Raw genomic sequence first — 126,174 nt, forward strand, 5'->3', positions numbered from 1 at the left:
GCTCGAACTCATGGACCGCGAGATCGTGACCTGGCTGAAGTCGGATGCTGAACCGACTGCGCCACCCAGGCGCCCCTGGAAGGGGCCTTCTTAATCGCTCAGTGCAGCCCCCTCATCTTACAGACTGGGAGGCTGAGGCCTGGTGATGTGCTCAAGATTGTTAGCAAGGTGATGGCCTGGGGGGGACTCCAGTCTACTGCTTTTTAAAGACGGTGGAGCAAGCGTGAGATGCCTGCTATTCTACAAAAGGGGAGCAGACAAGAGGAAAAATGTCCCAGGTCAGAAATCAGAGGGAAATAATAACTACAGAGCCTCCATAGAGTTGTAAAGTCCTTTGTAGCTTATGAAGCTCTTGCAGATGCAGAAGTATGAATACATAAAATGAAATTTAGTTGATATTTTATGAAATGGATTCTTTTTTTTTTTTTAAGTTTATTTATTTTGAGAGAGAGAGGGAGAGGGTGGAAGGGCAGAGAGAGAGGGAGAGAGAGAATCCCAAGCAGGCTCTACATGGGCAGCACAGAACCCGATGTGGGGCTTGATGTCAGGACCGTGAGCTAAAGCCAAGAGTCAGATGCTTGGTCAACTGGGCCACCCAGGCGCCCCTTACTAAAGTAACTTGGCTTTAGGTGTTGAAGTGACTTCTGAATTATTAAAGAAAGAAAATTACTAAAGAAAGGAAGTCTGCTCTACTGGTCTTATTTCACTGTAGCCATAATCTTTTAAAATCTATTCAGTTTATTTTAATTAGAATAACCCATTTCTTAAGTAAAGCAGTTAACAGGGAATTTTTTGAGGTTGCTTAACAGATTTTGACAATTTCCTTAGCCCTGCATTGGGTATTTTTTATTTCATTTTTTGCTAAAGAAATGGGGTTTGTGGATTTTGATAACTGCACATAATAGATTAAAAACAATTTTTTTAAAATGTTTATTCATTTTTGAGATGGTGGGGGTGGGGGTGGGGGAAGACAGGGCGTGAGCAGGGGAGGGGCAGAGAGAGCGGGAGACACAGACCCTGAAGCAGACAGCAGGCACCAAGCTGTCAGCAGAGCCCGATGCGGGGCTCGAACTCACAAACCATGAGATCATGACCTGAGCTGAAGTCAGACGCTTAACGGACTGAGCCACCTAGGCGCCCCTGCACATAATAGATTTTAAATCATCAGGCTGTGATAGAACAAGGAGGTCTGATGACATGATTAAAACTAAAACTCACAGAATCCTTTGAACTTGGATGGAAGTTTCTTGGGAGGGGGAGGGTACTAGAGAGTGGCCTCTGTATCATCGTGGGTCCCTGAGGACAGGATTGATTGCTCACGTTCCGAAGTGAAGAAACAGCAGTGAAGGGTTTTGAAAGGTTAAAGCAACGCTCGCATGTGGGTTCATAAAAGTAACGAGTAGTTACCTTTACTCAGGCCCTCACTGGTGCTTTCATGTTGTCACGGTCCTTACAATAACCTGCAAAGAGGTGCTTTGTTATTATCTGAAAATTACAGATGCAGAGACTGAGGTTTTGATAGTGTTAGTCTCAAGGCCAATCAACCAAGTTAGTGGCAGAGCGAGATTTGAAGTCCAGTCTACCTAGGTCTGAAGTCCCTGATCTTTCCTTTGCACTTTTATAAGCTATGATATTTTTTTTCCTGTTTTTCTTGTCGGTTGATTCCAAGAGCGAATGATTTCCTTTTTCTGGACATGCTGAATAGGGAGTGTGGGCCTTTAACTCCTCTGTCTGTAATCTGTGGCTGGGCTGGACCTGTCTCTTCTTCGCATTCCTCCTGCTTGATCAGCACATGGCAGGGGAACTTCACAGGAGCCAGAGTATTAAACATTCCCTTTCTCTGACTTTGCCTTACTTTTCCCCTTGGTGGTAGGGGACAAGCTCTGTAGTAACTGAACTGGGAATCTGAGGAGGAGAGGCCCCCACTTCTGTGGGGTGCACATCAGCAACATTTGGTTCCTCAGCTGTGGCTGAAGCCACCTGACCTGGACCCTCATGCCAGCCCCATAGTGAGAAAACCCTGTTTCTCATTTCTTCTTTTGCAAAGGCCCATCTGGATAGAGCAGGTGCAGAGGCGGGTCCTTAAAATAGAAGCCTTTTTTCCATGTGACGTGGCACTATGGAAGCCCCCTTGCTTCTTTACCTGTTGTTCAAATTAATGACATGATGAAGATCTGTGCCCTCATCGTGGCATTTTCCTGACTTCTGTGGGACCTTTCATTTGTCAGTTGACCTTTCTAGTGTCTTCACTTGTAAGATACAGGACTTGTTCTTGGCCACCTCAACGAGTATCCTTCCTAGCTTTGATGTTCTGGGTCCATGTTTCTTTTTTTTTTTTTTTAACGTTTATTTATTTTTGAGAGAAAGAGACAGAGTGGGAAGGGGAGAGGGACAGAGAGAGAGGGAGACACAGAATACGAAGCAGGGTGCAGGCTCCGAGCTGTCAGCACAGAGCCCGACGCGGGGCTCGAACTCACGAACCAGGAGATCATGACCTGAGCTGAAGTCGGACGCTCAACCGACTGAGCTACCCAGGCGCCCCTCTGTGTCCATGTTTCTGATTAGGGCTCAGATCTTTGAATTCGCCATCTCTGTCTTGTGTAGTTCCCCCAGCAATATTATTCTAGCAGAAATAGCTGGGCCTCAGAATGATTCTTGATGGTTAGAGTATGTCATCTCACCATCTTGACATCCCATTTGCTCTATATCAGCAACCCTCTCTAGGGCAGGTGTCAGGAACCACTTAAAAGCTTGAGTAAGTTTCCATGTATGTGTTTGGGATCACAGAAAACAATAGGTGATTTATTTTATTTTAAATTTTGTGGATTTTCTACTAAACTGGTACCAAGGCATGTTATTCTTTTTTTTTTTTTTTTTAATGTTTATTTATTTTTGAAAGAGAGAGAGCATGACAGCAGGGGAGGGGCAGAGAGAGAGGGGGGCAGAGGGTCTGAAGTGGGCTCTGCACTGACAGCAGAGAGCCCAGCATGGGGCTCAAACTCACAAACACTGAGATCATGCCCTGAGCCGGACGCTTAACCAACTGAGCCACCCAGGTGCCCCAAACAATAAGGTGATTTAATTTAACATCAGGGAAGGTTATTTCCCTGTTCTTCCTTTCTGTCTTAAGGAATTAAAGATTCCTTTCAAAGTTCTAAATCTTAAGAGACTACATTTTAAGAAATTGATACTTATAAAACTCTTCTGTGTGTGTGTGTGTGTGTGTGTGTGTGTGTTTAGTGAAGGCCGAACCAAGCCTTGAGTCTCAGTATTTTTGTTTTCTGTTTTGTAGAGTAGGAATAATATTTCCTTCATGGGGTTGTTGTGGGAATTAGCTCAGCAAGAGGTCGGGGTACTGCTTGATACAAACGAGGCACTCAGAAAATGCTTGTTCTCCCCGGATCGTGTAAGTTCTTTTTTTTCTGCTCCGGAGTACTAGCTCTTGGTTAGGCTTGAGGCTGAAAAATTGGCCCTCTGATGTCAAGGAGCTAGCAACGTTTTAAGGGGACCAAATTGATACATATGAAACAATTCGAGAACAGCTTGAGTCAGGGCATGACTGATCGCTGCCTGGGGACAAGGCATGCCTCCCTAACAGAGCAGGCACATTTTCACAGCAATGGTCTCTGAGCCTCATTTTCCAGGAGAGTGGGGTGTCAGCACACGTGACCATCCTAGGAAAGAGTCGAGACCACAGGTTGTAGGGGTCCAACCGTGAGGGGAAAGCTAAGGGAAATTGTCCACTATCAATGAGAGAGAATGAGGCGTATCATTCAAAATGATCAGTGCAGCATGTGAACAGAAAAGAGAAGCATTGTGAAATAGCGAGAGAAGTTGAACGCAAAATTGTCTTAATGGTGTGGATTATCCTGTAGCTTTGTATGAAGAGGCGTAGATAAATATTAGATGAGAGTAGAATGTGAGGAATCAAAATAACAGATGTGTTAGGGTTGTGGATTGATGGGTGAATTTCAAAACCATTCCTTTTGGTAGGCTTTCAGTTTTAACAGTTGACACCAACTATTTTGAATAATTTCATAGTGAATAACGACTTGTGCCGAATACTATGCCAGTCCCTGGATGAAGGTTCCCTCCTTCTTTGGGGTAGGACTTCTTCTGTGATAGTCATTGTGATCTCTGTCTTGAATGGCTTGTTGTTTTTGTTTTGGTTTGGTTTGGTTTTTTTTTTGAAGAGAAAAAAAGTACAACAAGTCCAGGAGATTATGGAGACCTCTTCCATTTACATTTCTGTAGATCTTCCTTCTCGAATTCCCTACAACCTGATACTGAATCCAAAGGAAGGGAGAGGCCCTGGGAGCTCTGATTTTGAACTTTAGGGATTTGGCCTGCTACTTCTCTAGAAAATGCCTGGTTCTCCCAAGCTTCAGTCAGCCTTAATAGAGGCACATATCCCTTCAAGAAAAACCAATATACCCACAGTCCACTTGGCAAATGGATAATTCAGGTGGTGATTTACATTTCATTTTGGCAGATGGACCCTTCATTTTCAAAAGAATTCTTCATGAGTGTCCCTCAAAAATGAATTGACTTTTCAGGAACACATTGATTTCATGTGGTCACTTACCCTGTAGGTAGTATGTGTACTTAGGCTGGTTCTTCCATAGCATGAATAAGTGGGCTCTTGTCAAGGGGAAGAAACTGAGGAGATACAACATGGCTGGGACCCTCCAGCTTTCAATTTAATTTGGGTCAAATCAGTTCAGCCCTGTGCAAGCCAATCCAGTGCAAACTAGTCCAATCTAACCAGTCCAAAAAGCATGTTGGTGTTTGTGTCAGTGAATCTAAGGAACATAATCTCCCCCCGAATTAGAAGTGAACAAAACAGCATGGCTTGAGTTGGCCCTTTTCCACTCACCTTGTGTGCCAACTTCTCAAGGCCTCCTGGCCTATGTGTGCTTGAGAATGTAGATTGGAGGAAGGGGAACTGGACAGAGCCTCGATGCCTGGCTTCTAGGCTTATTTCGGTTTCAACTATTAACAGCATTGAGTAAGTGGTCAACCTCTTGAGGCCTTAATCTCCTAATTTATTCAAATAAAGACAGCAGTCTAATTTTTTTGAGCACTTATCTCCAGTCCTGGCAGTCTATGAATTCACCTTCAGCTCTTTTATACAAACTTTTTGATTATTTGAAACCAAATTTCCACTACTCTGATACTTTTAGTTGGCTCTTCTCAGAACATCAGTGTCCAATTTAGCACTATTCTAATTATTTTCCTTATTTGTACCCATTTTTGGGGGGGGGCAAGGATTATGTTTTTTTCTGCAGACTTTTCTACAGACTTCTTGAGGACAGGGCTTGTGACACTCATATCCTTGTATCTCCTCATGGTGACTCGAACTCTTGGAACCACTGTCAAAACAACATCTTCTTGGTGATTCTGTCCTTTCTTTTAGGGTATCTCTCACATCTTTATAACAAATTCTCTTTTTTTTTAATTTTTTTTTTGACATTTATTCATTTCTGAGAGACAGGGAGACAGAGCGTGAGTGGGGGAAGGGCAGAGAGAGAGACACACACAGAATCCAAAGCAGGCTCCAGGCTCCGAGCAGTCAGCACAGAGCCCGACCCAGGGCTCGAACTCATGAACCGTGAGATCATGACCTGAGCCTAAGAAGGTATCACGATTTTAAATACATTCTGGAAGTTTCATAGATGCAATATTTCTTTTCAGAGTTAACATTGGAAATAATGTCACACACACGTTTTTTTAAAAGATACATTCTTTTAACTAAATAAGGTTGTTTGACAAATTTGTGTGGAGAGGGACACAAGATAATCCTCCAGTTGTTGGCAGAGCAGTAATTGCAAGTCGTTCAGTCCAAACACGCAGTTCTTTTCTGTCAGCTCCATGACTTCTTGCCTCTGGTTGAACCACTGTACCCGAAAGTGGACTGATCCTTTCCGTTCCAAGTGGAAGTGCCCACTGTGAGCTACCATCACAGAGGTGGTGAGAATGGCCGTGGTGCTGGATGGGACATGGTGCTGGTGGAATTGGACTGGATTAGATTATCTGAGGTCATAAGAAATGAAACTTGGCTTGCAGTTGGCTGGCTCTAGAAGGTGCGGTCTCCTATGCTTCCATGCAATGTTCTGTGTGACCGAAGGCAGCACAGAGCGGGCACGCTGTACAGGGTCAGAAAAGGAATAAACAGACCATCCTTGAAAGTCACAGATGGAAAAGCGGATTACAAGGGCGGCGCCGCTTTTCAGGAAGACCTGGGTCATCAGATCCAATGGGGGTGGTTCCAGGCAGGTGACGGTATGGAGCAAAGAGAGCAGCGGGCTTGAAATCAGAGGACAAATATCTAAGAGTTGGCCTTTCCACTTGGGCAAGTCTTTCAGTCTTTCTGGTCCTGTTTCTTCATCTGTAAACTAGGTTAGTATTGTCACACTCTGTGAGTTAGCGTATCCAAATAACAAACAAACACAACCAGACACACAGAAAAACAATCTGTATGATAGTTCTACCAACATGTATCAGCATCAACAATTCACTGTTCATTTGCTTATTTATTTTTTCAGTAAATGCTTGAACAACCAAGGCCCGGTGTTTTGTGCTAAGCACTGCAACAAGTAAAAAATTGTATAAAGATCAAGGTGTAGAAATTCTAGTTCAGGTCCTCAATAAATGGTAGATGAGTCATAAACTGAAGCATGGAAATAAAGAGTGACTTTCTGTAGGTCTTCCAGCTACTATTATGATTCTCAAGTGTTATTTTGTTGCACAGTTTCCAAATGCCACATTGCTGGTTTCTTTATAATAGACAAAAGGCCCTGCCTTTTAGGAGACTAACTTTTGATGGGAAATAAAGACAGGGATACTTGGGGCTCACGCAAATCAAACACGTAAGTGATGGATGGGACGTAGTGAATTCAATAATGTGGGAAATCAAGGGAGAGTGGACTCTGGGTGAAATCAGATTTTCTCCATTTTTCACAGATGATCTTTTGGAGGCGGTGGAATTTTTTTAGGTCAGCTGTAAATAAACCAGTTTCATTCATTTTCAGACTTACCTGCAGAAAAATAGCTAATAAGAGTTACCAGGTTCATAAATTTGATGGCCTTACATTTAACATGTGACTTGTTATTTTGGAGTATATAATGAATCTGTCAACATGAGTGAAAAAGTTATTTGCAACTGTCACATCTGGTAGGCTTTATGAAAACATAAGCTCTGGGAACTTATTAAATTTTACTTATAAACTCTTAATACAGAATACAGTGATCGAGAAGAGTATATTCCTCTTTCTTACCTAATAATTAGGGTTTACTATATTTCTGAGCGACAATGTATTAAAAACGAAGCAAGGGCTGAAGGTGGAGAGAGACACTGGCAGGGGTGAGAGACACTGTAGACAGAAGCACATATCTGGGGGTAGGTGTGTATTGGGATGAGGGCAATGAAGGCTGGATTATGTCATTTTCCACAAATGTCTATTTAGCTTCTCCTGTTTCAAGAACTTTGCCTTTTTTTTTTTTTACAGTCAGTTTAGGAGACACTGTATCTTTAAGCATTTACAATCTTAGAAGAGCAGGAAGGGCATAGGAAGGAGAAGGCAAGCTAACACAAGGGCAAAAGCCTCAGACCCTTCTAGTCCTGTGGCTGATGTGGATTTTGTCACTAGTGTTGCATTCCGAGGAAAGCTTTCCATTCCTAGGTGGCTGCTCTGGTTAGTATAGTCAATGGAGACTCATCAGAAGGATATAATCCAGCAACAGGAGGTATACAGTGAGGGCAGGCCAGCTGATCAGTATCTCAGTGCACAGCGGTTCTCAGGAGCCCATAGCCCCGGCTCTCAGGGGAAAGACCTCTGATCAGATCTCTACAGAGCCTACCCCGTTTCTCTGTTTCTCTAGTCTTTTCTCTCTTCCTTGCTATTTCCATCCCTCTTCTCTTTGGTCTTTCTTCCAGCTCTCTTTGTTATCCTTTCCCCTCTAATCTTTTTGTAAATGTACTTTAATTAAACACACTATGGAATTAAATTATAGACATTGGTTTGCTAAATAAAATGTGTACACACACGCACACACACACACACACACATACATTATTTTCTATTTCTTGAAAAAAGAAGACAGAGTTAAAAAATCTCTCCAAAATGTAGAAGTCCAGAGCAGATTACAGTTGACCTTTGAACAACATAGGTTTGAACTGTGTGGGTCCACTTATACATACATTTTTCTTTTGGATAAATACAGTACAGTGCTGTAAATGCATTTTCTCTCTTATACTTTTCTTAATAACATCTTTCCACTAGCTTTACTACAGGAATACAATATATAATACATTTAACATACAACATATGTGTTAATCAACTGTTTATGTTATCATTAAGGCTTCTGGTTAATAGTAGGCTAATAGTAGATAAGTTTTCCAGGAGTTAAAAGTTATATTTTTTTGAGTGGATTTTTGACTGTGTGGGGGTTAGGGCCCTTAACCCCTGCATTGTTTGAGGGTCAACTGTATTTGTTTGGATCAGTGATCCTCAATCCAGAATTTCCTCATGTCTAGATTATTGTCTTTGGTGCACAACAGAAGAAAATACATATTGGAAACCCATATGTGGAGTTTCAGGTTTGTGGAGAGTACAGTGAAAATTGGATGGGAGTAGGTAGGAGTTCTTCTCACATTATCCAGGTTCAGGGAGCAGATCTGAGCATGTGTTTGGTGACTGAGGATCTTGAAGGGCTCAAGGTGAGTGTTCATAGGTCATGCTGCTGCCGTGGAGGACAGGGACTTCTGTGTCCTTCTCCAACCGCCAGCACACAGACCAGGTACTCATAAATGTTTATAGAATGAAAGAATCCAGGAATACCTGTGGAATCAGAAGTTGTAAGGGACTGGGTTGAATATATTCTGATTCCCAGGTTATTTATCTATGTATTTTTTTTAAATGCTTATTTTTGAAGGAGAGAGACAGAACACGAGTGGGGGAGGGGCAGAGAGAAAGGGGACACAGAATCTGAAGCAGGCTCCAGGCTCTGAGCTGTCAGCACAGAGCTCAATGTGGGGCTCCAGCCCATGAACCATGAGATCATGACCTGAGCCAAAGTTGGATGCTTAACTGAGTGAGCCACCCAGGCGCCCCTGTGTATTTTCTTATTCTCTATCTGTGATGTTTGTTTTTTCCTTTGATATTTGTTTTTTTGCACAGTGAAGGGCAACAAACCAGTTCCAGAGAGTAGAGGACTTCTGTAAATGAACCATTGCCCACCTGCTCATGAACCAAGTGGGTAGGAAGACGGGTCCCAGTTGGCATGTAGTCCAAGAAGAGTTTATGATGTCTCAGATTCTAGAGCCTTCTTTTCCACAAGGATATAAAAGACACCCTCAGCTCACTCTCCTTCTGGCTGGGAAGACTGCTGAATGGTTGGGCCACTTGAAATCACATGCTGATGACTGGGAGCACATTTCCTTTCTTTCAGTATAAAATATTGGTCTTTGGGAAACGCACCTTCCACCTAAATCCCTGCAACACTTTTACATTCCATTATGGTGTCAGGCAAGCTCAGGGGAAATACACTGAACTGAACTTGATCCTTAGGCCTGTGGGTGAGATAGTGTGTCAACAAATAGTTCTTCACTGTACCTTAGTTTCTCCATCTTTCAGACAGAGATTTTTCTTGCCTTGACATGTCAAATAGGTAAAGAGGAACAGAAGGATTGTGGTGTATTATTGCAAATTAGAAGAAATGAAGGTTTCAGGCCAAATTTAAAAAGGCTTCCTTGTGGAATGACTGCAAGGGGAACATCCATTGAACTCAGTCATGGAATCCAAGAACCTATTAATAATTAAGAACAAGAAAAGATCATGGATTGAGCATATATTCTGTGCATGCCTTCTACTAAGCGGGTTATGTACAGTGTTTCATTTAATGTCAATAGTGATGTGGAGACAGAGGTTTTATTACTATTACTTTAGTATAGACAGAGAACCTGAGACCAGGAGGGTGTTAATTCCAATATAAGTTATAAGTGATGAGTCCCCATGTCAGAGTTCATTGATGGAAGCTATGGCTTCCCAGTTGGAGCACTGCAGTGATTTATGAGGACACCCTTAGTGTCAGTAAGTCCCAGGTTGGCTAATGTTTGGGCAGGAGGGTGAAGGTATGTACCTTTCCTGACCTCCAGCATGTGTTATGTGTGGTTCCATAGAGCTCCCTAGACACCCCGCTGTCCATCCCATTGCTCCATGTTGCAATTTCTGTTAACTTGTTTCCACACTAGGCTGGGAGTTCCTTGAGGTTGAGAGCTGTCTCTTGTTCACTGTGTTACCCGCAGAACATAGTACAGAGCCAGGTCCATGAAGATGCTAATCAATGTCTGTAGAATGAATGAAGGTGGGCGTCCATGCATCCAATCATATAAACGAGTTTTGTATGTCGTAGTTAGGGTTGCATGGTGTAGAAGGGCAAGCGATTAACATGGTGACTTGGGTAAGGACCAATGGATGAGTGAGTGGTTGTGTGGCCGGGTATATGTATTGGTGGAAGGGGAATATAGGAGAAGAGAATGTTTCTGTCATGGGTGCTAGGAAGTTTACTGAAATGTGCTCTGTAATGTTGCCATGACTCATCCCTATTTTTCCTGGCCTTCTATCCCTGAGGTGCCCAAACTATTATTCAACATGAATCATTTCTTGCTGCCCTCAAATACTTCCAGGACCTCTGTGGGCTTCACGAAGCATCTACCTGCTCACAGTGTCTTTCTTACCTGCAGCCTGTATGGGTCCTGTCAACATATCAGACCTCTGAGAGGGTGCTGCCTATTCTGGGTTGAGGTTTTCCAGGGAGAGAACCCTGGGACTGGAGCTGGGGCAGTGGGTTTAGGTAGAAATGTATCAAGCAAAGTTAGGGTCAGTGTTACTTCCAGCCAAGTGCTGGACACAGAGTTGGCCAGGTACTGTGAGGACCCAGGTGCAGGGGGCCATAGGAACTACTGGAAGGGCGTGGAGTGCACTACCCAGCCTGTTGGAGGAGGATGGGAGTGAAACCAACAGATGTGCTCAAGGTTCTATTTTCAGTTCCCCAAAAGGTCTTCTCCTTGACCAAAGCAGTGTGACCGTTGCCATGACGGTTGCTATCTTGGTCCCTGGGACTCTCCCTCCAAAGGTGGCATTACTTTTTTAATCTTCTTAGGCCAGTCACCATGAAACTCGATACTAACCCACCTGGGGTGGGGATGGGCAGGGCCTGTCTGGGGTCTGAGCACTATGATGATGGAAGATGTTTTGGTACTAAGAGGGACCTTTGGTTAATGAGTTATTTTTCCAAATGAGACCAATACTCCTAGCTATCTTCGGCATGGCCGACTTTCCAGTTTTGCTGAGCATCACAGATTTCTCTCCCGAAATGTTCATAGTGAGCTCATTGTTGCATCTGGTAACAGATGGGAAGAACTCTGGCCTTGAATCTCAGTCTGTCTCCAGGTGATTAGGCCATGCCATCCAGCCTCTGCTCTTCAGTCTCCTGACCTGACTTCCAAGCTCCTTACTCGGTCAAAGACCCAGGGCTTCTTTGCCCCTAAGAATGGCAGCTGTGAATAGAAGTTGTGAAGGGACCACAATGTGTTGCAGTTAGGGCTGTTGATCAGGCTGCCTGAGTCTGAGGCCTGACTTTGGTATTTACTTATTGTGTGACCTTGGACATGGTATTTACACTAAGTCTTAGTTTCCTTGTAACACAGACTACACGTGGGGTTGTTGGAGGATTCAGTGACACGATCATCGTTGTCAGTGTTGGACATTGTATGCATTGCTATTATTATGGAGTAAAAACCTGTTACAAGCTGGCACGTGTTGAGACAGAAGGAGTATTACAGAAGGTTTTCTCTGTGTACTTTTTGTTTCCTACATTGACCATCAACATTTTATCATGGTGTCGTAAGTTGAAGGCTGTTCCTTATTTGTTCTTTGAGCCCGTGGTGAAACAAAAGCTTGTGTAATTTTTTAAGAAAGACTCAGAGAGAGGGAAGACCTTCATTCACTCTCTAGTCCAATCTTTTTGTTAGTTTTAGAGTCGCTTGAGGCCTTACTATTACTATGACAAACCAGTGTTCCTGAAAACCTGCACAGAACCTGCTGAGTGCAAACTCTAAGAAAGACATGGTGGTTTGGGCTTGATAAGCTTGGTTTAAGTTACGGTTCTACGTCTTGTGAGCTCTGTGATTTTAAGCACGCTACATAACCTTCCTTAGCCTCAGGATCCTCATCTATGAGGCCAGGTTAATAAATACCTCAGTGTGTGTTATGAGAATCAAGGTGGTCGTGCTAGTGACAGTGCTAGCAAATGACAGTACTCTCCCCTCTTCTGCTTTCCCCACCCCATTGCCCCTGTCCTCACCGTCATCCCTTTTCTCCCTCTATGCAGAGAATCTTGCTGGTTTCAGGGATACAGAGGTTCCAGAGTTAAAAGGTAGGACCTTCTTTTAAGAGATAAGTAACCACATGGTAGGGGTAGTAAGAGCCATTCAAGTCCTAAGAAGAGATTGTTAGGACAATGGAGGGGTAGAAAGTCTGAAAGGAGCTAAGGGGAGAGACCAGAGGTATCTATGGGGGTCTTTCCCATGCCAGTGGTCTCTAAGAATTCATGGAAGGAATTGGCATGTGGAACCTAGGGGACAGGAAGTGGCGGATGGTAAGGGGACTCCCTTGTGAATTCCAATCTTCTCCATCTTCTCTTAGCTTCCCCCTTCCTGGAGCCTTTACTTGTGTACTTCTATCTACACGGTCTTCTTGAATCGCTAAAGCTCCACAATCTAAATTCTACATATTTATTGAAGAAGTTACGAACAATTCCCAGCATGTCTGTGGACCTCTCTGCATCAGTGCGTGTGGACACTCCCTTCACTCCTGTCTGTGGTTGAGCCGTGTTCCTAGCGAGGGGCAGCACCTCCACCTGTGTTCCACCCACCCCATCTCACCTACTCAAGGGCATGGCTCCAGCATGTTTCTCTTGTCTTTCCTGCAGCACCAGATTTTCTTCTTTACCGGATTATTCTCATTAGCATTCCAAAAGGCTGTCATTTCTCTTCTTCCAGATACTGCCTTTTTCCAACCCTTTCCTCCAAAGACTTGGCCGTGCAAACTGTCTCCAATTTCTTTCTTCTCATTTTCTCTTGAACTCATTCTGATCAGATTTTTGCCCTTGCTGTTCTATGGACACTGCTTTTATCTAGTTCACCAATGACCCCCACATCTCTAGATCCAGTGGTCCATTTTCATTCCAGTTGACAACAGTTGACAACTGATCAGTTTCTCCTCTGTGTAACATTTCTTCTTTTGGATTCCAGGACAACACCACTCTCCTGATTTTCCTCTTTCTCTGACCAATCCTTTCTGTCTTCTTTTCTGGTTCTTCCTCATCTCACCAACTTCTTAATGTTGGAGTGCTTCCCATCTTAGTGCTTGGGTTTCTCTATCCCTGCACACCTGGTGTCTATTCTGTCACAGTCTGAGGGCTTTTAACACCATCCTTATGGCGATGACCACATTTATGCCTCTAGTACTGACCTCTGTCTTCCACGTGACAGGGTCTTCTATCCAGTTGTCCACCTGTCATCTCTGCTTTGTTGCCTGGTAGGCATCTCAGACTTGGCACATCCACAGTGGAACTCCTAAAGCTTCTGCAATCAAGGCAGTGTCTAATGACAAATAGATCCCGGAATGGAATAGAGCTTTTAGAAGTAGACCCAACTTTATGGTCACTTGATTTTCAACAAAGGTATCAAAGCACTCCAGCTGGGGAAAGGGAAGTCTTTGGGGTTAAAAGAATTATGGCTGGAGAATAAGTTGAAAGACATCAAATAGTAGCCAAACTGAGCTACTATTGTTATGACGATGACTAATACTTGTGCCTTCCTCAATACATGCTAGGCTGGGTGTTCAGTGGTTCACATGAATTATTTCATTCAAGTCTCACAACAGTCTTACAAGTAAGACTTTCCGATGAGAAAACTGAGGCACAAACGTCAAGTAACTTCCTGTTATGACTTGTGAGCATATCTTCCCAGGCAATTATATATGAACAATGATGTGGGAAAAGAACATAAGAATGTGTCCACTTCATCTAGCCAGTCTCATGGTAATGGGTGACTTGAACCCTAGCGCTAACTCACCAGTGCTCACCCAGTAGGGAGAGAGCACAGAATCCTGGCTTCTGTCTTGGAGATGCAGCCTTAGGTCCTCCAGTGGCCACTCTGGCCACTGATACAGTTTTAGTAAAAGGTCCCACCTTGTTCACATTGATACCAACCCTCCCTCTCCTCCCCCCAGCATAGGTACCCAGGCCGAATGGCACCTTCTAGAAGGATGAAAAGAGGAGAGACCTCAGGAAGATGGAACATTTAACTCTTTGTTCTATGCAGCACCATAAGCACAGGAAGGCAGAATTGTATACGTTTTCAGAGAGCAGAGTTAGGCAGGTGGGGATCTGATCCCAGGCCCACCACTGACCATGTGGTCTTGACCTTAGCCTCTTTTATCTATAAATTGGGTGTAAGATATTTCTTTTTTTAAATGTTTATTTATTTGTGAGATAGAAGCATGAGTCGGGGAGAGGCAGAGAGAGAGGGAGAGAGAGAATCCCAAGCAGCCTCCACACTGTCAGTGCAGAGCCAACATGGGGCTCAAACCCATAAGTTGTGAGATCATGATCTGAGCCAAAACCGAGAGCCAGACGCTTAAACCGACTGAGCTACCCAGGTGCCCTTGGTGTAAGATATTTCTTGATGTGAAGTTATTTTGAAGTACCAGTCATCTATATCTATATATCTATATCTATATCTATATCTATATCTATATCTATATCTATATCTATATCTATATCTATATCTATATCTATATCTATCTATATCTATCTATATGTAGAAAAGTGCACAGATTATACAGTTTGACAAATTTCCACAGTGGTACACATTACTTAACAAAACTCCAGAAGCCCTCCTGCTAGGCACCACCTCACCCCATGCCCAAAAGTAATCCCCATCCAAATTTCTAATTGTGGTTTTAACTGGCTTGGAACTTTATATAAATGAAAATATACAGAATATATCTTTTGGGAGTGCGTGGGTGGCTCAGTGGTTAAGCATCTGACTTCAGCTCAGGTCATAATCTCACAGCTTGTGGGTTCAAGCTCAGTGTCCGGCTCTGTGCTGACAGCTCAGAGCCTGGAGCCTCCTTCCGGCTCCGTGTCTTCCTCTCTCTCTGCCCCTCCCCCACCCGTGCTCACTCTGTCTCTTCTCTCCCAAAAATAAACATTAAAAAAATTTTTTTTTTAGTTTGGACTCTGTCTCCCTCTCTCTCTGCCCCTCTCCTGCTCATGTTCTGTCTGTCCCTCTCTCTCAAAAATAAATAAACGTTAAAAAATTTTTTTTAAATTATCTTTTGTGTTTGGTTTCTTTTGCTTGTCATGTTTATGAAGATTCATCTATGCCATTCGGTATAGTTATAGTTTTAAAATTATCCTTATGTAATAGAATTTCAGTGTGTAAACATACTACAACTTAGTGACCCATTCTATTGTTGGTGGGCATTTGGATTATTTCCGGTTTTGGGCTTTTATAAATGAAGCAGCTCTGAAAATGTGCACAGGTCTTCCGGTGGACAGAGACACAGTCATTTGGAGTGGGATTGCTAGGTTATACTGTATGAATCTCTCTCAGCTTTCTAGAACTTGCCCAACATTTAAAATTTTTATTTATTTTTATTTTTTAATAAAGTTTTTAAAGTTTATGTGTTTTTGAGAGAGACAGAGACAGCATGAGTTGGGGAGGGGCAGAGAGAGAGGGAGAGAGCGAGAATCCCAAGCAGGCTCTGTGCTGTCAGCACAGTGCCTGATGCGTGGCTCGAACCCACAAAACCATGAGATCATGCCCTCAGCCCAAACCCAAGAATGGAATGCCCAACCGACTGAGCCAGCCAGGTGCACCTTAGAACTTGCCCAACATTTTAATGAACATTTTTAACCTTGCAGTAAAGTAAGGTTTAAATTAGGTTGTGGAAAGCACTCAGTATGGTTTTTGGCAGATAGAGAGATCACATTCCATTAAGTTAAAGTGCCATAATGGACTTTACCATTTCCCTATTGCGTGTTCATTTAGATCATTTTCATTGTCTTGTTATTTTATGTAATGTCACAGTGAATGACTCTTTATAGATGTTTCTTTCTTTTGAAAAATTTGCTTTGAGTAAATTCTCAGGTAAGTTCAACTGGATCAGAAGATATGTGACTGTAGAAACTGTCACCCTTAAAAGGACTCCGAGGGTCTGCTGAGGAGGGGAACATGAGGAAGCAAGCCTCTTACACCATGGCCCTGGGGGTGGGCAGGATATGAAGACAGGTCGCTTATGGCTTTCATGGAGTGTCTCGTAGAGGACAAGAAGGTCAGGTAGAATGTGGGATGATGATTTTTATACGTGGTGGTGATTTTATAGCAACTGGGTGTTTAGTTGCTTAGAAATAAACTGGGTAATTGGAAAAAAAACAAACAAACTATACCAACCATTAACAGAGGAGGAAGAGGGAAATCACTGGTGCAAAGATTCACTTTATTTATTCATTTCCCCCCAAATATTATTAGCATGATTAAAGCCAAAGAGGGGGAGGCAGTAAGGTGGGGACAAGGGCCTGCAATAGGTGTGGGTCTCCGATGGGGAAAGGTCCGGAGGCCTGAGGAGGGAGACAGAGAGTCTGGGACTGAGGCGCAGGTGATGAGGCCTGCTAGGCTACTCTCTCTGACACTCGCTCCTGTTGAAACTCTTGACGAGGGTGGAGGCCAGGCTCTTGTGAGTGACCTCGCAGGAGTACTTTTCATGACTTTGGTACTCCGTACTGGACATCGTCAGGGTGCTGCTGAGGCTGTAGGTGCTGTCCTTGCTGTTCTGCTCTGTGGTGCTCTCCTGGATGCCTTTGTTTTGGACAACGCCATCCACTTTCCACTTGACATTGACCTCTTTGGGGTAGAAGTCATTCAACATGCACACGATAGAGGCACTTCCTGTATGTAACTCGTCCAGAGATGGTTGGAAGAGAAAGACAGATGGCTGAGCATCACTCCCTGAGGAAGGAAGCACAGAGAATGGTTGTTAAGTAACAGGGAAATTCTCCATTTGGGCATATTGTTTGTGGGCAATCCCGGAGCCCGTAAGGGAGACAGAGCAATTTATTCTGTGTAGCAATGAGGGACACCAGGAAGCAGATTTATAATCTCCATGATTTTGAGTGTTTCTGTAGCCCCTATCTCTTAAGAAAGTTTTACAGTTTTGTTTGAACTCTTTGCAGCCATTTTAAGGGCTTTTTTGCTTTTCTGACCTCACCTTCTTTCCTTCAGCTGTGTTCCCTGCCCCCTGCCTTACACCCAGTACTTTAGGCAAAGAAACAAAGGCCATTTAGTCTGACTCCCTCAAAGTTTAGAAGAGAAAACAGGTCTTGGACCCCCTTACAGAGATCATTCCTCCGTGCCTCTCCCAGAACTGTGTAGCAATATCGGGCTGCTTTTTCCTTCCAGGGTTTTCTTTGAGTGTGTTAGAGCCAGACCCCCCCTATAGAGTGACTTTGAGCCCCGAGTCTGTGCCTGGGCTGAGGCACAGCCCTGTTACCTTCTGTGATCAGGCTAGCAACTGTCCCACCTCCTTACAAAGGCCTTGAAGGAAGACTGAGCCCTCGTCTGACAGCTGTCATGATATGGGGCGATAACAGACCAGACAATGGGGGTCAACTGTAATTTTGGCCACCTGCCTACAAGGAACTAGCTAGCTTCGGTTCTGACCATGAGCAGCTGCCAGATGGCATCTGGGAAATCCCCCCCTGTGGGCATTCAAGCTGTCTGGTCAGAGAGCAAGGGCTAAAATAACAAATCAAGAATCCTTTGCTGGGAGAAGACTGCAGATAAGTGAACAGGTTTTTATAAAGCTAACCTCCATTAACGAAGCATTTCAAAGTAAGATACTGAACTTTCTATGTTTTGATTTTTTTTTTCTCTTTTCACCTTCATCACTAATTTTTTTCTGAGAATTTTATAAAATAGCATTGGCCGCAAAATAGTGTGAATTCTAGAAAAAAAGGAAGGGAAGTATTCTAGAAAGATACTCCTAGCCGGGTGACTCCTTGATGCCTTTAAAATATCCATCCTGCATTCAAATATTAAACGATTAGCACATTGATATGGAAAGTCTTACAAGACATTTTATTAGCTTTTAATGGAGTTTAAACTTCTAAAATAGGTTTTTAAAAGGCCCTTCAAAAAGCTACATAGTTTAAATAGTTCTAAAATAGTTCTCAGAGTTTTAAAACAGCTCTAAAATAGTCCTATAAAACTGTTGCAGACCAAAAATAATCTTTCATAAGCATCACTTTTGAAATCAGCTGAAGTAAACAACAAAAAATTACTAAACTATTTTAGAGGGTATGGAATTAAAATACTCAGATTAAAAATTTTCTACCACAGAATGAAAGTATTGGAAAATATATTTATATCAAGTTTTTATTAATGGCATTTGTCTATGATTAGATATTTCATACAACTGAAAAATAGTCCTTCCCAAGCCATTAATTTTTTGAAAATTAAAAACATGTCACAAATTTATTTTTTTATCTGATGGTATTTAATGTGAACTCAGTAAAAGTTAATTGACTAAAACTGGAATGGCCAGACGGCCTTAAATTCAGTTTTTGCTGGTAAGGATTTTACTCGGAAAGAATGATATATATTTCTTTCTTTAGGATTGTACTTTTATTATTTAAATATATTTGATGAGAGGATATTGAAATCATTACATGTCACTGAAAACAAAAGTAGCTGTAACTTTTTTACAGTCTTCTAATGGAAATTTTCGTATAAAAATGACTGAATTTTATTTCTGAAATTTCTAATAAATCAGACTTCTCCCTGTTTCTTCTACGTTAGCTCAGTGCCCACTACATTTCTATTCTTTCTCGTTAGTGCCATTATTCGTATCACTGTGTCGGGAGAGCCGCCACAGTAGAGTTGAACAGGCGAACGAACGTGGAGTGGCCGTGGCCTTTAGTGGCTAGGCGCACTGCCACACGAGTGCTGTGGCCTGATCACGAAAGTTATTCAGTCATGACAAAAGACCGCCATGAGGTCTATAGACCACGCAAGATGTGCCATGGCTTCCTTGACGGTATAAAGTGGCCAAGTAGTAACGGAGGGAAATAAAAGAACACACTCACTAAAATATTTACTATTTTTCTACAAGTCCATGGGCATTCAAACATGCAATTATTTTATTTTACTTAATTTAAACGAATGTTTTCAAAACTGAGATTTTCGCCATAACCATCTTTTCACCATTACAATAAGAAATCATCTCACGTTTAGTCTAATATAGAAATTGGATTTTTACAAAGAAGGTAGCTATCAGGATATAGAACTTCTGTGGAATTTTTGAATATTAACAGTTTATCACTCGTCTTAGGCTCCAAAGATAGCATTGCAGCTGATTCTCAATTAAGCTGCAGGTTTTACATGGCAAACAACTACGCTTTTCTAACTTCTTACCAATTTTTCATGCATTCTATGGATTTTAATTGTTATCTTATAAAATTATTTATCAGGAGAGAAAACAGACTAAGAAATAAATTTCTGTATCACACAGAACAAGCAAAACTCGCTATAACATCTGGTAAAACTCAGCGAAAATTAGTTCACTTTTTCTCTCGAGCTTCAAAGATTCCTTTTCATCTACACTAATTTTTTTTTTCCTTTTGAACAATGAAATTTAGATTAAATTAATCTTTTTGTCTAGAAATCCATTTTTGGAGCTGAGTTTAACTTTTGAAATTGATGACAAATCTGAAATGGTCTCATGTACCCGTCCGCACAAAATTCATACTTCAGTCTCTGAAAGTCATCACTGATATTTAGACCCAAATTTCAACAGGCAACAGAGAAAAATTACTTACGTTTAATCTCCAGATGTGTCCCTTGGCCAAAGGTGGTCCACTGTATTAACTTGATTACTTTTCCCTCAACAAAAACCTCTTTTTGCTGCTAAGCTTATTAGATTGATGGATACAGAGAAAATCTGGCAATCTAGATGCCATGTCAACTAACTGTTTCTTTGCTCTTCCTTGAGACAAATTGATTTTCAGTCCCTTACTCATCTGATTTTCAGAAGAATCCCGGGCTCTTCAGAATTGACCTCAATTCACACTCCACACATGAAAACCCCCAAATTTCACAACGCTACCAGAAAAAGGACTAAAAAGTGTACTTACGTTTGATCTCCAGCTTGGTACCTGGGCCGAAAGTGAGCCACACTGAGGGCTTTGACACTTTAGCCCTCAACAAAAACCTCCTTCTGACGCTGATCATATAAGAAAGTCCAATTCAGAGAAAAATCCAGCTGTCTTTCCCCTTCTCCCCACAAAGCCTACTCTCATCACAAACTCAACGATTTGTTTGCTTAGCTGAAAAGTTGGCTCTTTTCTCATTTTCTGCTATTTTCTTTTGGGGCACCAGGAGTGGCTCATTTTACCAAAATGTCATAAACTTGAACAAATATTACAACAGGACGAAAACCTCACACATAATTGAACAAAAAGGTACTTACGTTTCATCTCCAGTTTGGTCCCCTGGCCGAAAGTGAACCACAGTGATTTCCCTTAACCTCTACCTCTATGAAAACCCACCCTGAAACGGTAGTCTCTCTCCCCAGTGACCCTGTTTTGATTTGGAAATCTTAAAAATCAGCGGTCAGCTAGCCTCCAGTGCAATGATTTTCCCTCCTCTGTACCTGGTCTGGGAATGAGATTTGTTTTATCCCTGACATGTAATTAATTAGAACACGTGAAAAGGCAGGGGATGGGGGGAGAAAAAGCAAACCAATTAGACAAAAACAGTGAAGAATTAGTTGAAAAAAATACTTACGTTTTATCTCCAGCTTCGTCCCCTGGCCGAAATTGTACACACAGTAGTTCCTCCTAATCTCCTTCCTATACAAAAACTGAATTTCCTTTTCTGACAACTGAGCAAGGCTCTGTGTAGAACATATAATTACGCTCCCCCATAGATTTCTGAAACTATCACTTAGACAAGTTATTCTCACCCAATGACTGAATCCCGTTCCTCACAGAAAATGTGTAATCCACTTTTGAGTTTGTTTATAGACTTTATCTTTGCCTTAGAGGACGTCAGATCCTGGTTGCAAAACGTCAGCTTATACAGATCGCTTCATAGACCCGGGAATCACAAGACACAAACAACCGAAGAAGGAAGGTTTGGGTTTTACTCACGTTTGATTTCCAGCTTGGTTCCTTGGCCAAACGTCCACCACAGTGATAGCTCCCCATTGTGTCAATGTACAAAAACCCTTCTCACTAAAGGGGACCAGAGGCCCTGGGTCAGCTGCTGAAGCTTTACTCTGTTTTCCAGCAGGTGTCGAACCCTCAGGGCTTCCCTGATAGAGAATGTTTTTTAGGTAAGATCTAAAATCTTGGAAGAGGATATATTTATGTCTACGGGCTGATGATCCCTTTCTTTAGCCATCTACCCTATCTGGACTGCCTATTTATTTATTTGAAGGTAGGCTGAATGGAAATGACAAAGAAAACAAGTAAGTTTTAAAATTTTCACTCTTTTATACCTTCTCCTGGGGCAGGGGGCTTTTGCAAGTGATAAACCTCATTCAGTATAATTATGGGATTCTAGTTTCTCTCAGTTAAGGATAATTAAAGAGTGTCTTCGTATTTGACCTCTCCTTTGCCATGATGTTTCAAAAAAGGTAGACTAAATGTATATCAGATCAGATCAAGGCCCATGTTTTACTTTGAAACATATTTTGGCATCAAGCTGTAGAGGACATCTGAGCCCAAAACAAAGATCAAAGATCAATAGAGTAGAAAGTAGACTTTACTTAGTTGATCATCTGTTGTCAGAGGGGTACCCACCACGTTCAATGAGATGAACCATGTACAGAATGTCTTTGGAGCTGCCGGGGAATCGTGCCATGCCATGGTGTTTCCGTGGTAACCCCATCAAAGTGTGTATGTGTGTGTATGTGTGTGTGTGTGTGTGTGTGTGTGTGTGTGTGTGTGTGTGTCATTTTGAGAGACAACGTGAGGGAGGGGCAGAGAAAGAGGAGAGAGAGAATTCCAAGCAGGCTCTGTACTGTCAGTGCAGAGCCCAATGAATTTTTTCAAAACTCAGTTCAAGAGAGACCTTCTCTTGGATTATCCCCCAGCCAAGTGACTCTGCTTTGCAGAGTACAGAGACAGATCTAGAACACCTAGTTGTTCTTATCTGCTGTCAGATTCTTTCTACCCTACTGGATTGTAAATTGTTTGATGTTTCATTGTCTTGTATTTGGAAGGCCCAGTCTAGTACCTTCAGTTGGCAAATGTTCCACAAACATTTGCAGAATGAATGAATGAAAAAAAAAAAGACATTCCACAATGAAGAGTTGAAAATCAATAATGAACCAGAGCTAATAAATTATAATAAACCAAAGACTAATACTAACCACTGAAATAGTATGTTTCAGGGGCACCTGGGTGGCTCAGTTGGTTAAGCATCTGACTTTAGCTCAGGTCTTGATCTCAAAGTTCATGGGTTTGAGCCCCACGTGGGGCTCTGTGCTGGCAGCTCAGAGCCTGGAGCCTGCTTTGGATTCTGTATCTCCCCCCCTCTCTCTCTCTGCCCCTCCCCCGCTTGCGCTCTGTCTCTCAAAAGTAACTAAATGTTAATAAAAAAAAAAAAAGAAAGAAAGAAAATATTTGGAGCTCCCGGCTGGCTCAGTCAGTTAAGTGTCCAACTTTGGCTCAGGTCCTGATTCCATGTTTCATGAGTTAGTCCCACATCAGGCTCTGTGCTGACAGCTCAGAGCCCCCGGAGCCTGCTTCAGATTCTGTATCTTCTTCTTTCTCTACCCCTCCCCCTTCCCTCTCTCACACTCTGTCTCTGTCTCTCAAAAATAAATAAATGTTAAAAAAATTAAAGAAATAGTAAGTTTCATAAGAGAAATTGTAACTGTAATTCTGAAAGGTAGGGGTAGGTTTCCTTGATTCTGTCAGCAAGAGCTTTGCTATTGTCTTTAATAGCAAAATCAGCAGTGGATCTCACCAGAAGATGAGGAAAGAGAGGAATCATGGAGGTAGACAGAAGAGAGAAACTGGCCAGTGGACATTTAGTGTGCAAAATAGTTGACTGAGGACATAGTCAACATAGATCCTAAAGAGGACAGAGTGATTTTTCTCTGCAGAGATACAAGCAATACTAGCCATAATACTTGATATTTATTGAGCACTTACAAAGTGTCAGACATTTTACATGAATCATCCACATTTAATTATTCCCCAGAATCTAGGAACAAGAAACTGATATTATCCCTGTTCTATAGATGAGGAAAATTGAGTTCAGAGATGTTAAGTAACTTCACCCTAATAGTGAGTGGCAGCGCTGGGAGCTCATGCACTTAATTGGCCCTGGGAGTAGAAACACCCAATGGAAGCAGCATGCATGGCCGATGACATTGGGGTGGGAGAAGGAAAAGGGATCTCCTTAGACTGTCCTAGGGATGGAAATGAGTAGATGACTGTGCTCAAATGTATATACAAGACTGATCATTGAAATGTTTAGAAGTTGAAGAAATGGAAAATAACTGAAATTTTCACCAATAGGAATTTGGTTAAATGGATTATGATAGAACTTTGCAATGGTGCACTAAGCAACCAATAAGAGGATGAGGTCGGTTTCTATATAGTCACAAGGAAGGTGTTTGTGAAAATACAGGCCATGGAATGATATGTTTTGTGTGATATTGATTCCATTTTAATGGATATATATGGATATAAATACAGGATAATTCCTGAAAGAAATACAACAAGTTTTACTCAGTAGTTATCTCCTGGGCTTACAGAGGTATGTTGTTTGGGAAGAGGAGAGCAATGACACTTCCTTTTCCCCCTTCTGTATGTTGTAGATTATCTGATTTTTAAAAATTAGGTGAATACATTCATTTTGTGGTGTTCAGAAACAATAAGGCTGCAGCAATTTTGATAAAAAGTAAACTCTGACATTGCCTACTAGGATTCTCAATATTCATGTACAATGTATAAATATAATTTTAAATGATATATACACGTGCATGAGGGTTTTTTTGGTCAATTAGTGTTTTTCTGTAATCTTTAAATCAAGAATTAATCTGGTTCTGTATAGGAGATACAAATGTAGGATATGTGGGCGTGATGTAGGGGCTGGAAAGTGGGAATGATAAAGATGATATGGCTCTACTGGGGATTATGTTCCTCGGTGAATAATGTGAAATTGGGAACTAATGTGAAGTTGGGATCTACTGTGAAGAGTGCGTCTAAATTATTGTACTAATATAGCATTTGCTACAGTATTTGCTTATCATAAGAACTATTGTGACAGAAACTATTTTACCGATCCCATATAGTCGTGATCAATAAGAATGGCTGCTGTGATGTTGTAACATAACACAGATCACTGAGAAATGGTTGAGATCCTTAATATGTGTATGGTTCATCATTTGAAGGTAAAGGTTGTCTTCAAAGCATCTGTGAGGTTCTGCCAGGGTCTACCATTCTACAAAACGCCCATGATGGACCTTGATAATACTGATTTACTGAGGAAAGGCACACTGTCAGTATACTAGTCTGACAGGTTCTTGGATTTGTGTATAAGAGTGATGGAGATAAAAATTTGGGGAGAGCATTCCAACAAACTCATCACTGAAGCTGTTTCCCATTTGACCCCCAGCAAAGTTAGATTCTTAGAATAAATTCTAAACTGCTTGTGGAAGAGAGAGAGAAAGCAAGGGAAAGAGAGTGAAACGAGAGAGACCAAATGCCCACCTGTAAGTCATCCTGAAAACTATTGCTAAACCGTCTAATCAATGTTTTTCACATCTACCATTTCAAGAAACACTACTTTTGCCCTTTAGTTGGCATAATTGACCAGGCTATTTGGAGACATCCGCTTCACTCACACCGGTAACATACAGTAAATCAGCTAACTTGTCCGGGACACTATGGCATAGTTTTGCTTTTTGCAAGGTTTGAGGATGGTGGTTTCCTTACCTGGCTCTGGAATATTTGTGTCTGATAATCCATCTTGAAGTCTGTGGTTCAGTATTTTTTTCTAGCTCATCAATCACAGTGGAGTCCAAGATAGGTGGTTCTTTTTACATCAGCTTTACTCCTCCTTAGGATTGTAATGGCTATCATTTATACTTGATTCAAGTTTACATCCCATAAGGTAAGGATGAAATTCTTGAGTCCACATTCACTGGTGTCTAGAACTTGATAAATTGGCTGTCTTCCAGCTAGAGTGCCACAAATTGACACCTATCGTGAATTCCTAAGGGGCAAGGGTGGCCCCATAGCGAGAAGAAGGGAGACAGAGGAGGTTACTTGAGAAATTGCTGCTTCCTTAGTCCTTTGGAGCTGTATCTGTTTCCACTCATCTCTGAAGGAAGAGGTGCTGAAAGAAGCAAAATCCTTTGTTCTAACGTGTGCACATGCTTGTGCCGTAAACATGACCCAAGATTTTGGACCTGCTCTGGAAAATGTAGATGTTCATCATGTTTCCAAGAAGACATTAAGGCTGCGGGTATTTTCTGACTTCCTAGAGTGAAAAAGAAAACAGCAGTAACAGTGCAGGGTTTATTACCCTTGGAGAGGCTTGCCACCCAGATTTACATGTCAAGTGTTGTGGTTTCTGGTTGGTTATACACAAGTGATGAGTCCCTCGAACTCTGCTCTGGAGTTCCCTGCCCCCCTTTGTTTGTCCCCTTGGCATCTAGCCCTAGCCCTGTGTCCTCTTTTATCCTACTACTGAGAAACCTATCATGGACAACTACTTTGATTGGGCTAGCTCTGGACGCAGTTGTGAAATTGATGATTTCAGGCTTGATTCTTCATACTTGTTTTCTTCCCCACTGTCAGATCTTCAGGTCCCTCATGGGCACTCTGCTTTCCTCCCTGCTGGCTCAGGACCCAGCCCTGAGTGCCCTCCACCCCCCACCTAGTCTTGCTCATCTTGGGTAAGGACCTGGGCTCTGGATCTTTTCTGCCCACAGTCCCAAACTGCCTTATACCTTCAACGTGTATAATCCTGATCCCATGCAGAAGGATTCTGATCTCTCACTGCTTTCTGTTCCCATTAGCTTTTCTTTTCAGCTTTGTGGGTCTTGGTTACCACTTGACCTAATATTGTATTGTTTTTGCCTCTTGCCCTATTCTTCCTGTTCTTGTGGGTTTATTTCTTTAAAATAATATTCTTAAAAATCTTTTTTTTTTTGTATTTTAGGGTGTTTTTTTTTTTAATTTTTTAATGTTTATTCATTTTTTGATAGAGAGAGACAGTGTGAGTGGGGGAGGGGCAGAGAGAGGGAGACACAGAATCCCAAGCAGGCTCCAGGCTCCGAACTGACAGCACAGAGCCTGACACGGGGCTCGAACTCAGGGACTGTGAGATCATGCCCTGAACCGAAGTCTGTCAGAAGCCCAACCGACTGAGCCACCCAGGTGCCCTTGCTTGTTTGTCTTTAACAAGAAGGTATTGTGATGGAATGTATGTGTTTAATCCATCATCTTAACCTGGATCCTCTCTTAATTGACTCATTTGAGTTCTAAATGGGGTTACTAGGCCAGGTCCTGGCTCTCTCTCCCACCCTAATCAGCATACACATTCTAGGGCTATTAGTCTATTGTTGGTGAAAGAGGAAGCACAGATTACTCCTTCCTCCATCACTGCCACCCCCCCAACACCCCAAGTATCCTGATTATCCTGGCTGATAACACAGAGTTACAAACAGGGCAGAAGGATGGGAAGAGGGCAGGCCTGCAGGAAAACGAATGCACTTACACACAAAAGCAAAACCGAAACCTAACAGATTGAAACAAGGAATAATTTGGACTTAAAAAAAAAAAAAAGTTTATTTATTTATTTTGAGAGGGAGTTGAGGGGAGAGGAGGGAAAGGGGGAGAGAGAATCCTAAGCAGGCAGGCTCTGCATTGTCAGAGCAGAGCCCAATATGGTGGCGCTCAATCTCACGAATCTTGAGACAGTCTCACAGACCTTGAGATCATGACCTGAGCCAAAACAAGAGTCAGATGCTTAACCAACTGAGCCACACAGGTGCTCCTGATTTGGACTTTTAAGTTGAGTATAATGGACCTGTCCACCACTCGTTCAAAAATCCCCCTTGCAATGACAGAAGGAATATAAAAATGAGAATAAAGTTATTTTGTGATTGGAGAATCATGCAGGATCCCATTAGCAGAAAAAAAGTTGTGGAAAATCACAAAGATTTAAATTTTGTGATTCAATCGATGGAGAAACTGAAATCTAGAATCTTCCATTCCATTGCAAAAATAGAAGGGGTCTTTGAGTAGCCAGTACTAATTTTCCCTCAGAAAATCGTGGAAAACACGTACCTCAGAGTTATTACGGACTGGGCCTGTGTGTGGGATGGGAATAACACCTGGGCTGCCTCCATTGAGTTTGCACTCACCCACCCTTCAGGCTATGGTGATAGTGATAGAAAGAAAAAGAGGCCAAGTTACAGGCATTCAAAAGCAATGGGATAAAAATCTTCCAGGCCACTAGAAGAAACAAAAAATGGACAAAGCAAATTAAACCAGTCTGGCAAAATTCAGGAAAAGGAAATAAAAAATCAAGAGAAAAATGTTAGATAAATAGAATTACAAAATAAGATGGAGAGACTAAGTCCAAACAGAACAGTCATAAACTGTAATAAATGCTGTTAAGTTATTCAAAACTTGAAAATGAGGCACAAAGATGACTGTCAGTGAAGACTCTTTCCTTGACCAAACTGTACTCTGGCTCCTCTGAGCTCTCTTCTCAAGTGGACCCCGAATTTTGGGCTTCTGTGTTCATCTTTGCATTGTCCAATTTTAGCAAGAACCGTTAAGTCAGTTTAACCAGAACCCGCCTCCTTGATATCTGATCACTGATGAGGGAGCATAAGGCAAGCTGAGGACAAAGCACAAGCTTACAACACCCTCCCAACCCTGCCCTCCCTCCCCCCCACCTCCCACCCCAGGTAGGATATGTGTGATATTCCTCAGGTACCCTGGCCCCTGGCTGCCCATCAACAAAGGAAAGGACAGAAAACAAATGGTTAAAGGATAGAGTCTCCATCAGTTTACAAATATCTCATCCCCGAGGGCCTAATCTCCAGGAACTCCCTACTGGTTTAATGATAATGCTTTGCTAGAGGGAAACCCACTTAGCTTGACAATAGCTAGGCCTCCAGTAATCCGGAATCTTCTTCAGCATATGGAAATCCCTTCAAGAAACTTCCTCTTGACTTTATCTCCCCCAACTCCACTGTGTATAAGCAGTCACTCTTCACAACCCCAGTGCAGCTCTTTCTGCCCACTGGTCCTGTCCCCGTGCTTTAACAAAATCATCTTTTTACACTAAAAGATGTCTTCAAGAATTCTTAATTGGCCGTAGGCTCCGAACCCCACCAACACTCCAAAACCCAATCGATCACCATCAACATCTGATGGGCTCCTCACCTTCACTGTTCCCAGGCGATGTCTGATCACTCTGGCGTGCCTTCAGCAAGAGTCTTGTTAGGTCGATTTTGCCAGATCCTCCCTTGAACTGGATGTTTTCTCTTAGTCATTTTTCCATCCGCTGACCCCCACTCTGCTCCTTGGCTATAAACTCCCACTTTTCCTTGTAGATGGAGTGGGGCCCAATCTCTCCTTCCCACTGTGCAGTGTTTCCTACACATTATCTTGATGATCCTACGTCTGCCTTACTTTTCTTCAACAAATGTCTTGAGTAATTGTTTCTTTAACACTATGTGTCCTTTCAGGGTCATTTGACTTGCTAGAGAAATGAAGTTTTTAAAAATTTCTAATTATACCTAATTAAAAACTAGATTTCAAAGAGTTGCATGTTAACCTAGAGAAAACTAGGTTTTCTCATCATGAAAATGATAAATTATTTTTATCTGGGGATAAAATCATTTTTATCTGGGTTTATCATCATGAAAATGATAAATTATTTTTGTCTGGGGAGACAAAAGCATCTGACTCTTGGTTTCAGCTCAGGTCATGATCTCATGATCTTAACGATCTCATGGTTCATGAGTCTGAGCCCACATCGGGCTGTGCTGCCAGTGTGAGCCTGCTTGGGACTCCCTGTCTCTTGTCTCCCTCTCTCTCTGTTCTTCCTCGCTCACACTCTCTTTCCAAAAAAAAAAAAAAAAAGTATCCAATCAGAAAGGAGAAATTCCTTAAAAGGTGAGGTCAGTGTGTTCTTAGAAAATGTAGGGATGCAGTTAGGAAATGGAACGTCCATAGTTCTCTGTTCCTTCTATGTATTTTGAACTCAAAGTCTGTGAATTATGGTATTTTGATGATAGATAAGAGTTCTTACTCACCATTGTGCTTTCAGTGACTAACAAGTGTCTGGCCTCCAGTTGGTGCCCAATACATATTTATTGAATAAATGAATGAAATGAACAAGTATTGTTGAGGAGTCACGGGAAATCCTTGTTGTTTTCTCTTTGTTTGCTATGGTCCCCTCTGGTGTTTGTCTTTGGTAGTTTCTGAAGCCCTGGAAACTGGACAGTGGTGCCTTAAACCAGGATTGTCTTCATGACAGCAGACCCAGAAACCATGTTAGACTGAATAGAAAATAGACTGGGTGCCTCCTTGGAGGGGTTTTGTAGGTTTGTGGACTGCTTGAACTGGCAGAGACAAACTGTGTCTCTCCCCATCGGTAACAAACAGGAGGAGGCTAGGTGTCTAAGAGAGGAAGTGATTCACTCAAGGCTACACAGGTAGGGAAGGACTGGGATGGGGGAAGAACCAGATGTTTTGCCTCCCAGTTAAAGCACTTCTATTACATTTCCTGAGGCACTTGGAAAAATATTTGCAGACCAGGAAAATTCTCTGCACAGTTGCCATCTGGTCCAAGTCTGACGGGACATTTTTAATGCACTTTCTGAAATCCAGTGGAAGAATGAAAAATGACCCTGAGCAACATGAACGTATGTGTCTTTCTTCAGCATGCCGGCTGCTGTAGGACTCAGGATACCGAACAGTTTTTAAAACTGGAAAGAGCTGCAAAGTTATATTGCAAAAAGCATGGGTAGAGGGAGGGGGTAAAGATTTTGGTCTCAAGGCTATCCTCGTCCCGTGACATGATTTATATTTCTAAATAATGGTGGTCCGCACTCTTTTACTATTTCCTGGACAGGTTTTGTAAAATAGAGGGTTTTTTTTTTTTTTTTTTTTTTTTTTAGGTTTTGGTAAAACTTAATTAACCATACATTTACCTGGACCTGGACCATGATTCAAACAAACTTACTGAAACAACAGTGTGTAGAGATGATCAAGGTGGTTTGAATAAAAACTGGGAATTAGATAATATTAGAGAATTATGTACCATAGTAGCATAGCACTTAATTTTTTTAAAGTCCTTTTCGGTGAGCAATGTACTAAAATTCTTAACGGATCAGCTTCAAAATACTCCAGTGTGTGTGTGTGTGTGTGTGTGTGTGTGTGTGTGTGTGTGTGTGCACGCGCGCGCTCGCGCGCGCACATGTGTGAACATGTATATGATCTATCTTTGTATATGATTGGCCATTGCTGTAAACATTAAAAATGAAAATAAAAAGAAACAGTGTCACATTTCCTAGAGCGACTCACCACACACTAGTCAGGGTGCAGTTGTGAAGTTATGCCAGTAGATGGCAGTGTTGTATAAGCCAACAAACCTACATAGGTCTAACGGGATGATTGAGGTTTCTGGGTAACAAAACTATTACAAGCCAGGTCAGATTTTATTGTTTTTAGACAAAAAGTCATGGAAATATTTGAAGAGAGAGAAAAAAAGGCAGGTATAGAGCAATCTTAAATTATTTTTAAAATAAGTGATTTATAAGTCTTACTGAGAATTTAGATAGGATAGTAAAATAAAACCCCCTGTAAACTTATTACCCCTGTATAAACATTTGGTCCACCCCCGTCCCCTCTTTCTGTTTCTCTACCTCCAGTTCTATTTCTTAGTGTATATTGATTTTCAGTGGTCAGCCCCACTTACAGGGGAAGCAAATTTATAGATAAGTGGTTGATGAGCAACAAGCCTTTTGGATGATTCTCTTTTGTAACCAGCGTGATCCTTAAAAAAAAAAAAAAAAAAAGGAAACTAGATGTAATGATTTCCCTGTTTAAAACTCTTCAAAGGTTTCTCATTGCAGTTACAAACCCCTTGTCACATCCTCCTAGGCCTACACCCGTGGTTCTCGTTTTTGGCCGCTGTGATTGGAACCTCCTGGGGAACTTTAAAAACTACTGATGCCTGGTTTCCACCCCTGGAGATTCTGATGGAACCAGTCTGGGTGGTCACTGGCCACCGGGATTTTCATGAACTTTCCAGGTCATTCCAGGGTGACTTGACCTGACCCCGGCTACTGTCTAACTGCGTTTCTTACTCCGCCCCCTCTCCTTTTGCTCCATTCCCCAGGCCTTCTTTCTGATCTTTGGGTTGAGTTCTTTCTCCCCTCAGGGGGACCCAGAGCCTCCTCACTGCTGAGCCAGATGCCAGGAGCCCTTCAAGGCCAACCCCAGATTCCATCTCTGTTACGGTCCTGGCCTCTGGGGTCCTCTTTCCTATCAGGAATCTGGAACTTTGGAGGGCGGGGAGTTTAGCAGCTAAAATCTTTCATCCCTGGTTGTACTTGGAAACGTGTGCATCTTTAGGTATCAGTTACAATATTCACAAGGCTAATTTTGTCTTCACAGTGAAGACGTGCGAGTCTGAGGTATTAAAAGTCATCCAGGCTCTTTGGAGTCCTTTATGCAGAATCGGGACCAGAGTGAGGCAGGAGATGTACTCGCCTCAGGCACAAAACTTAGGGAGATACACACACACACACACACACACACACACACACACCGCTCAGTAATTCAGATAAAATAATCTTTTAATGCAATATTTAAAAATCAAAATTTATGCAAAAATCCATGATAAAAAATATGAGAATTGGAAGTAAAGACTGGATCTAGCTTGTGAATAAAGAAATATCAATGGAAGGGGCACCTGGGTGGCTCATTCAGTTAAGCCTCCAATTCGGCTCAGGTCATGATCTCATGGTTTGTGGGTTCGAGCCCCGCTTCAGGCTCTGTGCTGACAGTTCAGAGCCTGGAGCCTGCTTCAGAGCCTGCTTCTCTCTCTGCCCCTCCCCTGTTCGCACTCTGTCTCTCAACAATAAGTAAATTTTTTTTTTTTTTAAACAGAAGTATCAGTGGGGACTGTTTAATTTGTGGCTGTAGTATACTTGAGAGAATTTGAATCTGTGCCCTTTCTTGGGCGTTGTGTCTCAAGCTAGGGTGATAGGGATTTTCAGAGGTATAACATTTGTGATGAGAATATTTTATAGTAAAACGCAAATGGACCAATCGTGGGAAAGAATGCAAAATTTCTCTGAAGGTTTAAAATAAATAAATTAAAAAAAAAAAGAACCGAAGGAATGTTTCCTCAGAAAGCTTTAGGGTAAGCCCTCAGAATCCTAGAAGATAGCCATTTTGTTTATTCTGCCACTAGGTGTGGTCAGCGAGTGTGAGAGGCAGTCATAAAGCTTGTAATTCCAGAACATCAGGGGGCACCTGGGTGGCTCAGTAGGTTAAGCATCTGACTTAGGCTCAGGTCATGATCTCAGGATTCCTGGGTTTGAGCCCCCTGTCAGGCTCTACACTGACAGTGTGGAGCCTGCTTGGTATTCTCCCTCTCCCTCCCTCTCTCTCTCTCTCTCTCTGCCCCTCCCCGGCTTGTGCTCTCTCTCAAAATAAATAAATAAACTTAAAGGAAAAGAAATACAATTGGATTTTCCCTTAAAAATTTTCCCCCCAGGGGGAGAGAATTGGAGAGTACAGACATGTCCCACACTGTCTTGCCTGGATTTCCCATATATACAGTCCAGCAGTTGAGTCCTACCCCGTGAGAGCTTTGTAAAGTAAGAGAAGGAATAAGAATGGTCTATGGAAGGAACAGTGGGGAGGCAGAAACGAATGCTATGCCTGGCATTCTTACAGGTGGGACCTGAGGGATGTGAAGAGTGTTATCAGTCAGGGTTCTCCAGAGAAACGGAACCAATAAGATATCCATGGAGAGAGAGATTTTGAGAATTGAGAGTGTGGGGGTTGGTGAGTCCAGAATCTGTAGAGCAGGCTGGCAGCCTGGAAATTCAGGTCAGTGTTGATCTTGCAGCCTTGAGTTGGAAATCTGTAAGCAGGAAACTCAGGCTGAGATTCTATGTTGCATCTTAAGGCAGAATCACTTGTCCTTTCAGAAACTTCAGTCTTGCTCCTTAAAGCCTTCAACTGATTGGATGAGGCCCCCACCCTCATTACGGAGAGTGATCTGTGTTATGCAAGGTCTACTAATTTAAATGTTAATCACACCAAAAGCTACCTTCAATGAGAAAGAATGAAATCTGGCCCTTTGTAGCAACGTGGATGGAACTGGAGAGTGTGATGCTAAGTGAAATAAGCCATACTGAGACAGACAGATACCATATGGTTTCACTCTTATGTGGATCCTGAGAAACTTAACAGGAACCCATGGGGGAGGGGAAGAAAAAAAAAAAAAAAAGAGGTTAGAGTGGGAGAGAGCCAAAGCATAAGAGACTCTTAAAAACTGAGAACAAACTGAGGGTTGATGGGGGGTGGGAGGGAGGGGAGGGTGGGCGATGGGCATTGAGGAGGGCACCTTTTGGGATGAGCACTGGGTGTGGGATGGAAACCAATTTGACAATAAATTTCATATATTGGAAAAAAAAAAAAAGCTACCTTCAGGACCACATCTAAACTGGCAATTAACCAAACAACTGGGCACCATAGCCTAGCTAAGTTGACACGTAAAATCAACCATCACTAGGGGCGGATTGGGGGGCTGAATGATGGGAGAATTGACCCTTTGTCAGGGTGAGGTTAGGGTCCCCAGCTTGGATCTACTTGATACAGAGTATAGCCGGGTCTTAGGAAATTTCTCACGTCAAGGAGCAGTGCAGAGGCCACGTGGATGCCCACAGAACAGCCAACGGACCACCTCACGGAGTGAGCACCAGGCATCTGCCGCACTCAGAGACAAGATTGGAAGAGTTTCAGGAGCTGGATACCTGAAGCCACAGAAACCTATGCCGTCCTTATGGGGATGCACGCTCGGTTTCTTAAGGGAATTGCACACCCCCCACCCCCACTCTTCCCTCTGCTGGAGAATCAACAGCAGGACCAGGAACAGGCAACCGTGAACTGACTTCTCAAACCATTGGATGGAACTAAATTTTTCTTTTCTTTTCTTTTCCTTTCCTTTCCTTTCCTTTCCTTTCCTTTCCTTTTCAATGTTTATTTATTTTTGAAAGAGAGACAGAGACAGAGAGACAGAGAGACAGAGTGTGAACCTGGTAGGGCAGAGAGAGAGGAGGAGAGAGGATCCAAAGCAGGCTCTGTGCTGACAGCAGCAAGCCCACTGTGGGGCTGGAGACAGATACGGGGCTGGAACTCATGAACTGCATCATCATGATCTGAGCCAAAGTCAGATGCTCAACTGACTGAGCCACCCAGGCACCCTGGAACTAAATTTTCTTGAAAGAACCTAGATTTCATTAATTCGCTAATTTAACGCAAAATGGAAATATTGAATTGAAAAAATAGAATAACTAAAATTCAGGATTCAGACTTCCCTTAGCTCAAATTAGGGTCCTGCTTTTCTCCTTAAGTGAGTAAGTTCTGGTCCTGTCTTCCCATCTCTCTGGCCCTTTGTACAGCCCCAAAACTGAGCTCAGGTGTTTGTGGCATTCTTACAGATCTGCAGCATAAAAATGGCTTTAGAGTCCCAATATCTTTGGTCAGAGATTTTATAAAAAGTTGGGCCCAAAGTTCTCCATTTCCTTCTTGTGCCTTCCATTCCTTTCTCCCTCCCTCCCTTCCTTCCTCCCTCTCTACCTGCCTCCCTTCCTCCCTTCTTCCCTCCCTCCCTTCCTTCCTCCCTCTCTCCCTTCCTCCCTTCCTCCCTTCTTCCCTTCCTCCCTCCCTCCCTCCCTCCCTTCCTTCCTCTCTTCCTCCCTCTCTCCTTCCCTCCCTCCTTCCTTCCTTCCTTCCTTCCTTCGTTCCTTCCTTCCTTCATTTCCCAGCAAATTTTATAATTTTACCAGGATTATTGATATGAAGAGCCTAGCTCATCATTTCTGGAAACGCAACCCATTTAAAAACATTCTTGAATTTAAAATAGAAGCTCGGGGCGCCTGGGTGGCTCAGTTGGTTTGGCGTTTGGCTTCGGCTCAGGTCATGATCTTGCGGTTCACTAGTTCAAGCCCCACGTCGGGCTCTGTGCTGACAGCTCAGAGCCTGGAACCTGCTTTGGATTCTGTGTCTCCCTCTCTCTCTGACCCTCCCCAGCTCACACTCTGTCTCTCCCTTTCTCTCAAAAATAAATAAGCATTAAAATTTAAAAAATAAAATAAAATAGAAACTCATCATTAGATCTTGTAGCAGTTTGTCATTTTAGAACTTCTGAGTTGTTCTAAGAGCTTCTAAGTTGACTTCTGTGTCTCTAGTCCTACAACTATATTTTTGGTGATATTTTTGGCTCTTTAGATTTACATTGGATACTTTCATAACCCACTGCTCATGCAGTCTGCTTCTTTACTCACCAGCTGCTTTGCATAGGCCCCTCCAGGCCCAGACCAGCTGCTCAGGTTTGATAAAAGGGGCCTTTGCCATGTGAGCTCAGCTGCATCGGGCAGGCAGGGACAGCACGATGGTGGCCCAGAGGCAGGTCCTCATATCCTTGTTGCTGTGGGTCTCAGGTGAGAAATTTAAAATTTGCCACAATCCTTTTGGAGTAGTATCAGTTTAGAGTTAAAAACATTTTTTTAAAGGTGTAATGAGAAATACTGGCGATTTCCAAAATAGACCCAATTATGCACTGACAGGTACAACGCTTTTCAGACGACGTATTTCAGTGTCACGATAAAGTGCGTATGTATCATCATTATCTACTCGTGCTTGCAGGTGCCTGTGGGGCGATCACGATGACGCAGTCTCCAGGCTCCCTGGCTGGGTCTCCAGGTCAGCAGGTCACCATGAACTGCAGGGCCAGTCAGAGTGTTAGCAGCTACTTAGCCTGGTACCAGCAGAAATCAGGGCAGCGTCCTAAGCTGCTCATCTACTCAGCTTCCACCCGGGCATCTGGAGTCCCCGACCGATTCAGTGGCAGTGGGTCCGGGACGGATTTCACCCTCACCATCAGCAACCTCCAGGCTGAAGACGTGGCGAGTTACTACTGTCAGCAGTATGATAGCTCTCCTCCCACAGTGCTTCAGCCTCGCACACAAACCTCTTCTCCTGGGGCCGAGGGTCAGGGAGGCTTGGCTGCACCTGCTGCTTCCTCCCTGCTCGGCCCTGAACATGCACATTCCTGTATCTGCCTGAGAAGCCACCTCTCCCGACTTATTCCTTGGAGGGTTGTTCAGGGCCCAGGGGAAAATTAAGGGGGTTGGCTTTTTCTGGATCCCTTTTGGGGGGAGATTAGCGAAGACAAATGCCGTAAAGATGTCTCAGAGAAGCTGTCAGGAGTTTTTGTGTCGCAGGAACCTGTGCGTTTCCCACAGACGGATGGCATAATTGACCCAGTAAGGTTGTCTCTACCCTTTGGGGAAGGGTCCGGTGAATTTTACACCCTGATGGATGAATTCTCTCTTCCCTGTGCCTCCTTGACTCTGGAACATTTCTCTTTTATTTCCTTATTCTCTTGGTCTCCTTTCTTCACCCGCAATCACCTTCCAACTCAGGACCTTCCCAATATTAAACCTTTGACCTCTCCTATTCAGAACCTCCTACGTGGAAGGTAGCATCCCTCTCTCACTTTTTCCTTCCGTGGACCCTATTTTCCAGCTTTCCTGAGCAATGGCCCTGACGTCTGTTTCTGCTCTGTCTCCTTCCGTACCTCCCTTCTCTCTCCTCTCCATTTCTTCCAGGTGTGCTCTTTCTCACAAAGGCAATTCTCTAATTCTTTCACCCCGTCACTCTAGAAATATGAGCTAGTGTCCCTCAGCACCTCGTTCTCGTCATTTGTCACCTCTTTCTTTGAAGTCGTCCCTTAGGCATTCAGGTCGAACCTTGTGACTGAAGGAAATCATGGCTCTAAGTGTTGCATAACCTGAGTCCCTTGGAAAACATTTAATTGACATGCCCATTTCATTGTAAAAACAGAAAAAATCCCAAGCCTTTTAAGTATGATTTCTTTACCTCCTTCTGAGATACATGGGTTCAGGAAAAGACCACAACAAACCTGATCAGGGTGCTCTGAACACTCTTACCTACAGAACAGCTTCTCATAATGATTAGAAATATTGTTAAAGTACCCATATTAAGGAATCCATATAATTCATTCCAGATGTGTTTTCTTTAAAAAAAAATTTTTTTTTTAATGTTTGTTTTTGAGGGAGAATCAGAGTGTGAATGGGGGAGGGGCAGAGAGAGAGAGGGAGACACAGAATCCGAGGCAGGCTCCGGGCTCTGAGCTGTCAGCACGGAACCCGACCTGGGGCTCGAACACAAGAACTGTGAGATCATGATCTGAGCTGAAGTCGGACACTTAACCAACTGAGCCCCCCAGGTGCCCCCTCCCCCAGGTATGTTTTCTGAGTGTTTACTATGTGTCAAGAGCAGAGGTATTTGCTTTCACCCCAGCCAGGGGAGACAGACGATAAATAACCTGCATCAGTGAATACTTACTATGTTGTTTTGGAAGTGCTATAAAGAAAAATGAAGGGGATCAAAGCTTGCTGGGGTAAGAGTGAGTAGAAATTTAAAATCAGATGATGTATTGGTTAGCTATTCTTGTGTAATAAATCACCCCCAAAATGTAGTGACTTAAAATGGTAGCATTTTTATTGCCGGCATGTTTACTGGTTGGCTGAGTAGTTCAGTTGCTATGGGCCAGGCCTGATTGATCCTGATAGGTCTTGGCTGGCTTGCTCGTGTGTTTCAAGTTAGCTGACAGGTCAACTAGGTGCTCCGGTTATAGAAAGGCTCACATTTCTTTCACGTCTTTCACATTGCCGTGGTTGGCTATCAGCTGGGGCTGTCTGGGCAACTGGGCGTCATGTCTCTCATCATGCGGCGGATTAATCCCAACTTTCTGTGGCAGGTGGCAGGGTCTGAAGTGAGGAAGTAAAAGTACATGAGGCATCTTGATGCCTAACCTTAGTGCTGACACAATTCCCTGTCTGATGCGTTCTAAAGGTCGATACAGTTGATCCTGTTGAAGAAGAAGGTGAATAGACCCCAGCTCTTGATAGGAGGAGCTGCAAAGTTATACTGCAAAAAGCATGGGTAGAGGGAGGGGTAGAGAGTGGGGGATCTGTATTTGCAGTCAATCTACTATAGACGGTCATAGAAGGCTGCACTGAGAAGGTGTGACTTAATCAATGTTTCAATGTGGTGAGGAAAGGAACCATAGGAATACTCCAGGCAGTAGAGTTGTAGTTGGTTCTAAGTAGAGGAAACAGCACATTTCCGAGGCAGGAATGTGATCAGAATGTTAGGGAAGTAGAAGGAAACCAATGTTGCCAAAGTGGAGTGTACAAGGGGGAGAGGAGTAGAAATGAGATCAAAGAAATCACAAGGAGGCCACCTGATACAGGTCTTTGTAGGCTCCTCTAAGGATTTGGCTTTTATTTTGAATGATGTGGTAAGTGGGAGAGTTTTGAATAGAACAGGGCATACTTTGGTACATAGTTTAACAGGATCTCTCTGGGAGGCAAGACTGGAAAGATAACAGTTGGGAGGCTATTGAGATCTTCCAAGCTGGAGAGGATGACAGCTCGGGTCTGTGGCAGTGGCAGTGGAGGAGGTGAGAAGTGGTATATTTTGAAGACAGAGATAACAATATGCTGATGGTTTTGACAGGGAGTGTGAGAGAAAGAGAGCTCTCAGGGTGACTCCAGAGTTTTTCTCTGAGTACTAGTAGGAGGGCGTTGCCATCTGTTCCAATAGAGAAGACTGTGGGAGAGTGGATTTGGGGAAGGAGATCAGGAATTTGGTGTTGGACATTTTAAGTTTGAGATGCGTATTAGATCTCCACGTGCAGCTGTCAAGTATCCATTGGATATACGAGTCTAGAGTTCAGGGAGAGAATCGGACCGGAGCTTGGAATATGATAAGCAATGGCATGAGTGTTGCCTAGATCAGAGGCCCAGCAAGATGGTGCAATGCTCTGGAGTCCAGAGCAAAAGGCGTATCAAGGAGGAAGGTGTTGTCAGTGTGTTAAATGCTGTTGATGGGTCTAGCGAGATGAGGACTGGCATGTGGCCATTGGACTTGGCAATATGGAGGTCACTGGGGACCTTGAGACATTTCGATGAGATGGTGGAAGTAAGAACTTGAATGTAGAAAGCTCGAGAAAGAATGAGGGTAGAACATCTGGGGACGGTGGCTGTAGATAGCTCCGTCAGTGAGCTTTATAGTGAAGGAGAAGAGTGAAATAGGCCATAACTGGAGGGAGATGTGATGTCAGAGAGGTTTTTTTGTTTTTTGTTTTTTAATGTTTATTTATTTTTGAGACAGAGACAGAGCATGAGCAGGGAAGGGGCAGAGAGAGAGGGAGACACAGAATGTGAAGCAGGCTCCAGGCTCCGAGCTGTCAGCACAGAGCCCGACGCGGGGCTCGAACTCATGAACTGTGAGATCGTGACCTGGGCTGAAGTTGGACGTTTAACCGACTGAGCCACCCAGGCGCCCCCCAGAGAGTTTTTTAAAAGATGTTCACATACTGATGGGAATGATGCCAGAGAGGGGAGAACGCTGACAATTCAGGAAAGCAGAAGTGCCAAGCAATTCAGTTGAGGAGGCAAGGGATGTGGGTTCCGAGGGAGTGGCCTCAGATGGGAGGGCCGTCTGCCTCCCCACAGTGCTGGGAAGAAAGGCGGAGTGTGGCAACACCCAAACCAGCAGGTCAGAAGATGGACAGGCAGCCCATGGATGTTCTCCTCGGATCCCCTCTCTTGACCTAGGAAATAGGAAATGGGGTATTTGGCTTTAAGATAGGATGGGGGAGGAGCTGTTAGGACTTGAAGAAAGAAGGAAAGAGAAAGAGTGGAGACCGAATAGATCAGGGAAATGAGATATGATGGTGGGGCAGGATTAAGGGCCCTCAGGAAGTGATTGGTCATGAATCTGAAGCTGGCAGAAGTCAGAATTTGCTGTGTGTTTTTCTCCAGCACGCATGTGGGATTTTGTTGCACGAAGTGAAAGAATGGAAGGCTGAGGAAGTTCTTGTGTATAAGGGAGTCGTTATAAAGAAGGATCGTGGAATTTAAGCTGAGTAAAGAGGGAAATGGGAATATGAAGGGCGTAGGGATAGAGAAAATGTAGAAAGGTCAATAGATATGTTAAAAGATAATTTTCAGAGAACAGTAAAATTATGACTCTCACGGAGATACAATATTATTGAACGAATGTTAAGTTATTTTACTCACATGATGAATGTGGAACTACGAAGATGTTCTAACTGGGTCAAAGGAAAAGTGGAGGCAAACTGGTTTTCCAAGGTGAGGTAAGAAGTCAATGAAATTACTACTAGACAGGACAGAATCATGCATCTATCAGTTACCAACAGTTTACAAAGAGTTGCAGGATAGCTCAAAGACAATGAATAGGGGTAGAATCTGATAACCCGGACAGGTACACCACAGACACGCCGAATTTTCCATGGAAAGACAACATATGTTTTCCTAGAGATGTCAGGTCTCAGTCTAATGAAAGCGAGAAATTATTGGCTATGGCCACGCCAGGTGGAGTGAGCTGCAGAGCCCTTAGAAGTGGGCAAGCCTGAGATGCTTAACATTTTAATGATGGAGAAGCTGCTGTTGTTTTCTAACGATGTGTCTGAGGTGGGGCCATGAGAGTGAGTGATCAAGATTGGGTGGGGAAGAGCCAATTGGAAGAGAATCAGTCAAACAACTGAGAGAGCAGGATAATGGAAGGCTCATACACGAATGTATTGAAACCAGCAGGCACGTGACAGGGTGTATGAGCCAGGAACTAAAACACCGCAGAAGCGAAGACAGACTTTGGGCCTGGTGTTTGCGTGCACTAAGGAGTGATACTGGGTGACATAGTCTACCTATATTGATTTCAAAGACTGTGTTTTCACTTTTTAGGTAGGAGGTCTAGAAGTGGCAAATGAAGGGGGCAATAGGAGCTCCTGAGACGTCTGCCGAGGAAGCACAAAAGCTGAGGGAGCTTTTAGAAGAGACAGAGGCTATGGAGCATGTCAGCGGTTCAGAGGGTGTGAGTTGGGAGAAGGTTTTGAAGCATCAAGTCCTGGTGGCTCAGTTGGTTAAGCGTCCAACTCTTGATCTCGGCTCAGGTCATGATTTCATGGCTCATGAGATCGAGCCCCATGTCAGGCTCCCTGCTGACAGCGTGGAACCTGCTAGGCATTCTCTCTCCCACTCTCCCTCTCTCCCACTTTTGAGCACATACTCGGTCTCTCTAAGTAAATAAATAAAACAAAAAACCAACAACCACTCTTCTTCAGGAGCACAAGGACTTGTCTCCACTTGGGGACGTTCTTTCACCTGGAATGCAGGAGCAGGGGCCCGAGGGTCTGGGATGGTGGCACCACCTTGCTACCTCTCACCTTCCCCAGGCTGCTCAGACCCTGTCCCTGGAAAAGACCCATTTATCAGCATCTGGCTACAGGGCCGGACCTGTGGCAGAGGCATTTGGGCCGAGGTTGATGCAAATCCCCACGGAGGACGAAGGTAGAGAGGTGGAGCTACCAGAGTCAAGGCTTGTGGTGGCCCCTGTGCTGCTGCCTTCCAGCCCCTCCCCTGGGCTGCCTGCCCTTGCCTGGCCCAACCCCTGACAGATGACAAGCAGCTAGAATTATGGGTTAGGAGATGATGAATCACGTGTGGTTGAGCCCGCTCCTGTTTGGGGGAAGGTACTTGGGAGGGCATCTTGCAGAAGACAAAGAATTAGCCCATGGGAGAGAAAGCGTTTAGGTGGTAGGTAGAGCCTGTCCTCTTGACCTGTGAGCTTGAGTTCGCATGGGTTTTTCTTCTGTGCTTGGTCCCAGTGCCTGTACATGACACATTAATGTTAGATACAGGGTGAACAGGAAGTTGGGGACTGGTTGTTCTCCACTCTGAGTAGGAGTGACCCGTCCACCTGTGAGGGCTTGCGGGGGACATGACATTGGTTTTCAGGACTGAGCAACTGGAGAGTCCCAGTCTTACCCAATGGAAGCAAGTTCACTGATTAGTGTAGGTCTCTAGCCTTCACCAAGCTTCCATGCTCACCCCTCCCACCCTTTCCAGGTCCTCATGACATTTCAGGACTTGGTTTCAAGGCCATCTACTCAGTGGAGCGGACTTCCCCTCCCCATCTGAAAGAGGCCCCCCTGTTTCCATCTTTTATAATCCCACAGCTTCCTCTTCCTGATAATAATCACAACTTGAAATACATCATTGTGCTTATATGAACTTTTAATTGTAGGGATTAAGAGAAACAACTTCTATCCTAACGTTAAGACAGCCGCAGGTCACTCCCACACAGGGTTTCTCAGACAGACTAGAAGACAGAGATTCAGGAAACTGGTCACAGAGTCCCTTGGGACATGCTTGAGCTCCACTTGGAAATTTCTGGTGACCCCAAGTCCCACAGGGTGCTGTGAGAGCAGGTGTCCCCCTTGAGCACAACCTCAAGGTCTTCTGAGCTGATTTGCATGTTGTGTCAGTAGACAAAGCTCCAGGCTGCTCTCGACATCCTTAAAGGCAGAGCTGGTCAGGGACCTTGAGGAGCAGCCTCTAGTCCAGCTGTCAGAGACGGGGTCCGGGGCTCCCCTGATCTTCATCCTGCAGTTCTGGGTTCCAGGTGAGAAGGGGCACATGGAGAAATGTTGGGCAAACTTACTGTGGCCATGATGCTTTCGGTGTCTTTGGGCTCCTGCTGGCTAGAGCATGAAAGCTGCATACACACACACACACACACACACACACACACACACACACACACACGAGCATGAAAGCTGCATACACACACACACACACACACACACACACACACACACACACACACTACATCTTCCTTATCCATTCATCTATCAATGGACATTTAGTTTTTTTGCCTATCTTGGCTATTGTAAATAATGCTGCAGTAAACATAGGGGTGTATATATCTTTTAAAATTAGTTTTTGTTTCTTTGGAATAAATAGAATTTATTTGTGGAATTATTGGACCATATACTATTTGGATTTTTAATTTTTTTTTGAGGAAACTCCATACTGTTTTCCATAGTGGTTGTGCCCATTTGTATTCCCACCAACAGTGTTAGAGCATTAATTTGGGGGTAGATTATTTTTTTAAATTATTATTATTTTTTAATTATTTGTAATTAAATTCAAATGGGTGTAATTGGCTGCACAGCATCCTTCCCATTAAAGGAATATGATTGGGGGCAGGCAGAACACAGGTCCTAGGTCTTTTGTGTTATTTGATTGGAATGATGTGTTCACCTATGAGGGATTAATGAATGAAAACCAATGCCTCTTCTTCTTCTCCTATTATGAATGTCATATTGAAATTATTTTTGGAATACTTGATTAAATCCTAACTCCTGTAGTAGCTGACAGAGTTAGACAGAAAATTATGATGTTACAAAATGTCCAGACTAACGAATTTCTTATAATATTATGTCTGGTTTATTTTTCTTTTTTTCTATTAAAAAAATTTTTTTTAAGTTTATTTATTTTTGAGACAGAGAGAGACAGAGCATGAACGGGGGAGGGTCAGAGAGAGAGGGAGACACAGAATTGGAAGCAGGCTCCAGGCTCTGAGCCATCAGCCCAGAGCCCGACGACGCGGGGCTCGAACTCATGGACCGCGAGATCGTGACCTGAGCCGAAGTCGGACGCTCAACCGACTGAGCCACCCAGGCGCCCCATGTCTGGTTTATTTTTCATGCCTCCTTCTGAGATGATAAAATCCAGTGATAGCAAGTGGGGTAACATTCATTGACTATGGACCCTTTGGTTTGGTCTAATCAAGATCTGGCTGTCTGTCTCCAGTGTGTTCTTTAAGCATAAGACTAGAATACAAGTGTCCCCTCTGAGCATTTTTTACTATCCTTGGTAATGAGGTGCAGTAGATTAGGTGGATAGGTAGCTAGCTAGATGCTATTCTTTTTTTTTTTAAATTTTTTAAAAACGTTTTTATTTTGATTTTTATTAAAAACATTTTTTAATGTTTTATTTACTTTTAAGACAGAGAGACAGAGCATGAGTGGGGAGGGGCAGAGAGAGAGGGAGACACAGAATCCGAAGCAGGCTCCAGGCTCTGAGCTGTCAGTAACCAACTGAGCCACCCAGGTGCCCCCAAAAATGTTTTTATTTTTGAGAGAGAGAGAGAGAGAACGAATGTGAGCAGGGGAGGGGCAGAAAGAGAGGGAGGTACAGATCTGAAACAGACTCTGGGCTCTGAGCTGTCAGCACAGAGCCCAATGCAGGGCTCAAACTCACGGACCACAAGATCATGACCTGAGCCAAAGTCGGATGCTTAACCGACTGGGCCACCCAGGTGCCCCTAGCTGCTATTCGTATAATGCTACTGTAGTAACAGTGTGGGAGACCCAGGGGATGTCTGACAGATGCATACACTTGCCCACATAAACAACCTCATCTGTGCTATCTACTTTAATAGCTACCTCTCATCAGAAACCACTGGTGGTTGTGTATATGGTGCAAGGCAGTGATTCAGTGAGGAGACAGCTTGCAGGCATGCACTAGATGAATCTATATAAAGAAACACTAACCAAGGTTTCCTATGCATTCCCCTGAGGTAGAAATGCATTTATGTGTCCCCTGTGTGAGCACATGTATACGGGAGCACAGACTCACAAAAATTGGTAGTTTTATTTTGATCTAAATACTTCATAATCCCCACCCTGACATGTGTATTTGTATATATGTATATAGATATATGTATAGTTTATATATATACCACCTTTGAGATGAACCATACTATTTATTGGTCTTATTGATGTTAATTCCAGAAAGAGGAAGAGAGATTACTTTAGGCAAGAGAGGCTTAAGTCATTTCTAAAAACTGACAAACACCAACGTTTCTACTTACTCCTCAAGGGTAGAAATTAATATTTATGTCACCTTTATATTGTGTTGACTGCTGTTATCAATGAATGTCTTCAGAAGAGGATGAGAAATTACTGTAGAAAAGAGCTGTCAGAGAAAATGAGATCCCAACTTGGGTTTTTTGGTTTCTGCTCTTTAAAAAAAAAAAAAAAAGGAAACATTTCTTTCTTTCTTTTTTTTTTTTGGAAAGTTTTATTAAAATTTTTTTAGTGTTTATTTTTGAGAGAGAGAGAGAGAGAGAGAATGAGCAGGGGAGGGGCAGAGAGAGAGGGAAACACAGAATCCAAAGCAGGCTCTAGGCTCTGAACTGCTAGCACAGAGCCCAACGTGGGGCTTGAACTGGTGAACCATGAGATCATGACCTGAGCTAAAGTTGGTCGCTCATCAGACTGAGCCACCCAGGTGCCCCAAGTTTTATTTATTTTGAGAGAGAGAGCATGTGCAGGAGCATGCGAGTGGGGGAGGGGCAGAGAGAGAGAGAGAGAATGAATGAGAATCCCAAGCAGGCTCCATACTGTCAGTGCAAAGCCTGATGCAGGGCTCGAACTCACGAATCGTGAGATCGTCCCTCGTGAGATCATCCCTCTACCGTTGGCCTCCAGGATTTCAGCCCCGTTGAATGGTGGTTAATTTAGGAATGTGCTTTTACTTTGGAGCTTATTATGGAGCACATCATTACTGGGTACAGTGGCTCTTGCTGGCCTTCAGCACACCACGAACATAAACGAAATCATCATTATTATCTACCGAGTTCCTTCCTGGGCAATATTGTTGCCGCCACTGCTTTCCTTGTTTGGTGGTTATGAACTGCTAAGCTGAGTACTCAGTAAACAGTCGCAGAGTCGGGTGTAACTTCAGCAGTATAAAGTCCAGCAGTAAACGCAATCTCCCCTCTCTCTCGAAGCACACTCACACTTAGCCACACGCTCATTTAAACTCTTCCCTAACTGGGGCACCTGGGTGGCTCGGTCGGTTGAGCGTCCATGAGCTCCATGAGGAGCCATAAGCTTCATAGTCACACGCGAAGCTTTTCCTGGTAGTGGCCTGTAATGGTACGATAGCATGAAAGCCGCCATAGGCTGGGAATGATGGGGTCAACACATGGGTATTACTTTGGTGCCGTTATTGCTTTCTCATCAGATCCAAGCAAAGTGCCTTTAAGCAACCGATACTCGATGAAATAGCATTGTCCCCATGCTAGAGGGAGAAGGTACACAGATCTGTGGCTCCCAGGTACTCGGAGTTCACAAATTTAAGGTAATCTCTTTGATGTTTATGTATGTAGTCTTTGGTTTGGAAAAGTATTTGGGATTTCAGATGAAATTTAGGCAGCGGCACAAAAGCGTTAAGCCCAAAGTCAGCAGATGATACTATTCGGGGAGGATGTAGGGGACAGCTGTTCAATCTTGGAATTATGGAACTGAACTGTTTCCAAAAGGAACAAAGATCTAAGAAATAATAATAATTGACATTCTAGTGGTCATCATAGCAAGAGCAAACCAAGAGAGAGAGAGAAAGAGAGAGAGAGAGGGATAAGGGGCAGAGAGAGGGAGACAGAAGATCTGAAGCAGGCTCTGCACTGACAGCAGAGAGTGCGATGTGGGGCTCAAACTCACCAACTATGAGATCATGACCTGAGCGGAAGCTGGACGCTCAACCGACTGGCAACCCAGGCGCCCGTTAGGGAAGAGTTTAAATGAGCGTGTGGATGAATGTGAGTGTGCTTAGAGAGAGAGGGAAGATTGCATTCACTGCTGCAATTCAGAACCTAACCTGGATCCATTGGTGCCTTTGACTTTTTGGAGGGTGCAAACGATAGGTGTGGCAGAAGACAGGGACACAGCCACGTGAATTTGTCTCTGCTTCAACATGAGATCATCGGCTCAGCTGGACAATGTCGTGGAAAGTTGTAATACTCTCTCCCTTATCAAGTGTGTCAGGTCCAGCCTGGCAAACAGAGAAAGGAGGCGAATGTGCATTCACATACCGGAACTTCGCAGGTACCAATGGGTCACAGAGTTCCACATACTGAACATTCTCACTGGCAGCCAAGGCCGTCCCACTGATGGCTTCGGAGGTTTTTGTAACAGAGTATATCACCGTGAGAGGTGCGTGATCATCTCGTTGACAGAAATAATATGCAGCATCTTCAGATTTCACCTTATCAGCTCTCAGGATAAGTCTGTTCTATACCCACTGCCACTGAACCAGGATGAAATCCCAGAGATAAGAGTGGAAACACATTTAAGAATAAGTGTAGGAGCTTGTCCTGGTTTGTGTTGATGCCTGTGTACATCATCATCAATGTTTTGGCTCGGCCGGCTTTGCCGTTGATGGTGACTCTGTTTCCTGGAGCCATTGACAAACGTGGGAGACCACGGGGCACCTGGGTGGCTCAGTCGGTGAAGCGTCTGATTCTTGATTTCAGCTCAGGTTGATTGAGCCCTGTGTCCAGCTCCATGCTGAGCATGAAGCCTGCTTGGGATATTCTCTCTCTCTCTCTCTCTCTCTCTCTCTCTCTCTCTCTTTCTGCCCTCCCCCCCCCACTTGTGCTCTCTCTCTCTCTCTTTCAAAAATAAACAAACAAACTAACTAAAAAAAGTTGTTGGAGACTGTGTGAGTATTGTCTCTGCCCTGATGTCCGTTTAGGGAAGAAACTAAGAAAGATACACTGAAAGCGTCATGCTTGGAGAAAATGACAAAAATCAGTTTCTTTCTTTTTTTTGAATTATTATTTTTTTTTGGAGAGAGAGAGAGAGAGTGTAAGGGCAGAGGGAGGGAGGGAGGGAGAGAGAGAGAGAGGAAGAAAAAGAGAAAGAGAAAGGGAGGAGAATCCCAAGCAGCCTTCATGCTCAGCCTGGAGCTGGACAGGGGCTCAATCCCACAACTTAGAATCATGACCTGACCTGAGATCAAGAGTTGGACACTCAACCATCAGAGCAACCCAGGCACCCCAGGCAAATCAGTTTCTTATGAAGATGTAATATTTTTTATAATTTTTTAAAGTTTTTACTTAATTTTGAGAGAGAGAGACAGAGCACGAGCAGGAGAGGGGCAGAGAGGGAGGGAGACAATCTGAAGCAGGCTCCAGGCTCCGAGCTGTCAGCACAGAGCCCGATGCAGGGCCCAAGCTCATGGACCGTGAGATTATGACCTGAGCCGAAGTCAACACTTAACCACCTGAGCCACCCAGGTGTCCCTCTGATAACCAACTGGCTTTTATGAAAATTCATATTGACACTTAAATATTAGACAAACTTGGAGACCTTACATGGCTGGGAAAATGTGGGTATTTTCCTTTCTCTAGTTCACATTTGCTTTGAGGAAGTTGTCCTGAGTTCCTCTCAGAAAATATTGAAGCAAATGTTCTCCAAACATCTGGGGCTAAATTTCAGGGTCGTTTCTCAAGAGGATGTGGCCTCAGCTTCAAGCAGTGCTCTCTGGCACATGAACTGGCTTAGATCCAGGGACTGAGTCAGAAGATGTGAGTGTGGGCTTCAGCTCACCTGACCTAGAGTCTTCCAGTCATATGCATGAAATTCTCCAAGGGTCTACACATCAATTTAATCCCCAATAACCCATGGTCGATTAGTCACTGCTACAGATCCCTATGTCTGACGTCACTCGGCACCTGCTGTCCCTTTTGGTAATTATACACACGCCACCTGTGAAGGTTATCACTACAACCTGGCCTGTGCTGCTCCCTGATTCCATTTGTCACAGGGTGACAATGGGAAATCCATTCCCCATAGGAATCCCAAGATTCCCTGAGAAACCAACTCTGAGAGAGAGTTTAGACTGTTTATTAAAGAGTGTTCTTGAGATGAGCATCCCTGGAGAGACAGGAAGCAGGATTGGACAGAGAGAAATTGAGCTGTGAGTCTTGAGAAAAGCCACGGCCAACGCCATAGGGAGGTCTAGAGAGGCACTGGCTCTACAGAACTGACTTGGATTGGCGTAAGAGGGCTGGGCCTTTGTACCCCTGCATCGAGTAGTTATTGTCTTTCCTGGAAAAGAAGTGTAACCTTAGGCTAGGCGGTCTTCTTCCGCCAAGGTGATCTCCTCGGAGGGCGAACAATGGAGGGTGGCCTGCAGGAAGCCCTCACAGCACCTGCAGCAATCCTTTATCTTGAAGGGGGATCTAAGCAACACACCACAGGCCCGCCTCTCTGTCCATTCCCATTAAATCAGTGAACACATGTCATTGGAGACATCTCATGCCAATATCCCCTGGGTAAATGGACAATGTCAATCCAGGCGTGCACAACTAAGAAATTATTATCATTTGTGGTTATATCCATAGGCACCGAGAGGTATGTTGGTGAGGATAAGCTACCTCCCCTCAATCTGATGACCAGAAAACAGCGCAAGCAAGTTTCAGACATTCTGAGCCCGCATGAAGCCGCTCACTAACAAGAGGTAGCAAAATAGACATCAGATCTGTTACACAGACCCACCTGCCCCCACACCAAATGGCAGGAGAAAGAAATGAGAAAAGATTAGGTCTCATTAGAGTTAATAATTCCTTTTCAAATGTGTCATTAAGGAAGTAAATAGAGAAACCGTAAGATGGGAGAACATATTCTCATGCACATTTCTGGCAAAAGATTCATTTTCAGAACATAAAGTACTCTCCAAAAAAGACCCAACTATGTGTGTGTCTGACTAGAACAGGCACTGCCCAAGAAACAAACTGTCTAAATAGCAACTCAGTAGTAAATATGGTAAGTTACTTAAAATCATTAGTCATCAAGGAGATGCAAATTTTAACAATACTCCTTCAGGATCCACCAATATGGGTATAATAAAAAGTCTGACAATAGCAACTATTGGGAAAGGATCTACAGCAAGTGGAAATGTTATACATGGTCGGTGGAGCGTGAAGACATTCCCCGTTTCAGAAAGTTGTTTCATACTATCTACCAAAACCAACCTTAGGCTAACGCTGTGACTCAGCGCTTCCGTGCCTAGGAACACACCCATGGGAAGTGAGTGCATAAATCCACCAGACTTTGAAAGAGTGTTCTTCACAACTGTATTGATAACCCATTGAAATCTGAAACAATTCATTAATTGAAAAATGCAGCCGTCGTGACGTATTCTTGTAACAACAAACTATTCTGCAGTGAGAAGGAACAAGTTACTGCCCCGCCGACAACATAGAGGAAGTTCAAAGAACGTGTTGGGGCCAATGAAGCAAGGCACCAGAAAGGACATACCTTACGATTCCATTTGTATGAAGTACAAGAACAGGGAAAGTCTGCTCTACACGGTTAGGAAACAGAAAGGGGGTGGTGGCCTCTGGTGGCGGTGGGGAGGGGGGAACGGAACATGGAATTGACCGGACGGAGCATGAGGGAAGAGTGTGACGCTGGAGACCGTCTCTGTCTGAGTCCTCGTGCGAGGGGGGATGCATATGGTCACGTTCATCCAGGTGTACGCTTTAAATTCACGTTATACACAGCAAATGCACTTTATTTTTTAAATGAATGAGTTCACCAATGAGTAGGCATTACAGACTCAAGGATCAGATTGTTTTTTCCATCTTCTTCCCTACAAGCACTGGTACCTGAGCCCTGAGCCCTGAGCCCCTCTGATTTCTCATCTCTCGAGGATTATTGTGCGACTGATTACTTGAGATGGGTAAGGCCTTAGTGCATCGTTGAACGCGTAGCAGGTCTTCGAGACTTGGGCAAATGGCAATAGACTGTGTAGTTATTGCTGTTTAGTAGTGGTAGTAGCATTTTCTTGGATATAGGCTCCCTTCCCCCCCTCCCCCCTCGTTCTCAGAGTGGATCTCAGAGATGGGATTCAAAGACCATGGACCATGGACAAATTTCTTTGCAGGCTCCCCTAGAGATCTCAATATTAGATTAATTGAAGGTTTGAGGGTTTGGGGTTGTCAAGAAAGAAAGCTTTGGAAGGACAAAGTCCCTTGCAGGCCATCACCCTTGAGCCCTGCAAGCCCTTCCCCAGAGCACACCCCGCCCCGACCAACAGACCGCAGGGCACAGTGCAGCTGCTGGAACCCCGGCCACCTGACAACCGTCGCCACAGGAGCAGCCCCAGCCCGGGAGGAGGGTTTATGCTCGGGGCTGCAGCACCGTGGGAGGAAGCGCATAATCCTGCTGGCAGTAATAAGCAGCGGCGTCATCAGCCTCGACTGTGCTGATTTTGAGGGTGAATTCTGTGCCAGACTGAATCCCAGAGAAGCGGTCTGAGACTCCAGACTCTAGGTTATCGGCATCATAGATGATAAGCTTGGGAGGCTGGCCTGGTTTCTGCTGATACCAGCTTAAGTGATCACTAACGCTCTCATTGGCCCTGCAGATGACGGACACGCTGTCTCTCAGGGACACAGAGAGATGGGTGGGAGACTGGGTCAACTCAGCGGTCCCGCCGGCAGCTGGCAAGGAAACAAAACACAAAGTCACCGTTGTTTACGAGATCCCACTCCCTTTCCTCCCAGAAGGTTCTGGCGTCCTGGTCTCCTAAGCTGAGAACACCTGGGTCTCTGAGGGGAGGGGAGATCCCGGGTCAGAGATCCACGGAGCCCTGGGGAGACCCCCCCAGTCAGGAGGAGAGAACGGCCACCATCTCGGGGATGTCCCCTGCGCCGCCCTCCTCACCTGGGAGGCAGGCCAGCAGAAGGCAGAGGAGCTGGGTCAGGACCTCCATGTTCAATCCAGGGCCTGCCTCAGGTTCTTTTTTTGCCCCGAATCACTGAGCAGCCTATTTATGGGGATCCTGAAGAGCAGAAATGTGGATTCTCTGGGGGAAACATGCAAATCAGTGAGGGGTTGGGCGGGTCTGGCTGCAGCCGCAGAACCAGGGCCCCTGTAGGGCCCAGTGCCAACTGGGGGTTCTCATCGGACGCAGGATTCACATCCAGTCCCAGAGGAGCTCCTCCAGCGTGTTTGTAAGAAGAAAGCATCTCTAATTTTTCTGATCCTCTTTTGTCCACAAGGTTTAAGAGTTTGTAACTGGAAGCAAGGAGGTACCTTCTTCTTCTTCTTTTTTTTTTTAATATAATTTCTTGTCAAGCTGGCTCACATACAATGTATATGGTGTGCTCTTGGTTTTGGGGGTAGATTCCCGTGATTCATCGCTTAGACACAACACCCAGTGCACATCCCAACAAGTGCCCTCCTCAGTGCCCATCCATCACCCACTTTCAAGGATGCACCTTCCAAGAATGAGAAGAAAAGTTAGATGGCCATTCTAAGTTTTAAGCTTTAATATGAATATATTAAAACCATCTTCTGGAGATGGGTGTGAAATACCAGTTCTGGTTTGATACGTTCCCTAGAATAGATACTATGAGCTATGGGGGAAAAGAAGAAGGGAGACAGCTGACGTGTTTGGAGGAAGCCTGGGCTCTGCCTCTGGAGGCCTGCACAGTGAAGCAGGCTCACAGCCTCTTAGCACTTATTTCCATGGACGCTATCATTCTTTAGTGTGGAGGTGAATTTATTTCGTATATTACCTTTTTCTCATTTTGTGTATTAACTTTCTCTCTTTGCATAATCATGGCTGAGGTAATTGTGTCTTCTTTTTTGCCTGATACAGCTCCAGAGTTCTCATCCGGAGCATCTTCTCTTTATTTTCATAAATGAGTCCGTTTGAAAAGGTATATGCATTCTAACTCTTGCTATTCCTAGTATACTAAGAGACTTCGTAATTAAAAATTAGAAATATATGTGAAAGTTTATCAGCTATTTTCCGATCATTTATCCATATGATTGAATTAGTTTTTTCTGTAACTCATTATTGTGTTCAATTACATTGACAAATCATCTGGGCTCACTGGAGCTCCAGGATCATCGTCCTGCTTAAACATACAATGCTTTGGAGATGCCCTTCTTCTTTTTTTTTTTTTTTAATTTATTTATCTATTTTGAGAGAGAGAGTGAGTAGGGGAGGGGCAGAGAGAGCGTGAGAGAGAGAGAGCATCCCAAGCAGGCTCGGTGCTCGAACTCATGAACCAGGAGGTCATGACCTGAGCGGAAACCAAGAGTTGGGCCCTTAACCCACTGAGTCACCCAGACAAATTTCTTACAATACCGTGCCTGGTATACTCTTCCTACTTCCTCTCCTGAGATGATGAAACTCATTGATAGTAGGGGGGGTAGTATCCTGGACTGTGGACCCTTTGGTTTGGTCTAATTAAGGCCTGGCTGTCCCTGGCGTCTTTTCTAGGCACAAGGCCTGAACACGAGTGTCCCCTCTGAACGATTTTCACTTTCCTTGGCAAGAGGTGCCTGAATCTAAGGGAAGGCTGCCAGAAAGTATGTGATTCAGACAGCTCTATGCGTCATTTTGAGTCACTATATGTGATAGAGGACCTAGGACCACCAACAATGAGAAAGCAGTGGTAGAAACAGAAAAAAGAGAACAATTACGAAACAGTTATAGCCTACATTGTACCATTATTGTGCTCGTGAATGCCTGACAACCAGATCTCCAGAAAAATAAAATTCTGGTTTGTAGCATTTGCCGATTTCCATAAAAGTAGTCAAATACCTAACACACTTCTTTCAGCTCATGATAGAACAAGACTAAAACTATTAGGGAAGAGAAGATGTAAGCAACATTACCAACCAACTTGAAATAATTGCTAAAGAACGGTCTAGCACAAGTGGAAAAATGTGTATCCTGGTGTAGAGTGCATGGAGCGTGCACCAAGATGAAAAACTAAGTAAACGTAAAAGTGTGGAGAGCAGACAGAAAATGTTCTTTGGCAACAAAATAATTAAGTTAGAAGCAGTTACAATAAATTATTCAGAAAATCCTCAAATATGAAGCAATACCTTTCTATATCACTTATGTGTAAAAGCATAAATTGTAGTAATGGTAAGTGAGTATTAGATGATACTAAGTATCCCTAAATGATGAGAAAAGCACAGCACATCAAAATTTGTGGGATGTTGTTAAACAATACCTAGAAGGAAATTAATAGCACTAAATTCCTGTATTCAGAAACAGGAAATGTTTATTTACTTATACTTACTTATTTAATATTTTTGCAGCATAAAGCATATAGTCAGTGATATTGTAATAGCATTGTATGGTGACAGCTGTGAGCATAGCATAATGTATAAACTTGTTGAATCAGTATGTTGTACACCTGAAATAGTATAACATTGTGCATCACGTATGCTCAAAGAAAAAAGAGGAAACATTGAATATCAATGATCCAAACTTCTACCTTGAACATGCAGAGAGAAAGAAGTTCTGGTCCAAGACAGTGGTGTAGGAGGCTCCTGAACTCACCTTCTCCCAGGGACACCGGGAATCTACAGCTACACGTGGGCAACTCCCACTGCAAGAAATCCAGAAACGAGCGGAGGGACTCCTACACATGGGGTTAAGCAGGAAACACCCAGATTGAAACAGGTGCACAAAGCTGGGACACATTCTTGCCATAAACTCCACCCTCAATACAATAACATACGATCGGGAGGGGACTTGTAACTTCCTGCTTTTCCCTGAAGAGTGAAGAGTTTGGACCCAACGTCTAGGTCCCCAATTTGTTAGACTTCTACCTGAGGAAACCCCCCTCCCCCCCACACCACCAAAACACTGTGATCTGGAAGCCAGCGGGGCTTGCAGGAGACCCACAAGACAACAGTAAACAAAGAAACCGATCTCAGGGCTCAGCACAGAGGGAGCAGACAGAAATGCCCACCTGCCAGCTTTACCCTCAGAGAAGCCTATTTTCATATCTTAAAAGCTGCTGCCCGAAGGTTAGGCTTTCTAATATAGAACACATCTAGGGGCTGACTGCATTCCTCGCTGGAAATCAGGGAAACCCTTGTTTGCACTGTCTTCCCATTCTCTCTCTGCCCAGCTCCAGGTGCCTGGGGTCTCCCTGGAAAGAGCCTCTGCACTTTCTGGTGCCTCTGCTTATACAGCTGTCATCCAGGGGATGTGCCCCTTGATCTCCTGGCTCTGGTGGCCAGCGAGGACATACAGGACTGCAGCAAACAAAGACAAATAAATATTAGCAAAAATAATATTCGTGTGTTATAACTTGCAAAATAATACTGGGAATAAACTTGCAAATATTACAATAAACCTGCAGTAAGTTTACAATAAACCTGCAAAAATAATATTTGTGTGTTATAATTTTATAAATACAACAAATATGTACATATAATAGATGATAATACTTGATTAATGTGACATTTTGACTGGTTATAAGATTTTTCTGGATTGCTTTTCTGCAATTTCATTTATTATGGCATCAAAATTTGTACTTTTAGCAAATTCAATTTCCATATATGATTGAAAATGACATGAGTCTTTCTTGGCAAATACAAGACCACAAATGTCTTTTGATCATTTTTAATTCTGATAGGGAATATTTTTTGCTGTTGCAACTGTCACTTGAACTTTGAGGAATACTTTATAGTTTATGACAACATTACAATACATTTCTGATGAATCATTTTGAAATATAAATTTTAATATATCTAGACCTGATGATGCTTATAGAACCATGTTTAAAAATGATTTAGCTCTTCACACAAATAGTTTTGTGTAAATCTGAGTTTAATTAAAAAATTTTTTAATGTTTATTTATTTTGAGAGAGAGAGAGAGAGCAGGGGAGGGACAGAGAGAGAGGGAGAGAGGGAGATTCCCAAGCAGTCTCCAAAGGTCAGCACAGAGCCTGATGCAGGGCTCGATCTCATGAACCCTGAGGTCATGACCTGAGCCCCAACCAAGAGTCGGATGGTTAACCGAATATGCCACCCAGGCGTCCTGATCTATACATTTTCAACGGAATGTACAATTCAGATTCATTTTCAGATAAGACCATGTCCTATAAAACTAATGCCATTGTCTATTGCATGAAACCTTTGCTGGCATTATAGTACCAAATTTGTTGCTTCAAAAATAATATTTAGGCTAAATGGTCTTAACATGTTACCTTTTGGGAAAAAAATTTCGTATCATTTTGCATCCTTCCTGTGCTATATGAAGTACATTCTCTGCTCTGCCTCTTTTAGGTTATTTTGAATGCTTAGAACCCACTCTGAAATTCCAAGAACTCCATTTTTCTCTCGGAAAAAGGGAATTGAGACACAAATAAAAACTTCTAGGATTAGGTTCTTTTGTGTGTGCGCCCATGCGTGTGTGTGTGTGTAGTTGTTGTTTTACTGCAGTATAGTTGATACTCAATGTTCTAGTGGTTTCTGGTGTACAACATAGAGATGTGACAAGTCCATATGCAACGCTAAGCTCACCCCGAGTGTAGCCACCGTCTGTTTCCCTACACCGCTATTACGATATCAATGACTATATTCTCTGTGAAACTTATTCATCCCATGATTGGAAGCCTGTACCTTCCACTCCCATTCGGCCATTTTGCCCTTCCCTCCTGTCTCCTTCCCCTGTGGCAACGACCAGATTGTTCTCTGTATTCATGGGTCGGTTCCGCTTTTGTTTGGTTGGTTTGTGGGTTTTGTTTTTTAGATGTCACATATAAATGAAATCCCATGGTGTTTGTTAGTCTCTGTCTGGCTTATTTCACATCGCATAAAACCCTCGTGGTCCATCCATGCTGTCACAGACGGCAAGATTCCATTCTTCTTTGTTGCTTAGTAAAATCCCATTGTATACACAGACCGCATCTTTTTTATCGGATTAGGGGCGTATATGCGCTAGGAGTTTACAAAAGTCTATTTTGATGCTTGAACATCAAATCCTTTTTTTTTTCAATTTTTTTTTAACGTTTATTTATTTTTGAGATAGACAGAGACAGAGCATGAACGGGGGTTGGGCAGAGAGAGAGAGGGAGACACAGAATAGGAAGCAGGCTCCAGGCTCTGAGCCATCAGCCCAGAGCCTGACATGGGGCTCGTACTCCCGGACCGCGAGATCGTAACCTGAGCTGAAGTCAGAGGCTTAACCGACTGAGCCACCCAGGTGCCCCTCAAATCCTTTTATTAATCATTCTCAGCCACGTTTGCTGTGGGGATAGTGTGTATGTAATGCTGTCTAAGGAACACAGTAAAAGAGGGGTTAGTGTAACTTGCAAAGTAGAAGTTCAGAAAGTGGGAAAATAAAAATAATAATGCTGAACAATACCAAATATTATTGTATCCTAATATAGCCAAATATGGCAAAACTTATTAGCTCCAAAATGTATTCAACTTGCGTTGTCACCAGTATGCTTCCATTGCTGACCCTTCAGTGACGAAATGTACTTGACCCAGGCACACAGCGGGGAGCATCTGGATGGGGTGCAGGTCTGCTCTCCGTTTCCTCTTACTGCTCAGAGGGCACTGTGATCACCTCCGTTCCCGTGCGGGTCATGCCGCGCTGGGCTGTCGCAGCTGAGGGGCCACGGCATGGTCCAGAGCCCGCAGCTGCATGTTATGCCCTGACTTCTCCAGCGTCTGCCTCATAGGGCCACTGAGAGCCTCCGCTGTGTCTGCTCCCCACTCAGGCCACACATGTGGAGGGAGGTGACGTGCCAGACAGAAGGTTTGTGTTTGGGGCTGAACCACTGTGCGAGGAGCATGTGTAGCTTGGTAGCAGTAATAAGCTCCAAAGTCGTCAGCCTCCACCCTGCTGATTCTCAGGGTGAAATCTGTCCCTGACCCGCTGCCACTGAACCTGTCTGGGACCCCAGAGGCCCGGTTGGAAACCTTATAGATCAGGAGCCGTGGAGACTGGCCTGGCTTCTGCAGGTACCAACTTAAATAGGTGTTTCCATTACTGTGCAGGAGGCTCTGACTGGCCCTGCAGGAGATTGAGGCCGGCTCTCCAGGGGTGACGGGCAGGGACAGAGGGGTCTGCGTCATCACAACATCCCCACTGGATCCTAAAATAATGAGAGAGAAGCACAACGTTATGCAGAAACCTTAGAAGCCACTTTTATGATTTAAAATGTTTTTGTATTTAAGGCTAAATCACTTTTGGTGATTTGATTCCTACTCTAGAGATATCCAGTTTCCAAAGATAACCCAAGAATTGCAGGCACAAAGTGGCCTCTTCCTTTCTAGCATCTCACTAAATGTCTCACTTCTTTGTTCCTTTCAGTTTCTTCTTGATTTCCCAGGCCCCCAAATTAAATTCCCCTGCCGGAGGGCAGTCCCACCCGTGGGCAGAACACACGTGGGGAGCAGTAGCGCCCCCAGAGCTCTCCCTCCACACCCCTCTCTCCTTTCTCATCCCCCCTCTGCCCTCACCTGGGATCCAGAGCATCAGCAGCCCCAGCAGCTGAGCAGGGAACCTCATTTTGAGAAGCTGAACTGATGAGTCCTAACAGGTAAAGAGAAGGTCAGAGCTGGCCTTTATGTCAGAGGGAAGGTCCTCCCCAGGGGACAAGATGCAAATTCCCTGGTGGGTGTGGCAGAGTGGAAAGAGCCAAAGGCAGGGGGCACAGGTGCCTCTCCTGTGAGCAAAATAACTTCAAATGTCTTCTGTGTTGGGAGGAAAACCAACAGACAAATTCCTTACTGCCTGAGTGGGCAGAAGGCTCTAACTGTGAAGGTCAGGATCTCTGGGAGGACACGGTGCCCATAGCCCCACGGCTCTGAGAAAGCTCCAGATACCCTGAAGATGGAGACTTGAGTGTCCAGAGGCAGTTGCTGGCAGGTGAATGGCCGTCCTGCTTGGATTCCTCTCAGCTAATGTCCGGGACAAAACAGTGTCACCCCAATCTAGCTGATTGGCAGAGTATCTCCAAACCACAGGATGAGCTGGAGAGCATTCTAGAGCCTCTGGTATCTGGTGTTTCCAGGTTAATGGTTTAAGATAATTTAATCATGATTAAATAATGAATTAAACTCACCCTGGGACCTTTCAAGAAGATGAAACTAAAAAGACCTTGATTGAAAAGAATCTCTCACTCACAGGTAGAGAACTAATAGCCCTACCTAGGAGACTAGGAAAGGAGAAAGAATTTTATACTTCAGGCAGTGAGTATGCAATTTGTGGTAACCATTTGTTACTATGTGGCGTGTATCCTCTCATACTTCTCTGTCTCCCCCTAGATATTTAAGTAGACAGATAGTATAGACAGATAACACACAAACCATATGGTATATATGAAATATTTACACCCCAAATCAAAGAGATTTCTTAAGGTAAGCACTTTCTAAGTGGATTGGACAGAGTGAACAATGTTTCGTTTTGAAATATTTTACTTTATTGTCATTTTCTTTTTTAAAAATATTTATCTACTTTTGAGAGAGAGAGAGAGAGAGAGAGAGAGAGACAGAATCTGAAGCAGACTCCAGGCTGTGAGCTCTCAGCACAGAGCCCGACGTGGGGTTCGAACTTGGGAATGGCAAGATCATGACCTGAGCTGAAGTCAGACGCTTAACCGACTGAGCCACCCAGGCACCCCTTCATTTTCGTTTTGATGCTTGTAAAATCCCTTCCTATACAGAGACTTTCTCATCATGTATAACCAGTTTCTGTCAGAGGCTCTGGTCTCTTGTTAGTGCTGTCTGAGAAGCTAAGTCTCGCACTGGTTTATGTCAGGCAGCAACAACCATGAGTCAATGAGTTCAAAAAGAGATTCTGTATGTGAGAATAGCAAAATGTGGGATAATTATTTAATGTCTGGGTATAACTTGTATCCATGACTGACATTTTCTTGAATCTTCATTTCAGGACAGTCACAGTGGAATCAGGCATGGTTCAGAGCCACTGGGGGGCATCAGTTTACCAACCACCCTTCGTTAAATAGGGACATGATCTGATGATTCTAACTGTGTCAGCCTGACTTATGGCATATTGACTCGTTTGTGAGAATTGTGTCAGCCTCAAATGATCTGACAACAAAAGTCACTGTCCTATAAACAAAATCCTGGAGAAACTGAAAGTATAGAGTTTGTGGTTTTATTAGATCTCAGGCAAATTAACCCCAAATCATACTGAACTGAAAAAAAAAGCTGAATACGTACAATTGTGGACATGATTACACAACGTAGGTCAGTGTGAATACCTTCTAGAAATCCTCCAGGAATAAGATTTTCAAACCAAGGTTTGAAGAGATACTGTGTAACAGTGATATTCAGAGTGAACCCTGGGGCCCTTGGGTGACGCAGTCAGTTAAGTGCTGGAGTCTTGACTTTGGCTCAGGTCATGATCCCAGGGTTGTGGGCTTGAGTCCTGCGGCGGGCTCTGCACTGAGTGTGGATCCTGCTTGGGGTTCCCTATCTCTCCTTATGCCTCTCCCCCACTCGCGTGTGCTCTCTCTCTCTCTCTCTCTCTCAAAAAAAAAAAAAAAAAAAAAAAAAAGGAAAGCCTGAACTCTGTGGAGGGACCCAGTTGCTGATGACATATTGTGATAGAAGTAAGAGTATAATAGACCGTGTCCCATATTATACTAGTTGGCATCTTATTTACCCTTTTGTGTGTTTTCTTCATTGATCTTTATAGTGGTACCCAATGCAACCCTGAATTTTATTCTTGACAATTCTAGCCCTCTTAATCAATCCTGCTAGTGAATGAATTAGAAAGCTAAGCAATTGAGGGGCGCCTGGGTGGCGCAGTCGGTTAAGCGTCCGACTTCAGCCAGGTCACGATCTCGCGGTCCGTGAGTTCGAGCCCCGCATCAGGCTCTGGGCTGATGGCTCAGAGCCTGGAGCCTGTTTCCGATTCTGTGTCTCCCTCTCTCTCTGCCCCTCCCCCGTTCATGCTCTGTCTCTCTCTGTCCCAAAAATAAATAAACGTTGAAAAAAAAAAGAAAAAAAAAAGAGAGCTAAGCAATTGAAAATGAAAAGAATAAAGACAAAAAAAAAGGAAAATTACAACACAAGATTATAAACCTTAAGATGAGTTTGAAGAACTACTCATTACGGGTGTTAGATTATGAATCACATTATATAACACTGTCAATATACAAAAAAGAATCACATTACACATTATCATATATGAAACCTCAAAGTGTGGAAAATCGCTGAAACTTATTCATGTATCATGTTTCTTTTTTGTGTGTTTCAGTTTTGAAAATGTTTGTTTTACAAAGTAGTCTTTAGAATGCTTGAATTTCAAAGGGTATCACTATTTCCTACACAACTGAACATGAAAACTTTAAAGGTTTCCTTTCCCGTTTGGTTTTGGCTATCTCAAAATGTCTTGCCTGAAAATATCCAGGAAATGTGAAATCTGGTAAAAATTCTTTCTTGATCAGGAAAAGGCTTTGAAATTTTCCTATACTACCTGTAGACTGAGGGAAGAGGGCTCCTAATTCCAAAGAAGAATCTTTCTGTCCTGTGTGTTTATAAACGACGTCGTACCCTGGGCAATAAAACGGACCCCATCAAAGCTTGTCACTGCACATTCGTGCAAAGAAGAAGCATTTGTAAGTGGTGTAAGAAGAATCTCCGTGGGGTCCGGGTAGGGAGCAGGGCTCCAGGCGTCTCAGTCTTGGCCACCATCCACCAAACGAGCAAGGACTTACCCAGGTGGCTTTCACTGCAGTTTTGTTTCTGTGCCGCAGGGTGTTCACTGGGACCCGTGACACTGGAAGCCAGGGTGGGATTTGTGTACCTCGGGAAGATGTCTTGTGGGTGTAACCATGTGCGTTCATTATCCCCGGGGCCAGAGTGTGGGGGGTGGGGAGTGTGATGCTGTTGTACGTCCTGTCGACTTGGATCTATACATTTTATCTACCCGAACAGCTCAAACTCATCCTGCCTTGGCTAAGATGAGAGACAGAAGCCTGTGTTCTGAGTTCCAGTGCAAGTTCTTTCTGATAAAAGGGGAGCTTTCTTGCCTGAGAACTGATGCAAACCATCCAGCAGAGGGAGCTTCTGCAGTTTCAGGCCTGTTGAGTAGAGTCTTGGGACCTGCGTGAAACTGGTCACCTTTTCTAAGTAACTGCAAATTGTCACCCACTAGAGGACAAACTCACGGATAAATATTCTGGTCACAGGCAGCTCACATACACCTACGAATGCGTCGATCTTCTGACTTTATACATGACGTCTCGGCCATGTGAAGCAGGTCACTTATGAGCTTCAGTGATCTAGAACCTTCACTTCCCTGGCTCTACCTGCGTAATCTGAATTACTTCCCAATACGGTAATTTCTTTTTTTTCTTTTTCCTTGGAATAAATATATAAGGAAATACATGTTGTTGAGATACCTGAGATTCATCTGGGTCCTGTGGAGAAATGGTTGCAATGTCTTACGTTGCCTGGGAAGGTTATTCTTATAAGGATGCTACTCCCTCGGGAGGCCCAAATCACCACAGTCTAATAGGGAAAAGTGAGACAGAAGTCTCCTTTGACCATATGCCACCTCGTCATCTCTCTACTTTTATGAACTCTTTACTCTCTGTAGGAATTTTTATTCTGAACCCCAAAGCCTCTCCCGTGAGGGCTGGAACTTCTGCTCTGAGAAGTCTGATGAAATCCCACAACTTTCTTGTCATTTAAAAAATATTCTTCCACTGTTTTTTTTTGTTTTTTGTTTTTTAGTTTTTTCAACATATGAAATTTATTGTCAAATTGGTTTCCATCCAACACCCAGTGCTCATCCCAAAAGGTGCCCTCCTCAATACCCATCACCCACCCTCTGCTCCCTCCCACCCCCATCAACCCTCAGTTTCTTCTCAGTTTTTAAGAGTCTCTTATGCTTTGGCTCTCTCCCACTCTAACCTCTTTTTTTTTTTCTTCCCCTCCCCCATGGGTTCCTGTTAAGTTTCTCCGGATCCAATTAAGAGTGAAAACATATGGTATCTGTCTGTCTCAATATGGCTTATTTCACTTAGCATCACACTCTCCAGTTCCATCCACGTTGCTGCAAAGGGCCATATTTCATTCTTTCTCATTGCCACGTAGTATTCCATTGTGTATATAAACCACAATTTCTTTATCCATTCATCAGTTGATGGACATTTAGGCTCTTTCCATAATTTGGCTATTGTTGCCTGTAAACATTAGGGTACAAGTGCCCCTATGCATCAGTACTCCTGTATCCCTTGGGTAAATTCCTAGCAGTGCTACTGCTGGGTCATAGGGTAGATCTATTTTTAATTTTTTGAGGAACCTCCACACTGTTTTCCAGAGTGGCTGCACCAATTTGCATTCCCACCAACAGTGCAAGAGGGTTCCCGTTTCTCCACATCCTCTCCAGAATCTATGGTCTCCTGATTTGCTCATTTTGGCCACTCTGACTGGCATGAGGTGATATCTGAGTGTGGTTTTGATTTGTATTTCCCTGATGAGGAGCGACGTTGAGCATCTTTTCATGTGCCTGTTGGCCATCTGGATGTCTTCTTTAGAGAAGTGTCTATTCATGTCTTCTGCCCATTTCTTCACTGGGTTGTTTTTCGGGTGTGGAGTTTGGTGAGCTCTTTCTAGATTTTGGGTACTAGCCCTTTGTCCGATATGTCATTTGCAAATATCTTTCCCCATTCCGTTGGTTGCCTTTTAGTTTTGTTGGTTGTTTCCTTTGCTGGGCAGAAGCTTTTTATCTTCGTGAGGTCCCAGTAGTTCATTTTTGCTTTTAATTCCCTTGCCTTTGGGGATGTGTTGAGTAAGACATTGCTACGACTGAGGTCAGAGAGGTCTTTTCCTGCTTTCTCCTCTAGGGTTTGGATGGTTTCCTGTCTCACATTCAGGTCCTTTATCCATTTTGAGTTTATTTTTGTGAATGGTGTCAGAAAGTGGTCTAGTTTCAACCTTCTGCATGTTGCTGTCCAGTTCTCCCAGCACCATTTGTGAAAGAGACTGTCTTTTTTCCATTGGAAAAGACTGTCTTCTTTCCTGCTTTGTCAAAGATTGGTTGGCCATACATTTGTGGGTCTAGTTCTGGGGTTTCTATTCTATTCCATTGGTCTATGTGTCTGTTTTGGTGCCATCTTCCACTGTTTGAATGTGAGATACATAGATTTTTTTTTTATTTGTATGCTTGCTTTTTGTCTCCAGGAAAGTTTGATTCAACGGAGAGAGTATCAGCGAGAGAGAGGAAAGAATACTTGAAGAGGACACTAATCTGTTTGATCTTTATGTGATTTATTGAAACTGTCTATTCTGTAAATAAGAGAGGTATGATTTGAGTGCAGAATGCCACAGCAGTAGCATATCCTGTCAATGCAACACTCCAGAAGAAAATTCTGGCACCATTAAGACAACTATTTACATTAGAACCGTCAGTTTTGTCCCTTCTAATTTCTCAAACACTAAACACTAAGCACAGAGAAATGTTTCCTTCTCCACCCACTGGAGCATGGCCTTCCCCCTTGTCTCCTCCGAGCAGAGAGCTCCCTCATCAGTGCAGAGAAAGAACATTCTGAGCTCAGCCCTGAGCTCTTAGTTCCTTAGAGAAAATAAGGAAACAAAATTTGCTCAATATATCTCTCTCAGCACTTCAGGGTCCTTCTTCCAAGACCTGGCCTTGCCCTCAATCGGTGAGCTTGAGACGTTGAACTGGCTGAGGTCGAGGACCTGAGTCAGAAGCAGTGACTTTTTAGGCTTCAGCCCACCTGACCTAGAGTTTTCCAGTAAGAGAGACAAAATTTTCTAAGTGTCTGCACATTGATTTAATATCCTAGAATATGTGATCAATTGTCTATTGCCACAGATCCCTATTTCTGCCATATTCTGCCCCTGCTCATTTTGGAAAATGAACACCTTTTGTGTATGAAGGTCATTATGACAATCTGGCCTGTGTCACTCTCTGACGTCCTTGGTCACGGGCATTATTCCCTGGACAGCAGACTCACATCGAATTTAGCACATGGAACTCTGATTGGGGAATATTCTTGGGATGAACATCTCCGGAGGGAGGAAGGAGGACTGGGGAGAGGAGGAAGTTGGGCTGTGATGCAGGCGGACAAAAGCCGAAGCCGTCTCCACAGGCAGGTGCAGAGCTATGACGGCTCTCCAGAGTTGACGTGAATTGGAACCCATGGGCCAGACCCTTGTCTGTGGTATCATCTCTTCCTCTTCATCCTGTACCTTTTTTATGCCTCTTTGATCCACTTGTCAGAGAAGCAGGCCCTTTAATATTGGTTCCTAATTTCCTCTCAGGTTGCCTCATATTCACTTTTATTTTTGCTTTTTATTGAAAGCAAGAAGAGTTTATACTATTATTTTTGCCGTCACTCTAGCATTTTGTTTATATATTAGGGCAAGTTTTGAACTTTGTGATGGGAAAGAAAAATGACTTTCAACTTGGTTTCAGGGAAGACCTCAAATTTGGTTCCAGGTCCATCCTATGTGAATATTTAGGGAGGAGGCAGAGTGCCCCCTGCCCATTGTGGGGAAGGTGTCACAACTCACAGACACAGGGCACTGATAACCACCCGGTGGTGGAGACGCTCCAGTCCATAAAAGCCAGGTGGCTGTGTGTGACCTGCTGTGTAGACGACACCAAGCACATACATGATGAAGTCTCGCAAGGAGCACAGGCTCCCGGGTCCGGGTCTGCTCTTGGGCGGCTTGTGTGTCCGTACTTCACCTGCTACAGCAGCTGCCTGTGGCTCCTCAAGGCGGGTTAGAGACCAGCTTGAGAAGGACCAGCCCATAAGGAGTCTCAGCGTCTACCAGTAGGTGAAGAAGAAACTCCTGCCGCTCACCAGCCGTGGATGGGGGCGGGGGCGGTTCCACCATCTCTCCCTGAGGTGATTAATTTGCTAGAGCAGCTCACGGAACTCAGAGAACACCTACCTATGTTTCCAAGTTTAGTAAAGGATATGATAAAGGTTACAGATGAACAGCTAGATGGAGAGACACACAGGTGAGCTCTAGGCAGGTCCTGCGGGCAGCAGCTTCTGTCTCCATGGTTTGGGTACATCACCCTCCAGGGTGGATGCGTTCACCAACCTGGGAGCTCTTGGAGCCCCGCACTGTTGGGATTTTATGGAGGCTTTGCTCACATTGACAGGATCCATTATTATCTCTGTGTCCAGCCCCTCTCTTCTCTCTAGAGGATGGGGGAGGGTGCTGTAAATTCCATGCTTCTAATCATGGCTCGGTGTTTCTGATGAGCAGCACCCATCTAGAAGCCCACTCAGGGTCATCTTCCCAGAGTAAGACCTGCTCCTAGTGCCCTTATCACTTAGGAAATTAGAAGGGGGTTAGGACCTCTGTGCCAGGGATGGGGCACAGAGACAAATACATGTATGTTCCATTATCTCTCAGGCATAAGTCAGGAATTCTGTAAGGTCACCATCATTTCAGAGGTCGGGTGGCCTCGCCTGGCTGCTCTACCACAGTCTCCAGGGCGCCAGAGCAGAGATCTGGACTGTGGTTCTTTAGCCCTCCTTCCTTGTGCACTGCCTGGAGGGACAGCACTGCCTGAGGTCCTTTCCTCACTTGGAGCGCTTTTTGGTAGCACAGATATATTTGTGTATTAAAAAAATGAAATATGGAATACAGGTATTGTATCTAAAAGAAAGTATGCTAAGTGAACAAAAAAGGTTCTCGTTAGGAAAGGAATGAGTTCTGCTTGGAAGAGAACTCCAAGTCCCCTTTCCCTCTAAAACTTCTGCTTATGAAGTCCAATTAAGAGAGAGAAAAGGGAGGATCAAAAGTTATTTGTATGTTCTCTTTTGTGGGAGAGCAGAGAAACTTTACACGGGTTTCTGCTTTTATGGGGTTCAACTGAAAACAACAACAATCATTTAGAAGATTTTGTCCTTTTACTCCAGTTTCCGTTGCTTTTACCTAATGACCCATGGCAAGGCATTCTCCGAACCCCAGATATTTTTTTCCCGTGTGAAATGTTGGAGCATCCCCACCTGAAGCTGGAGGGAGCAGGAAAACAAACAGAGGTGGAAGGGACAGAGAGGTGATTGGCAGAAAGAGTTTGTAATCTTTACTAGGTAATGTAGGTGACTGATCATTAAGGGAATTCCAGATGGAATGGAGTCAAATGGAGACAAACTGGAGCACCTTAAAGGGTCCACAGCCCAGCTCTCCCTTCCACTCCTATTCCAGCAAGTAAGTTGGATAAAAGACTCATCAATCACAAGCTATGAGCAAACTTAGGCTCCATTCTGGGTGGTGCTTGGGGGAAGGTAATGATACAATGTACCCAGATAGGTTGAGAGAAATCGAGAAGAACTCAACTATTCAATGTGTTGGCAAATGAAAGACTTAGTTGATCACCTCCATCAAAAAATAAATAACCTTGGGGCTCCTGGGTGGCTCAGTCGGTCAGGCCTCAGACTCGGTTTCGGCTCAGGTCATGATGTCAGGGTTTTGTGAGTTCGAGCCCCACATCACGTCTGAACTACCAGCACAGAACCTCTTGGGATTCTCTCTCTCTCTCTCTCTCTCTCTCTCTCTCTCTCTCTCTCTCCCTCCCTCCCCCCTCTCTGTCTCTGTTCCTCCCCCACTCACACTGTCTCTTTTGCTCTCAAAATAAATAAATGAATAAACTTTAAAAATAAGTAAATAAATAACCTCTAAGGAAATGACATTTCAATGAATTGCTGTGTTTACTGACAATAGCCAAGGAGAAGAGGCAGCAATCTGCAACACACTAGGGTTTTATAGAACTGACTTCTGTCAGGTGATCCAGCCAGGAACCTTCTGTTTTTCATGTGTCCCAACCATTTTGGGAGAGTGTCTTCTCTTCACTATTTAGTCACATACAAAGTGAGATCTCCCTCTGTGTAGTCAGATTTAATCTATGATGCCTACTCACACACACACAAAAGTTTAAAAAAAAATGCTTATGTATTTTGAGACAGAGAGAGAGAGAGAGAGACAAAGGTGAGGAGGGGCAGAGAGAGAAAGAGCAAGATAGAGAATCCCAAGTAGGCTCCACCCCCATTAGCACAGAGCCCAATTTGGAACCGATCTCACAGACCGCACGACCATGCTGAAATCAAGAGTTGCATCCTTAACCGACCTAGTCACATCGGTGCCCTTCACAGAAATGTTTTTAAAAGCAAAAACAAAACAAAACAAAACAAAAACTGCATAAGATTACAAAGAAACTAATTATATTTAAATACTGATATCAAAATGTTTCAAAAATTAGCAATATAGTGATATATTCTTTATCAATGTATGAAATAACAAGGTCCAGTTGCAATAAGAAAAATTACTCTGTAAAAGGCATTCTCCAGGGTATAAGGAAACAAGTCACAGACTGGGAGAATATACTTGCAAAAACACATCTGGCAAAGGATTGTTATCTCAATTTACAAAGAATACTTAAAACATCAAAAAAAACCCAATCCAATTCAAAAAGGGGGAAAAGGTCTGAACAGATACCTCACGCAAAAAGATATACAGATATCAAACAGAAATCGGAAAGATAACCAACATTATGTGTCATTAGGAAATGCAATTAGAGACGCTACTATGCACCCATTTATTTTTATTTGCATATATATTTTAAATAATTTATTGTCAAGTTAGCTAACATACAATGGAGTCTTGGCTTCAGGAGGAAATTCTTGTGATTCATCACTTACACACAATACCCAGTGCTCATCCCAACAAGACTATACGCCTATTTAAATATCCAAAATCTAGAACACAGACAGTTCCAAATGCTGGTGAGAATGAGGAGAAGCAGACTAGCATTCATTGCTGGTGGAAATGCACAAATGGAACAGCCATTTTGGAACACAGTTTGGCAGGTTCTTACAGAAGTAAACATACTCTTACCAAACAATTTGGCAGTCAAATTTTTTGGTATTTCCCCAAAGGAGCTGAACACTTATGGCCACAGAAAAACCTGTACACCGATGTATATAGGAGATTTGGTCATAATTCCAAAACTCGTATGCAACCAAGGTGTCTTTCCAAAGGTGAATGGATAAATAAACTATGGTGCGTTAAGCAATGAAACGTGATTCAGCTGAAAAGGCATAATCTGCTGTCCATGGAAACAGTAAAAAGTTCAGCGGTTGCCAAAGCTTAGAGGGGAGAGAGGGGTGAATAAGCAGAGTACAGAGGAGTTTTAGGGCAGTGAGATTATTCTGTGTGATACTGTATTGGATACACAACATGGTACATTTGTCCAAACCCTTCGAATTGTCAACATCAAGAGTGAACTCTAATGGGAACTGTACATTTGAGGTGATAATGATGTGTCAGTGTAGCTTCATTGACAGTAACGAATGTGTCACTCTGGAAAGGGATATTGATGGCGGTGGGGCTGTGCATATGTGGAGGCAGGGAGTATATGCGAATCCCTGAATGTTAATTACATAGGCCATGGAGTCCAGTATCTTGGAATAGGCAGTTATAGGCAATAGAGAAGCTTTATTTACTCACCCAGAATCAGGATCATGTTATTGTGGTGATTTAATCGTTCTTTTACTTCTAGTGCACCGTGCTATGACAGGAAATTGACAGGAGCCCAACTTAGGTCAGATAGAATTTTTGAGCACTGTTTTAATTGAGATCTACTCAAAGCATATAATTTATATATTTTTTTCAATGGAACATACAATATGGGTTCATTTTTAGGTAAGACCATGTTCTGGAAAACTAATGTATTTATCTATTGCACGAAATCTTTTTTGGCAATATCGTACCAAATTTGTCATCTCCAAAATAATATTTAGGCTAGGTGATCTTAAAATGGTCCCTTTTGGGAAACAAAGTTCGTATCATTCTGTACACTTCCTGTGGTATACGAGGGACATTCTCTGCTCTACATCTTCCCGCTTGTTTTGTTTTCTCAGAACTTACTTTGGAATTCCAAGAACTCCCTTTTTCTCTCAGAGAAAGGTCATTGAGACAAATACAGTCTTTTAGAATAGGTTCTTCTGTGTGTGCGCACAGGCATGCGTGCATGTGCGTGTTGTTGTTGTTGTTGTTTTATTCAACTATGGAGATACACAATGCTACATTGGTTTCCGGTGTACGACATAGAGACTAGACAAGTCTGTACGCTACGCTGTGGTCACCACAAGAGTAGCTCCCGTCTGTCCCCACAGACACCATGACAAGAGCACTGACTGTATTCCCTATGCTTTCATCATAGTGACTTATTCGTTCCTTAACTGGGAACCTGTCCCTCTCATTCCTCTTCGCCTGTTTTTTCCATCCCCTTTGCCCACCTCCTGCCTGGCGACCACCAGTTTGTTCTCTGCATTCACATGTCTGTTTATGCTTTTGTTGTTTGTTGTTTGTTTTGTTTTTCAGGTTCCATACATAAATGAAGTCCTCGTCATATGGCCTTGGTCTTTCTGCGTCTGACTTAGTTCACCTACACAATACTGTCACGGTTCACCCATGTTGTTGCAAATGGCAATATTTCCTTCTCTTCAATGGCTGAGTAAAATTCCATTGTATATGTAGACCACATCTTCTTTACAGGATTAGAAGCTCATATGTGCTGCGAATTTACAAAAGTCTATTTGGTGCTCGAACCCCAGACACTTTTAAGAATTCTTCTCAGTCATATTTGCTGTGGGGGTAGGGCGTATGTAATGACATCTGGAGAATATTGTACAAGAGGCATTAGTGTAACTGGTAATGAAGAAGTTCAGAAAGTACAAAAACAAAAAATATTTCTACACGATACCAAATATTACCGTATTGAAAAACAGCAAAATTTGTTAGCTCCAAAATGTATTCAACTTGTGTTGTCACCAATATGCCTCCATTGCTGACCCTTCAGTGACGAAATGTACTTGACCCAGGCACACAGCGGGGAGCGTCTGGACCGGGTGCAGGTCTGCTCTCCGTTTCGTCTTACTGCTCAGAGGGCACTGTGATCATCTCCGTTCCCGTGCGGGTCATGCCGCGCTGGGCTGTCGCAGCCGAGGGGCCACGACATGGTCCAGAGCCCGCAGCTGCACGTTATGCCCTGACTTCTTCAGCATCTGCCTCGTAGGGCCACTGAGAGCCTCCGCTGTGTCTGCTCCCCACTCAGGCCACACATGTGGAGGGAGGTGATGCGCCAGACAGAAGGTTTGTGTTCGGGGCTGAACCACTGTGTGAGGAGCATGTGTAGCTTGCTGGCAGTAATAAACTCCGACGTCGTCAGCCTCCATCCTGCTGATTCTCAGGGTGAAATCTGTCCCTGACCCGCTGCCACTGAACCTGTCTGGGACCCCAGAGGCCCGGTTGGAAACCTTATAGATCAGGAGCCGTGGAGACTGGCCTGGCTTCTGCAGGTACCAATGTAAATAGGTGTTTCCATTACTGTGCAGGAGGCTCTGACTGGCCCTGCAGGAGATTGAGGCCGGCTCTCCAGGGGTGACGGGCAGGGACAGAGGGGTCTGCGTCATCACGACATCCCCACTGGATCCTAAAATAATGAGAGAGAAGCACAACGTTATGCAGAAACCTTAGAAGCCACTTTTATGATTTAAAATGTTTTTGTATTTAAGGCTAAATCACTTTTGGTGATTTGATTCCTACTCTAGAGATATCCAGTTTCCAAAGATAACCCAAGAATTGCAGGCACAAAGTGGCCTCTTCCTTTCTAGCATCTCACTAAATGTCTCACTTCTTTGTTCCTTTCAGTTTCTTCTTGATTTCCCAGGCCCCCAAATTAAATTCCCCTGCTGGAGGGCAGTCCCACCCGTGGACAGAACACACGTGGGGAGCAGTAGCGCCCCCAGAGCTCTCCCTCCACACCCCGCTCTCCTTTCTCATCCCCCGCTGCCCTCACCTGGGATCCAGAGCATCAGCAGCCCCAGCAGCTGAGCAGGGAACCTCATTTTGAGAAGCTGAACTGATGAGTCCTAACAGGTAAAGAGAAGGTCAGAGCTGGCCTTTATGTCAGAGGGAAGGTCCTCCCCAGGGGACAAGATGCAAATTCCCTGGTGGGTGTGGCAGAGTGGAAAGAGCCAAAGGCAGGGGGCACAGGTGCCTCTCCTGTGAGCAAAATAACTTCAAATGTCTTCTGTGTTGGGAGGAAAACCAACAGACAAATTCCTTACTGCCTGAGTGGGCAGAAGGCTCTAACTGTGAAGGTCAGGATCTCTGGGAGGACACGGTGCCCATAGCCCCACGGCTCTGAGAAAGCTCCAGATACCCTGAAGATGGAGACTTGAGTGTCCAGAGGCAGTTGCTGGCAGGTGAATGGCCGTCCTGCTTGGATTCCTCTCAGCTAATGTCCGGGACAAAACAGTGTCACCCCAATCTAGCTGATTGGCAGAGTATCTCCAAACCACAGGATGAGCTGGAGAGCATTCTAGAGCCTCTGGTATCTGGTGTTTCCAGGTTAATGGTTTAAGATAATTTAATCATGATTAAATAATGATTTAAACTCACCCTGGGACCTTTCGAGAAGATGAAAGTAAAAAGACCTTGACTGAAAAGAATCTCTCACTCACAGGTAGGGAACTAATAGCCCTGCTTTGGAGAATAGGAAAGGAGAACAAATTTTATGCTTCAGGCAGTGAGTATGCAATTTGTGATAACTTTTTGTTACAACATGGTGTGTATCCTGTTGTTCTTCTGTCTTTCCCCCTAGATATTTAGGTAGGTAGGTAGATAGATAGATAGACAGAAAGACCGACAACACACACACCATATGGTATATGTGAGATATGGATACACACACAGAAACACACAAACCCCAAATCAAAGAGATTTCTTTTATTTAAAAAAATGTTTTTTAACGTTTATTTATTTTTGAGACAGAGAGAGACAGAGCATGAATGGGAGAGGGTCAGAGAGAGAGGGAGACACAGAATCAGAAGCAGGCTCCAGGCTCTGAGCTGTCAGCACAGAGCCTGACATGGGGATTGAACCCATGAACTGCGAGATGATGACCTGAGCCGAAGTCGGACGCTTAACCAACCGAGCCACCCAGGAGCCCCTCAAAGAGATTTCTTAAGGGAAGTAAAATCTAAGTAGATTGGACAGAATGAACAATGTTTTGTTTTGTAATGTATCATTTTCTTCATTTGATGCTTAGAAAATCCCTTCCTATATGGAGGCTTCTCATCACACATAACCAGTTTCTGTCAGAGGCTCTGGTTTCTTGTTAGCACTGTCTGAGAAGCTGAGTCTCACACGGGTATGTTAGGCAGCAAAAACCATGAGTCAATGAGTTCAAAAAGAGATTGTGTGTGTGAGAATAGCAAAACCTGGGATAACTATTTAATGTCCGGGTGTCACCTGTACCTATGACTGACATTTCCTAGGTCTTCATTTAAGGACAGTCACTGTGGAATCGGGTGCATGTTCAGAGCTGCTGGGGGGCATCGGTTTACCAACCATCCTTCATTAAATAGGGACACGACCTGATGATTCTTCCTGTGTCAGCCTGACATGTGTCCTATTGAATTGTGACAATTGTGGCAGCTTCAAGTGACCTCACAATGAAAGTCACTGTCCTATGACCAAAATGCTGGAGCTACAGGAAGAATAGATTTGTTGTTTTATTAGATTACAGGTAATTTAAACTTAAAGTCATAGTGAACTGAAAAAAACACAAATACATACAATTGTAGGCATGATTACAGAAATAAGGTCAGCGTGAATATCTTCCAGAAATCCTCCAGGAAAAAGATTGTGTACCAAGGTTTGAGAGATATTGTGTAAAAGTGATATGGAGAGTGAACCCTGGGACACATGGGTGGCTCAGTCCATTAAGTGTTGGAGTCTTGAATTGGGCTCAGGTCATGATCCCAGGGTCGTGGGATTGAGTCCCATGTCCAGTTCTGTGCTGAGTGTAAAACCTGCTTAGGATTCTCTGTCCTCCTGCTCTCCCCTTGTTGAGTGTGCTTTGTCATTTCTCTCTCCCTCTCTCTCTCTCTCCCTCTCTCTCTTCTCTCCACAAAAAAAAAAGTAAACTCTGTGGAGGGAGTTGGTTGCTGATGACATATTGTGATAGAAATAAGAGTATAATATCCCATGTTCCATATTTTGCTGGTTGACATTTTTTTTACCCTGTTGTGTGTTTCCTTCCTTGATCTTATTTACAGCCCTAGCCAAGGCACGCTGAATTTTATTCTTGGCAGTTCTAGCGCTCCTAAAGAATCCTGATAGTGCATTCGTTCAGAAAGTCATGCAGTTGAAAAGGGAAAAAAAAACAAGGCCAAAACCAGAGAGGAAAGATACAAGACCATCTTAGACATCCTAGCTGAGTTGGAAGAACTAGCCAGTACAGATGTTAGATTACGAGTCACATTATAGAACAGTGTGTCAACTATACCGAGAGAAAAATCACACTCCACATTATTGTGTGTGAAACCTCCAAGCGTGGAAATATGGCTGAGAATTATTCATCTGTCGAGTTTTACTGTGTATCCATTTGGAAATGTTATTTTTACAAAGTATTCTTCAGAATGCTTGATTTTTCTTTTTTTTTTTTTTTAATGTTTATTTTTGAGACAGAGAAAGAGCATGCATGGGGGAGGGTCAGAGAGAGGGAGACACAGAATCTGAAGCAGGCTCCAGGCTCCGAGCTGTCAGCACAGAGCCCGACGCGGGGCTCGAGCTCACAGACTGTGAGATCATGACCTGAGCTGAAGTCGGATGCTTAACCGACTGAGCCACCCAGGCGCCCCAAGAATGCTTGATTTTTCAAAGAGTATTACTATTGCCTATGAAACTTAACATGAAAACTTTAAAAGTCTCCTGTGTGGTGGCTTATCTCTAATTTTCTTGCCTGAACACATCCAGGAAATATATAATCTTTTAAAAATTCTTTCTTGATCAGGAAAAGGCTTTGTAATTTTCCTACACTACCTGTAGACTGAAGAAGAGGGCTCCTAATTCCAAAAAAGAACACTTCTCTCCTGCGTGTTTACAAACTCTGTTGTACCCTGGACAATAAAATGGATGCCATCAAACCGGGTCGCTGCACATTACACTCAAATAATAAACATTCGTGAGCAGTGTAAGAAGAACTTCCATGAGATCCAAGTAGGGAGCAGGACTCCAGGCATCTCTAATCTTGATGACCATCTACTGAGACCAAGGACTTAGGCAGGTGACTTTTATCGCAGTCTTGCTTCCGTGTCACAGGCTGTTCATTGGGACCCGTGAAACTGGAAGCCAAGGTGTGATTTGTGTTCCGTGGGAAGAGGTCTTTTTAGTGAAAGTGTGTGAGTCCATTATCCGGGAGCCAGAGTGCGAGGGGTGAGTGTATGAGGCTGGTATACATCCTGTAGACTTTGACCTATAAATTTTATCAGCCTGAACGGCTCAAACTCATTCTGCTTTGGCCAGGATGAGAGACACACAGAAGCCTGTGTCCTGACTGAGCCCAAATGCAAGGTCTTTCTGATAAAAGGTGAGCTTTCCTGCATGAGAACTGAGATCAAGCCATCCAGCAGAGGGAGCTTCCCCAACTTTAGGTCTATTAAGTAGATTGTTGGGACCAATGATTGAAACTGTTCAACCTTTCTAAGTAATTGCAAATTGTCACCCACTAGAGGATAAACTCACGGGTAAATATTCTGGTCACAGGTTACATACACCTACGAAACTCTGAATCCAGTGGTGGAACCAGGACGCCCAACACTTAAAGCTGGAAAATTGTCGCCAGTAGAGTTTTTTTAACCCTCATGAGAAAACCCAGCTAATCCCATAGTGACCCATGATTCCTTATGAGAAATGCCTAGATCCAGGTTTCTCTGCTGTTCCAGAAATTCATGCAGTGGTTTCTAACTGAGGCAGAGATTGCAGGAGTTTCCAAACAGCTAACAGTGGTTAGTATATCGATGGTTTCAAAAGGCCAACCTGAATTTCCTCATATTGGTGACAAACCTGTAATCAACAGAGTTGCAAAATATCTAAGTTTCTTTGTTTTATTTGGAATTCTATTTAAAGAGTGTCATGATTTACATTTCCTTTTTTTTTTTTAATTAAAAAAAATGTTTATTATTGAGAGACACAGACAGAGACAGAGCATGAGCACGGGAGGGGCAGAGACAGGAGGAGACAAGAATCCGAAGCAGGCTCCAGGCTCTGACCTGTCAGCACAGAGCCCGATGCGGGGCTCGAACTCGCAAACTGTGAGATCATGACCTGAGCCGAGTGGACTGCTTAACTGACTGAGCCACCCAGGTGCCCCTCATGATTCACATTTCTGATGCAAGGCATAGGCCATTTGTTGACAAAAAAGGGAATAAGGGAATGAGAAAGTGTTCTGTAAAGAAAATCATTAGAACATGTAGTTCAACAGGAAAAATCATAACTGAGGTAACCTTTGAGGGAGAAAGCATCTGAGACCACAAAGTGGCCTTCAGGAGTGGAAGCGAGGCGTGCCTCGGGGAAACACGGCCTGTTCCGAACGCCCTACACGACAGGTGCCAGAAGAAAGAAGTGGGCTGTGTTCAGGTTGAACTGATGAGATTCACACTCCTTCACTCACGCTTTACACTCTCATTTCTTTCAAATGAGGCACAAAGGCACGAGATGCTGCATGAATCTTGTGTTCTGACGCCTCTTTAGGGACATTCCTTGTTCACTGTGCCCTCATGCCTCTAGGGTTTTCCCCCTCTGGCCCCTAGGACAGCTGTGGCTTCATGTGCAGCACGAATAGTGCAGGGGAGGCATCGTGTCCGTGTCTCGCTCAGGTTGGCCTCGGTAGTCCCTGCACAGGGCACCACTACACGTGTTTTCAACCACCTCCAATACTATGGCTGACGTGTAAGAATGGGAAAAGAGCATCTCTGCGTGGTGACTGCGGTTTCTGCTCTGAGTCTATCTGCACAGTCACCCTGAGTTCTCATCTTGCTGAGCTGCTATTAATGGATCCCCAAGGGAGGAGACAGCCGGAGTCCGTCAGATCTCAGAGCCAGATGGCATCTCTGTCCCTGCTCTTGTATTTCCTGCTGCTCTGTGTCCCCGCTGAGAAGAGGAAGAGGACAGCGGAAATGTAACTCTGAGTATCCTTGCCATGGGAGCTGGGATTGGGAGTCCCGGAGGGTCTCATCACATTAGGTATGTGCCTGAGAGAATTTTTCTCCACAGAAACGGATCCTTCGTCCAAAAGTGTGTCCTTTGAGAATTCAAATATATGCGCGTATTCATATGGACCAAGTCAGGGTCTGTATTTGTGTTGAGTTGTGGATATCTTAGAAATTGCAGCTTTAAAAATAGGCAATAGTATGATGCATTCTCCAGCCGCCCAATTACACATCCCAATTACAAAAGCAAGGTTGCTTGGCACCCATAGAAACGAGGCAGGATTCCTCAGGTCCTGCTATATGACACTTCCACAGGGGCCTCAGGTGTCCCAACACCCTTGAGTGGTAGTAGCTCCTTTACTCTCACTCTCAGCAGTGTGGGGACAGCTGATGCTGCTACCTATGACAGTCACGAGTGGCCAGGACCCCACAGTGTGACCTTCATAAACAAAAGTCTGCAGTGCTTCGGGGCACAGCAGTTTCCTGCATAATGCATGGTTCCCAGCTTCCTAGGTATGACTGCCATTCTCCTGCGGGACCTCCTTGGTCTTGCATCGGGGGATGAATTCCTTCCTTATCAATGAGGTTATAGTCCTTCTTTATCTAAAGACCTCACACTACTGTCACAGAGGAAAGATAGTAAAGCATAATGAGCTTCCTGAATAAGTCTAGTGATTCGGTCAATCATAGACTAGAAGAATACATATCGACCTACCACCTAATGTTCACAAGGAGACACTTTCTTATGGCCTGAGGCCACAACGATTATCAAGGCTGCAAGGTTCCTGTCCAAATGGAAAACTGAATTTTCGTAATGGAGACGGACATTCAAAGCAAAAGTTTTCAAGGATAATTGATTACGTTGGCAATTAGAAATAAACTGTAAGCTGAATGTACAATTGAGAGGAAATGCATTCTTACATGCCAGGGACCAGGCACCATACAGACCTGAGGGTAATAAAACTTTGCTAAGAGAGAGTCAAGGAGACCTGAATGAACAGAGAGATAAAACACATTCATGCATCTCAAGACCCAATATATCTATCTCAACAAAGTGATCTGCGGCTTCAACGTATTCCCGATAAAAACCCAGTTATTATGTATTCTGTACAGCAAATTCTAAAATGTATAGGGAATTCAGAGAACTAAAAAGAATCCAGGCAATTTTGAAGAGGAAGAAAGAATGTGGGGAGAATACTCTAGTGACTATTAAGACTGATTTAAAGACTCAGTAATGAGGACTCTATGCTTGTCACAAAGATATTCAAAGAGACCAGGGGAATAAAACATAGTCCACAGATTTATATCTCTTGAGATACTTAATTTGCGATCAACGTGGCTCCTCGGGCAACTGGCAAAAGAACATTCTTCCTCACGTAGTGTGATGGCTCAAGTGGGTATTCATACCGAAAGAAAAATTAAATCTGACCCCCTACTTTATACCATATCAAACAATCCAGCCAGATTATAAATCTAAAGTACAGTAATAAAGCTTCATAAAAAAATAAGTAGTAATGTATTCATCAATTTGGTGTATGAAACGGCTTTTCAGATAAACCTTGAAGAGCACCACACATAGAAGATTGATAATTTGGGCTGCATTGAAATGGTCACAGGTTTCAAAACTATTGATAAGATTAAGTACAGAGAGGAGAAGGAAATTTGCAAGGATCATAATTTAGGTGTCCATTCCATGCTTTTCTTTGTGTTTATTTATTTATTTTGGGAGAGAGAGGGAGCTGGTGAGCAAACAAGGGAGGGGCAGAGAGAGAGAGAGAGAGAGGGAGAGAGAGAATCCCAGCAGTCTTCATGTCACCAGCGCAGAGCCCCGACACAGGGCTCGATCTCACAAATGGCGAGATCATAACCTCAGCCAAAATCCAGAGTCAGTAGCTTATTGTTATTCTCTCTGTGAATTACAGGAGCTGTGACCTATGTCATGAGGGCATTAATAGATTTCGCCATAATGAAAAAAATGATTTGTTAATATCTCATACCTGGAACTCATAGCATGAATGAGGACATAGAGACCATGGGACTTTCATAGGCTGTGATGTTTACTTTCTCACAGTAGGAAAAAAATACCTCCATTCATACCTCTTGGATCTCCACAGAGTTAGAAAACATATATTCAGGTAAGTATGCCAACTGGTGTATTATTTAGAAACAAAGATCACAAAGTTTCTTGTAAGTCAGGTTAGGTACTATTCCTAGTCCTAGTCAGTAATGAGGACTCTATACTTGTCACAAAGATATTCAAAGAGACCAGGGGAGTAAAACATAGTCCACAGATTTATATCTCTTGAGATACTTAAGAGATTGGTGGAGATACTCCCCACCAATTTTTGACGGGGAGTTACTGGAGTCATATTAACCCATTTGATTCCTAAGATAACTGTATACACACATCAAAAATATGTACCCCCATGTGTGTATATTATATACAATTGCACATACATGCATATGGACATGTGTTTGCATATGTAATTTTATTTATAAAATTTAGACTTAATCACTTAAGTCTGAATGATCTATAAAACTTGTCATTATTATTACTCTATGTAACCTTAGTTAGATGTTTCTACCAAGGGATAGATTTTACCCTTTTAATTCAAATATTTAATTTTATAAACATTTCTTTATGTTTTTATATCCTCTTATGAAGGGATTCATAAGTATTCATTTTTATGCCATTGGTTTCAATAAAACTTGTTGATCTCCATGCAAAGATGCGTAAAAATTGTATTAGTCAGATTTTACACAGGATTTTAACAAATCGGCCAAAAACTCAATGGCTTATAATACTAAGCATTTGTTTCTACAGTCACGGGTGTTCGTGTTAACAGTGGTTTGGATGATGGACACAGGGCTCAGTGTGTGGTTCTTCTGCAGGCAGACGAATTGTTCTTCAGCCTATAGATTGTGTTTGATCTGGCCAAGACTGAGGGTGTGGTGATTACCCATGGTACATCATTCTCATGGCAAGTTGTAGGAAGGTACGGAATCCCAAGCCCAGCAAATTTAAGTCCAATCATGGCCAACACAATCGCATATAATTTTGATTTATTCTTAAGTCTTCATAATTCTTTAAGTAGTTAAAACACATTATGCTATTTAATTTTTAAGTCATACGGTCATGCTATTTCCAAATAATTATATGTTTCAGTGCTTACGATCTAAATAGAAGCTTATGGGACACCTGGGTGGCTCAGTAGGTCAAGCTTCCGACTCTTGGTATCAGCTCAGATCGTGATGTTGCAGTCGTGAGATTGAGTCCCACGTGGGTCCCCGCAATAAGCAGGGAGCCAGCTTAAGATTCTCTCTCTCCCTCTTTCTCTCTCCCCTTCCCCTGCTTATGCATACTTGCTCTCTCTCAAAAATAAATAAGCATTAAAAAAAAAACAGGTGTGAGATTTAATTTTGTGTGAATTAGAAAATAAAATTGGATATGTTGTTAACATGTGGTTTTTTTAAACAAATTTTTTTAACGTTTATTCATTTTTGAGACAGAGAGAGACAGAGCATGAATGGGGGAAGGTCAGAGAGAGAGGGAGACAGAGAATCTGAAACAGGCTCCAGGCTCTGAGCTGTCAGCACAGAGCCCGACGCGGGGCTTGAACTCACGGACCGCGAGATCATGACCTGAGCCCAAGTCGGACGCCCAACCTTCTGAGCCACCCAGGCGCCCCTAACATGTGGTTTTAAACAGAAACTTCATAAATGAAAATAGAAAAGACTGCTTAGCGGAAGTAAATGTGCTCTAAAGCGGGGCATCTTACACTTTATACACGTCTCCTGTATCTTGATAGATGAAGCTCCGTGTAAGTAGTGTCAGCCAGAGCCTACTAGTTTGCATCTGTGACGGCTTCCACGGGTGTCCATGATGCTCTGGCTTCTGGAAAATTTTGAGCAAGGAGATATTTTCATATTAAGGAAACACAATGCTTCATCCACATTTAGTTTGCTTTTTAATCAAGAAAGTCTTTCACGGTGTGTCAAATTATTTTTATACCATGTGGTGCAATTTCCTCTTTTCTCTGTTTTCTGGGCCGCTTGACAAAATTTTCTTGTTATGAATTCACACCTGCTGATGGTAGCTAGAAGCATGTCCCAATGTATCTGGGGCCTTCCCCTGACTGGGAGAATGCTGAGAGATGTGACAATGGCGGCCATCCAGGCTGTCTGCTGTCACCACCCACCCCTCCCCCCGCCCCCCATCACCACCATCACTTCTGGAAGCACGTTTCCCAGAGCCAGCCCCTTCCCTCTGTGGTTTCCTACGGGGCTGCTCGCGGAGAGGCCCTACCTTAGATGGACGTCAGCAGAGGAGGATTCAGGACCGTCCATCAGCACCTGCAGGCAGAGGCCAGGACAAGGGAGGGTCGGAGAATCACCTGGGGGGTGCTGCAGAGACTACGGCATCAGCACCCCCATCCCTGGCCTTCCTAGACAGTCCTGAGGACCACGTAGTTAGGCAGCCTCTTACACCTCATACAGTGTATAAGGCAGTGGCATATGTTCTCTGGCTTATGGGGGACCACGGAGGAATCACCTATTTTTAGTATCTGCTTCCCTTATTATTATATACCCAGGCCTTTGAAAGAGTGAAGTTTAGATATTACTTCCCTATATTAAGCAATCCCTGCTTGGAATATCTAGAGTGGCTTCTCTTTTGCCGTGTGAACCCTGATGGATGCCATTGCCCACGTCTCCGTCTGGATTACATCGGAAGAGACATTGTCGTGTCTGTGCCGCTGGACTGAGGAGGGGGAAGGGCAGTCAGGGGCCTGAGGTGCCTCCCTGCCCTTCACCCAAACCTCCCAGTGACCCCCCAGAGCGGGACTGCGTCTGACAGACTCTCTGAGCAGATGCAGCCACAGGAGGAGCGGCGGGGGCAGCCCGGCCTCTCGCATCTGCGTCCCTGGTGGTTTATGGTCTGGTCTGTAACACTGTGCGAGGAAAATTGTTACTTTGCTGGCAGTAGTAAGTGGCAGCGTCTTCAGGCTCCAGGCTGCTGATGGTGAGGGTGAAATCTGTCCCAGACCCACTGCCGCTGAACCGCGACGGCGCTCCCGAGACGGACTGGGAAGCATACTTCACAAGGAGCTTCGGAGCTTGATTTGGTTTCTGCTGATACCAGTGCAAGTTGGTGCTGATGCCCTGATTGGCTCGGCAGGTGATGGTGGCTTTTTCTTTTAGAGTCCTGGACAGGAAGGCTGGGGACTGGGTCAGCACAACCTCACCACTGGAGGCTGAAACCACACATGAAAAACATTAGCAGAGCCTAGAAGCCCACATTCTCTAGTTAGGGAGGAGAAAGAATGCTATTTATTTCAAAATTTTTCAGACTTAGTCAGTACGCCACATTCGTTGTCAAAAGAGTCTCAGGAAGAAAGAAAATTGGTGATTGAAAATAATCCCCCCACTTTTACCTCGGTCCGAATATTCTCACCTGGAACCCAGAGGAGCAGAAGCCCAAGAAGCTGTGATGGAGACACCATCTTGCTGTTTTCGCTGGGTCTACTTTGCTCGGGCCACTTACCCAGAGAGAGACTCTCTCTCTTATAAGCTCCCGAGAGGCAGAAACACTTCAGATCTAAGGGGAAGAGTATATGCAAATTATGGGCCTTTTGTATTGTTCAAAGGCTCAAAAGTTATGTTGGATCCACAGAAGCCCTTGCCCTTCTCTGGCTGGATCAAGGCTCCCTCTTCTGGCCTGTGGGGGTTTTGAAAGAGCTTACCCCATGCTGGACCAAATGCAAGATCCCCCAGCAGGGTAATGACACCTCATCTAACGCAGTCCTCTGTTGGAGTCTCCATGCATCCGCGGTGAGCAGCAGGTCACATCCTGAGTCCTGGCCCGGGGCTATGTGAACTCTCTGCTCTCTGTCACAGTGCACTGTGTGAACACAACGTGAAGCGTCCCACCGTACCGCACTCTTTTGATAACATCATGGTCATTAGACCCGATGGCCAAGAAACGGCGAGGACGCAGATATCCTGCAAAAACACATGTGCTCCGACAGTGGGGTGCAGATCCTACAAAAACTCCTGGGCCCGCCTCGCTGGTGGCTGTGTCAGGGGTCCAGACGTCCGAGCGTGGCAGGCACATCCTCTTCAAGGTAAAGGAATAGAAATCGCATCTTGTACCTCCAGCCACTGAGAAGGAAGCACGATATTTTGTAGGCATCTCTGGAGTGTTGAAGCAACACATTGGAGAAACTACACCGTTCTGTGTGTCAGCCAACTTTGAGGTCACCAGGTTAGAGTGGGCGCAGAGCCGGGAGGGAACCTCTATCAGGTTTAGGTCATGATGCAGGTGGCTCTAGCATTTGGGCCCATCGCCTGGTGGCACGTGCATCTGTGTTAGATGAGGACACCGTGTGGACACTCTGGCCGGTCCAGACAAAGAGTCGTAGCATAGATGTCAAGGGTTCTACAGCAGGACTTGGCCCTTCGCAAAATCAACTCTTCACTGTTCACAAAGCAGTTCCCAGAATGGCACGGGCCCCGGTGGACATGTCCGTGGTTCATCAAGTGACCGTGTGTCTCAGCTGCCCAGCATAAACTGGAAATGTCAGAGACCCCAAATGGTAAGATTGGGTGGAGCTCAGCAGCAGTCAGTCCCAGGAAGGCGACAGCACTGTCTTTAGTTTTGGACCCAAGCCGGTTCAGTGGACACACTCAACTCACAGGACAGGAGTTTCAGCTCTCTACAGTACTTGCCACTCTTGCCCCAACACCTCTGCCTCAGCTCATGGTTTTAGCCTCACGGGGGTTTATATCAAATGTATGTTCGTATTTCTGCATTCTTGGTGCCTCGGCCATGAAGGAACCGCCTCTCCCCAGGTTAGCGCATTCCCCCAAACAGTAAAAGTCTTGCCCAAGCGCACACCTTTGATATGCAGGCCGGACAATCCCCACATCCCCCCGTGCCTCCTTTCAGTCAGACCTGCGGTCTGTGAAGTGTCCCCTGCCCTAATCGCCCCAGGTACCCGGCGGCAGGGGACACTCCTGTGGTGTGCAGCCTGCTGCAACTTTCAAACTGTCCAATCTTAGGCCTAAGTGGCTTGCTTACTTTGCGTCCCTATTTCTTCTCACGAAATACACAGTAAAGTACACGGCCTACGGTTCCTCTCTCTGCCCACCCCTCTCACCTCCGTGCTGCCGTGTCGCCTTGGGACCCTGCTGTGTGTTCCGTTTCTGTGCGTATAGTAAAAACTACTTACTGCATTATAGTAACCTTCCTGTCTTTGTTTCTTAAAATATCGGGTCAAAGACGCAGGGCTTCCCAACCGGCTGACGCCAGAGAAAGAACTCCAGGCTCCGTCCGGGTTGGCATCATACGTTGGTGTAAGTAAAATCGGACAGTTCCCATACTGGAGCTGTAACCACAGAGTGTGAGGTAAGATGCTGACGTAGTAGATACTCAAAGAGTGTGAAGAGTCGTCGACGTAATGGGGCTGGAGAAGTGGCCTCAAGGACATGCACGCACTACTGGGTGGTGGCCAGTAAGGGCCTGGAAGGAGAAGGCTGGAATGATAAAGGAGGAAAGATCAGAGACAGGAAACTACCCAGTCTAAACGAAAAGGAGAAACTAAGCCAAAAAGAAAAGAAGAGACAAGACAAGAACAGAGTCTCTGGGATACACGGGACCAAACGGAAGATCTAACATTTGTGCCACTGGAATCCCAGAAGGAGGGGGGAGAGAGGATGGAGATGAAAAATATTTTGAACAAAAATCGCTGCAAGGTTTCCACATTTGGCGATCCCTCGGCAAGATAAACCTGAAGAAATCTGTGTGAAGACACATCACATTTTGATTTCTGAGCACCAAAGGAAAAGAAAAAAATCTGAAAGTCGGAAGGAGTGAGATCGCGCTTAGCCATAGGAGAAAACCAGTTGAATGACAGGAATTCAATTCAGAAACCATAGAGGCCAGGAGGAAATGATGCGGCATTTTTTTTTTCTGGATTTAATTGACATACGACATTGTGTAAGTTTAAGTTTTACCAAATGTGATAATTTGATATACGTTTACATTGTGAAATGATCATCACAATAAGGATAGTTAATGCGACCATCTCCTCACATAATTTTCCTTTTAATTTTGTGTGTGTGTGTGTGTGTGTGTGTGTGTGTGTATGTGGTGAGAACATGTCCAGTTAGCCTCTTGTAACCTTCAAGTGCAATACAATACTATTAACTACAGTCACCATGCTGTACATTAGATCCCCAGAAATTATTTATTTTATATATGGAAGTTTGTACTTTTTGATCAGCACTTAAACTTCCCCATTTATCTCACCAGCCAGCCCCTGGCCACCACAAATCTACTCTCTGTTTCCACGTACTTGGCTTTTTTAGATTCCACATCAATAAGTGATTATTATACAGGAATGTCTTTGTCTTGCTTATTTTGCTTGGCATATTACCGTCAAGTTTCATCCACGTTGTCACAAGTGGCAAGATTTGCTTCCCTTTCATAGCTGAGTAGTATTTCATTGTGTGTGTATGTGTGTGTATCACATCTCCTTTATCCATTTATCCAACGATGGACACTTAGGTTGTTTCCATAGCATGGCTATTTTAAATAAGGTGGCAACGGACACGGTGATGCATATATCTTTTTGAATTACTGTTTTTGTTTTCTTCAGATAAATACCCAGAAATGGAATAGCTGGGTCACATGGTAGTTCTATTTTTAAGTTTTTGAGGAAACTCCATACTGTTTTCCATAGTGGCTGCACCCATTTACATTCCCACCAATTTACATTCTCCACCTCCCTCTCTAACGCTTGTTATTTCTTGTCTTTTTGATCAGTGGCTACTGAATTTTATCAAATGCTCTTTTTGCATCTATTGGGACAATCCTATGTTTTTACTCTTGATTTTGTTAATGTGATACAACATATTGATTGATTGATGGCTGGTGAGCCATCCTTGCATCCTGGAATAGTCCTACCTGATCGTGGTGTATGATCATTTTAATGTATTGTTGAATCTGGTTTGCTATTATTTTGTTGAGACTTTTTGTATCTATGTTCATCCAGGATATTGGCATGTAATTTTTTTTTTCTTGCGGTATCCTTGTCTGGTTTTGGTATCAGGGAGATGCTGGCTTCATAAAACAAATTTGAAGCATTTTTCCTCTTCAACTTTTTGGAATTTTGAGAATAGATAAATTTTATTAAATGTTTATTTTTGAGAGAGATACAGAGACAGAGCATGAGCAGAGGAGGGGCAGAGAGAGAGAGGGAGACACAGAATCTGAAGCAGGCACCAGGCTCTCAGCACAGAGCCTGACACGGGGCTCGAACTCACAAACCATGAGGTCATGACCTGAACCAAATTCAGACACTTAACTGACTGAGCCACCCAGGCGCCTTAAGAAGAACAGATCTTAAATCTTTGAATGTTTGGTAGAATTTACCAGTGAATCTGTCTGGTCCTGGACTTTTGTTTACTTGGAGGTTTTTGATTACTGATTTAAAAGATGGTATAATTTATGATGAGGAATAGTTCATGGAATGCATGTGAACATATACAGCTAGTATAAATGGATAAACCATACCTTCTATCAAGTTGGCTATGATTATTTTATGACAACGTGTAGATATGTGTGTGTGCAGGTGAGCGCATGTGTGTATATGGTCCGATCCTTCCCATGTGCTGTGCTCATTCCTGAAGGAGATCATGCTCTCTTTCAGGATTGTAACTACGATAAAAATAACTGAATTTATACTTTAAGTAAAGGATTTTTAATGGCTTAAAAAACAAGTTTTGACAATCTAAAGAAAATAATGATCTTTTCCCTGGAAAAGGCTGATATCACCATATTGGCTTGCATTTTTCATGGTTTTCCAGGTTAGGAACAGACCATTGGAAACAATGCTTCTTTCGTATTTTCTGTGGTGACACTTTGCAGGCCAAAAAATAAAATGGAGATATTTCCAATTTCATTACCTTATTAGGTTGGTCCCGAGTACAAAATCTTTTGGCAAATTTTCAGTTGCAATTAGCAGGAACCTCAAATTGCACTGTATTAAATAGTAAAGGGAATCTGGGCACTTAAGCTAATGAAAAGTCCAGAGTGGAAGGCTTCAGGAAAGGTTTGATCCTGTCACTTATTTATGTCACTACCAGTTCCCTCCTATCATTCCACGTTCACTGCCATGGTGCTAGTTCCATACTAAGGGAAGCTTTAGCATGGATGCCAACGGATTCTGGTGTTGTATGCTCCTTGTACATACAGTATTCATTCCTCACATCCTATCGGGAATTCTGAGATTCTCTGCAGATGGGCAAGCTTCAGTAATGACCATTCTTGACAGATTTCTACAGACCACTGCAGTCAAGGAGGAGAACTTGCTGAAAGAAAAATCTACTGTCCTGCATTTCATCCTTGGAATCAGGTTGGAATGAGCATTACCCAAACCAAGTTTACCAAAGAGTAACAGAGAGTCTTGAGCAGAGAAGCTAGATGGTTTGGAGGAAAGAATACAAATGTCCACTCTTCTATCTGTACCCAATGCTCTGAATTAAGGATTATAGGAAGAAACAGTGAGCGCTTCAAAGGGGAAGTCACTATAATCGGAGGCAAATTAAGAATCAATGCTTACTTCTTCTATGCAGATAAAGTTCATGTTTCAAGAAAAAATGGAAAAGATGAAAGGTGGTTCTCTTCGCTAGAAATGAGTATTAACCATACCAAGTGCTCTGATGAAACTGGGTCTAGTTCATTTTTATATACAGTGTTAGGGTATTGATTTTTGTCATTGGCCTGTGTCCGGGGTAGTTTCAGGCTGTAGGGAAGCGGTGAATTGAAAGACTACTGTCCATGATCAAGAGATGATTTAGATACGTGACAATATGTGAGACTACAGTTGACTTTCTTTTTCCAGAACAAAAGTGTTAGCTTGCACAGACGCGTCCTCTCTTCTTCTGACTCTGTTCATGCTGAAGGATGAGGTTACACCAAATGGACTTGGACATCCACTGCCCCATTCACCCTGAGTGATGACACTGCTCCAAGGCAGGGACCTCCTAGGGTAGGAGAGGCAGCAGCAGACATGGTATCTGTTTCTTTGTTATCTGTCCCTCCCACTGAAAGGAGAGAGCTAGGAGGTCGGAGGTTCTGTTTGATTTGTTCTAACTGCTCTATGCCCAGGAGAGTTCCTGATGCTGTTCCTCATGTAATTCTGGAAGTATTGTTGATCTGGAGTCTGAGTAAATGAAAACTGCCCCACAGAACTGGGAGCTGAAGCTATTTCACCTACCGCCCCCAGAGGAGCGATGACCCCATAGGTCAGTCAGTGAATGGGGGGTGGGGAGGATCTGAGATGTTGTTTCAGACACTGGTTGACCTGCGGAGCAGCGACAGGGGTGATTCATAAGTATGTGGTGACACATTTTCTGAGATGGTGTTTGTGCAGAGGGACCTATAAGAGGTCTGCTTTGGATGAACCGAGGCGCCTTTGAGTTGTCCAAAAGCAACTTCAAATATGTATTTAAAATTTGGAAGAGAGCCAGAGATAGAGACATAAACGTGTGTGCTGTATCGTGTGTGCTGTATCTTCATCGTATCCAACAGCATGAGTATATTCCATGTCCTGACATTGTATTTACATTGTTTCCATTAGGTTGTGAAAATTGTATACTCATAAACATACATTTTACTACAAAGAGTGATTTATGTTTTTAGGCTGACTTCAGCTGATTTGAAATAGAACAGTTGGTGCTGACAAGCATTTACATTTGGGGATTTGGCTGGATACCACTGCGAATCATAGTTTGAGGTAATTTCTGGACCTCTTGTGGCAGACGGTCACATTCCCTCCGGTCGTGGTATTTTGTCTCTTTCTTTCCATTCTGTGCTTCACAAGTCACCGAGCAGACCCTTTCATACTCTCTGATGCTTTGCATAGGCTCCTGATGCCCTAGGCTGGCTGCTCTGAGCTCTATTAATAGGGTTTCCTGGGGATGGGGCCTGGGTGCACCAGACGGGTGACCAACAGCAAGATGACGCCACAGCCCAACTGCTCCTCTTCCTGGTGCTCTGCGTCTCAGGTGAGAGGCCGAGAGGAGAAAGATCTTTATAAAATTGGCCGATGACTTTCCCATGTGGCGTGGATAAAACATTTCGTTAGAACGGTCTGATTTCCTATGAGAAATAAGAAAACGTACATTTTTCGAATACGTATTTTACTATATTAGTGATGCCGTGTACGGCCACTGTCCATTTGTGACTGCAGGTGTGTCTGGGGACATCGTGAGGACCCAGTCTCCCAGCTCCGTGACTAGGTCTACAAGAGAGAACGTCACCATCAACTGTAAGTCGGAGCCAGAGCTTTCTATACAGCTCCAACCAGAAGAACTACTCAGCCTGGTACCAGCAGAAACTGGGACACGCTCCCAAACGGCTCATTTCCTGGGCTTCCACCTGGGCATCTGGAGTCCCCGACCGATTCAGTGGCAGTGGGTCCGGGACGGATTTCACCCTCACCATCAGCAACCTCCAGGCTGAAGACGTGGCGGGTTACCACTGTCAGCAGTATCCTAGCTCTCCTCCCACAGTGCTTCAGCCTCGCACACAAACCTCTTCTCCCGGGGCCGAGGGTCAGGGAGGCTTGGCTGCACCTGCTGCTTCCTCCCTGCTCGGCCCTGTTTCTCCCTAAGCTGTATGAGTTGCAGGTCTTCTGGCTTCATCGTGGAAGAACGTGCAAGTCTCGAGGGAAGATTGAGTAGCCTCTTCTATGTCTCTTGGGCAAGGAAGTGATTCTGTGAAGGCTGTAATGACTTCCCATGGACCCTTGTCTACCTTTCCCAAGAGTTTTTGTATCTCCTGAATCTGAATTGTTCTCACAGATAGATTTACATCACTGGCCCGCTCATGGCTTCGGTTGCATCTCGTGGAGAGGGGACCAGTGTGCTTTCGCGGCAGGATATGCTCTCCGGGAATGTGGCACGTCAGCGTTCCCTGTAACCATCCCATCACCTGCATCACTGCCCAACTCAAGAAACCATTACTCAGTGAGCTCAGAAGACTGCCCTTCGCTCAGCTTCTCTTCTCTCTTCTGGCAAGAGGCTATCAGGAAAAGGGAAAATGGAAATGGAAAAATAATATCTCACTGGATCTCAGCTAAAGACTTGCAAAAGCATTTAAGGTCACACTGAGAAGGGGCGGGACTATGTGAGTTTTAGAGAAGCTGCGTAGACCTCACAGGGAGGGCTGGAGGTGACTTCATAGTTCGATCTCTGACAATGAGTCTGGATTTAGGTTCCAGGATCTCTAGGGCATCTCTGCGTTTCCTGTTTCTTCAGTGTGAAAATACTTGCATATTCTTCTGGACTCTTGGGGCTGTGTCTCCTCTCTGCCACCAGGTCTCTGTTATGAAGACTCACCCGTTCTCACTACCCTGATCTCAAGGCATACATGAGTGTGGAAGGAGGATCGAATGCTTACTGAGCATATAGACAGGCTTCATTCTTAAACATCTCAGTACCTTATGCTTTCAGCTTCTACCTTTTCTCTGGATTCGTGGCAAGCTGACATAACCCCAACCTTTACTGCCTGAAGAGAAGCAGTATATGCAGTTACTGCTGTTGTTCTGGGTTGCTCCATAGGACTTAAATACAGACTCAAAAATTGTATTTGACGTTTCAGTGAACAGACAGTGTTTTTCTCCTGTGGTTTGGACACAAAGTGGCATGTCAGCCACTTTCCCATCATGGGTGCCTGTTATTAATAGGCTGAGGACAACAGCGCAATGACGTGGAAACTGTTTGATCTTTATTTATTTTTGAGAGAGGCAGAGACAGAATGCGAGTGGGTTAGGGGGAGAGAGGGAGGGAGACACAGAATCCGAGGCACGCTCCAGGCCCCGAGCTGTCAGCACAGAGCCCGACGCGGGGCTCGAACCCACGAGCTGTGAGATCACGACCTGAGCCAAAGTCGGCCGCTCAACCGACTGAGCCACCCAGGCGCCCCGAAACTGTTTGATCTTTAAGTCATTGACTCAGTCCACTCTGGAACCCACACTTTCTCTAACCCTCTGTTACTTGTACTGACAGCATCCTATGTGATATTTAAAATTTGGTTCTCCATCGTGAAGTATTCTACAGTAGATGCTAGATAAACAGGCCTTATTTATAAGAGCCCCAAAGTAGAAACAGCACAAATGTCCATCAACCTATAAATGGATAAATAAAATGTGATCTGTCTATTCGATGCCATGCTAACTAGCAGTAAAAGGAATGAACTCCTGATAGACCACCACCCTGACCTCCACTATAATCACTCCCTCATTTTGCTTTACAGCTTTGCCCCTGAAGGACGTCTCACAAACGGTTCAATGTTTCCTTTTTTTTGGACTTTACACGAATGAAACTTCTTTCACCAACCACATATTAGGTTCATACGCTGTTGGCGTTCGTTGAAGTTGATTGTCGTTGCTCTGCGCACACATATTATTGTATGAGGAACACCATTCTTTATTTAGTCTCTTTCCTGATGACATAGAAAAAAATCTTAACAAACCTGAAAGAAAATCCTCCCATTTCGAAGGAACAAGAAGACTGACAGTTAATTTCTCAAACACAAACAGAGGGAAGCGGAGACTGAGACATCTTCAAAATGACAAGAAAAAGAAGCCACATACTAGAGTTCAGTTCTCAGCAAAGTGTCCTTCAAGAATTTATGTAAACTTGGGGCGCCCGGGTGGCTCAGTCGGTTAAGCGTCTGACTTCGGCTCAGGTCATGATGTCGCGGTCCGTGAGTTCAAGCCCCGAGTCAGGCTCTGGGCTGACAGCTCAGAGCCTGGAGCCTGTTTCAGATTCTGTGTCTCCCTCTCTCTCTGCCCCTCCCCCGTTCATGCTCTGTCTCTGTCTCAAAAATAAACGTTAAAAAAAAAAAAGAATTTATGTAAACTCAAGACAACTTGGGAAATGAGTATCTCTGGACATGGGGCCTTTACTCACAAATACCCTAAGTAATTTTTATTAATAATCTTTAAGAATCAATGACCAACAATGGGAGATTGTTTCCGGAGAGAATCAGTGAGGCAGTTCCTCATCCCCGGAAAGCAGGGGAGGTATTTCCTTCCATGTTTCCTCACGGTCCCTTCATGATATCTCTTTAGTATACACAGGGATAGATCCACATTTGCTGTGAGACGAAATAATATCTCTTATCACCTTGCCTTGAACAAATCCTTACATAAAATCTCTCGCTTCTAGTATTTTCACTTACTCTTTGATAAGTGGTATGTAACTTTTCGAAAACTGCTCTAACATTCATAGATACAGACATGACTTTCAGCTAAACGTTCCAGTAACAGAACAGCGTTCCTCTTGTGACTAAAAAGATGACTTCAATGTGTAGTTATTTAATATGAGCCCCAATTCTAGGTCCTCAAAGCATAGGAGGCTTTTACACCCAGAATGAGTTAGAGCGCTGGATAAATTTCTGTGCTAATGAATCAATAGCTGAGTGTCCTTCAGTTTCTGACAGAAAGATCTATTTTGCCCTGCCTGCTGGTGGGTTCTCTTCTCTGGATGGAACCAGTGCCTGTCTTTTATGGAAACTCGTACTGAGGATAATTAGATGCCAGGTCACACACTGGGATGCTCGTTTTCCCAGTGCTTTGAGGGTTCAGGGGTGTTTGAAGAGAACTCAACAGATAGGCAAGGTCTTAGTTGAGCAACTGCTAAGGAAATAGGAGGCAGATCTGTGGGGTTGGGATTTTCTGATACAAATTACACCAATGTTTCCTTGACAGATTCTTATCGCCAAGGAAATTCACTTCACGTAACTGGTCCATGGAGCTTTCCTTCCTAAGAAGTTCAAATTAAGCCTGTCTGGACAGGGACAGACAGGTGATACCCCGGACCAGGTGGATGCTTACTTTGTAAAAGCACCGAGAACCTTCCCCCTCTGAGATCCACTTCACTTACACAAGGAAGCAGATGGACCACGTGATTTACAAGCCAGGACCTCCTCCCCTACGCGCAGAGGACTTGCATCTCTCTTCCTCTGAAACCACACGATTCTCAGAGTTGCTTTTAAGGGGCCTTCGGCAAAGAAAACGTGTACTTCTCCTTGAAAGGACTTGGCCAACAATAGATTTTCAGGCCCCGGACCTTACTGCTGTGATTGAGAGAAAATATCCCCTGAGGGGCCCTGGGGAACATTTCTGGAACCATTTTGTCAGGGACTGCACATTGACAGATGAGGCCATCATTTGTTCAGGTCAAACTAGAAGTACTTGGAGAATCTGAGAGAGGAGGTTCCCCTTAATATATTCACCATTAACTGTCTGCACAACCTTGGGATATTGATGACCTTCCCCGAGCCTCAGTTTCCTCCGGATAAAAAGTGTAGATGTGAACATGGTGTTCTCCATGTTTCTTTAACATCTGACATTTTGTGAGGGGGAGCAAAAGAGAGTCTGAAAGCCCAGGGAATTCAATAAGACCTGAATGAAGTACGGTTCTAACTCTCACAACCTCCTCTTTGGGGTGACGAAGGGAACAGAGAAAACTGCCGAAGATCTATGTCCCCGTCTCTGGAGGAAACAGCTGTTCACTAGGGGCGAAAGAGGGTGAAGGCAGATGAGGTTGCTAAGGGCTGTGGTAGAGACGGGATCACTGTGGTTCTCACTGGGGTCTGGCTGACTGTGGCAAACCGGCACATCCTCCACTTCCGGGCTGCCCGTGGCAAAAGTAAAATCGGTTCAGATCTACCGGCCCTGAACTGGGCTCGGGTGCCTATGGCCTTGGGGGGTGCCCCATAGATGAGGAGCCTGGAGGTCTGCCCACGTTTCTGCTGGTACCAAACTAGCCTCTAGGGCTAGGTCAGGATTGTCCTGTCACCTGGGGACAGAGAAAGGGAGGTTGCAGACTACATCATCATGGTTTCTCTGGCGGTAGCCGAGGTTGGACATGAAACACAAAAGTCGTCCATGTAATCTAGACCTTAACTGTTGTCTTCCCAGCAGAGCTAGGATGGTTGGTCTCTGTGGAGCTTTAATTATTGGGCTGACTGTGCATAGGCGCACAGGACTCAACAACATCGAGAAACTTTTCATTGACATGCAGAATAATCCCATGTTCCTCTCCCCGGGGAGCCAGAGTAATAGGAGGCAAAGAAAATGAGCTGGGGCTTCCAGGGTTAACTCTGTGTCCCCAGTGAGGAAGATGTCCCCCCAGAGCACTCACCCGGGCATTGATATGCATCATATATGTTCAAATTACTATTTTTGAGAGTGTTCAATCTTATAAGAATTCTTTCTTGGTTACAAAGAGGCTTTGAAACGTCCTTATATGTCTATATACAGAGACCATAATATTCCTAATTCTAAAAAAGAATGTCTCCTGTCTGATAACCAACCATGCTGTGGCCTGGTCAACGAAACTGACCGTGAGTCCACACACATGATAAGTAAAGGGGTGCAAGGCATCCTCGTGGAGAACAGAGCAGTTCTGTGAGTCTCTCTATACTTGACCATCATCAGCTGAATGAGGAAGGACTTACACAGGTGGATTTTAATGTAGATTTGTCTCTGTTGTCAGACGATCTTAGTTGGGGTTCCATAAAATGGGAAGACAGTGTGTGATGTGGGTGGGAAGACAGGTTTGGTGAAACAGTCTGAATCTGTTTTTTTAGAATCAGGGTTTGTGAACGGAGAATGTGATACTCTTCTATGATGACCTATAGACTTTGTCAGCTCAGATATTCCAAACCCACACTGCTTTGGCCACCATGAGAGATATGCAGAGCCTGTTCCCTGATCGGCCCAAAAGGGACTTCTCTCTGATTTAAAGGGAGACTTTCTATTTGCATGAGTACTGAGGTCAAGCCATCCAGCAGAAGGACCTTCCCCAACGCAGGTCCCTGGAGTGGATTCCTAGGCCCTGAGGCACCTGTGATTGAAGTTGGTCATCTTTCCTAAGTATCTGCTCTCACTAGAAAGTATACCCAGCAAGTGAAACTTGGGCCCAACAAGAAATGAAAAGAGAAATTAGATATTGTTCAAAACTAAAGAAAACAGTGTGTCGAAATTGGTGGATTGTGGGGTGCCTGTTGACTCAGTTGGTTCTGACTCTTGACTTTGGCCCAGTTCATGATCCCAGGGTCATAGGATCAAGCCTTGCATCAGGCTCTGAGCTGGGCATGGAACCTGCTTAAGATTTTCTCACTCTCTCCCTCTGCCCCTCTCCCTTACTTGCGTGCACCCTCTCTCTAAAAATAAAAAAAATAAAAAAATTTTAACAAAGAAAAAACCCAAAATTGGTCGTTTGCCAGAAACAGGGACTTCGTCACACTGAATTTATAGCATTAAATGTGTTGATTATTTGTAAAAGTCACACATCAGTCACCTCTCACAATATCATACCTGCTCTGAAATTACGGAAGATTCTTTGCACACTCAGAATCCAACACTTTTACTGATGGTTCTCGGTTCATCCCACCTGACACCAGCTTGTTTAGAATGTTCCCTTAAACATGTCAATGGAGTGGGAACATAAGTACTAAGAGGAGAAATAGGAAAGTGGGTAAATATCAATTTCATAATATTACCAGATCTGATCTTCTTAAAGATAGACCCAAATTGCTGAACTCCAACATGTATTTAACTTGTGTTCCACAAATCTGACCCACTTGTCTGCCTGTCATGCGGACTGAGTCGACACCCGTAGGCCAGGCAGGGCGAATTGCGATGAGTTTTCAGTCACCTCTCCCTTTTTCTCATGACTGCTGGCTCCAAGGGCTCTCGGGCCCCTCCACGCCCCTGCTGCCTCCACCCAGCAAGGACATGCCGTTTCCAGGGCCTCGGTGTGGGGTGCCTGAGCTGCAGCCGAGGCCCTTGTGGCCCAGAGCCCTCAGCTGCAACCTAGTCCCCTGAGTTCTCTAGCATCTTCTTACACACGCTCAGAATCTGCTCTGCCTGCTCCCCAGACAAACAGCACATGTGGGCAGCTGGGCAGTGACAGGCAGGGAGGTTTGTGTTTGGGGCTGAACCATTGTGGGAGGTCTGTGTGTACCTTGCAGGCAGTAATAAACTCCAATGTCGTCAGCCTCCACCCTGCTGATTCTCAGGGTGAAATCTGTCCCTGACCCGCTGCCACTGAACCTGTCTGGGACCCCAGAGGCCCGGTTGGAAACCTTATAGATCAGGAGCCGTGGAGACTGGCCTGGCTTCTGCAGGTACCAATGTAAATAGGTGTTTCCATTACTGTGCAGGAGGCTCTGACTGGCCCTGCAGGAGATTGAGGCCGGCTCTCCAGGGGTGACGGGCAGGGACAGAGGGGTCTGCGTCATCACGACATCCCCACTGGATCCTAAAATAATGAGAGAGAAGCACAACGTTATGCAGAAACCTTAGAAGCCACTTTTATGATTTAAAATGTTTTTGTATTTAAGGCTAAATCATATTTTGTGATTTGATTCATCCTCTAAATGTATCCAGTTTCCAAAGAATTGCAGGCACAAAGTGGCCTCTTCCTTTCCAGCATCTCACTAAAGCACTGTTCTTTGTTCCTTTCAGTTTCTTCTTGATTTCCCAGGCCCCCAAATTAAATTCCCCTGCCGGAGGGCAGTCCCACCCGTGGACAGAACACACGTGGGGAGCAGTAGCGCCCCCAGAGCTCTCCCTCCACATCCCGTTCTCCCTTCTCATCCCCCCTCTGCCCTCACCTGGGATCCAGAGCATCAGCAGCCCCAGCAGCTGAGCAGGGAACCTCATTTTGAGAAGCTGAACTGGTGAGTCCTGGTCAATCAAAGCAAGATTAGAGCTGATCTTTTATGTCAGGTGCAAAGGTTTTATCTGAGACTGTGTACGTTAGCCCTCCCTTAGGGAACGATATGCAAATCTCCTGTGGGCACAGCAGCCAGGAGGAGGCAGTGGGGGTGGGGGGGCACTCCCACGTGAGCAAAGTAATATAACATGTCTGTGTTTGAAGGGAAATTGAGAGATAAAATCGATGCTGCCTAAAGAGTACAGGCACACACTGGGGCACCTGGGTGGCTCAGTCGGTTGAGTGCCCGACTTCAGCTCGGGTCATGATCTCAAGGTTCATGCGTTCGAGCCCCAGAACCTGCTTCAGATCCTCTGTCCCCTTCTCTCTGCCCCTCCCCACCTGCACCCACCCCCCCCAAAAATAAATACATATTTAAAAAAATAGTAACTTGTGTTAAATGTTTCCTTCTTTCCCTCGACCAGTTTTGTCGTTCTCTAGAACTTTCCCAGTCACCTTTATACTTCTAAATAAGGCTGAATTCCATACATATTTGGTGAATCTTAAGCTTTTTTCATGTTTATTTAAAGAATTATTTTAATGTGTATTATTTTTTGAGAGAGAGAGAAAGAGAACAGGGGAGGGGAAGAAAGCAAGAGAGAGAGAGAGAGAGAGAGAGAGAGAATCCTAAGCAGGCTCCGTGCTGTCCGTGCAGAGCCCAGTTTGAGGCTCGATCTCATGAACCGTGAGACCATGGCCTGAGCTGAAATCAATAGTTGGATGATTAAACGACTGAGCCACCCAGGTGCCACAAAAAGAAATGGAATTCTAAGCAAACATTGAACTCTGGTCACTTGGAGTTTTATTCTCAGAAGTAGGCATTAGCAGGTTTTGATCACCTTCTATGTTTTTCAAGATTGCTCCAATAAGTGAACACGCTGCAGATGATGGGAGCCGGGCATCACCAGCAGCCACTGGAATTACAGCCGGAGACTGAAGGAAAAACAGAATGGGGCTTGCGGAATTCTTCAGTAAGACTATGCCCTCTCCTGACTTTGAGTTATTTTTATTTCTATGCCATCATTTACTTCGGGATAATTTAGACTCACCCAAAATTTCACACAAAAGAGAGTTCCTATATACTCCCGCCCTGGCTTCCCCTAACGTATCACCTTGCGTAACCACAGCCTACTTATCAAACCTGAAAGTTAACACGAATCCTGTGCTATTAGCTAGCGTTAAACCCATATTTCTGCCTCACTGCCCTCCTGCGAGGGCCCCCCACTGTTGTCACCTCCCCCCCCCAGCTTGGTTTTCCTCTGAGAGGAGCAGCTGCCCTGACTGATCCCTGGAGGTGGCAGCTGTTGGGTTGAGCAGAACCACCGCCCCCACGCGGGAGGGTGTGTTTAGGGTTGTCACGCTGCGCAGGGTCGTAGTGAGGGTTCTGTGTGCACAGGTGTGCGTGGTGTCCCCACGCTCCATGCTGCCTATTATGCGTGCGCAATCTGTCCCTGACCCACTGGCACTGACCTAGGCTGGGCCCCCGGGGGGCCCTGTGGACACCCTCTGCGTCAGTGGTTCCAGAGATCGGTGTGGCTTCTGCTGGAACCGGTGCCATGGATGGGACTGAGACTGGCCCTGTAGGAGATGGAGACATGCCCTCCCACTGCCACCGACAAGAGGGATAGAGCCGGATTCAGCACAGCCACCCATGGGAAACTGGAAAAGGGAAGAAACTTACCATGGAAATGCAAATAGGAAAAAATAGTTCTGAAAGAAAGAAATGATGTACCGGGAGCACCTGGGTGGCTCAGTCTGTGAAGCGTCCAACTCTTGGTTTCTGCACAGGTCATGATCTCAACAGTTCCGTGAGCTCGAGTCCTGCGTGAGGCTCTGGGCTGGCAGTGTGGAGCCTGCTTGGGATTCTCTCTCTCCCTCTCTCTGCCCCTCCCCCTCTCGTGTGCTCTCTCTTTCTGTCACTTTCTCTCAAATAAACAAACATTTTTTTAAAAACGTGAATCTCGGGGCACCTGGGTGGCTTAGCCGGTTGGTCAAGTGTCCGACTCTTGGTTTCAGCTAGGTCGTGATCTCACGGTTCGTGAGTTCAAGCCCCGCATTGGGCTCTGTGCTGGCAGTGCAGAGCCAGCTTGGGATTCCCGCCCCCCCCCCCGCCCCTCTCTGTCTTGTGTTCTCTCTCTCTCTCAATAATCGAACAACATTAAAAAATATGTAAGTGTGATCTGCAGGTCTCCAAAGCCATGACCCCTGGCCTGGGGAGAACCAGGTTTCGCACTTTGTCATGCGTGCAGGAAGGGAGAACCTTGAGCTGGGTCGTCTTGACGGTTACTTATAATAGTTTTGGGCTTTCTAACTCTCAATCTTGTCACCTCCTGCATTACCCATGTTACATCCTATTACCTAATATCTGCAAAAGGAGGGGTCTGTTTCTGTTGCCTGTTTTTTTCTCTCCTTGATTTTGTTGGCTTAGAATTGTTGACTGAAAACCATACTGTGTTGTGTGTACTTAATCCTTTTGTCGATTTACACACATAGTGGCCGTGAAACAGTTTAGTGGCGATTTTCAGCTCTGGAATGATTTTTTTCATCCAGAAAGAGATTACATTTGAGTCTCGCAGCCTGAAATGCTAGGGTATGTCACCCTCATCCAGTCAAGGATTGCACTGTGCTTTGAGTCTGGGCTCCAGCATGGGTCATACATTGCCCGGTTCTTCCCTCCTCCTAGGGGGTGGGCCTGCCAGGATTCCAACTGGAGTCCTTGAAATTTGTCAGAATCCCTGCTTCTTTATAGTCCTTGAAGATTAATTAAAAAAATTTTTTTAAGTTTATTTGGAGACAGGGAGAGAAAGAGAGAGAGAGCGTGCACACAAGTGGGCGAGGGGCGGATAGAAGGAGAGACAGAATCCCAACTGGTCTCCTCACCATCAGCGCAGAGCCCGATGTGGGGCTTGACTCACGGGCTGTGACATCATGACCTGAACCAAGATCAAGAGTCAGACACGTAACCAACTGTGCCACCCAGGTGCCCCGAGATTAATATTTATCTATGGCTGTGTGAGATGGCTGAAGGCTTTGCTCAGCTCTGAGGCCTCTTGGCCTGTCCTTTATCTCAGATTCTTGCCGGAAAAGAGAAAAGTGGGGCTCGACTCTGAGCTTTCCTTCTTTCCTTATCTCTTTCAATATTTATGTTTTAGGGTTTTTCCGTGGAGGTGGGAAGTACTCCTTTTCCAATTAATAGGCATTTTTTGAGGCTGACAATATGCCACCTACCAAGAGAAGTCGAGAGGGTGTTTATTATCCCTTCAAGGGACTCCTGGAGACAGCAGGATGTGCACGAGCAGGTCCAGGCTGGTTTCCACGGGACAGCATATTGAGCATTTATAATCGCTAGGGAGTGGGATTATAGGCACTAGAAGCGCCCTAGCTTGAGCTGGAGACTTGTGAGGGGTGAACGTTCCAGCTTCTACACAGACATGGACAGAAAGGGAAGATAGAATTGACATATTCACAATACGGAGACTTTCAATCCTTGGGCATAATACGGCCTTCCATTTACGTAGATTGTGTGTGTGTGTGTGTGTGTGTGTGTGTGTGTGTGTGTGTGTGTTTAAAGGATATTCTGGAACTTTGAGTGTATTTTGTTATTTTTCCTAAATACTGGACGCTTTTGAGGCACTTGGAACTCGTGCGCTTTCTAAGTTTAATTTTTAAGCATTTCTTTCAGTTGCATAGAAATCAAACTGACTTTTGCATGTTGATTTGAATCCAATGATGACCTATTTCTCCTATTATTTCTAGTAGCTTCTTTGTAAAATATTTGGAATTTTCTCTGCATACAATCCTTCCATCTGCGAATTACGTTGGTTTCCACTCTTCCCTGCCTGTGTCTGTTTGTTGCAGATGTGGGTGTCCTCTCACGCCGGCCGGGACCATCAGAGGCGTCCGTTCATATGAATCGGATCTGACGTCCTTAGTGGTGAAATTGTGTTTGAACCTGGTTGTGCAGCGAAGGCTGAGGCACAGCCAGGGATCAGAGTTCAAATCTTGTCATGGACTTGCTTTTCAGAACCTCAGGATTTCCGAACAGAACAGACATGCTGAGCTGAGCACCGCAGTAGCTGCTGATAAAGAAGCACCTGGTATAATGAGATAATCACTGAAGGTTATAGAGGTTTTTGTCTCTCGTTAAATCACTGTGGATGCCGCTGTTATGCTGCCGGCAGTAGTAAGTGGCAGCGTCTTCAGGCTCCAGGCTGCTGATGGTGAGGGTGAAATCTGTCCCAGACCCACTGCCGCTGAACCGCGAGGAGACCCCAGTTTGCAACGTGGATGCACGATAGATCAGAAGCTTAGGAACTTTCCCCGGTTTCTGCTGAAACCAGGCTAACCACATGTTAACGTTCTGACTCGCCCGGCAGGTGATGGTGACTCTGTCTCCTGGAGATGCAGACAGCGAGGATGGAGACTGGGTCATCTGGATTTCGCAGCTGGCTCCTGAGATGGGGCACAGAGAAACAAAGACCCACACGACGAATCATGTCATAAGAGGACGCGGCTGGCGGGCCAGGCATACTGGGCGCGCTGGCTGAGTAATTTCCCAGTGTTCTCCTTCCTTACCTGGGAGCCAGAGCAGCAGGAGGCCCAGGAGCTGAGCGGGGGCCTTCATGTCCATGCTGTGTCCTGACCGGGACTGGGTCCTGCACAGGGTGTGACCGGCCCATTAATCAGCGTTCAGGGAAGTGGGCTGTGCTTGAGTAATATGCAAATCAGCAGAGGAAGGGACAGGCTGGGCACAGCTTGGGGGCTGGGTAATCTCAGTAACAAGCCAGGCTCCTGTCCGCCAGATGCCCGAGCCTGACCAGGGTGGCACACATGTGCCTGCAGAGAACGTGTCTCTCCGTGGGGCCATGACATAGAATCAGTCTACTGTCCTTTGAGGAAAGTGTCTTGTGTTCTCTTCAATGCTCATGATATGCTTTCTTTGCCTCCCCTCCATCTAAGATAGGTTCGATTGAGAATGACACATTTTAAGAAACTGCAAGCCATTTAACAAGCTCTGCATCTGGTACGTTGGGATATTACCGAGGCCAGACAATCTTTCTCTTTGATCTGATTTGCTGATGGCCTCGGGATGGTCCGTTGTCAGCGCGGAGACAGAATCCAGAGTATCTACAGAGTTCCCCTGTACATGTGACCACACAGTGACTGATATACACGTGAAGAATCTGCTGGGTTTGTAGAAAACTCTTTCTGAACTTGGAAAAAAATAAAATGAACAGAGCATCAGTGAACTGTGTGACAGCTTCAAGCAGTCTATTTTGCGTATAATTGGAGATCTAAGAAGAGAATGTGGGGAGGGGAGTACAAAAATATTTGTAAAGATATTGGCTAAATTGTTTCCAATTTTAAGAACTCATTCCTAGGGCTTATATAATTAAAAATCCAGAGTCGGTTGGACTGTTTGTTTTTTTTAGTTTTGAGTTGTGTGAGTTCTTTATATATTTTGGACATGAACCCCTTGTTGGATAAGTCATTTGCAAATACCTTTCTCCATTCATTAGGTTGCCTTTTGGTTTTGTTGATGGTTCCCCTTGCTGTAATAAAGCTTTTTATTTTGGTGTAGATCCAATACTTTATTTTGCTTCCTTTCCCCATGGCTGAGGAGACACGTTTATAAATAGGTTGCTAGGGCCAATGTCCAAGAGATTACTACCTATGTTTTCTTTTAGGCGGTTTATGATTTCAGGTTTCACATTTAGGACTCTAATCCATCTTGAGTTTATTTTTGAGTGCGGTACAAGAAAGTGGTCCAGTTTCATTGCTTTGCAAGTAGTTGTCCAGTTTCCCCAGTATCATGTGTGTGTGTGTATGTGTGTGTGTGTGTATAATATTTGTTTGTTTGTTTGTTTGTTTGTGTTTGGGAGGGGGAGGGGCAGAGGGAGAGGGAGAGGGAGAATCTTAAGCAGGTTCCATGCCCAGCTCAGAGCACTACATGATCTGAACTGAAATAAGGAGTCGGATGATTAACTGACTCCCATAACCATTTTTGAAGAGACTGTATTTCCCCCATTGTATATTCTTGCCTCCTTTGTCACAGATCAAATACCATGGCTAAGTATACAAGCCCAAGATAAACCCTACAATTGGCCCCTACCTCCCTCATGGTCCTGGTTGTGGTTGTAAGTAAGTTTCTCGTAGTTGAATGATCTGGGGAATATTGAGAAATTGTTTCTAAAATAAAGACATGAATCTCATAACTAAAAGATAGAGTCAACCCCGGGTGGCCGTCCTCTTTGGATCCTGACGGCAACATGTCCATTTTTGAGAGACTTTCTCTGACTCATTTATTGATTTGGTAGTAAAGTTGGCTGTGTCGAGTGAGTCCCAGAACAGAAGAGGAGTCTGCACCAAGTTCAGCATGCAGTGGACTTATGATTCAGTAAGCCAATGATGTTTAAAGTGCCTGTGGCACATAGGGACAGTGCTTGGAGGTTCCAGAACCACAGTACAGACCTCTAGGGTATCGAAACAACAATGTTATGGTCTCTCCTAAAGATAACCTATCCCTTGTGGGATAATAGTCCTGACTTCTCATTGAGCCCCGGTAGAGACTACCTGTAGTCTTTAGGACACAAAGAAGCCGTGTGATCTGCATTGTCCTTTATGAATTCAATGGGATCTGATGCACCCAGATATAAATGCATACGTGCACAACAGCCTCCTATCATCAGGTAGAAGTGGGATACACAGGCTGGTCCTTGACGAAGTCCCCAGGGCACACGTGCTATACATACAGAAGTTGTTTAGACTGTCTTGGAACCTGCACTTGCTGAATTCCTCCTTTACCCTCATCCTATACCCACAGCCTTATGTGAATTTTCTCTACACACTGAATGAGAAAGAAAATAGTTCAGATTTAATTTACGTGGGATACACTGTCAGCCCTCCAAAGTAGATTTTTAGCTTTAATGACCACTTTAAAAATGGCGGGGGTGGGGGGGGTGGGGAGGAGAACACGTGGGAGGAAATTCATCTAGTGGGCAGAGCTTGGGGTTGTGTTTTCCAATCCATGTTACCTCTCAGAGAGAACCCAAATCAGAGATCTACAACATTCAAGGGCACTCATTAACGGTGTGGTCCGATGGTCAGAAGATTGGATAAAACGACCTGGGAGGTTGGTGACGAGAGGCTCCAAAGTAGAGTTTTATGAATGGATCTCTGGACCAGGCACCTACTGTAAGAGCATTTGTGTCCTATGCAAATGCTCATGATAACACGTGCCCTGTACAGGGAGCTCTCAATCGTCAGGCAGACGAGATGACCAACTCCGTGGTGGTCAGTTAGCCTCTTTCCCAGACACCCCGGTGCCTGTTCGTTGAGCTCAGGCATCCGGTGGCCACGACGAGGAGGATGGAGGTGACGCCCGGGCTCCACAACACAGATGTCCCCTAACCGGGACTTACATGGCATTTTCCCACCAGGTAATTGCACAACAGTTTAAAGGAAAAGATTAATCCTATCCCTGAACCCTTATCGGGCTTCAGTGCCCAGGGGATCCAGCTACCCGTCTGGTAGTAGCTATATTTTATGCACCCCCTCCACCAAGAAGGGGACAGCTGTTTGTCGCCACTACAATAGACCCTACATCTGGCTACTGCTTGCCGTCCTTGTCTACCATGCTACTGTCAGCACCTCGGTCTGTGGCTCACAAAATTCTTAGTTGGCGTCATGCTACCTGACCGACAAACCTGTGTCAGCAGAAGATGCGAGGGGATGTTGCCGAGTTGAGAACGGACTGCAGGTGGACCAGGGGAGAAGCTGGCCATCTTTGAGGAGGGTGCAGCCCTGGTACGGGTGAAAGATGATGGAGGCTTGCTCCAGGTCAGGCAGTGGAGGAGGTGAGAGCTGGTCGGATCTGGGATATATCTGAGGCTTGAGATTATTTATTATGTGACTGGCTACCCCCCAGTGCTAGTGCTTCTCAGGGAATTTTTCCACGGCTAGCTATGCAGAATTCCCCTGGGTGGTGACACCACCCACCCTGTTCTGTGATTCAGATTTTCTGATTAGAATCCTGGCTTACTGTCTGAATGACCTCGGACACATTTCATAACCTCTCTCTGCCTCATAGCCTTCTACTGGAAGAGGCAAATAAAACATCTCATATTAAGACTTAGCTCAGGGGCGGCTGGGTGGCACAGTCGGTTAAGCGTCCGACTTCAGCCAGGTCATGATCTCGCGGTCCGTGAGTTCGAGCCCCGCGTCAGGCTCTGGGCTGATGGCTCAGAGCCTGGAGCCTGTTTCAGATTCTGTGTCTCCCTCTCTCTCTGACCCTCCCCCATTCATGCTCTGTCTCTCTCTGTCTCAAAAATAAATAAATGTTAAAAAAAAAAAAGAAAAAAAGAAAGGGAACATCTGTTAAATAATTATATCACATAAATGTTATGTGCAAACACTACGTACAAACTTTACATGTTAAATTAAATATATGTTCTATGTACATTATATTTATATGTAATATTTATCTATAAAGTAAATAAAAATAATGTGTGTATTTATATACAAACAAAAATGACTTTGACTGCTGGCATAATGCACGATTTTAAACTTTGATAAATAAATGATCATAAACATTTAAAACCAACCATGAGTTCTCAGCCCTATGGGTCCCATAGGAACAGAGCAGGAGCGGTCCTGAGCGGCCAGGACCCCATGCTTACCTGACCTGCTGGGCTCAGCAGCGCCTTGCCCCATTGCTGAGGGACTCTGAATGACCTGAGGGGTGTCTGGGGACCTCGGAAGCCGCCAGGTGTTTGGGTCAGACCTCATGCAGCTGTCCTCAAGGGTCTGGGCCTGTGAGAAGACAGCACAGTTTTCTCTTCCAGAGTCCAGCCAGTGGCAGTGGCTCCCCATGGGGCTCCGTGTCAGTAGCAACAGGGCCACAGGGTGGCCCTCGGGCAGGACATTGTGTAGCTCACAGACAAAACCTCTCCATGGCCTGGTCACAGCCTCGTGTCTGACTCCCTGCCAGGCGTGATCTCCCTGCCCAGCTCTCACTGCCACCCACGGCCTCCAGGACGTGGGTCTCAGTGGGCGGGTCTGTCCCCATGTGCAAGATTCTGAGTGTTTATAGTTTACTTTCTGGTTTCCAAGAACCAGCACTTACCAACAGAGGGTTCTGAGGTGGAGTCAGATCTGCAGGTTAACAAGGGCCCGGATGTGTGAGGGAACAAGGCTGTCGTCTGTAGGCGTGAAAGGCGTGAATGGCCTGTGCGGGAAGTAAGGGGACCTGGGGTGGGTGAATCCAGAACAGGAGCTGCACACACACCCTGCACTTCCACTCGGTGACCAAGAGGAGACACACTGGAGGTGCCCGGATGAGGAGCCTGAGAGCCAGTGGCAGGAAGAGGAGGGGGGATGCCATGTCAGAGCTGTCGGCCCTACCCCTGTCATCGACAAGGACCCAGACCTTCAGCAGCCCCAGGGCAGGAGTGACAGCCAGGTGAGGCTTGTGCCCCCAAGAGGCGACAGGAGGACAGGACCTGTGTTCCTGCAAGCATCTCGGTCATTGATGACGCGAGTGACTTCTGTCCACACCCGCTGCCCCTGACCAGGCAGGCATCGCGTCCAGGGGGCAGCGTGAGTGAGCAGGAGCCCAGGAGCCCTTCCTGGTTTCTGCTGATTTCAGGCTACAGCAGTGTTCCTCCGCTGGCTGGCCCTGCGGGGAATGGTGACCCTCTCTCCTGGACCATAGGGAGGGACGCAGGAGATGTCCACACAGTGTCCCCACTGGCACCTAAGTGGGAAAGCCAACATGGATGTCCCCAAGCATTAATACTAAGCAGATAGCTCATTCAGTTTGATGTATTACTGGTCCAAGTTTAAATGTCCAAGTTTAATGCCAACAAGCTGAGGATGAAGCCTGAGTCCTCCTTCCTCACCAGAGTCAGTCAGCAAGAAGGAAGGAGCAAAGCCGGGGTCCCCATGTCCTCGAGGTTCCTGCTGAAGCTGACCCTGCCCCAAGAAGGTAGGGAAGTGCTCTGAGACACAGCCGTCACAGAGAGGATGGGCCAAGGCCACGTTGGCCTAGAGCACAGCCACACAGAGGGTTTTCTCCACCACCCAGCACAGAGACAGCTCCTCTCAAGTGTCCCCATCGCACCAGAGAACCCGTTCAGCCTTTGGAGCTCCTGGGTCATAACTGGGCAATATCACTCTTGCTCTCTCAGTATTTGAAGATCAGGACTTGGGGGGGGGGGGGGGGGGTGTCGTCTTTGTTGTTTATCGTGGGGTTTGCCTGCCATCTAATGGCTCTGGTATGATATAGCAACTCAAAGGATTTTTTGATGTGGGGTCCCTTTGAGTCTGGGCTGTGAGACTCTTCACTGTTATTCATGAAGTTGACACTATGACATCCATCACTAGGCCAGAGTCTGTAGGGAACACGAAATGATTCCTCTCCTCACTAAACCTTTCACCCAGTAACGAAGAAAATACTAACGCGTAGCCGGGTTTGGTTTAAAATGGATAAAATGTGTTTGTCATCCTTCAAGTGTGATTTGCATGTACCTCATCTCTTGACTTCTTTCAAGACAAGAAATTTTTTCTACCTTCATGCGACTGAAAATAACTGTAAGGCATTAATTATTTATTTACAAGATTATTGAAATGGCACTGGATGGTCCTTGACTAAAACTCAGGTGGCTCCTTCTAGACCTGGGGTTTCTGGTTTGGGTTTTGGTTTTCTGTTTCAATTAAATAGCCACAGATTAATCAAGTCACTGGTTAAGACCAGGCAAGTAGGGGCCTGGGCAGGGGAAGCAACTGAGAGTGAAGTCTTGTGGAGATGTGTTTTGTGGGGTCTCTGTTGGGGACTGCATCACTGTGGGAGGAGGGAAGGAAGATGGCGGCAGCTTCAGCCTCCTGGCTGCTGATGGTCAGTGGGAAATCCCTGTCAGACTGCCCCTGAACCATCCCGGGACCCCCAGGCTGTAACTGGGCAACATGGTAAATGAAGTGCTTGGGTTTTCCCCTTTTCTGTTGGGACCAGTTCAAATCGGTTTTCCCATCAGTGTCCTTGAGACTTTCATTGGCCTTGGGGGTAATGATAATTCTCCCTCCAGAAGCTCCAGACAGAGACTGGGGACTCAGTCAAACATAATGTCACCATAAATACCTGAGGTTAAAAATGAATCAAAAAAAGACAGGAAATAAGGATGCAGTGTTACCTGCCTCTGTATTTCATCTTCATAAATGTAAAACCTTGTAAAATGTGTTCCACTACACTATCCTTACTTACGATAACAAATTGTGTACATAAATCTTTAAAAATCTAAAAGAAAACACTAGAAATATCTTAGCAAAGGCTTTGGGTTCAGTGTCGATCTCTAAAATACCTAGGGGTGCCGGGGTGGCTCAGTCAGTTAATATCCCACCCTTGATTTCGGCCCTGGTTATGATCTTACGGTTCATAAGAACCTGCCCCACGTCGGGCTCTGCACTAACAGCACAGAGCCTGCTTGGGATTCTCTCTCTCCCTCTTTTTTTGTCCTTCCCCCACTCAGATTCTCTCTCTTTCTCTCTTCTTCTTTCTCCAAATAAATAAATAAAAACATATATAATATCTATTGTGGGTTAGAGAAGATTTTGGTATCTAGAGATATTTTCTAGGTTGATAACGTAAAGGAGTCAACATTATTAAGATTAAATTTTTCCCAAATTGATATAAATATTCAATGTAATCCAATTAAAATTCCTAAAGGACTTTTTTTCAAAATTGAAGAAATTGATAAACTAACTTACATGAAATTTATATGATCTACAATCTCCAAGGAACTCCTAAGAAGTAAGATAATGTCAGAAAACTAATAATGAGAGGTTTTAAAACTTATGACAAAGCTGCATAATACAGTGTAGTGTATGCTGGGTATAAAGATAGACAAACGAATAGAACTAAACAAAAAGTCCAAGAAATGACCCACATGTACGCCGTCCCTTGATTTCTAACAAAGGCAGTAAGGTGGATTATTGGTCATTTTTACTTTTTAATAAGTTATAAAAATGTAAATAAAAACCTTGGCCCAACTCATATCAAGCAAAAGCATGAGTTAGTGAAGGATCATATTTCTACATGTAAGTGTTAAGGTAATTATGCTTTAATGAAAAAAGTGTAGGAGGGTATCTTTGGTCCCTAAAGGGGGGGTAAAGATGTTTTAATATATTTTTTAATTTTTAAATGTTTTTATTTATTTTTGAGAGACATAGTGCTAGTTGGGAAGGGGCAGAAAGAGGGAGACACAGAATCTGAAGCAGGCTCCAGGCTCTGAGCTGTCAGCACAGAGCTGGACAGGTGGCTCAAACTCATGAACTGTGAGATTATGACCTGAGCTGAAATCAGACGTTCAACCGACTGAGTCACCCACCTACCCAGAAAGGGAGGCAAATACATTTTAAACAACCTGGCCATATAATTGTGGGAGGAAAAAATTCGATACATGAGACTTCATCAAATTAAGAATTTCATTTCAAATAATCATTTAAAAGGTGAATAGACGTGTCGTAAAGCATGAGAGGATACTCCAATCTGACAAAAAGATTATTTCTGAATGTATAAAGAAGTCCCTACAAGAGAAGAGACAAGCCATATATATTTATGTATAAACATACAAATTACCTATTATATCAATATGATGATAGGTAAGTGTATATATCAGTTAAACAAGCAAAACAAGCACTTCCCAAGAAAAAGAATATCCAAATAGCTAATCGGAAATAAACATGAAAAATTTCTCGACGTCTTCCTCATCAAGGAAATATAAATGTTTACCACCATACCATTTCAGGATCTAGCAATATGGATATGATAAAAAGTGTGGCATAAGAAGTGTTGCAAAGGATTTACAGCAACTGGAACTTGTACATAGGTGACGGAGTGTACGTTTGACTTGTTGGAAACCATTCGGCAGTGCTTGCCGGAGCCAAACATATGCCAGCCCTGTGATGCAGACTCCATTGCTAACAATACACCCAAGATAAGCCCGTGTCTAAGTCCACAGAAACATCGCGAGACTGGCTCTGCCATTCTTAGCCTGTGGCACCTGATGAGACCTTAACACGTGGAGCCTGAGGGGCAGCAAAGCCCTCATGGTCTGGGGCCCTCAGCTGCAACCTATTCCCCTGGGTTGTCCAACTTCTTCCGCCCACACAGACTCAGATGATCTGCTGTGGCTTCCCCAGACAAACGACACTTTTGGGCAGTTGAAATATCCCAGACGGGCAGGTTTTTGTTCAAAGTTTAACCACTGTGGGAGGATACTGTAAAGCTTGACCGCAGTAATAAACACCGACGTCGTCAGCCTCCACTCTGCTGATTCTCAGGGTGAAATCTGTCCCTGACCCGCTGCCACTGAACCTGTCTGGGACCCCAGGGTCCCTGTTGGAAACAAGATAGATCAAGCGCCGTGGAGACTGGCCTGGCTTCTGCAGGTACCAATACAGATAAGTATTTCCATCACTGTGCAGGAGGCTCTGACTGGCCCTGCAGGAGATTGAGGCTGGCTCTCCAGGGGTGACGGACAGGGACAGAGGGGTCTGCGTCATCACAATATCCCCACTGGATCCTAAATTAAAGAGAAAGAAGTTCAAGGTTACATACAGACATTGTAAGCAATTTTCTTGATTTTCCTTTGTTAATTATTTCAGGTTCATCTGGGTTCTTTTTATTAATGACCCATATCATAATTAAAAAATTAATATTTACAAGGCATAAAAATGATTCTGTCTCAAGGAATTCATCTGACACTAGTCATTGTTTGTTTTAGGTAGTTCCTAATTCTCATAGGCAAAATATCAAGTTCTCTTCCCTGGAGCATGAACATACATGGTCAGAATACACATGGAGAGCAGGGGCACCCTCTCCCCACCCCATTCTCCTTTCTCATCGTCCCCTTTGCACTCACCTGGGATCCAGAGCATGATGAGTCCCAGGAGCTGAGCAGGGAACCTCATTTTGAGAAGCTGAACAGGATGAGCCCTGACAAGTCAAAGCAAGTTTAGAGGTGACCTTTTATCTCAGACTTGCAAGGGAAGGTCCTCCCTAGGGGACAATATGCAAATCTCCTGTGGCTGCAGCAGAGTGGAAAGAGCCAACAAAAGGGCAAAGGCTTTATCATGTAAGCAAATTCATATAAAGCATGCTGTGGTGTCAGAGGAAAAGCAATAAAGATACGGTTCTTGCTGCCTGTGGAAGTGTGAAGATCTGATCGTGGAGATCTGGGTCTGTGGTGAGGACCCAGGGCACCGGCCTTGACACTCTAAGAAAGCATAGGGACACTGACTATGTAGAGATGTGTATCTAGCTAAGTTCAACCACTGGGAAGTGAATGTCCATCTTCTTGGCTTCCTGCCAGCTCATCTGTAGAGCAAATAGTTCCCATCAACTCTGACGGTGACCAAGAGGGTGTCTCCACTGGCAGATGGTATTCTGCTAGTTCAAGTGTCGTCAGCTATCTGCTGTTGCCAGGATAGCTGATTAAGAATGTAAAATGCCAGTGCTAGAAACCGCCATTGTAAGTCATCTGGGGAGTTAAACAGCATAAAAGCACTCTGTAAGAGGACTTGACAGGGAAAACGAGGTCATCTCCTACATATAGAGAGCTAATAGCCCAATTTAAGAGGAAGACAGGGAAGATTTTATGTATCAGGCAGTGAATGTAGGATTCTTGGACATCAACTGATGGGCTGTATCCCATCATACTTACCCGTCATGTACCAGATTAATCAAAGGAATTTCTTAACAGAAGAGCTGCCTAAGATAATGGCATAACATAAACAAGGACTATTTTTCCTACTTGGTGTTTAGAAAAACTCCTCCCATACAGTCTTTCTCATCATGTAGGACAGGTTCTTTCAGGCCTTCCAGGTTCTTGTTCCCTCTGTGTGAAAACCTGAGTCTCTTCCCGACCTGAATGAGTCACAGCCATGGCCATGAGCCTAGAGTTCAAAAGGAGATTTGTATGTGAGAAGAGCAAGAACCGGAGATGCTGTTTTAACATCTTGGGGTAACCCTTTCCTATGACTGATATTTCCCTGCGATTTCCCTCAAAGATAGCCATGGCTCAGGGGCATCAGGTCATCATACCTCGGGTCATTCAAAGAGGACATCCGCCTGAATCTCCTTCCCTCGTCAGTGATGCCAGTCATGATGGATTGAACAACTTGTGAAAAATGGAGCTTATTTTAAATTGTTTCACAAGGGTAGTCACTGTCCTTTGTCACCCCAAACAAAACCAAGAAACCAGCCTAGAGCAATTGAAAAGTCGAGTGTGTGGCTCTGGGTAATCTTGGGTAACTAACCCAAAGTCATACTTAATTGCCAAAGAACACAAACAAATAAACACAGTTCTCAATAAGCTCCTCAAAGAGATCTTGGCTTGACTATCTTCAGGGCAATCCTTCAAAATACGAATTAATTTTTATTTTTTATTTATTTTAATTTTTTTAAATATGAAGTTTATTGTCCAATTGGTTTCCATACAACACCCGGTGCTCATCCCAACAGGTGCCCTCTTCAATACCCATCACCCACCCTCTCCTCCCTCCCACCCCCCATCAACCCTCAGTTTATTCTCAGTTTTTAAGAGTCTCTTATGGTTTGCTTCCCTCCCTCTCTAACCTTTTTTTTTCTTCCCCTCCCCCATGGTCTTCTGGTAAGTTTCTCAGGATCCACATAAGAGTGAAAACATATGGTATCTATCTTTCTCTGTATGACTTATTTCACTTAGCATCACACTCTCCAGTTCCATCCATGTTGCTACAAAAGGCCATAGTTCATTCTTTCTCATTGCCACGTAGTATTCCATTGCATATATAAACCACAACTTCTTTATCCATTCATCAGTTGATGGACATACAGGCTCTTTCCATAATTTGGCTATTGTTGAAAGTGCTGCTATAAACATGGGGTACCAGTGCCCCTATGCATCAGCACTCCTGTATCCCTTGGGTAAATTCCTAGCAGTGCTATTGCTGGGTCATAGGGTAGATCTATTTTTAATTTTTTGAGGAACCTCCACACTGTTTTCCAGAGTGGCTGCACCAGTTTGCATTCCCACCACCAGTGCAAGTGGGTTCCTGTTTCTCCACATCCTCACCAGCATCTATAATCTCCTGATTTGTTCATTTTGGCCACTCTGACTGGCGTGAGGTGATATCTGAGTGTGGTTTTGATTTGTATTTCCCTGATGAGGAGTGACGTTGAGCATCTTTTCATGTGCCTGTTGGCCATCTGGATGTTTTCTTTAGAGAAGTGTCTACTCATGTTTTCTGCCCATTTCTTCACTGGATTATGTGTTTTTTAGGTGTGGAGTTTGGTGAATTCTTTATAGATTTTGGATACGAGCCCTTTGTCCTATATGTCATTTGCAAATATCCTTTCCCATTCCATTGGTTGCCTTTTAGTTTTGTTGATTGTTTCCTTTGCAGTGCAGAAGCTTTTTGTCTTGATGAAGTCCCAATAGCTCATTTTTGCTTTTAATTCTCTTGCCTTTGGGCATGTGTCAAGTAAGAAATTGCTGTGGCTGAGGTCAGAGAGGTTTTTTCCTGCTTTCTCCTCTAGGGTTTGGATGGTTTCCTGTCTCACATTCAGGTCCTTTATCCATTTTGAGTTTATTTTTATGAATGGTGTAAGAAAGTGGTCTAGTTTCATCCTTCTGCATGTTGCTGTCCAGTTCTCCCAGCACCATTTGTTAAATAGACTGTCTTTTTTCCATTAGATATTCTTTCCTGCTTTGTCAAAGATTAGTTGGCCATACTTTTGTGGGTCTAATTCTGGGGTTTCTATCCTATTCCATTGGTCTATGTGTCTGTTTTTGTGCCAATACAATGCTGTCTTGATGATTACAGCTTTGTGATAGAGGCTAAAGTCTAGGATTGTGATGCCTCCCACTTTGGTCTTCTTCCAAATTACTTTGGCTATTCGAGGTCTTTTGTGGTTCCATACAAATTTTAGGATTGCTTGTTCTAGCTTCGAGAAGAATGCTGGTGCAATTTTGATTGGGATTGCATTGAATGTGTAGATAGCTTTGGGTAGTATTGACATTTAACAATATTTATCCTTCCAATCCATGAGCACGGAATGTTTTTCCATTTCTTTATTCTTCTTCAATTTCCTTCATAAGTTTTCTATAGTTTTCAGCATACAGATCTTTTACATCTTTGGTTAGGTTTATTCCTAGGTATTTTATGCTTCTTGGTGCAATTGTGAATGGGATCAGTTTCTTTATTAGTCTTTCTGTTGCTTCATTATTAGTATATAAGAATGCAACTGATTTCTGTACATTGATTTTGTATCCCGCGACTTTGCTGAATTCATGTATCAGTTCTAGCAGACTTTTGGTGGAGTCTGTTGGGTTTTCCACGTATAATATCATGTCATCTGCAAAAAGTGAAAGCTTGTCTTCATCTTTGCCAATTTTGATGCCTTTGATTACCTTTTGTTGTCTGATTGCTGATGCTAGCACTTCCAACACTATGTTAAACAATGGCAGTGAGAGTGAACATCTCCATCGTGTTCCTGATCTCAGGGGTAAAGCTCTCAGTTTTTCCCCATTGAGGATGATGTTAGCTGTGGGCTTTTCATAAATGGCTTTTATGATGTTTAAGTATGTTCCTTCTATCCCGACATTCTCGAGGGTTTTTATTAAGAAAGGGTGCTGAATTTTGTCAAATGCTTTTTCTGTATCGATTGACAGGATCATATGGTTCTTATCTTTTCTTTTATTAATGTGATGTATCACATTGATTGATTTGCGAATGTTGAACCAGCCCTGCACCCCAGGAATGAATCCCACTTAACTATGGTGAATAATTCTTTTTATATGCTGTTGAATTTGATTTGCTAGTATCTTATTGAGAATTTTTGCATCCATATTCATCAGGGATTTTGGCCTGTAGTTAGTTCTCTTTTTTGTTGAGTCTTTGTCTTGTTTAGGAATCAAAGTAATGCTGGCTTCATAGAATGAGTCTGGAAGTTTTCCTTCTCTGTCTATTTTTTGGAACAGCTTGAGAAGGATAGGTATTATCTCTGCTTTAAATGTCTGGTAGAATTCCCCTGAGAAGCCATCTGGTCCTGGACTCTTATTTGTTGGGAGATTTTTGATAACTGATTCAATTTCTTTGCTGGTTATGGGTCTGTTCAAGTATTCCTTTCTTCCTGTTTGAGTTTTGGAAGTGTGTGGGTGCTTAGGAATTTGTCCATTTCTTCCAGGTTGTCCAGTTTGTTGGCATATAATTTTTCATAGTATTCCCTGATAATTGCTTGTATTTATGAGGGATTGGTTGTAATAATTCCATTTTCATTCATGATTTTATCTATTTGGGTCATCTCCCTTTTCTTTTTGAAAACCCTGGCTTGAGGTTTATCAATTTTGTTTATCCATCAGGAAGAGCTAACAATTATAAATATCTATGCGCCAAATACAGGAGCTCCCAAATATATAAAACAATTAACCACAAACATAAGCAACCTTATTGATAAGAATGTGGTAATTGCAGGGGACTTTATTAATCCACTTATAATAATGGATAGATCATTTAGACACAGGATCAATAAAGAAACAAGGGCCCTGAATGATACATTGGATCAGATGGACTTGACAGATATATTTAGAACTCTGCATCCCAAAGCAACAGAATATATACTTTCTTCTCGAGTGCACATGGAACATTTTCCAAGATAGATCACCTACTGGGTCACAAAACAGCCCTTCATAAGTATAAAAGAATTGAGATCATACCTTGCACACTTTCAGACCACAATGCTATGAAACTTGAAATCAACCACAGGAGAAAGTCTGGAAAACCTCCAAAAGCATGGAGGTTAAAGAACACCCTACTAAAGAATGAATGGGTCAACCAGGCAATTAGAGAAGAAATTAAAAAATATATGGAAACAAATGAAGATGAAAATACAACAATCCAAACGCTTTGGGAAGCAGTGAAGACAGTCCTGAGAGGAAAATACATTGCAATCCAGGCCTATCTCAAGAAACAAGAAAAATCCCAAATACAAAATCTAACAGCACACCTAAAGGAAATAGAAGCAGAACACCAAAGACACCCCAAAGCCAGCAGAAGAAGAGAAATAATAAAGACCAGAGCAGAAATAAACACTATAGAATCTAAACAAACTGTAGAGCAGATCAATGAAACCAAGAGTTGATTTTTTGAAAAAATAAACAAAATAAGAATTTTTAACAAGGTTGGAAAATATCTTGGGTAAAAATGATACAGTTTTTTCCCTGTTGAGCTCTATGATAAGAATCTGGGTGGCCAGTAACAAATTATGGTAAGGAGACAGGATTACAATAAATGTCTCATATTTCACTAGCAACAATTTTATTTATCTTTTCTTTCATTACCTTTTGGAACTTCTGTGTTTCTTTGACTTTTATTTATTATGCTACCTACTTCAATTCTGGGTCTTACTTCAGAATATGTCAGACTCCTAATTAACCATCCTGGAGTAAGAAGTCAAAAAGACATGCAGTTGAAAAAGAAAAAAACAATTGAATTGAACATGAAAACAAAGATAAAAACAGAAAAAGAACAATATCATATACCTTAACCTAGTTTTAAAGGATCATTCTGTAAAGGTATAAATTAATCGGTTTTACCTACACTCCAGTATGGACCCCAATTTATGGGAAAATGAGTAACAGCAAGAAACCTGTCATGTTTCCTTTTAAATACACATTGATTCTTAAAATGTTATTTTTACAAAATATTTTCAAGATGCTTGAATGCCATAAAATATCGCTACTTCCTGTGAAAATTAATTGATACCTCCCTTAAAAGTCTGCCATTTTAACTGGTTCTTTTATCTCATAATCTGTTGCCCTTAAGAATTCAGAAAATGCAAAATACTGTAAGAATTCTTCTTTGATCAAAAAGAAGGTTTTGTTTTACTTAAAAAATTAAAAATTTTTTTTCACATTTTTAAATTTATTTTTGAGAGAGACAGACAGAGCACAAGTGGGGGAGAGGCAGAGAGAGAGAGGGAGACACATAATCCGAAGCAGGCTCCAGGCTCCGAGCTGTCAGCACAGAGCCCAACGCAGGGCTCGAACTCACTAACTGTGAGATCATGACCTGAGCCAGAAGTCAGACGCTTAACCAACTGAACCACCTAGGCGCCTCGACTTATTTTAAAATTTAAATCCCAGTTAGTTAGCATATAGTGTTACTTGGTTCCAGGAGTAGAATTTAGGGAGTCATCCCTTCATATAACACCCAGTGCTCATCCCGACAAGTGCCCTACTTAATACCAATCACCCATTTAGCCTGTCCCTCCATTCAACAACCCTCCAACAACCCTCAGTTTGTTCTCTACATTTAGAAGTCTCTTATGGTTTACCTCCTTCTATGTTTTTATCTTATTTTTCCTTCCCTTCCCCTATGTTCATCTGTTTTGTTTCTTAAATTGTACATATGAGTGAAATCATATGACATTTGTCTTTCTCTGACTTGACTTATTATGCTTAGCATAATACACTCTAGTTCCATCCACTTTGTTGCAAATGGCAAGATTTCACTCTTTTTGATGTTTGAGTACTATTCCACTGTATATATATACCACATCTTCCTTATCTATTCATCAGTTGAAGGATATTTGGGCTCTTTCCATACTTTGGCTATTGTTGATAGTGCTGCTATAAACACCGGGATGCATGTGCCCCTTCAAATCAGCAGTTTTGTACCCTTTGGATAAATTCCTAGTAGTGTAATTGCTCCCTCTTACAGCAGCTCTATTTTTAATTTTCTGTGGAACCTCCATCCTATTTTCCACAGTGGCTGCACCAGTTTGCATTCCCCCAAAAGTGCAAAAGTGTTTTCCACTGATAGTTCTGTTTAAGGCAAGAGAAAAAGGCAAAAGAAATGTGTTTCTAGCAGTAAATATGATGAAACAAAATGAACAAAGAATCATTTTAAATTATTTTTTTCCGAATATTTTTAGAAAATCTCTTCCCACATCTCTTTCTTGTCATGTATTTTGGGCAGCCACAGCCATGAGTTCCCAGTTTAAAAGGAGATTCCATGATGTTAGAACAAGAGAAATAGCATTCCTTTCAAGTTTCAGTGTATCCTGTACATTTCCATGGACTTTCATGGAAGATGGTCACCAGGGAACTAGGTGCTGGGTCAGAGCTGCTCAACAGCGTTAATTTCAGACTTCTTGCTACCAGAGCTCCAACATCAGAGAATGTTGCCCCTTTGACCACCAAATTAGTGGAGCTTTGCTATGGCAGGCTTGGAAACTGATCACCCAAACCGAAGCTTGCATTGTGAGAAAGGTAGTAACTGTGAGAAACGTGTGTTTTCTTTGTTACAAGGCAATTCTTGAAAAGGTTACTTTTATATTCTTTGCGATACTTCAGTATCAGAGAGTTTTGTTATTTCCTGTGAAATTAATGTAAAAAAAAGTCTTTTAAGAGTCTCTGATTCTGGCTGATTGTTTTGTCACATAGTCTGTTGCTCTGAAATACACAACACATGTAACATCCTATAGAATTGGTCACACAGGCTTCACGGTTTTCCTTTACTACCTGTAGACAGAAAGGGTGACACTCTGAGTTCTAACAAACCATTCTGTGCCCTGGACAACAGATCGGCCCTTGAACCAAGTCAGTCATTCCAGCCTGGACAGAAATAATAACATCTGGTGAAGGGACGTATGGGGTCTGAGTGGGGAACAGAGCGGCTCTGTGTATCTCTATACGTGACCATCATCAGCTGAATGAGAAGAAAACTTATACGGGTGGCTTTTACTGTAATTTTGTCTGTGTTGTCGGAGGACATTAGTTTGGGTTCAGCGAAACTGAAAGCTGGTGTGGAGGTGGGGTGATGTGAAGGCGGTCTTGCAGATGGAACTTCTGAGTCTGTGGTCCCATCACAGGTGGGGAGTAAGATACTCCCACACATTGTGGGCACCGTGTTCTGTAGACTTTGTCGGTCCAAACAGTCCAAACCCACACTGTTTTGTCCAAGCTTAGAGATACACAAAGGCCTCTTCCCTCCATGGACACGAATAGAGGTTCTTCCTGATTAAAGACCCAGTGATGTCATTGTCAGAGCACTGAGATCAACCCAGCCATTGAGGAGCACCCCCAACCATAGGTGAACTAGAGGGGATTCCTGCCCCTGAGGCCCCTGGGATTAAATGTGTCCATCTCTTCTGAATAACTACAATGTTTTACCCATGAGAGGACGACTCCCGATGTGCAGGGAGGTCTGGGAAGGCTCAGTGCATGTGCTTAATCCTCTGAGTGTATAGGTTCTCTGAAAGCACTGAGAACCAGATATGTTTACATACCTGACTTTTCTGAATTCTCAAGGTGTCACTTTTCATCGGCTTTATATGAATCTGTATCCAACTATTTGATTTAGTTTTGTTTCCTTTTTCTTGAAATCAATATAAAAATCCTATAGAGGTATACGATTCATCGCTCAGGTGAGAAAATCATGTGCTGGAGATGAAGGCATTTTGTCTGTCAATGTGAAACTCGCTGCCGTGTCCAGACTGATTGGACAAAGTGACACAATAATTCTATTGTCTACTGAGCATCTCTGCCTGATAAGTTTTTCACCTCCTTGAAGAGGCTCGCCCTTGCAGAAATGGGAGTCCCTGCTATAACGGTCTCTAGAAGCCACAGCTTGTCTGCAAATTTAATCGCTGTTTTCATAATCTGTTTGACCTTGTAAGAGAGCCTGGTTCTCTTGAGACATGGGCATTCCAGTCTTTTAAGTTTAAATCGACGCTGCCTTTGAACATACAATGTGGGAATTGAAAGAGAGAAACTGAATTTAATACTCCAGGAGAAAAAAGAAAATAATTTTCTTTGGATTTTTGTTTATTTAGAAAAGCTAGTCTACTCGCAGAAAAATGGAGCCTGAGAATCCCAAATTCAATGTTGCTTCCATATTCAGCTATTGTAAGAATCTACAAAATGCTTACACAAAATTTGAACAAGAGAATTTTATACCCTCTGGGAGAAGCAAAATCAGAATTCAATCACTCAAGCTGATTTTTTTAAATTAACTGCAATTCCCTTTGACCCCCTCTTTTTATTCCAGTTGTTAACACGAATTGTACCAAACAAGAAAGAGGCAAGGGCTGAATGGAGTAGTCAGTGGCCATTCCTGGCCTGATCATAAAGTACAGTCTCTGTCCGCATCTGTAAGTGAAAACAGTAACTTCCTGCCCCAGGGGAGCAACAGCTGCACACTGGTGACCTACACATCCATGTGGCCTTTTCTAGGCAGGAGCCAAGGGTAAGCCAAGGTTCAAGTGCTGTTTGAAACTTCAACTGCCTTCATTCTGCAGGGCTTGCAGAAATCTGGGTATCGACTCTTCTAAAGTACCTCTCGGCCATGCGCAGAATAAGGATCAGAAATACAATAAATGAAATAAAATAAAAATAGAATGAATGAATTCTGAGTCCCCTGGAGCAGTCACATGATGAAAGCATAAGATTTCACAAAAAACTACCAGGTACAATAATTTCGGAGAAACTTCCTCGGGCACATTTCCCCCATATTTCCTATCCTTACCCTAGTAAGTGGGGAACAACCTTAACCCACAGAGTTCTAGATTCCAGCAGAATGTTTATTTTCATAAAATACTTTCCCCCATTGGTGAGAGACCCCGGCCTGGGGACCCCATGAACAGGATTGGAGGGTACCTTCCCTTCCATTGTGTTCAGTGTCTACCTTTGACTTTAAGAAGGAATCGCCTTTGGCATCCCTGACTCTGGGACAAGACCATCCACGTCTAGGAGGACTGGTCTGGCCTGGGGACCAGGTGACATGAAGTCAGGTGGCTTCCAGTGGGGACCACAGCAGGGGACGGGCTTCAGCAGGTCCAGCCCCCAGTGCAGACAGCCCTACCCTGGGGCCAGTGAGGACATAGACGCCCCGAACTGTGACATCACCCACAGGGACATAATTCACACTTGGAGGATGCTGTGCTGAAGGTCATAAAATACATGTTCCCTCAAAGCATTCACTATGATAAACCACAAGTGGGGGCCACAGGTTATGTCAATACAATTAAAATGGATACAAGCCATAAAACGTTCTTCTATGAAAACAGGGACATACATTCAAAGTCAGTAACAGAAAGTTATCAAACAATCCCCAAACATTTAGAAACCAAGTAAGAAATTACCAAGCAAAAGTCGGGTCCAGAGAGAACAAAAAGGGAAACTGGAACGTTTTTTGAGTTGAAAGAATATACCGTATACCAAACTTTGTGGGAGACAAGAATGCAGTGGGTTTATAGGTCTGAACTGATAACGATTAACATGCACACTAGCAAAGGAGTTTCACACCAATCACTCAGGCTCCCATGATGTGTGGCCTCCAGTCAGTTTGATTTCTGTATACATTTTTCCACACCCTGTCAAAGCAACCAGAACTGAAACATTGGGTTTAATTGTACTTGTCATGATATTCATTATCTTGGAAGAGTCGATCATCTCTAGTGCACCTTATTTTCTTAACTAGGCATAGGATTAGATGCTTGTGAACTTAATCTCTTTTGCTTCTGTTGTATGTGCCATGAACTAATGGTATGACCCCGTGATTAGTCAGGATTCACATTGAAGCGCACTATTGAAGGGGATGTATTCAATGCATGAATTTAATACACATTCCCCCAAAATATATTATTCGGGGTCATTTTTGGCTAATGAGCACATCCTATGGAACGATGCGTTCATGTATTGTACAAAACCTTTTCTTATAGCAACAGAGTTCCAAATTCGTCATATGCAAAGCAGTGTTTACGTTCAAGATACTTAACACCCTTACCATTGAGGAGAGAAAGAAAAATCTCATGTATTCTGGATTTTCCTGGGATACAGAAAGGTCACTTTTGTCTCGATCCTTCCTTTTCACTGTTTAGTATCAAAACCCACTTTTGAAATTGCGAGAACCCCCTTTGCACTCCGAAAAATGTAATGGAGGGAAATCAAAGAATCTTGGCACTGGAATCTTATTATATTTACAGAAAATTTTCAAAAGGCTAATTTGATTTTACCAGAATTAAACATCATTACGAACCTTTCTCATCCGTACTCTCGGTGAGGACAGCTTGTGCCGAGTGCTCTCTTGAACATATGAATGCAGGGGACAGGGAGTCACAGAGAAGTAAGAAAAAGAGAAAGTGAGAAAATACCAACATTACCAATATTAGCAACTATGATGCTGTGGAAAACATACCCCACACTGTTCATCTGCAGTATGGATGAATTTGTCACCAAATATCTATGTGACTTGTCTGGTGACTAGACTGGCTGCATTTAATTGAAAACACAGGCGGGGACCGGGGATCAGGTGCAGCTGTCATTGGCTCTTCCCTTCCCCCTGACCGGTTCCTCACAGGACAGGACCTCTTGAATTTCCCTTCTGATGCTGCCTGCCAGGCTGTGCAGCTGACGGGGCCGTACTGTGCAGCTGCAGGCTGTTCCCCGGGTTCTACAGCACCTTCCTCTTACACAGACTCAGAGAACGTCCTGTGTGTTCTCCAGAGAGGCCACATGCTCGGGCAGCTGGACCCCCAGGAAGGGAGGTTTGTGTTCTGGGCTGAACCACGGTGGGAGAATTCTTTGTATTTTGCTGGCAGTAATAAACTCCGACGTCGTCAGCCTCCACCCTGCTGATTCTCAGGGTGAAATCTGTCCCTGACCCGCTGCCACTGAACCTGTCTGGGACCCCAGAGGCCTGGTTGGAAACCTTATAGATCAGGCGCCGTGGAGACTGGCCTGGCTTCTTCAGGTACCAACTTAAATAGGTGTTTCCATTACTGTGCAGGAGGCTCTAACTGGCCCTGCAGGAGATTGAGGCCGGCTCTCCAGGGGTGACGGGCAGGGACAGAGGGGTCTGTGTCATCACGACATCCGCACCGGATCCTGAGGAACAGAGAGAGAGGTGCCAAGTTACATACAAATATTTTTAGCAAGTTTCATTGTTTCCATCTCATTTATTTTAGCTAAAAAACAACTTTGTTTTTCTCCCATTACTTGTGACTTCCAGCAGGCACCACAAATGCATAATTACAATAATGAACCTGAGATCTGTGAAGTGGAGAAAGTTCTCTAACCATCGCTGACACCATCCCCACCTTCTGTGGCACAGTCCTCACTAGAGCACAAGCCCTTGTTCCTTCTGGAATCTTCCTCACTCTCCCAGATCTAAACCTCACCTGCTCCACCTTGGGGGACAGGTCACACATGTCTGACATGTGCACAGTAAACACCCAGAGACAGTGGTACCCCCAGAGCTCACCCTCCCCACCTGGTTCTTCTTTCTCATCCCTTCTGTCCTTACCAGGGAACCAAAGCACTAGCAGCCCCAGGAGCTGAGCAGGGAACCTCATTTTGAGATGTTGGCTTGATGAGTCCTCACAAGTCACAGCAGGATTCAAGCTGACCTTTTATCTAGACTTTAAGGGAAAGGTCCTCCAGAGGGGACAACATGCAAATCCCCTTGTGGGTGCAACAGTGTAGACAGGGCTGGAAGGTTGTGGGAGGGGCCTCCCTTTAAGCAAAGTGCTATATAAGGTTTTCTGTGTTTGGGAGAAAACCTATAAAGTCAAGTCCATGCAACTTGCTGGAGTGGGAACATAATCCCACGTGAAAGGGTGAATCACGGCAGGGACTCAGCGCTCACTGGGCCTGCACTAGAGAAAGCACGGAGATGGGAGAAGACATGTGTGCCCTGGGTCCATCTCTGGGAGGTGAATGGCCATCTGCTCACATTCTTCCACCTGGTCTGGATAAGGAAGTGGCTCCCGCCCCATGAGTATGGTCATCAGCCCTTCTCCCAATAGCAGTTTGGAGCTGAGCTCTTTCCAGATTGTCTGGTAGCTGCTGTCATCAGGTGAAGTGTTGAGAATGGAAGAATCAGGTGTAGAAATGGTCTTTTCCTGAAACCTGGCAATTAAATTTCCCAAATGTGCTCACAACAAATGAATTTGACAGGGACGTAATGATGAGTCTCTTGGAGGGAGAGCTAATAGCCCAGTGTGAGACAAGAGGAAAAGGTAAAAGAATATTATATCTCTGGCGAAATATTATATCTCATGCGAAAACATGAAATTCTGGGAAAGCAATTTTTACAATACGGTGTCTAGTCTATCTTGTTTTCTCACTCCACACACACATCTAGATAGTTGGATAGAATTATTCCAAGGATTTCTCAGAGACAAAAATCCCTTGAGATAATGGGAAATAAAGAAAAAGAAATGATTTTACAATAATTGTACTTGAATGGTACCCTTTGATGTCTTTTCATCAAGCAGAACCAGGTCCTATGAGGACATCCCAGTTTCCTTAGCTTTGTGTGGGACCCTGTGGTCTCACCTGCCCTAAAGGTTGGGGATCCAACATCATGAGTCTACAACTCAAAGGGAGATTACATGTGTGAGAAAGGCAATGCCTATATCCAGTATTTTATTCACGGAGCCTCAGCCTATCACTGACAACGTCCTGAGCCTCTGTCTAAATCGGATCACTTGGGGATAGGGTGCTGGGTCAGAGGTGCCCTGGGGCGTCCGTCTACCACACCAGCCTTATTAAATAGGAAAATGATGTGATTTTACTTCTCGCGTCAGCCCGACACAGATGGCGTTGAAATGAACAGCTCCTGAACAATAGTGCTCATGTCACATTGCTTTTCCCTGCAAATCAAATTCTGGACCAATTGGAAAAGACACATTTGCCATGTTATTCTATGTTGAATATTAATCGCAAACTCAGCCTTAGTCGATCGGGACAACAGATTAACATGACAGTATTATGTAAGATTCTTCGGGGGTGTTTGGCCTGAACATCTTCCGGGAAATCTTCAGGAATCATATGTTAAAACAAGCTGAGAACACAACTGAGCCACAATTCTGCGGAGCGTTCAGCTCTGAACTCGGGGCAAGAATCCTGGTTGCAGAGAAAAGTGTGTGGAGTAGATGTGGAACCATATTGTTTACCATTGTTTACCATTCAGTGTACTACCTTAGCTCAGGTTTGGAGCTGCCTTGGCCGGGTCATTTCTTATGATTATAAGCAAAGTCATTCTAGGTGTTCCTTCTGGCTCCTGACGATATCTATACAAATACGTATTACCAGTATTATTGTCTGTGTCCTGACAATGGCAGCCTCCTACGAAATATGCCAATGAAAGCAGTCAGAACATTAACAGCTGAAGGGAAGAAAGAAGGAAAGAAAGAAAGAAAGAGAAAGAAAGGACTCTTTAGAAATTGTAAAGCTAGTTTTGTAGGACTATTTTCAAAAGTTGTATGGATTGTTTCTACACAATCTTATTGGTTGAATTGTGTCTTCTACCTGCCTTAAAGTAGGGTTAAAGTTTTAGTACCCAGTTCCTCAGACGTGACATTTGCAAACAAAGGGTCATTGCGAATTTTAATTAGTGAATGAAAATGGTGATTTTCTGCCTTAGGGGAGCAGCAGCCTCTCAGTGTGAACTTCACACGTCCTCAGTCTCTGGTTGACCTGGAGCCAAGGATAACCCCAAGGGCAAATGCTGTTGGAAGTATCACCTGTCATGACGGGGTCCACGCTTCCAGAAATGTGTGCGTTGACTCCTCTAGATCACCAGTATCCCCAGCTGAGAATAAGGATCACTAGTAAAATAAAATGTTATGACATAACTAAATTCTGAACTGCCTGGAGCAGACACAGGATGAAATCTCAAAGTTGAACAAGTTCTAGGCTATGACAATTGTCAGGCACTCACTGGGGCACAGCTTCCTCACATCTCACACTCTTAGACTAGGAAATTGGGAACATCCTCAACCCAGACAGTGGCTCTCTCATATTCTGGAAATCCAGCAGGCCTGGATGGAATTTGAAACCAGTTATGAGGGTGTATATTAATCTAGTATAACAGTAATTCTGTTCCAAGATGATTTACTTAAGGCAAAATAAACGGGAGAAATCTACTGATTTTCAGGAAAAAATAAAGCAAATATTTGCTAGTCACTGACAACCCTGAGGATGAGCCTGGGCAGACGAGAGCAACAGCTTTTGTTTTTGCCTTAATTCCAAGGTTTTAACATTTCCCCAGTATCCTTGTTTCCAACTATCCTTGTAGTACTGGTCCCAACAGCAGTTCAACAACAGAACATGAAAGACAAAAGAAAGATCATGCACCAGCCATTACCAAATTTGTCTCCAGTTAACATTTACAGAGAAAGAGAGACAGGGAGAGAATGAGAGACAATGAGAGAGATATGAGAGGCTTACTTTGAATAAACACCCTCACAGCAAAACCTTCGATGTGATAGGAAAATACAAAACAACTTTGGACCAGGACCTACACCAGGAGAACTGTGTGAGTTGAACCCTTGACTTGGCCGTCCCCTAGTGTTC

General features: G+C 44.0%; 3 gene segments (V, D, J or C); 1 reads left to right on the top strand and 2 right to left on the bottom strand.

Moving 5' to 3' along the window:
* Window positions 1-16,550: 16,550 nt before the first annotated feature.
* Window positions 16,551-101,463, bottom strand: LOC106978146 (immunoglobulin kappa light chain-like). The segment is given in 4 exon segments: window positions 16,551-17,080; window positions 20,598-20,631; window positions 100,932-101,227; window positions 101,351-101,463. Coding segments are annotated over 4 exon segments (717 nt in total).
* Window positions 35,755-36,560, top strand: LOC113597077 (immunoglobulin kappa variable 4-1-like). The segment is given in 2 exon segments: window positions 35,755-35,861; window positions 36,067-36,560. Coding segments are annotated over 2 exon segments (528 nt in total).
* On the bottom strand, window positions 70,883-71,895 carry LOC128311253 (immunoglobulin kappa variable 2-28-like). The segment is given in 2 exon segments: window positions 70,883-71,412; window positions 71,779-71,895. Coding segments are annotated over 2 exon segments (564 nt in total).
* Window positions 101,464-126,174: the final 24,711 nt, after the last annotated feature.

The sequence above is a fragment of the Acinonyx jubatus genome, chromosome A3, assembly GCF_027475565.1.
Source record: "Acinonyx jubatus isolate Ajub_Pintada_27869175 chromosome A3, VMU_Ajub_asm_v1.0, whole genome shotgun sequence".
In the NCBI taxonomy this organism is placed as follows: Eukaryota; Metazoa; Chordata; class Mammalia; order Carnivora; family Felidae; genus Acinonyx; species Acinonyx jubatus.